The sequence below is a fragment of the Trichomycterus rosablanca genome, chromosome 9 (genome assembly GCF_030014385.1).
Source record: "Trichomycterus rosablanca isolate fTriRos1 chromosome 9, fTriRos1.hap1, whole genome shotgun sequence".
Taxonomy (NCBI): domain Eukaryota; kingdom Metazoa; phylum Chordata; class Actinopteri; order Siluriformes; family Trichomycteridae; genus Trichomycterus; species Trichomycterus rosablanca.
The window spans coordinates 39,508,634-39,627,006 of NC_085996.1; the positions used below are offsets into that span (position 1 = coordinate 39,508,634).

General features: G+C 41.9%; 5 protein-coding genes and 1 non-coding gene across 6 annotated transcripts; 3 read left to right on the top strand and 3 right to left on the bottom strand.

Annotated features, from left to right (window-relative positions):
* Positions 1 to 1,233: 1,233 nt before the first annotated feature.
* gpr31 (G protein-coupled receptor 31) lies at positions 1,234 to 2,166 on the top strand. Its single transcript, XM_063001478.1, has one exon. It carries the CDS (start codon positions 1,234 to 1,236, stop codon positions 2,164 to 2,166), a length of 933 nt encoding a protein of 310 aa, XP_062857548.1.
* A 13,030-nt stretch (positions 2,167 to 15,196) lies between these two features.
* plg (plasminogen) lies at positions 15,197 to 29,321 on the top strand. The gene is made up of 20 exons (XM_063002421.1): positions 15,197 to 15,266; positions 15,487 to 15,513; positions 16,037 to 16,160; positions 17,429 to 17,535; positions 18,327 to 18,441; positions 18,529 to 18,668; positions 18,748 to 18,868; positions 19,559 to 19,677; positions 20,499 to 20,661; positions 21,510 to 21,634; positions 21,863 to 22,019; positions 22,875 to 23,068; positions 23,156 to 23,301; positions 23,385 to 23,478; positions 24,585 to 24,705; positions 26,391 to 26,465; positions 26,549 to 26,689; positions 28,049 to 28,155; positions 28,272 to 28,417; positions 29,004 to 29,321. Exons 1-20 carry the CDS (start codon positions 15,218 to 15,220, stop codon positions 29,163 to 29,165), a joined length of 2,433 nt encoding a protein of 810 aa, XP_062858491.1. The 5' UTR covers positions 15,197 to 15,217; the 3' UTR covers positions 29,166 to 29,321.
* Positions 29,322 to 31,458: 2,137 nt separating this feature from the next.
* Positions 31,459 to 45,537, bottom strand: slc22a2 (solute carrier family 22 member 2). The gene is made up of 11 exons (XM_063002422.1): positions 45,099 to 45,537; positions 42,656 to 42,759; positions 41,363 to 41,517; positions 40,881 to 41,049; positions 40,682 to 40,796; positions 38,975 to 39,075; positions 38,685 to 38,899; positions 37,807 to 37,915; positions 37,280 to 37,392; positions 34,547 to 34,646; positions 31,459 to 34,024 (listed from the first exon to the last, which is right to left on the bottom strand). Exons 1-11 carry the CDS (start codon positions 45,498 to 45,500, stop codon positions 33,937 to 33,939), a joined length of 1,671 nt encoding a protein of 556 aa, XP_062858492.1. The 5' UTR covers positions 45,501 to 45,537; the 3' UTR covers positions 31,459 to 33,936.
* A 2,421-nt stretch (positions 45,538 to 47,958) lies between these two features.
* igf2r (insulin-like growth factor 2 receptor) lies at positions 47,959 to 97,739 on the bottom strand. Its single transcript, XM_063002544.1, has 49 exons — positions 97,725 to 97,739; positions 97,552 to 97,583; positions 95,120 to 95,259; positions 92,762 to 92,880; positions 91,759 to 91,857; positions 90,687 to 90,819; positions 90,134 to 90,245; positions 89,945 to 90,044; positions 88,630 to 88,789; positions 87,665 to 87,851; positions 86,140 to 86,243; positions 85,785 to 85,940; positions 82,640 to 82,786; positions 82,257 to 82,544; positions 80,902 to 81,052; positions 80,628 to 80,805; positions 79,015 to 79,130; positions 78,562 to 78,721; positions 77,818 to 77,994; positions 76,792 to 76,893; positions 76,480 to 76,581; positions 75,350 to 75,521; positions 75,082 to 75,255; positions 73,894 to 74,037; positions 71,682 to 71,860; positions 71,501 to 71,588; positions 70,449 to 70,652; positions 69,654 to 69,784; positions 69,461 to 69,564; positions 69,027 to 69,160; positions 67,856 to 68,052; positions 66,595 to 66,721; positions 66,092 to 66,223; positions 65,739 to 66,001; positions 63,569 to 63,781; positions 63,429 to 63,479; positions 63,232 to 63,330; positions 62,988 to 63,146; positions 62,682 to 62,880; positions 61,076 to 61,228; positions 57,605 to 57,845; positions 56,105 to 56,241; positions 55,628 to 55,745; positions 53,076 to 53,222; positions 52,544 to 52,728; positions 51,692 to 51,878; positions 51,047 to 51,193; positions 50,772 to 50,841; positions 47,959 to 49,756 (listed from the first exon to the last, which is right to left on the bottom strand). Exons 1-49 carry the CDS (start codon positions 97,737 to 97,739, stop codon positions 49,394 to 49,396), a joined length of 7,296 nt encoding a protein of 2,431 aa, XP_062858614.1. The 3' UTR covers positions 47,959 to 49,393.
* A 7,367-nt stretch (positions 97,740 to 105,106) lies between these two features.
* tdrd15 (tudor domain containing 15) lies at positions 105,107 to 115,005 on the bottom strand. The gene is made up of 4 exons (XM_063001480.1): positions 114,983 to 115,005; positions 108,423 to 113,770; positions 106,839 to 106,867; positions 105,107 to 105,914 (listed from the first exon to the last, which is right to left on the bottom strand). The coding sequence occupies exons 1-3, from the start codon at positions 115,003 to 115,005 to the stop codon at positions 106,854 to 106,856; spliced, it is 5,385 nt and encodes a 1,794-aa protein (XP_062857550.1). The 3' UTR covers positions 105,107 to 105,914; positions 106,839 to 106,853.
* Positions 105,194 to 105,276, top strand: trnal-cag (transfer RNA leucine (anticodon CAG)). Its single transcript has one exon. It is a non-coding gene; the product is annotated as a tRNA-Leu (tRNA).
* Positions 115,006 to 118,373: the final 3,368 nt, after the last annotated feature.

The window sequence follows — 118,373 nt, forward strand, 5'->3', positions numbered from 1 at the left end:
TCAAACAGCAGCAATAGATGAGCGATCGTCTCTGACTTTACATCTACAAGGTGGATCAACTAGGTAGGAGTGTCTAATAGAGTGGACAGTGAGTGGACAAGGTGTTTAAAAACTCCAGCAGCGCTGCTGTGTCTGATCCACTCATACCAGCACAACACACACTAACACACCACCACCATGTCAGTGTCACTGCAGTGCTGAGAATCATCCACCACCTAAATAATACCTGCTCTGTGGTGGTCCTGTGGGGGTCCTGACCATTGAAGAACAGGGTGAAAGCAGGTTAAAAAGGTAATCAGAGAAACAGATGGACTACAGTCAGTAATTGTAAAACTACAAAGTGCTTCTATATGGTAAGTGGAGCTGATAAAATGGACAGTGAGTGTAAAAACAAGGAGGTGGTTTTAATGTTTTGGCTGATCTGAGTATATACGTGTGTGTATTTTGTATAGTGTGTGTGTGTGTGTGTGTGTGTGTGTGCTTTATGCTCAACTCTGCTCCACCCATATTTTTGATTGGCATTTAATAACGTCTTATTATCTTCAATTCCTTTATGATTTATTATAACTGTTAGCTATATACAGTAAATACAGCCACTCATATTGCTAACAGGAGTTGTGATTCATTAAGTCAGATACTCTTACCAGATTTGTGGTAAGTTTGGGGAAGGCCCTTTACTTTTCCAGCATGACTAATTTCCTGTGTGCTAAGCCAGACACTTTGATACACTGGTGTGGATGAACTCTTGACTAAAGGGACACACTCCAAAATCTTGTGCAAAGCTTTTTTAGAAGAGCAGAGGCTGTTATAGCAACAAAAGGGGGGCATCTCAGTATTAATGAAGCTCACGATTTGAGACTTAACACGCTCAATAAATGATTGAATCTGTTCACATGAGGAAACCCTCACGGACTCGGGTTAAAGGACGACCGGGAGTCACGTCTGGGACGATGACTAGTGAGTGACTGCGCTGATGTCAGTTTTCCACTGTATTTTTCAGTCCTGCGAGCGGCTGCATATTTCTGGAGCCTGTCGAGACGTGCCTTCGTCAGCCACGGGAAATTTCTGCCAACAAGTCTGAGCAGCTAACTCTCTCTGAAGCAACTCGAGCGCTCCTGCAGCGGGATACGACTCGGCCGCAATGCACGAGGCTCCCGGAGGAGTTCACAGGGACTCGCTTCGCTTTACGGCGTCTTTTTAACAGAATTCCAGAACTTCTGGGCGGACGAAGCGATGGAAGAGCACGCCGGCGACAACTGTACGGCTCGGAATAAGGAACTGTACAAGTTTTATTCTTCGGTGATGATTATCGAGTTCATCCTGGCTCTTCCTCTCAATCTCTCGGTGATCTACCTCTTCATATTTAAGCTGAAGTTCTGGAAATCAAAAAGCAACAATATTTTCCTGTTCAACATGGTCCTGGCAGACATACTGCTGCTGGTCTGCCTCCCTCTGCGGGCGTTCAAATTCCTGCAGGGCGAGAGACGCAACGAGAACACGGCGTGCAGAGCCGTCGTGTTCATGCTCTTCCTGAACCGAGGCGCCAGCATCGCCTTCCTGACCGTCATCTCCATCGATCGCTACTACAGCGTGGTTCATTCGGGCCTGAAGAACGCGCTCAAGATCCGCAAACGCTCGGTCCTCATTTCCGTCCTGATCTGGGCGTGTCTGCTCCCCCTGACTATCCCGACCATGCTGAAGAGCCTGGACTGCTGCAGCAACGACGACGACGGGGCGCCGGAGGAAAACTACGACACCGTTATCGTCTTCAGGGAGCTGGTGTTCTTCTCTCAGGTTCTGGTTCCGTTCGCCGTCCTGGTCTACTGCACCGTACGCATCATCAGGAGACTGAACATGAAGTCGGTAGGAGACAGGACCAAGCTGCGCCGGGCGGTGTTCCTGGTCACCGTGGTCATTTTGGTGTTTTCTGTCTGTTTCTTACCCTCCGCCATATCCAGGCTGGTGCTGCTCATTACGAAGGCCAAGCAGCTGCCCAGGGCAGAGGAGATCACCGTGCAAGTGTACGACGGCCTGATGTGTCTCTCGTACCTGGATTGTTTGCTGGACCCGTTCGTGTACTGTCTGAGCAGCACCAAGTTTAAAAACTTGTATTTATGGACTTTCTTCCCGTTGCTGATGAAGGGACGACACGTGGAACACCACTGAGCGGGACGCGTGTGAACGTAAGAACTGAATACTAAACGATAATAACAATGCCGCTGAATTTAATGCTGGCACAAGGTTTTATTTTGTAGTTTGGTATGTTGTAAAGCAGTGGTTCTTAAACTAGGGGTGTGTGACTCCTATCTGGGGGTGAGGGGGGGGGGGGGGGTTCATGAGATGAATGTATTGATCAGATCTTTTTTAAATAATTTTTAACTATTTAAAACTATTCAGAAGACGAGAGATGCAGAATTAATAGTGTTTCCTTACTGCTCCTTCAAAATAGAGAATTGACACCAGGGGTGTCCAAACTATTTGCGGCACGTTACCATTTTGAGGTATTTTATAAATACAATTAAAGCTGGCACCCAGGTGGCGCAGCGGGATATCCCTCTAGCACACCAGCACCGGGATTCGGAACTCCTCGGTTTGAAACTCGGCTGGGCTCCATCCAGTGGGTATAATTGGCAGTGCCTGCAGCAGACACTGATTGGCTACCGAGTCTGCTAGGAGGCGGGATGACCGGACTATGTGAGTGGGGTCTTCAAAAGCTGATTAGCAGATAGAGAGGCGCCTGTGCAGAGTGTATGATCGAAAAGAAGGTGGACTCGGACCCCGCGTGTGTCGGAGGAGGCGTGAGCAGCAATATACCCTCCTCGAACGCAATCAGGGATCCCCCAGCAGCGGAGGGGGCGCTAAATCGGGAGAAAAGGCATCAATAAATAAATAAAAAAGACATAGACGTTAAAATAAAACCTAATAATCGCTGCATTTTAGCTTCTGATTTACGTTTTGTGGCGCGGTTAAGGGTCAAGGGAAGTTAGCCATGATGGTACACTGTCAAATCAGTGGGTTGGGAAAGAGGGCGTCCCAAAATCTTAAGTAACTGCTTCATTCTGAGGAAAACGTTTAGTAAACAGTTTAGATTATTTAGACAATTCAGCCTTCAACTATTTTATTTTATGCCTTTTCTCCCAATTTAGTCATATCCAGTTCCTCTTCCTCTGCTGGAGACCCCGATGGTGTACGAGGAGGGTATATTCACCTGACACGCCCTCCCTCCAACACGTGTGCGCCCCACGACCCCTTTTTATCCCCCCGTACTTCGGGGGATCGGTGCGTGAGGTCGGTCTCACTCACGGAGAGTCACGCGTGAGCGGAGAATCTCCACTTCTGTACAGGAGCCTCGGGCTACTAAACAAGGACCCCGCCCATTTTTTTAATGCGGTATTTTCCCACCCAGTTGACCAGTGGCCGATTGTGCCTGCTGAGGGGCGCCCAGCCGACAGGTAGCAGAGCTGAGATTCGAACCTGCACCACTGTTTCACCCTATAATGATTTTCTTTTACACATTAAAGGTGCAAGAGCAAACATTCTGCATTTAAAGTGAAGTACAGCAGCAGGTCGAGTTTTCTTCTGCACCTGCAGTCTCATAAAACGTTAAACATCGAACTAAAGAGGGTTTTTGGACGGTGAAAGAAAACAAGATGCACAAATTTAACACAGGGACTGGTGGTGAGGTTCAAACCCAAGTTTCTAAGTACCCGGTTCTGTGTGGCACCACCGTGCTGCCCTTAGAAAAAACTACCTATATTTAAAAAAAAGTATTTTATTTTTATATGATTGTATATACAGTGTATCACAAAAGTGAGTACACCCCTCACATTTCTGCAAATATTTCATTATATCTTTTCATGGGACGACACTGTAGACATGAAACTTGGATATAACTTAGAGTAGTCAGTGTACAACTTATATAGCAGTGTAGATTTACTGTCTTCTGAAAATAACTCAACACACAGCCATTAATGTCTAAACAGCTGGCAACATAAGTGAGTACACCCCACAGTGAACATGTCCAAATTGTACCCAAAGTGTCAATATTTTGTGTGACCACCATTATTATCACTGCCTTAACCCTCCTGGGCATGGAATTCACCAGAGCTGCACAGGTTGCTACTGGAATCCTCTTCCACTCCTCCATGATGACATCACGGAGCTGGTGGATGTTAGACACCTTGAACTCCTCCACCTTCCACTTGAGGATGCGCCACAGGTGCTCAATTGGGTTTAGTCCATCACCTTTACCTTCAGCTTCCTCAGCAAGGCAGTTGTCATCTTGGAGGTTGTGTTTGGGGTCGTTATCCTGCTGGAAAACTGCCATGAGGCCCAGTTTTCGAAGGGAGGGGATCATGCTCTGTTTCAGAATGTCACAGTACATGTTGGAATTCATGTTTCCCTCAATGAACTGCAGCTTCCCAGTGCCAGCAACACTCATGCAGCCCAAGACCATGATGCTACCACCACCATGCTTGACTGTAGGCAAGATACAGTTGTCTTGGTACTTCTCACCAGGGCGCCGCCACACATGCTGGACACCATCTGAGCCAAACAAGTTTATCTTGGTCTCGTCAGACCACAGGGCATTCCAGTAATCCATGTTCTTGGACTGCTTGTCTTCAGCAAACTGTTTGCTGGCTTTCTTGTGCGTCAGCTTCCTTCTGGGATGACGACCATGCAGACCGAGTTGATGCAGTGTGCGGCGTATGGTCTGAGCACTGACAGGCTGACCTCCCACGTCTTCAACCTCTGCAGCAATGCTGGCAGCACTCATGTGTCTATTTTTTAAAGCCAACCTCTGGATATGACGCCGAACACGTGGACTCGACTTCTTTGGTCGACCCTGGCGAAGCCTGTTCCGAGTGGAACCTGTCCTGGAAAACCGCTGTATGACCTTGGCCACCATGCTGTAGCTCAGTTTCAGGGTGTTAGCAATCTTCTTATAGCCCAGGCCATCTTTGTGGAGAGCAACAATTCTATTTCTCACATCCTCAGAGAGTTCTTTGCCATGAGGTGCCATGTTGAATATCCAGTGGCCAGTATGAGAGAATTGTACCCAAAACACCAAATTTAACAGCCCTGCTCCCCATTTACACCTGGGACCTTGACACATGACACCAGGGAGGGACAACGACACATTTGGGCACAATTTGGACATGTTCACTGTGGGGTGTACTCACTTATGTTGCCAGCTATTTAGACATTAATGGCTGTGTGTTGAGTTATTTTCAGAAGACAGTAAATCTACACTGCTATACAAGCTGTACACTGACTACTCTAAGTTATATCCAAGTTTCATTTCTATAGTGTCGTCCCATGAAAAGATATAATGAAATATTTGCAGAAATGTGAGGGGTGTACTCACTTTTGTGATACACTGTATGAGTGAACATGAACATGCAGTGAAAGTAATGTTCACACTGTGTTAAACTGAGTGCCGACTCCCCAAAAAATGTGCACGGACTTGCACAAAAATGTGTAGGTGGTGTGGAAACTGTCGACGTAATCGTGTTCTGTTTGAACAAATCTTAAGTTAAACACCACTGAGAAAGCTCACTTTCTAAACCGCTTATCCAATTAGGAGCCTATCCCAGCTTTTCAATGGCAGGGCAGACCCACACACACACACACACACTCACCTATAGGGCAATTCAGTGTCAATTAACCTGACTGTATGTTTCTGGACTGTGGGAGGAGACACGGGGAGAACATGCAAACTCTGCACAGAAAGGACTTGGACCGCTCCATCTGGGAGTCAAACCCAGGACCTTTTTGCTGTGAGGTAACAGTGCTACCCACTGAAAAACCTGATGTGTGAAAATAAGTGAACATAAAAATAATACTGACACAAAGCTGCAAGAGTGACACACCCAGGTCGTGTTTATACTCGTAGTTCGGTTCCCTTGGTCCTGACTGTACAAGAAAATGATCCTCTGGTACATTTTAGTCCTGGTTTGCCCAGTTTACACTCATAGGCTTACAATCCAACCACAATAAGTCAAATAAGTGACATATGATGCACGGATGTTGTGTATTTTGTGATCCAGTGGCCAGACCGCTGCGCCACACTGGACTTAATGCACTTACTGGGTTGTAAACACTGCTTGAACTGTTTGAACTCTGGGTGGCGCTCTCACATAAAACAGATCTAAAACTCTCCCCATCTTCTTTCCCCCGACTCGAAACATTAACGTCATACCTACATTAACGTTCCCCGGAGAAACGGAAACTAGATTTCAGAGGGAAGTGGGTATGTTTAATTTAAAGAAGCATAATAATCGATACTGTGGACAATAGATCATTAATCACTCAAATAAACAGGTTGAATTGTTAGTAATCAGGAGCTCTTATTATTATATTATTATTTATTTTATTTAACAGAAAAGTTTGGGCATGTCTGGCTTATTCGGTGCACCAAGGTTTGTTTTAATCCATCCCAAGCTAATGAGTACAAACTAAACCTCAGTGCAGGTCTCAAGCCCGGATAAATGGGAGAGCCGCGTCTAATGTAAACACCTAGCGGGAGCAGCCGGAACACAGAGTCAATATAATCACACAAAACTGCAATAAACTTTTACTAAAACGTTAAATTTAGCAGTGACACTGATATAAATACACTTTTACACTGTTTACCACGTGCTATTAGTTAATACCAGTGTAATTCTACTGCATAATTCAAGATAAATGTCTATTTCAGTGTTCCCGACCGTGTTTAATGTGTCAAAGGAAATCAGTGCTGTTCATTTATTTTATTCTTCTTATTATAAGTAATTCATGTTCTGTGAATTTTGCAGCAAATATTAATTCATAGAAATGATTCTAAGTGCTGCAGATTAAGAAAACTTAGAGACTCGAACCTTCTTTATCATTTAATTAAATGTAAGAAACTTGGACAAAACCTGGTTATAAATAAAATATCTTTTGCAGTCCATCTGACAAAACTGTTTAACTATGACTAATTAATCTGATCATTTTTTGTATATAGTAAGATTGTTGCATAGTGGAAGCATTTTGTTTGTTTGTTTATAGCTTTTGTTGTATTGTTATCTAACTGAAGATCGGTTCCTGTTTCACATTTGTTATATTTTTATTTAATATATTTTCATTTATATGAAAGGGTTTTTTGTAAAAGTGTGCGCCAGATCACTGGTGTGCTGTATAGGAAAATGTTTGCATTAAAATATACATATTAGTTTAGTTAAAAAGCCCATTTGTGTCTCTCCAGTAAATGTGAATTTCCTGATGATATTAAAATTATTTTAATCAATCAATAAATAAAATACAATAAAATAAATAAAGAATGCTGCTTTTCTTTATTTAATTTTGCAGTCCTGTATAAGTATTTACATTTACATTTACATTTTCTGCATTTAGCAGACGCTCTTATCCAGAGCGACTTACAGAAGTGCTTCCATAGTGAACATTTCACTTCTCAAGTTTTAGTAAACAACAGTCAAAGAACACGAATCTGCTGAAACCTGTTAGAACCTGAGTGTTTTTTTGTTTTTTTTGGAAATGGAAAAAATGTTATTAAATAGGTACAAGTCAGCTTAAGTGTTTAGTAAAAAGGTGGGTAATAAGTATAATAATATAATAATAGTAATAAGTATAATAATAATAATCCAGGGCAGAAAAAATGTCTATATTTGTCATATATACGCCTACACGTGTACAGTACAATTATTATTATTATTATTATTATTTATTATGATTATTATGATTATTATTATTATTATTATTATTATATATCCCATCTTTCCTGGAGCCAAGAGGCTTAAGGGCCTTACTCAAGGGCTTCAAACCCACAACCTTCTAGCCTGTAACACACAGCTTTACCCACAAGTCTAGCACTGTCTCATAAGTTAAATCAGGGGAGATTTTATTCTATAATAATGTAAATATGAGTTTTAATTTATTTATATGTCATATACATTTCATATCACTTATTATAAATACTCATTTGCTGTCGCTTTATTATTATTATTTTTTACGTCAAACCAGTACAATACTTTATCCTGGTAAGGGTCACGGTGGGTTTGATTTACTGGGCCAAAGGGAGGAAACACCCAGTACAGGTCGCCAGTCCATCACAGCACACACACACACACACATTAAACAGTTACATTAAACCATCCACTTATCCAACCCTCCATCCATCCATCCATCCATTCATCCATCCACTTATCCAACCATCCATCCATCCATCCACTTATCCAACCATCCATTCGTCTATCCATCAATCTCTGTATTCATCCATCCATCCATCTTTTAAAAAGGCTTTCCATTAGATTCTGGAGTGTGTCTGAGGGAAGTTGTGCCCATTCGATTAAATAAAAGCATTTCTAATAAGAAGGCCTGGCTTCAGAATCTGTGTTTGTGTAGTGATGAGGTCAGGGGCTCATTTTTATACACCTGTAAGTGATGGGTGTGGCTGAAAAAGCTGAACATAATAATTAGAATAATTTTGTCCATGTTCGGTAGGTAAAACTAAAGAGTTGAGAGCCTACCTGGCTGGTGTGATGACCGCTGGCTATAGGCAGTGAGCCTACGCTTCAGTCCAGCACCAGTGTGAGTAACTGGATCTGTTCCAGTGTGCTGCCTGAGTGAGGTCTGGTACTGGGATAGAAAACTGGGGGGTAACATCAGTCCTGAAAGAGAGGAGGAGGAGAACCAGAGCTGAACTAACTGATTTAACTGAACTTAATGTCGCTCAACCTCCTAAAAGAAAAACAACACGTGTAGGTTTGCATCAAATTGGTGTCAGGATTGAAAACTCAGCGTGAAATCCATCATTCTGTATCGCATTTCAGTTTCAGTCCAAGCAGTGCTGTATTCGTGCCACAGTCAAAAGTAAATCAGCCCAAGTTGCCTATTCTGTGGTCACTAAAACAATAATGGGTTTGCACACTTTCCAGAACACAAAAGGATGTACATTGTATATATAAATGTATTTGCATTTGGGTTTTTTCCCCCCTATTTTTTATGTTTTTTTATGTCTATGTATTTTCTGGTCATCCAACCAAGACCATGTTTTGAATAAAAGACCAAATGACTTTTTAAAATGTATTTATTTTCTTTATCTATTTTGTATGTTACCCCTCTTGTTCTCCCAATTTAGCGTAGTCAATCTGCTGCCGGGGACCCCTAGTGGTGCCCAAGTAGAGGGTGACTTGACCGACACACACTCCCTCTGATGTGTGCGCAGTCTTCTGATCCCTTCTTATACACCCACACCTCGGTGGATTTGCGCGTGAGGCCGGCTTTGTGCGCGGAGAGCCACGCCCCGACCTCTGCGCTCCTCCACTTCTGTGCAGGAACCCTGGGCAACCGTGGGTCCCTTCACAGCCTCATCCTTCTGTTTAATCCGGTTATTCCCATCCTGCAGACTAAAGGCCAGTTTATTCTGCTGCAGGCATTAGCCAGTTATGCCTGCTAGAGGGTGCCCAGCTGACCGATAACAGAGCCGAGTTCAGAAAGGTGACTTATCACGCTGTGCCACCTGAGCTCCATGACTTTTATTTTTTGGAAATTATTCACATCTTTTTTAAACCTTTGGTGGTGTTTTTGTTTTAACTTTTTCCAATCGCAAACTTTTTTTAAAAATTTTTCCAATCGTGAACTTACTGATCTCACTTGCACGTCTTTGGACTGTGGGAGGAAACCGGATCCCTGGAGGAAACCCATGCAGACACGGGGAGAACATGCAAACTTCACACAGAACAGGAAACGAACCCAGGACCTTCTTGCCGTGAGGTGACAGTGCTATCCACCGAGCCACCGAGCTGCCCTACAGAAGTACTTACATTTCACAAAACCATTTTCTATGTTTTTTTGGTTACCAAGAGCATTTTTAAATGAACACCAAATGACATTTTTTTAGTAAGTAAATAAAATCATATATATATATTAAACTTGTGGCTGTGTTTTGTGTAAAAGAATCCTTTACTTAATGTGGGAGGTTAAAATTCCCCCTCTGAGGTTCACACCAGCGTCAGAGTCTTGAATAACACGTCTGTTTACGACTCACTTCTGTTCTGGTTCATGTAATTAAAGCAAACGTTCACGTCTCAGTTTGGTCTCGTCTGCCAAATAAACCCGCCGTCATCGTCTCATCACTTTTATTATAACGTTTATTATCTTCATTACACATTTCTGTTACCGCTCTGTCATTGTCAGGTCATAAATCATGACGTGTGTGTGTGTGTGTGTGAGTACTTTGGAATCACGACTACAGATTTAATCTGGCTTGACTGACTCACCTGGACTGATTAAACTGAGCAGTGAATTCTGGTCCTGAAGAACCTTGTGTAGATTCCTCACCTGCAGCTGTAGGAGCTGCTCCTGGAGAACACATCACAACATCAAATCTCGGATTTACGAACGCAGCATTTTCACTTAGCAAAATCTACATTCATGTTCATACTTACAGCACTCAAAAATAATTTAAATAACATTTGAAATAGAATTTTTAGCACAGGACAGACTCTGATATGTTATTAACATTAAAATAGGTTCCAAAATCTAAAAATATGCTAGTTAAAGGTATTTTAAATCTTACTATGAGAACTCACCTGGAATTGTGTCATTATCAAATAACTGGATGGTTAAAAGTTCAGGATAGAATCACTTTGATAGAGTTGTGCAACATATACAAGGTTGTTCCACATGGGACTGTTCTACAGTATCTTAAAGCTTAAAGTTAAGGTCAAGGTTCATTTTTATTCTACTACAACACAGTCCACAGGTTTGGCCCTTTTTAGTCCGGTCTTTGCCACCCAGCAGACTAGTGGCCGATTTTGTCTGCTGCAGGCACTGCCAATCGTCCTTGCTAGGGGGCGCCCAGCTAATTGGCAGCAGAGCTGAGACTCGAACTCGGAGAGTTCAGAATCCCAGCGCTGGTGTGCTAGCATATCATAGCAGCAGTGATGAAAAATCCCTCCAGCCCTCCCACCCGGCAGACATCAGCCAAATGTTAGCCAATCATGTCTGTGTGTAGGCGCCTAGCCGGCCGGTAGCAGAGCTTGAGATTAGAACATGTGGGCTCAAGATCTGACCACCAGTGGGCTAGCGTGTTTTACCGCTGCACCAATCAAGCACCAGTTCCCCCAATTTCTCACTGTATATTGCAGATATAAATATAGCAGACAGGGTTAAGGGCCTTGCTCAAGGGCCCAACAGTGGCTGCATAGCAGACGCTGAATATTAACCAACAATCTTCTGATTGATTGCCCACTAAGCTACCACTGTCTCTTAAATTCTTTACTCTATATCCCAGCTTGTTCGGAAGTGGGGGTCAGACCGCAGGGTCAGCTATTTTACAGCACCCCTGGAGCAGACAGGATTAAGGGCCTTGCTCAAGGCCCCAACAGTGGCTGCATAGCAGAGGCTGGATTCAAACCCACAACCTTCTAGTTAGTAACCCACAGCTCTACCTACAAGGCTACCATCGATGGGTTTAGGGTTTAGGGTGTAGTGCTGTGTGCAGGACTCCTGAGCTCCCTGAATCACATGGACTAGTGGCACACGGTGTACTCACAGGAGGACGTTGGGTTTTGGTTTTCTCCTCCTGCTGTCGGTCTCTCTGACTGGACATCACAGCAGTCACGCCTGGATCAGGGTTCGTTTCGGGTTCAGCTGCCGCCGCCGTTGCCGAGCTGCCATGCTGGGTTATTTTTGCTGACATGGTTTCCTGTACAGAAGTTGGAGAGGGTGGCAGGAGTGTAAACAGTGCGCGGATTTCGGGAAGGGGGGGGGGGGGTTATGGGGGGGTTCTGACACCCCACCCCTTACCCAATTCAGTTACATAAGGAAGCAATGGCGTAATTACAATTTATGCAAATTCTTGATAAACAGTATGTGGGGTGTCAGTCTAAAACTAGTCTTGTATGCATGTTTATCTCACAGTTTTAATAAAAACTAAATAATGTTATTACATTTGATCTTTGTTTTTGTCTATAGGGAGTATAAAGAAAAAGAACTGTATAATGAATTGACTTTAAATGATTCGGCTGAAAAACTTAATTGTACCTTGTAAATAATAATCAAATGTAGAATCTGATGCCTGCAAGACATTTAAAAACGCTGATATAGAGTCAAAATATGAGGTGAGCAAAGAGGGGTCGTGGTTCAGTGTTGTCAATCAATGTCTAATGTAAGACTGCTAATGATTTACCATCTACTGTAATCTTTCACCATCTACTGTACATAATATTGTCAAAAGATTCAGGAAATGCAGAGAAATCACTGTATGTGCAGGGTAACGCCAGAAAACACTGTTAAATGTGCGTGACCGTCAAGACCGTATTGCATGAAAAACCGTAATGCTGTGAAAAAATTTGGGAGTACTTCAGAAAACTGTTGTCACTTAACACAGACAGACCGACAGACAGATAGATAGATTATAGATAGATAGACAGACAGACAGACAGACAGACAGATAGATTATAGATAGATAGACTATAGATAGACAGACAGACAGACAGACAGACTGTAGATAGATAGATAGATAGATAGATAGATAGATAGATAGATAGATAGATAGATAGATAGATGGACTACAGACAGACAGACAGACAGACAGACAGACAGACAGACAGACAGACAGACAGACAGATATATGGGTGTATATTGGGATTGATATTGGGGTCCCCAGCAGTGGAAGACTAACTGGCTGTGCTAAATTGGTCTAAAAATGGATAAAATGCATCAATAAAATGATTAAAAAATGATAAACGAGGTGCCCAGGTGTCGCAGTGGGATATTACACCAACGTCGAGATTTTGAACGAATCGCAGCTCTGCCACTGGTTGGCTGGGTGCCCCCTAGCAGGCACGATTGGCTGTGCCTGTAGCAGACAAAAAAAGTGGGTTAGTAGCCCGAGGCGCCTGTACAGAAGTGGAGATCAGTGCGTGACTCTCCATGCCCGAGACAGACCTCACTCGCCAAACCACTGAAGAACGGGTGAATTAGAAGGGGTCGACGTTGGAGGGAGGGCGTGTCAGGAGAATATACCCTCCACGTACGCCATCGGGGTCTCCAGCACAGGAAAAGGAACTGGCTACGACTAAACTGGGGGAAAAAGGCAGAAAAACTAAATTATGAGACATACGCCCTCCTCCCAAAAAATACTAGTAACTCTGTTTAAAAAATGAGCTGATCTGTACCAGGGATCAGAAATCACTGCAGAACTGAGAATAATAATAAATAAATAAACTGTCATTGTGCTACTGAAGCTTAGCAAACGTACAAAACACACTGACGTCTCAGTTAAATCATAAATAAAATGTAATTAAACAAAAACAATAAAAACACAGAAAGTCACACAAATAACTCGATAAATAACATAAATAATAAATCAATCAGAATTACCTGGACTGACGTTTCTCTGAGATCACGATGGTTCCTGAACGCAGGTTGCTTTGCTTCGGTAAGTTCCAGTAGTTATAGTAACTGTAAACAATGACCCTGCATGAGGACGCCTGACACGCCCATGTTCTGTTATTGTGTTCAGTATTATTACCAGAATGAGAACTCACTACAGACAGGTGAGTTCTATAGAAACAGGGGCTAAAATGGGCCCAGATTCCTCCACAGTGGTGCTGACGGGTGTTTCATAATAAGATAATCGTAATATAGACAATGCATCTGTGGTGTGGCCTGGGTGCAGGGTCAGTCATTGTACGACAGCTGGAGCTGAGAGGGTTAAAGGTAAACATTAAATGTTATCCTAATATCGATACAAGATACGAGACTTCAGCTGCTCAACAGTCCGTGACAGATCCGGACTGCAGACAGGCCGGTCAAGCACACGCACTCTGTGTCCATGAAGCCAGAGTGAAAAAGACGTCACCTGGATGGCAGCACGTGTCTCTCTTTTGCGTTAATGATAACAGTCTGGAGGTGCTTTCTGTCTTTGGCGGCACTGACATGGTGCTGGTATGAGTGGATCAGACACAGCAGCGCTGCTGGAGTTTTTAAATACCGTGTCCACTCACTGTCCACTCTATTAGACACTCCTACCTAGTCGGTCCACCTTGTAGATGTAAAGTCAGAGACGATCGCTCATCTATTGCTGCTGTTTGAGTCGGTCATCTTCTAGACCTTCATCAGTGGTCACAGGACGCTGCCCACTGGGCGCTGTTGGCTGTATATATTTTTGGTTGGTGGACTATTCTCAGTCCAGCAGTGACAGTGAGGTGTTTAAAAACTCCAGCAGCGCTGCTGTGTCTGATCCACTCATACCAGCACAACACACACGCCAGTGTCACTGCAGTGCTGAGAATCATCCACCACCTAAATAATAGCTGCTCTGTGGTGGTCCTGTGGGGGTCCTGACCATTGAAGAACAGGGTGAAAGGGGGTAACAAAGCATGCAGAGAAACAGATGGACTACAGTCAGTAATTGTAGAACTACAAAGTGCTTCTATATGGTAAGTGGAGCTGATAAAATGGACAGTGAGTGTAGAAACAAGGAGGTGGTTTTAATGTTATGGCTGATCGGTGTATATTGGCCTGCATATAAATACTTTATGTTTGAATTCTAACACTAAAACACTAAAACACCTTCATTCTGATTGGTCTGTATTTTTCTGTATTTTGGTTTTACTCTTCATCATTATTTGTACAGAATCTTCAGGCTTACAAAACTTGGATGTTTTGCAGATTTTGTTTGCACTGGGTGGATCATTAACTTATTGATCTGAGACGCTTTTCTGACGAGAATCTTTTATTTATTTAAGTGGGTTAAAAAATCCTGGTGTAAAATTATGTCAAATAATTCGACTGAGCTTCTACATATCCAGAGTTTTCACATAAACAGCCAACAATTCATCTAAACTTAAAATACAGTAGATCCATGAATGTAAGATTGTCTTTTATTAGATGTTATTTATTATTCTTTACTAAACACTGTAGTGGTATAGAGGTAACACATTCATAACACAGTATTAGGGTTCAGTTTTAAATAAACACCAGGAGCAATTCAGATCACTTAGATCATTTAAATAAATAAACCCAGAATTAAATTAAGACCAGGACTGACTGATGAACCATGTGATGACTGGAGCCCACAGGTAAACACAACATGACCTATGTTCTGTGTCCTTGCTGAGAAAATGATTGACTGATTATTTGTCTTATTGACTTAAACCTAAAAGACTAAACAGCAGAACTAGAGCTGGAATCAGAGCCGAGCACTGCCTGTTAGTGCTGCAACATGGATGGACATCGAGCTAAACTCGTGTTCTGCCTTTTTCTGTGCTTAGGTGAGCTTCTGGATCGATGATTTACGATGATTTATGTTGATTTATGTCTACAGACTGTTTTAATTACAGATTTATTAATGACCTAGTGAGAATTATAATATATTTATGTCTAACAGGCTTTCTATATGTGTACACAAATTATTCTCTAAAGTTGTTGACTGATTTTTGGCTGTTATATGTGTTAATAATATTAATAATATGATTATTTTCTCATTAACAGGTGCCTTTAGGGTCAGGACCAGCACAGGTAAAATTACACATTACATAAACATTATTAATATAAATTAATATTGCAGATCTTAACAGGTTTAGAATTATTACATTATGTTATATTTGCATGTTTGTTTTAGCCTTTATTCAGCCCTATCAGCATTTAATTGTATTTACAAAAATGATGGGATATTAAATAATTATTGAATAATAATAACAACACTATTATTAATATTATTTGTTATTATTACAACCATCGTTGTTGTGGCAGAACAAGTTCTCCAGCTGCTCCCACAAGGGGGCGCCAAAGTAAACAGTTTTAACGCCGGATGCCCTTTCTGATCAAACCTCCTATTTAGAAGAAGAAGAAGAACCTTTATTGTCATTATACTTGCATACAACGAAATTTAGTGCTGGTGACTCTTTGTATTCATGAGCCCAGCCCGGGATTCGAACCCCAACCACCCCAACACCCATGATTTTTCATAAAGATCCTGTAAACCCTGCGTCCCTCTTAATCAGGCCATAATTTTAACTCATTCTCTTTGTTTTCTTTACAGTTCTGGATCTCTACACCAAGACTGAAGGTGCCTGGTTGCTCTCTTTGCCCAAAACTCAGTACTCAGTAAAATCTGCAGAGGAATGTGCACAGAAATGTAATTCCGAGTCAGCATTTACATGCAGGTAACACACGTACTGAACACACAAGCTTTACACTCAACTGTGAAGGGGGCAGATTGAGGGGTGACTGGGGTGAAGGTTTATTATATTTTACCCAGAGTTGTTTAGAAGATAAATATATATTATAAAATGCAGATTTGATCTATGTAAAGTACGTCAAGTTTGTTTACTATTCATGGCTGGATTTGGACACTGTAAAGTAAAAACCTGCAACACACTCCAAAAAAGTCAGGACAGGGGCGTGTTCCCCCCTGTGTTCCATCAGCGTTTCTATTAGTTTTTAATGTGTGGGGAGCTGAGGACACTAAAGGTTGCAATTCGATACGAGACTTTAGCTGCTCAACAGTCCATGCTCGCCGTCGTCTGAATCTCCTCTTCATGACACGCTGGACGCTTTCAATAGGAGACAGATCTGGACTGCAGGCAGGCCGGTCGAGCACACGCACTCTGTGTCTTACAGTATGGAGGTGCTTTACGTCTTCGGCGTGCAGAGCTTAACGATCGTTTTTATTGAAAACAAGTTGAAACGTGGACTGGGCCCAAAAAGCTTTCTGCATATGTACAGCTTCAGGTTGCATTTCTTGATGCAGCGGTGGCCTGTGTTAACTGATAACAGTTTTCCGAAGTGCTACCGAGCTCATGTGGCTACATTTATCAAGTAGCATGATGGTTTCTGGATTAATCTGTGTTTTCTGAATCTTTTTGCAATATCATGTACAGTACACGATTTACAGCAGCTTGTCTTAAGCATGTCTTAAGCAAAGTGCGACAGAAGGGGGCGCCGAATGCAGTTTGTGTAATTACACATAGCCTTAAAAACTTAAAAAATGCATCACATCTGTATATTACTTCAAAACTACACTGGTTTCCTTTAAGGACAAATGTAAGTTATAAAAAAAATCATTAATAACCTGTAAGATTTTGCCATCACAAAATGAAGCTATAAGCTCACATACATTTAAGAAGGACATGTTTATATGTTTATATATCATAGGTGGTTATTCATTGAAATATTTTTGTGATTAACTCACGCCCCCTCCGACACATGTGCAGTACCAAACTTTAATTCACATACAGACACAAAAAACTATAATTTAGTCATTAATTCACAGAAAACAACAGTTTTTAGTCACTGAAATCAATAAACTCCCAATTCTGCAGTAACATAACAGGTGTAGCAGTTTAGCAGCCACGTTTTTAAAGACGTCTAATGATGCAGTCGCAGATCAGTGTAACAGATGCTTTATTTATCTTATCTATCTTTTTTAAAGGTCCTTTATATATAATGAAAAGGATCAGGACTGCACGACGTTATTAGCCAACTCTAAGCTGAGCCCGGTGCTTCGTCGAATGAGCACAGCTCTGTTTGAGAAGAAAGGTAAAGCACACCACCCATCACACCTTCTGCAGTCTGAATAATCAAACAAGCTGGTCTTATGAATGATAATAATTAATATAATCTTTATTTATTTATACAGCACTATATGCTATACCATAAAACTTCAGACGTAAGCAAATAAAAGACAGAAACAATAAAAAGAGACATTATTAAAAGGAATAAAATGTTCATTAAAAGCTGATCTAAACGTGTGGGTCTTAACCCTCCTCTTAAATCCTCACACTGGACCCCTAGACTTTAAGCTGCTTTTAAATTGTAATTTTGAAAATGTGTTTTAAAAGGATTTTTTAAATATTCATTAAATATTAATTTTTTCCTTTTCTACACTTAACGTAGACTCTGCTTGGTTCGGTCTTTTTCCACCCTGCTGACTTTAATAGGCAATTTTTGTCTGCTGCAGGCATTGCCGATTATGCCAGCTAGGGGGCGCCCAACCGATTGGTAGCGGAGTAGAGTTTCGAATCCCAGCACTGGTGTGCTAGGGGATTATCCCGCTGTGCCACCCGGGCGTCCTTTCTGTGTGGAGTTTGCATGTTCTCTCCATGTCTGTGTGGTTTTCCTCCGGTAGCTCCGGTTTCTTCTCACAGTACAAAAACCGTGCAGTCCCCCTAGGTGTGACGGTGTGTGTGTGGGTTTGCCCTGTAATGGACTGGTGACCTGTCCGGGGTGTTTCCTGCCTTTGGCCCAGTGAATCGGACCCACAGCGACCCTGAACAGGATAAATCTGTGATAAAACAAACAATGAATGAATGAATTTAATTTGTGTACAGAATATTTACGTGAGTGCGTGAGCGGCATCGGAACCGACTACAGAGGGACCATCAGCAAGACGAAATCCGGCCGGATGTGTCAGCGATGGGAAAGTTTTTTCCCCCACAAGCCGAAGTTTGTATTTAATCATATTCATTGTTTTATATTCATCTGTACTCAAAAATAATGTATAGAATCTATAACACTACGTTACCTGCGCAGCATCACCCCGAGGACCCACCCGAGAGCCGACCTGGAGAGCAACTTCTGCCGAAACCCGGACGGAGACAAAGACGGGCCCTGGTGCTACACCCTGGACCCCGAGAAGCGATGGGAGACCTGCGACATCCAGAACTGCACGGGTGAGGAACCGGTCCCGTTCCGGGTCAGCGCAGCACATGTCCACGTCTGACCCTGCGTCTTCTGTCTGTCTGTCTGTAGAGGAATGCATTCACTGCAGTGGAGAGGATTACAGAGGGAAGGTCTCTAGCACCGAGAGCGGGTACACGTGCCAACGCTGGGACTCGCAGAAACCGCACAACCACGGATACACTCCCTCAGCGTGAGTGTTCACACCTACTGGTCACTGCATTCGTACCACAGGTTACCTAAACCAGCGGCTCTCGACCTTTTTGTCCTGGGTTGATGTAGTTGGTTTACTTCCAGTGAATGGGTAGGAGCTTCCTCACCTGGGTCTGCATCAGCAGGATCTGCTTCAACAACTGAATCAGGACGGTTGACCTTCACGTCCTTAAGGTGGACGAATCAAATGTTTGTCAATTCTTAAAGACTGAGAAGTGCACCTCCTAGTACCTGGTTTCTTTCAGCCATTCCACCCCTTTTACTGGCATCATGTCTGTTTAGACGCCTGGCTGGCCAATAGCACTAGTGAGATCAAGTCTTTACAGACTCCAGGACCGACAGACCAAAAACCCCTGTTGAACAGCCGAGGGCGACAGTGGCGAAAACGAATACACGGACCCAGCACCCATGCCACTGTGCAGCACCCACATCCGTGCCACTGTGCATTACTGTTCTGTGGAGGAGGCTTTACATATTATTTTGCATATATGTATTTTTTCTGTTGGTTTAGTCATATCTGAGGATTCATTGCACTCACATTCTGCTGCATGCTCGATACCCATGCTGGCACACGCCTCTTCCTACACATTTTCCTTTCCTACACAGGGACGTGTTTGTGAGGCGACTTTATACCAGTAATAAATATTTCTCTGACTGTGTGTGTGTACAGGTTACCAGAAAAATACCTAGAGGAGAACTTTTGCAGAAACCCGGACGGAGAACCCAGACCCTGGTGTTTCACCACGAATCCGAACAAGCGCTGGGACTTCTGTGGCATTCCTCGCTGCAGTGAGCTAACTTCCATTCTCATGTACTAAACTAACACTGTTGTTTAACGGGATGAGCAGGGGTGCGTGTTTCACCTCTTCTAACATGACTAATGAAGTACACAAAGGTGTATTAGCTTTAAATGAGGGGCAGGGATGGAAATCCTGGATTTCTGGAAAAAGTTGCGCCCCTTCGCCCCAATATCATTCAAAATAACTGCAGTATGTTGTATTAAAAGACGACTGTAAAGCGCCATCTACAGGCCATTCTTGGTGTTACTGTGTGAACTTTTTAAGTTGTAGCATAACTTTTGGTAGCTATGTTGGCGCCCCCTTCTGGAACTGCTCTTGGGGGGCAAATCTACCTGGGTGTGGGGGGATTTGGGCTTCCTGCTATTGTACATTATTTCTGCTATTAATAACTGATGTGAACACTGACGGATCCTGACATTACGAAAAGCTAATAAGTGAAATATGTATATTTAACATTTTTAGCATATCTGGATGGGGTTGGGGGGGGGGGGGGGGGGGGTGTTGTCCCCCCAGTATATATTGCAATTCTGACCCTTGATCAGGGGTTAATTCCAAAGTCTGCAAAGATGTTTGCATGACATGGCCAAGTGGTATAAATTTTGGGCAGGGGGCTGCTACAGCACCAGGGACAATCATTAATTGTCTGAGGTCCTTCCCTAAACTGTTGCTGCTAAATCAGAAGCATATACATTTCCTTCATATGCTTGGTTTATTTTCCCTGTTAGCGACTGTTGTTAAGTTTATGAATTAAAAGGACATCCCAAATACCTTTTGTTGTTATAGTGTCCTGTGTGCTTCTCCTCCCCACAGCGTCTGCACCACCAGCCATCGTAACCCAGATGACCTGCAGTACCGGAGACGGCAACTCGTATCGGGGCAACATCGGCGTCACCATGTCAGGAAAAACCTGCCAGAGCTGGTCATCCCAGGTTCCTCATAAACACAACAGGACTCCAGACAATTACCCCTGCAAGTACGAACTATAATAACAATAATAATAATAATAATAATAATAATAATAATAATAGTAACAATAATTATAATAATAACAATAGTAATAATAACAACAACAATAATAATAATAATAATAATAATAACAATAATAATAACAATAATAATAACAATAATAATAATTATAATAATAATAATAACAATAATAATAATAGTAATAATAATAATAATAATAATAACAATAATAATAACAATAATAACAATAATAATAACAACAACAACAATAATAATAATAATAACAATAATTATAATAATAATAATAATAATAATAATAATAATAAACAAAACAGGACTCCAGAGAATTACCTCTGCAAGTACGAAATATAATAATAATAATAATAACAATAACAATTATAATAACAATGATAATAACAACAACAACAACAATAATAATAATAAAATTGCTCGGATTGCTAGGTAGAAGTGTATAGAAGTGTGTGTGCTCTCTGATGGACTGGTGCCAGGGTGTTCCCTACCTTTTGCCCAGTGAATCTGACCCACCGCAACCCAAACCAGGATAAAGTGGTGGTAAAACAGTCAGTGAATGAATTAATAAAAGTAGTTAAATCAAAGTCTATGCACAGTAAGACTAATTAAGAAACCAAAATCTATCTGTATTCGATTCCTTAACTCTCATACTGATATAATTATCAACAGCATAATAGAATTCCTGAAATTCAGTTATAGCTTTGGGTTTTGGTGTGCCACCCCCAAATTTTCACTGGCCCCATCTGACCACCCCTATGAAAAATGTCTGTGGGGTGCCACTGGTGTGGTCTCACTTTACATAAATCCTGTGTCTTTTTTCAGAGGTCTGGATGAGAACTACTGCAGGAACCCTGATAATGAGAGGAATCCCTGGTGTTACACATCTGACCCAAACACCCGCTGGGAGTACTGCAACGTACCCACCTGTGGTGACGAGCCCCGGCCAGGTCAGTCTAACATATAAACTAAAATCATCTTATTAGCCAGTTTATTGTGGGGCTTCGATCAACCTGCATCCTTCCTGAAATAGCCAATCGTGTCTGTATGTGGACGCCAGACAGGCCGATAGCACCATTGGGGATTCAAATGTACCACTGATAACACGCAGATAAACTAAGTAAATGTAATAGAGTGCCACTACTACTCACCTGTCATTATGCATGTTGTGTTTCCAGATGAACCAGTTATCGCTCCCATCGAGGACTGTTACGAAGGAGACGGCAGCTCATACCGCGGAGTCACGTCGGAGACCATCAGCGGGAAGAAGTGCCAGTTCTGGACCTCCATGGAGCCTCACAAACACACAAAGACGCCCCAGCAGTTCCCCAACGGGTACGACGTGCCATGTTCTTACACACGCTACTGATAAATATTAATAAGGAAATACATTTAACAGGCACATAAACACAAAATGAACTTGTACGCGAGCGCCCCCTTGTGGAGGCTTTACGTTACGTCTTGTAAACCACAGTGGGACCAGATCGCCACCATATTTATTAATAAATTAAGTTTTGTTTTGATGCGTTTTGATAAAAATCATGAACAAAATGAGCGTCGCTTTAAAAAAAGAAAAACTGCTTTTATAGTTTTAGGTTGGCATGTTTCAGTGTGCTTTGGGTACTTTGGTCTCCAAAGACCTCCGAGGAGCATGCAGAAGGTGGAGTGGCTGCTCGACATTGTCCCTAGGTGTGAGTTTGTATATTTGAAATGCATGTAATAGATTGGCATCTTCTCCAGTGCGTATTGCTGCCTTGCGCAAGCGTGATGCCACTTGTTTAACTACTAAAGATCTGAAGCCAGACCAGCCTTTGAGTTTTAAACTGGACACCTTTCTAACGCATTTTCTCCCAATTTAGTCGTAGCCAGTTCCTCTTCCTGTGCTGGAGACCTTGATGGTGTACGAGGAGGGTATATTTCTGACACGCCCTCCCTCCCACACCCTCTTATTCGCCCGTACTTCAGTGGATCGGCTTGTGAGGGCGGTCTCGCGCATGAAGAGTCATGCACTGATCTCCATGTTACACAGCGTCATAGACCCTGCCCACTTTTTAGTCCCGTCTTTTCCCACCTAGCAGACTACTGACAAGTTGTGCCCACTAGGGGGCGCCCAACCTACTAGCTGAATATCCCACCGCGCCTTTGATTCTGTTGGTTGTTCATCGATATTTGTTTTTCCCTGGCGTGTAGAGATCTGAGACGAAACCTGTGCAGGAACCCTGACGGCGACAGCGCTCCCTGGTGTTACACCACTGACCCCTCTGTACGCTGGGAGTACTGCAAGATAGAGCGCTGCGGTTCTGAGGCCAAACCGGAGATCAAACCGGAGGCCAAACCGGAGACCAAACCCGAGATCCCGAATCCCACCCCTGTAGAAGTGAAAGGTAAATAAAAGCACATCATACATCGTCGTCATGTTGGGTGTTTTTAATCGATCCAGATTTTAATTCTGATCGTGTTTTGGTTTGAAGATTGCAAAATCGGCAACGGAGCCACGTATCGTGGAGCAATATCGACCACGGCGTTAGGAGTGGCCTGTCAGGACTGGAACACCATGAGCCCTCACTCTTCCAGCTTCACCACCTCTTTGTACCCCGACAGGGGTCTGGAGTCTAATGTAGGACCAGAATCTGTATGATTAACGCTTTAATTAGAGTCGTTATACCTCCTAACCACTTGAACGTATATTTTAATGACCAGAAATGCCGAAATCCAGACAACGACGTGAACGGACCCTGGTGTTACACTAAAGACCCTGCAAAGAAGTGGGACTATTGCGCAGTTCCAGATTGTGGTATGTCATACCCCTTTGGAATGAATAATCACGTCTAATGGTAAGCGCTGTCCCTGATTATCCACCCTAAAGTGGTAGATGACCTTAAAAAATTGCTATGCTATGAGAAAGCAAGCTTTACATCATCATTTTAAATTTTCCCTTGGAGTTTGATAGAGAGACTACTGTTCCATGCACTTCATACTTATAGACAAAGTGACTTTCCCTCCCAATCTAGCCATATCCAATCAACCAATCAGACTAACATACCAACCGCAGATCCGTGGTGATCCATATCACGCACCGATCTCCATTATCCCCTCGTCTCTGTGCAGTGCACTGCCATCAATCAGCCAGCAGAGGTCGTAATTGCAGCAGTCATGAGCAAACCTGGTACAGCACAATCGTGCGTCTGTGTGGACGACCAGTCAGCTGACAGCAGAGCTCAGGAAATGATCCATACTGCAGCTTTAAACTGCATAATTAAGGGTGCTCAGGTGGCACAGCAGTAAAATACGCTAGCACACCAGAGCTGGGATTTCAAATACATCGAATCGAATCGAATCTCAGCTCTGCCATCTGGCTGGGCTGGGCGGCCACATGAACAACGATTGGCTGTTGTTCAGGGTGGGAGGAGCCGGACCAGCGTTCCTTATAACTGGTGCAACTGCGACCTCTGCTGGCTGATTCATGCCGGCTGCGCAGAGTTTGGGGATAATACTGATCAGGGTGTGGCTCTCTGTACACAAAGCTGATCCGCATAAAAAACTCGCCTCGTGTAGGTGAAAAGAGGCAGTTGGTACTGCTCATGTGTCGGAGGGGGCGTGTGTCAGTTGTGAAGCTCCTCAGTCAGCAGTGGAGGGTTGTATCGGTAGAGGCAAAGCGGAATGCAATCAGGGTAATTAGATACTAAATTAGGGAAGAAAATTGGGGGAAAAAGTGCATAATCAAATAATTAATTCTATTATAAACAGCCAATAATGTATTGAATGATTGTATTATGTTCGTACGACAGCTTTACTCTGGTCAGGGTCACGGCAAGAATCTTTTCTGGCAACAGATGCATAAAAAAATACTATATTAATGATGTTTGTGCTTTTTTGTTGGCATTTCTCTCGTGTGAGCAGAACAGAACACTTTGGAGTGCGGCCAGCCAGCGGTCAAACCACGACGCTGCTTCGGCAGGATCGTAGGAGGATGCGTGTCTAAAGCTCACTCCTGGCCTTGGCAAATCAGTCTCAGGACAAGGTAGGAAGTCTCCTGCGCTTCATAACTAACTAAAAAACAATCCTATAGTGAGAGTTAGGAACCGGGGATCATCATGAGGAACCAGAGCAGCTTCAAGGTTTCCCAGCATAGTGTCTGGAACCATGCTGGAGAAACGGAACATCAATCATCTGAAAGATGAAGGTTTTTTTATGGGGTGGTGGTGGAATGTGCCGTCGTTCATGGTCCACAGTCTCAACGAGGTCTGGAATGTGGTCTCAACCACTTAGAGGTGGGTCACATGTGAAGGGACAGGAAAATCAATCAGCTATTGGCATAAAGGAGAACTTCTGATGTCTTAAATCTACTTTAAACCTATATTCTATGGTGGATCTTTGAGAAGGGACACATTTAATTTGTCCACCACAAAAGTGCAAAGGTGAACGGACGGTGACCACGATTGGCTAAGGTTCAGATTCAGTTGTTGATGCAGATCCTGCTGAAGCAGACCAAGGTTAAGAAGCTCCTACCATCAGTTTAACAAAAGTAAATCCACATCATCAGCTTCAATCAGAAAATGGCAAGATATTCACCTTCATCATGCTGAAACCCAAGATAACCCAATCATACCCCATGTCAAGGGGGTCCCAGACAATTTTATTAACACATGGTGGGGGTCTAATAGTGGTACAGTGGTAGCTCAGTGGTTAAGGTACTAGACTAGTAATCAGAAGATTGCCGGTTCAAGCACCACCACCATCAGGTTGCCACTGTTGGGCCCTTGAGCAAGGCCCTTAACCCTCAGTTGCTCAAACTGCATTCACAAATGTAAGTTGCTTTGGATAAAAGCGTCTGCAAAATGTCACATGTAAATGTAATACAAACAAAGGTTGAGAAGCACTTAATAATAACTTATTATTATTATTATTATTATCAATTATGGGTATTTATTATTATTATCAGTTATTATTGTAATTTATTATAGTAATTTATTATTATTATTATTATTATTATTGTTATTATTACTGTTGTCAAGTATTATTATTATGCCTTTTATTATTATTATTACTATTATTATTATTATTCATTATTATTATTATTATTATTATTAATTGATATTATTATTATTCATTATTATTATTATTATTATTCATTATCTATTATTACTATTATTATTATTCATTATTATTATTATTATTTATCATTATTATTGTTGTCAATTATTATTATGCCTTTTATTATTATTACTATTATTATTATTATTATTTATTATTTATTAGTATTTATTATTATTATTAATTAATATTCATTATTATTAATATTATTATTCATTTTTATTATTACTATTACTCATTATTATTATTGTTATTTTTATTTATTATTATTGTTGTCAATTATTATCATTATTATTATTATTATTACTATTATTATTAATATAACTACCGCTGTTACTATTACTATAATTGTTTATTATTATTACCACTGAACCCCCTCACTGTAGGAACGTCATAAAACACAAGCCAGTTAGACATTTATATATTTTTCTCTTGTCATCTTGATCTAAAATAGAAGTGAACGTGTTCTGCCCTGCATGTTTTATATGACTATGGAAGGATGTGTATTAACTGTATCTGGAATCATCTATACCCTTTTTATCCCTCATTTATTTGAAGTCCTTCTGTCAGTCTGTATTTATTATCACAGCAGTAATTTCACTTGTGTTGCAGCTCCGGCTTCCACTTCTGCGGAGGAACTTTAATCAAACCTCAGTGGGTCCTGACGGCGGCGCACTGCCTCGAAAAGTGAGCGAGGGAGCGCTAACTATAAATCAGGAGCTCAGCCCATCCTGTCCTGTGTTAGTAAATAAATGTCCGTCGTTCTGCAGATCCACGAGACCCTCGGCGTACAAGGTGTACCTGGGAATCCATACAGAGAAAGCAACAGAGTCGTCCAAACAGGTCAGGGACTTGTCCAAGATCATACTGGAACCAACGGGAAAAGATATCGCTCTTCTCAAACTGGACAGGTAAGAAATATCCTTAACAATAATGCTTAAACTGGAACAACTGGGCCGAGGTACCAAGATACCGTCCAGGTTTTGCAGCAACAGGATCTAATGGTATGTGAGGGACAGCTAGCAGCACTATCTATTACTGACTGATGATGCATATTACATTACATTGTCTAACACCATACAATCTTCACGCACAATATTCTTGGTCAATGGTCAGAGGAAACACTGGACAGGACAGGTGGGTGTCTGTCCTTTCATCCATCCATCCCTTCATCCATCCCATCCCATTCATTCCATTCCGATGTATTCCATTCTATTCCATTTCAATCAATTCAATTTCGGTCCATCCATCCAACCACCCTACCATCCCTTCATCCATCCCATAACATCCCATTCTATTTATCCCTGACTCTCAATCCCATCCCATTCCCCAATGTATTTCATTACATTCCATTCCATCCGATTCATTCCACCCAGTCCATTCCATTTCAACTCTATCCATCAATTCTATCCCATTCCAATGTAGTCCATTTCAATCCAATCTATTCAATTCCATTCCATCCCATCCCATCCCATCCCATCCATTCCAGTCCAATCCATTTATTTCCAATCCATTCCATTTCATTTTATTCCATTCCATTCCAATGTAATCCATTCCTTTCCATTCCATCCATCTCATTACATTTCAATCCTTTCCATTGCATTCCAATTAACCCCATTTCAATTAATTCCATTCCAATCTATTTCATTCTTTTCCATTCCATTCAGAATCAGAATCACTTTATTTCGCCAGGTATGTTACACATACGAGGAATTTGCTTTGGTGATACACATAATAGTACACAAAATAGTCCACATAGTAGTACACACAATACACATAATAGTACAGATAATTACACATGTATGACATGTAACATATAACATATTTAACAGACCCGACAGCACACGGACTGTTAAACAGTATTCCAATCATTCCATTCCAATCCATCCATTCCATTCCATTCCATTCCATTCCATTCCAATATAATCCATTCCATTCCAGTTCAATATAATCCATTTCATTGCAGTTCATTCCATCCATTCCATTCCAATTCATTCCATTCCAATCCTTTTCATTTCAATACAACCATCCTACCATCCATTGCCTGTTTTACCATCGCTTGATCCTGGTCAGGGTGGCACCAAGCTAAAGCTGTCTTTTTATTAATTAAAAGCCATATTTAATTATAATGTTTATAATGGAAATTCCACTAAGATTCTAGTATCTAGACATCTGGCTGGTGCTTATTAAACAGAATAAATTGTACTGCAGGATAATACCGCCCTGTTAAGTTTATCAAACCAAAACTAATAACTTCTGTTTTATTTTAGACCAGTAACTATAAATGATAAGGTGTTGACCGCGTGCTTGCCTGAGAAAGACTTCATCGTGCCAAGTGGAACAGAATGTTACGTTACAGGATGGGGTGATACACAAGGTATAAATACAGTAAATACAGCTACGGCTATTTATTTATATACAACCAAACAGAACCAAATCCGTTTAGATTTTATTCTATCTTTCCTGATTTTTTATTTATTAATATTTTTTTAGGAACGGGCGGGGACGGTATCCTAAAGGAGACCGGCTTCCCGGTTATTGACAACAAAATATGTAACCGTCCGGCCTACCTGAACAACCGAGTGAAGGACCACGAGATGTGTGCTGGAAACATCGAAGGAGGAAGTGACAGCTGTCAGGTAATGATTTTTACAAAAAACACCTTTTATTGCATATTATATTTGTATATAATTATATTTTTATAAAATAGGTCTAGTTTTGAAATCCTGCCTCTGGTCAGTGACTGTAATGAGTTTCTTCTTATTCTTCTTATTTTTTTCTTCTTATTTTAGTTCATTTTGACTAATGTTGAACTTGTTTCGTATTTACAAATAAACGACACTTATATAATTACACCTTTATACAGATTAAACATCAATGAGAATTTATTTACATTTGAAAAGAACTCCGTTGGTTTCATTCATTCGTCCGCCACGTTTGTTGTTTTGTGTGAGAAAAGTCGTGCCGCACTGAATGCTGGGATTGATCTTCAGCACTGAGGAGGTGTCGGACGCTCCCTCGTCATTCAGTCAGATCATCACTCAGAATTAAGGTGCCTCAGTAGGAGCATTTTAAGGGAGCTAAGGATTTAGACACGCCCTCTTCATAGGTGCGCGAAGGATGTAAAATGAGTCTGTGTAGAGAGATCTACAGGGTCTGCAGGGTCTTGTGAACACACTCCCGTCGTATAAGGTACTTAAATCCCTCTCTTTATTTGTTTTTTAGGGTGACAGTGGCGGTCCACTCGTGTGCTTCGCACAGAAAAGCTTCGTCCTGCAGGGTGTCACGTCGTGGGGTCTCGGCTGCGCCAACGCCATGAAGCCGGGCGTGTACGCTCGCGTTTCCAAGTTCATCGACTGGATTGAAAGCACAACGAAGCTAAATTGAGTAGAAATTCGTTTTACGTCGGAGGATTTTCTTCAGCACGGTGAACTCTTTACAGCCTTATAGAACACGATCCATGTTGTTGCCTTAATTTTGTTTTAATAACAGAAATGATCAAACATTTATAGTCGTTTCAAACATTAAATGTAAACAAAGAAAGCTCTGAAATGTCAGTGTGCTTATTTATTTAATATTTACTCAATATATATATTTATATATTAGGGCTGTCGAAGTTAACGCGATAATAACGCATTAACGCAATCTCAATTTAACGCGATTTTAAAAAATAGTGCCGTTAACGCAAATTCTATTTGGCTCTGCGAGTCATCTGTAGTTCACGTTGAGACTTCACCGTGCACGGCATCTCTCATTAAGACAGCGTTTCTCAAATGTAACCGAGCGTCGTAGTGATGCACTTTCTTAATAAAGAAATAAATACACGCTATATTCACAAGTTGTCGGGAGCAGAACACTTTTATTTCTTTTTCTGTTACGGTACCGAATAGCGGACAGCTAGAGTCGTTAGCCAAGCATGCTATTCCATGAACTATGGAAGCCCCAAAGGGTCAAAACACACTCACTTCGTGTAGAAACGTCCATCAAACCATTGTCACGATACAACCACAGAAAAGTCTGTTACAATAACTACGCCTTATCCCACCTAATGCACCACTGATCTACAATGTTTGCTGATGGAGAAATTTTAACCTACAATCTGACATTTATACGAAGTCAAGGGTCTCTGCTGGATAGTGTTACTGCCTAGTATGTGAGTGAATAAAACTCCATTACAGTTTTCTCTTGTCCCAGCAGTTTTTAACATCAGTACATTTAGCATAAAATGTGTTCACCATTTTAATTGTAACATTTCACTTAAAAAGATTTTAGATTTTTTTATGCGATTAATCGCGATTAACTATATGAAATTCTGAGATTAATCGCGATTAAAATTTGTAATCGTTTGACAGCCCTAATATATATATATATATATATATATATATGTATATACAGTGGATTCAGAAAGAATTCAGAACCCTTAGCTTGCACATTTTGTGTTTTGGATTTGCCATTTTTACCCAACACCCCTCTGACGCCTCTCTTATGGAATCTTCATCCATTCCTCTCATGTAAAAGTTCCTCATCATTGAGGTTTCACAGCTTCTTTCAAGCCCACCAAAGCTCTTCTATGGGATCTAAATCTGGATGCTGAGAAGATCCTCTCCAGGATATTCCAGGACTGATTCCTTAACCAAGCTTTGGTTGAATTGGAAGTGTGTTTGGGAACGGCGTCTTGCTAGAAAGTCCAAAAACATTTCTTGTCAAAATGCCAGTCATGTGGTCAAGATTGCCAGTTCCTCACATCATCACTGACCCTGTCCATGCTTGACCGTGGATATATTGTTCTGGTAATGAGCCTCGCCTTCCATGTGGCCAAACAGTTTCAGTTTTCACTCCATGGAACCTTTACTGTGCACTGTGGAGTCCAGTCATGAGGTTCTTGGTTGTTAAGTGATCATCTTATGGTTTCCATATGTTCATCGGGTCGTCGTCTAAGTCTTGTGCAGCAACATGAGGGTTTTTCTTCATTGTCCTGAAAAGAGCTCCTCTGTCAACTTTTGTGAGCAGCTTCTTAGTTTACAGCATGGTTGTAACACACCTTGAAAACGTAATTCTCTCAAATGAAGATGGTGGTTATTGAGTCTCAATGGTTTAATCATGTTGTAGCCCAACTTTAGGTCCTATATAGACTAGCAATATTATGTAGGGGTTCAATACGTGTGACATGGCGGTATTACCAAATTAAGGTGGTCGTTAAACAGGTAATGCTTGTAATACCACAACGGCTCCACAGACATGAATAAGACCAATCCTGAACTGTAAACAGTGTTAGGTTGCAATTTTGCTGCTAAATTTGGCAGAATCATTTATTAATATTCGTAATATTCCTGTTGGATAGTTAAATAATCATTTTGTTTTGCCTCATGTTCCTCATATTAAACCCACAATTTTACAACATAATGAAACGTACAATTTTCACCCACAGTTTTTCTAAACCTCGCCTCAATACCTGAAGGGTTTAATTCACAACACGCTTAAAACCTCAAATTTAAGTAAGCAAACAAAGTCTTAATGTACGAAGATGTTTTCTGAAATTACGGCACACTTAACTAGTCTTAAATCTTTACTTACCTTTACTTGTGCAGACATTACGTTCCAGATTACGTTCTACATTCTTTATGGTGTGTAAATAAACAACTCCAAACAACAAGTGCATGTACTGGACACACAGTCAGTATAATGAATCAAGTCAGCAGTTTAATACAAGTTACATTTTGAATTGAACATGAATCCATTGACTGATTGCTGGACCTGGACAGAAAAGTTAAGGAGACGTTTTACCCAGATGGAACATGCTGGTTTGTCTTTTCTCTTTAAGCACCGACCGTCACTGCTGAGTGTTTACATTATTACAGGCGTGTTTGTAGGTTCCGGTACAGAAGGTTTCGGGTTTTCTTGCTCTGAAATGTTGATTTGGACGTGTTATTACAGTCTCAGACCACTGTTAGCGCTTTTCCACCAAAATAACTCTGGTTCTTGAACCGGTTCTGTTTAGGTTTCTTCGAACCTTGGTGTTTTGTAGAGAACCGACCCACGTTTCCACCAGTTTTTGGGAACCAGGCCTGTGTCATCAACGGTGGTCATTACACAACGACAATAAAGAGTAACATGGTGGAGCATGTAGATTATCTGTAGGGATTTGTGCTGCTGTTACAGATGTTTATGTTTATGTAAAAAGCATGGATCAGCTGTTGGTGATGAGAAGACGTAGACGTGTTTGTTGCAGTTGTTGTTTTCTTTAGTTCATTGACGTGAGAAGCGTTTTGTGCTTTACTCTCACCGTGACTCTCGGTGTAAATAACCGATTTGCTCAGCGCTGGACTCGAGCGATAAAACATCATTAAAGTTCCACGATACGAACAAACATCTGTGTGAAATAACCATCAAACCCAGTCTAACAGCTCCACATGTATCTGTGTTTAACTGGATTTACTTCACGTGTGGTGGTTCTGCAGCTCGGGGTTCTGAATTCACAAAAATCAACTAAATAAAGCGTAACGTGGCTGAATGTACTAACAGTACCACACAGGAACTAAACCTCTCTCTGTTATTACTGGTTATAAGTGCTCTGTACTGGTTATAAGCGCTCTGTACTGGTTATAAGAGCTCTGTACTGGTTATAAGTGTCTCTGTACTGGTTATAAGCGCTCTGTAGTGGTTATAAGTGCTCTGTAGTGGTTATAAGTGCTCTGTAGTGGTTATAAGTGCTCTGTACTGGTTATAAGTGCTCTAAACTGGTTATAAAAGCTCTAAACTGGTTATTAGATCTCTAAACTGGTTATAAAAGCTCTAAACTGGTTATAAGAGCTCTGTACTGGTTATAAGTGCTGTGCTCTGTAGTGGTTATAAGCGCTCTGTACTGGTTATAAGAGCTCTGTACTGGTTATAAGAGCTCTGTACTGGTTATAAGCGCTCTGTACTGATTATAAGTGCTCTGTACTGGTTATAAGCGCTCTGTACTGGTTATAAGCACTCTGTACTGGTTATAAGTGCTCTGTAGTGGTTATAAGTGCTCTGTACTGGTTATAAGTGCTCTAAACTGGTTATAAAAGCTCTAAACTGGTTATAAGATCTCTAAACTGGTTATAAAAGCTCTAAACTGGTTATAAGATCTCTGTACTGGTTATAAGCGCTCTGTACTGGTTATAAGCGCTCTGTACTGCCCAAATTCATCAGTGTTTTAGTACAAGCAGCCACGTTTTCTGTTATTCTGTCCGGGTAACTTTTACCGTGTCATATCACACAGTTCATCTCTTTAAAAATATCAGCGAATATCAGTGACAAACTGGATCAAAATTAATCAGATGAACTTTAAAGATGAAAGTGCAGCACAAACACAGATGACGTCACAGTTGGCGCAGAAAAACCGAGTATTCTGTGGTGCCAGCTGCGAACGCAACTTCACTGTTTGGAACCTTTTTTCCGGTGGAAACATGCTGAACCGGTTCAAAATCAAGTCCACGAATCAGAACGGAGCCCGTTCCATGTCGGTGGAAAAGGGGTAAATGATCATTACTGTGCCAAAACGTTTGGGTTTGTGATGTGATGCTCTGTAGGAAGGAGATAAACCCGCCGTGTGAGATAAATCTCGTCAATCATATTCCGTTTTCCACTTATAATTTTGTTGTAACTTGTATTAAATTGTTGACTTGATTTATTATATTACTTTGCTATTAGTAGTGGATAACAGAACCATGATGACTGGCTTGCTGTGTAGCAGCGCTGGTACCGTAAACAGCCCTGTGTAAAAAATGCTTTATGTTATCGTGAGCGTTTGTGGCGTCGTTAATGAGGTGCATTTGTGTTTAGATTCATTAAGCAAGAAGGTTTGTAATGAGGCGGATACCGACCATACAGGGTTTATTCTGCCCCGCCGGGCTTTTAGTGCTAGAGCCGCCTGGCATCGCCTGAATGCATTAACTTACGGCACATTACCAGCACCATTCAGAAAGCTTAATGATTCCATATTAAAAGTTCTACACAGTGCCCTTTGGTATACAGGGTATAAAACATTCATTTCCAGTCCCGTAACAAACAGTGGTCTGCTCGTGGTACCAGTTCTTATATCTTCCAACACATAAACATATTTACTGAGAACACAAACATAAAGTGGACGTGTTATTGACCTCTCGGAGACTGAAGAACCTCCCTCGGTTCAGACGGACACATTCTCTTTGTTAGTCGTTACGTCCGAGTGCAGCAGAACCTCCAGCTGATGATTCTTTAGAGCGTCCTCTTTGTTTCTGAAATATAAAAACGTATTATTATTATTAAATCATGTTGCCGGGAAGTGTCTTTGCATCCCGGTCCGTGTACCTTTGCTTGTCAATGTTTTGGGACGTTTTTAGTTGCACAAACTGATCAGAAACAAGCAAACAGAAATGAAAGAGTCGTGGTAGAGAGCGAAACGATTCCAGGACGGACTGTTAAAAAGGACAATCCCGGGAGAACCAGAACAGGTAGTTCAGCGTTCAAGGTACTGGACTAGTACTCAGAAGTCTGTTAGTTCAAACCCCACAACTGCCAGGTTGCCACTGTTGGACCCCTGAGCAAGACCCTTAACCCTCAAGTGGATAAATAAAAATTGATCCTTTAATCTGTTTGTTCGAATGACCAGAGGTACATGGACTGACCCCCTTTATATATTTAAGGGCCTTTTCCATCCACCTTCCCATCCATCCCCCTATGTACAGCAAACATTACTGTTTTATATATTTTTGGGATTTAATTCGCCCCTAATGGTGCATTAATGCTAAATATCGTACCTGTGTGGGTGCTCAATATCATCGATGGTCTCTGGAAGCGGCACACCTTTAGTCTCGGGCAGCAGCAGCACCAGACCACCGGCAACCAGCGCCAGGACTCCTATTAGAATCAGAATCAGATTCAGAACAAAAATCAGATTCAGGATTAGAATAAAAATCTGATTCAGAATCATATTTAAAATCAGAATTAAATTCAGAACCAGAATCAGAATCCTATTTAAGAATCAAATTCAGAATCCTTTTAAGTATTATATTTAAAATCGGATTCAGAATCAGAATCAAAATCAGATTCAGAATTATATTTAAAACCAAAAATCTAATTCAGAACTAGATTCAGAATCAGAATCAGAATCCTATTAAGAATCAGATTCAGAATCCTTTTAAGTATCATATTCAGAATCAGAACCAGATTCAGAATGAGTCAGAATCATATTTAAAACCAGAATCAAATTCAGAACCAGAATCAGAATCCTATTAAGAATCAGATTCAGAATCATTTTAAGTATTATATTTAGAATCAGATTCAGAATCATATTAAAAATCAGAATCATATTCAAAACCAGAATCAAATTCAAAACCAGATTCAGAATCCAATTTAAGAATCAGATTCAGAATCTTTTTAAGTATCATATTTAGAATCAGCTTTAGAATCAAAATCAGATTAAGATTAAGAATCAAAATCAGATTCAGAATCCTTTAAGTATCATATTTAGAATCAGATTCAGAATCAGAATCAAAAACAAATTCAGAATCAAAATCAGATTCAGATCCAGAATTAGAATCAAAATCTGATTCAGAATCATATTTAAAACCAGAATCAAATTTAGAACCAGATTCAGAATCAGAATCCTATTAAGAATCAGATTCAGATTCAGAATCATATTTAAAACCAGAATCAAATTCAGAACCAGAATCAGAATCCTATTAAGAATCAGATTCAGAATCATTTTAAGTATCATATTTAGAATCAGATTCAGAATCAGAATCCTATTAAGAATCAGATTCAGAATCATTTTAAGTATCATATTTGGAATCAGATTCAGAATCAGAATCCTTTTAAGAATCAGATTCAGAATCATTTTAAGTATCATATTTAGAATCAGATTCAGAATCAGAATCCTATTAAGAATCAGATTCAGAATCATTTTAAGTATCATATTCAGAATCAGAATCACATCAGAGTGTTGGTGCAGGACACAAACTATATAAAACAAAATCAAATATAAAGAGAAAAGGTGACCAGTACATGTGTTCCCAGTATGACCAGTATGACCAGTATGTGCAATGAGCAAATAAAACATTGCAGATGTGCAAACGGTTTTTGTGCAAGGTGTGCAGATGTTTTCAGATCCATGTGACGTGCACCGTGTATGAGGGCCAGAGACTCTGTCCGTGGGGGTCCGGGGCCTCGTCGATGGGGCCAGTTGCAGTGGGGAGGAAACCGTGACCTTCGTTCCTCTGCACATCTGCCTGTGTTTGCTTTCACTGGATCTCGTGATGTTCCGGATGTACCGAACCAGAGCCGTGTTATTATAGTACAGCAAGAGTACAAACACCACACACGCAGAAATACTGCATTCACATACACTGCATGGACTAAAGTATTGGGACGCCTGAGTGAGAGCGTGTTGCATTAATACTAAAGTGATCCATGTTTTCCTTAAGGCTTTAAAATCATCCAAACTTCTGGGAAGCCTTTCTACCAGAGTTTGGAGTATGTCTGAGGGATTTGTGCCCATTCTGTCTATAAAGAAAGAAAAAGGAACTTCCCCAAACTGTTGCCATAATGTTAAAAGCATATGATTAACCTTATATCATTTTTATACATTAGTTCAATCATTAGAAGTGGCGTCCACATACTTTTAACCATATAATGCATTATTTAGTAATTGAGGCTGTATTCTTTTTATGCATTGTTCTGATTTGGATATATCCAATTACCCTGTGCACTCTGATGCCCCCTGTAGGCTGCAAGACACCCTAGCATACGCCTCCCCGCCCATAACGTACCCACGTTCTATTCGAAACTTTGTAGACGCTGCAAGTCCACTTGGATACGCCTGAAGCGGTTTATCCTATTCGTCATGACAGGTCTCTCTACAGAATCAGGCACAGGCTTTAGCTGGACCATTAAATAATTCAGATGCCGCTCCAGTGTGGTTTTGGCTGTATGCTTCGGGTCAGTGTCTGGTACAAAATAAACTGTGGTCTCAATCGGAGTTTGCGTCTGCTCTGGAGGAGTTTTTTATAGGATGTTCCTGTGTTTATTGGTCCGTTGGTTACTACAGCGTCCCTATCCCTGCTGCACTTCCATAGCACAGTGCTACCATCACCATGTTTAACAGTTCTCTGTATAATGGGTTCTTCCATCGCTGCAGTGGAATTTTGGAGCTCTTTTAAAGAGACCGTTAGGACCTTTTTACCTCCTTGACCAATGTGCTTCTTGCCCCAAGGCTCATATGATGCATATGAAGCTTCTTTATGATGGTTATCTGTTCTTTACCGCTCATGCTGACGCCTGGACCACACCAAATGACAAACTCTAGAAGGGTTCATAAACGTACCAAACGCTACTGTGGTCTTGGGAGCGCTCAAAATCTTAGATACTGTAAAAGGTATATGTTTATTTTCTTGCCCTGCAGCCTACAGGGGGCGCCAGAGTGTATTGAAATGTACGACTATCAGGGAAAATGAAGCATGGATACGGCGATACTACGTTAACTCCACACTCACCAAAAACGATCAGCGGCAGCTCCAGCCAGACGTTGGCGAGTCTGTAGACCAGGAACGGGGCCACGATCCCTCCAACATCACAAAGGGTGGAGCAGACGGACAGACCCAAATTTCTGCAGGAACACACGTCATATCAGAAGCTTTTACTATTTTATTGATGCATTTTCTCCCCTTTTCTCCCAATTTATCATAGCCAATCACTCTTCCGCTATCCAAGAGGGTATATTGTGCTGACACGCCCTTCCTCCGATGTGTGAGCGCTCCCTTCTTATTCGCCGTGCTTCGGTGGATTGGCGCTTGAGGTCTCCACGTTCCTCCACTTCTGTACAGGCGCCCCGGGCTACTAACCAGGATCCTTACACAGCCTCGCAGACCCCACACACTTTTTAGTCCCGTCTTTTCCCACCCAGCAAACCAGCGGCCGATTTTATCTACTGGAGGCACTAGGGGGCACCAGACAACCAATAGCAGATCTGAGCTAAGATTTGCCCTGTCGCAACAAGTGTTTAGTTTTAGAGGAACTTTACCTGATGAAGGTGGGGTACAGCTCAGTATTTACAAACACCACCATTTCAAAAGCCATGGTGATTCCCAGCCGTCCGACACAAGCCACCGCCGTTTTAATCCAGAACATATCTGTATGAATTAAAAAGTACAATTATTTAAAGTCTGAGTGATTAAAATATTCATTCACTCATTGTATGTATTGTCTTAGCTTAGCTACAGTTTTTAGGAAAAACAATAAAAATAAAGAAACTAATAAAAATAGTACAATATATCAAAGTCTTTACAGAAATATAAAAAATAAAATAAGAAATTCATAAAACAGTGCAAAAAGTAACAACAATTAAAACGTTAATAGTGACAGTAATCATATTATATGTATGTAATAATACTATATATATATTGTGGTGTGTGTATATGTGTGTGTGTGTCTAAACCACTTATCCTAATCAGGGTCGAGGGGGGCACCCTGAACAGGGCGCCAGTCCATTGCAGGGCAGACACACTAACACATACACTAACACACACACTAACACACACACTAACACACACACTAACACACAAACACACAAACACACAAACACACTAACACACTAACACACTAACACACTAACACACACACACACACTAACAAACTAACAAACTAACACACTAACACACTAACACACACACACATTTAAGGGCAATTTTAGCAAACTCTACACAGAAAGGACCAGGATTGCTCCACCTGGGAATCAAACCCAGGACCCTTTTGTGTGAGACGACAGTGCTGACCTTAAATTTCTTAAATTTTATTTAATATAGGGTGGGCTGTGGTTGTTTCTAGGAACTATGCTGGTCAGTTACTATTGCTGTAAATCAGACATAAAACACTGGCTTTATAGCACTGATCAGAACTCACTCTCTGGAATAAAAGCCGTGATGAAGCAGGCGACTCCGGTCAGAATGTTGGCCGCGGCGAACGGGAGCTTCCGGCCGACGCGGTCGATGGTGAAGAGGATGAGAATGGCCGCGGGGAACTCCACCAATCCCGAGATGAGGAAGTCCACGTAGACGTTTCCACCCAGGATCCCCAGACGCATGATGAGGCCCTGATAGACCACGGCGCTGGTGAACCTGCACACACACAGATGTGTGACACCCGGGGGCCACGGTGCTTTCGTTACGGTACGAGTTACCACCATCACTTACCAGTTAAAGCTCAGGATGAAAGTGTGCTTCCTCATGTTCGGGGTTCTGATCAGGTCCATGAAAACGCCGCCGGCCACGTCTGTGTTTTCCTCCTTCAGTGTCTGTATTAATACATCATTAATTACTACTTAGAACATGTAGATATGGTTAGTGCATGAATGTCATATTCCAATATTACAAGAATACTGCTACAATGGAATGTTACTGGAAGGTGGCGTCTACTGCACTGTATGATCTACAAAACCCAGTTCTAGTTCTTCTCTATTCTATTCTTTCTTCTTTTGTTCTTTTTCTTTCCTTTTGTTATTTCTTTCTTCTTTGTTTTTTTTTCTTTAGTTCTTTTTTAGTTCTTTTTCTTTCTTTATCTATTCTTTCTTTCTTTTGTTCTTTCTTTCTTTCTTCTTCCTTCTTTTGTTATTTTTCTTTCTTTCTTTTCTTCTTTCTTTCTTTTCTTCTTTTTCTTTCTTCTTTTATTTTTTTAGTTCTTTTTCTTTCTTTATCTCTTCCTTAGTTTTTTTTCTTTTTCTTTCTTTCTTTAGTTTTTTTTTCTTTCTTTCTTTTATTTATTTTTTTCTTTTTTCTTTCTCCTTTCATTCTTTTTTTTCTTTAACTCTTTTATGTTCTTTTCTTCCTTCTTTTGTTCTTTTTTTCTTTCGTTTCTTTCTTTCTTTCTTTCATTCATTTGTTTGTTTTCTTTCTTTATCTTTCTTTTTTTTTATTAATTTCTTTCTTTCTTTTTTTCTGTCTGTCTATAATTTTGTCTGGCAGGCTGTAAGTCCTGTGTCATTTTCTGGAGAACAAAAGATGGGAATTAGTTCTCTAACACATTTAAATGTCCATGATTATGCAACACTACTAACGTAAGTGTATTATTTAATGTTATTTATTTATTATAGATTTTACTGCCATGTTTAACGTTTATGTGTAATTTTATGGTGAGACAGGTATTATGTTTCTGTCTGATTATTTTATCCTGTCTTTCGAGCTGTTTTATATGAAGTTATTTCAGGTTTATTGCAGTTTTTTTTACAAACTTGCTGAGTCGCCACTAAACAAACGTCGTCTTTCATTAAATCTGGTGGTGAAACGTCCACAAAATCGCCCACAGAAACCGTACTTTGTGACTAAGCTAGATCTTTAAAAAGGATACTGGCAAGTGCCACTGGCAAGTCCAGAGCACCAGAGCTATCTGCGTTTGTTACGCCAGATGCATTTTTACAGTATACATTTCAACGACTGGTTAATACTGTTTTCGCAAATGTGCCTGATTGCACAGCTTATCTAGATGATGTGGTAGTACACTCATGTGATTGGTATAGCCATATGAGGTTGTTAAAAGAAGTTTTTAAGAAACTAGAGCAGTTATGAACTCGTCTTGCCGTCTCAGCTTAATAAAGCTTTTTATTATTTTACCTTTTCAATTTATAAACTTTCCTGTCTATTTTCCCCCAATCTAGTCGTGTCCAATCACCCACCACTGTCGATCTTCGGTACGCCCTTTCCAACACGTGTGCACTACCGACCGCTTCTCTTCATCTGCACCAGGTGTGTTGATGTGGAGATCCGTATCGTGCACAGAGAATCACACACTGATCTCCATTATCCCCCGTCTCTGTGCGGCGACATCGATCAGCCAGCAGAGGGCGTAACTCTGGCATGCTAGCGCCCCCTCTCCTTTAACGTCACACAACAGCGAAACGAACATACCTCGATATTCTTGGAGAGCGTCCTCTTGTTCTCTTTAGCCATGGCTTTGGTGATCTCCACGGCTTTACTGGTGTTGTTCTGAGACAGAAGCCATCTCGGCGATTCAGGAATAAACCTGCAATTAACACGATAAAATAAATACTGGCATATCTAACATCTGGACCTAAACACCACAGCTGGACGATAAACCAAACCTCACCAGTAGTAGGACAGGAAGCAGACGTAGGGCGCTGTGATGGCCACTTGGAGCCAGCGCCAGTTGGTAATGAGGTACGCGATGAGGGGCAGGATGAGGACGCCGAAGCTGAAGGACATCTGAAAGAACACCGCCACCGGCCTCCTGTACTGCACCCCGACCAGCTCCGTTACTGAGGAATTCATGACAGAAGACTCAAAACTCAAGACGCATTTTACGTCGTCCTACACTCCCGAGAAGAGGGCGTGTCTAAATTCTTAGATCCCTTAAAATGCTCCTACTGAGGCGCCTTAATTCTGAGTGATGATCTGACTGAATAACGATTACGCGTCCGACGCCTCCTAGCCCTAATGCTAACTGTGTTAGCTTAGTGAGCTAGAGAGAGCGTCTAAATAATCTGCCTCATGAGCTCCATGTCTTATTAGAACCCTCTCTACTGAGGCAGCTGATCAGGTAGGTAGTAGGGAGCAAGGCGGGTCACTTACTCAAAACAAACGCCACCATCCAGCCTGCTTTCGCCCCGAAACCGTACAGAGCTCTGAACACCAGCAGAGAAATGTAATTAGGAGCCACCGCCACCAGAATTCCTGTGATGACGTTCAGGAGACTGGACAGAAGGAAGATGGGCTTCCGACCAAACCTGGATGAGCGAAGCAGAAAGAACGAATTAAATTAGTGCATCAATTTCCAAACACTGATTTATTTATATATTTAAATGCTACTACTGTTTACTGTTGTTTATTTCAGTTGTGTAGACACGGAGGCTTAAGCAATAATTGATCAATTAGTCCTGATCAAGCTTATTAAACATTATTTATAAAAGTAAGAACATTATTTTTACCCCGAGTCTGCTGCTTCTTTTCACCTGCACCAGGAGGGTTCATATGGAGAGTCATGCACTGACCTCCATTATTCCCCGTCTCTGTGCAGTAACATCATTTAGCCAGCAGAGGTCGTAACTGCAGCAGTGATGAGGAATCCCCTCCGGCATTCCCACCCTCGGACGAGCCGATCACTTTTCTACATCGTCGCCTTCTGATGTATTTTTCCAGCGTCGTACCAACATTTTAATGTTGTCAGCAAAAATAGTTTTTCGGTTGAGCTCGTAGCCACTGATGCGCCGCTGCTTTCACATCATCATCACATGAAAATCGTCTTCGCCTTAAAGCTTCTTTGAGTGTCCGAAAAGGTGGAAATCAGAGCTAAATCCGGACCATAAGCGTCTCTCGGTCTCTCAGACAGAAACGATTATTCCTCCTCCCACCCTCACCGCTTATAACCACAATATACATGTGAGGAAACTTTTTGAAGATACCTCGTAGATTGTGCGAGGCAAGTTTGTCAATAATTTTCTATTTCTATCTTAAATGCTGTTTTTGATAATGAATTTAAATCTTCTTCTTCTTTTGGCTGCTCCCGTTAGGAGTCGCCCTGGATGTCCTCCCTCAAAGCATCAGTAAAGCGTGGCTAATTAATGTATATATTATATTTTATTTATGGGCAGCATTCTTAGTAGCCACTTATTATTGTTCTCAGATTTTCATGAGATTAGATCAGCAGTGTTCATGATAAAGCTATTCATAAAACTTCTCAAGATCATTTCCAGAAGGGGGCGCCGAAGTTCTGTTGTTTTAAATAGGCTACAAGCTACACACTGTTTAACCAGTAATGCCAAGAATGGCCTGTAGATGGCGCACTACAGTTGTATTTACAAATAATACAGTTATTTTTATGATATTTGGGGGTGGAGGGGGAGGTTCCACACAAACTTGCCGTACCTATCAGCCAGGTATCCAATGGCAATGCTGCCCACTAGGAAGCCAACACAGAGCGACGCCTGGAACACGTCCGCCCACCAGGCGTCTTCACACACCAGATTAAACTGAAACACACAGAAGAACTCTGTTATGGAACAGTGGAGGGTTTGTTCTTGTCTAGGCTTGTTGTGTAGTTAATCACGCTGTATGATCTGATAGTGTGAAACATGTATGGCGCAGCAGTCTTTGGATTTCAGCTGTCACTGGGCTAGAACTCGGTTAGTTGTCTCACAGAGGGTGATAAGTACAAATGCAGCAGTTTGAGGATTTCTCTTAAGATCCATCGTATTTGGTGTTTCAACTAAATAACTAAGCTATGAAAGGTACCGTTAGTGATGGTTGATTGGTTAGCACTTGCAGATCGTCTCATTTTCACTAAAAATGTTGTTTTGTTGTACAATGATGAACGTTTTATTTTAGAAATACAAGAATGATCCACAAGTCCTGTTAACCAGTTATTAAACTAGAACAGTTTGTACAGTCTGCTGTAAATTTCCTGTCAATTTACAACTTTATCCTACTGTATTTTATAATAATTATGAAAGAAAGGTTAAATAATCATCCTTGCTTGTGTATTAACAGTAAAATGGTCATTTATTTAATAAACTGCTCGTACTCATTTTGAGTGATGAAATGTGTTTTTTCCGGAGCTTGATGCGGTGGGGTGAGCCGGGTTCATTCTGCTAAGCTATAAGAGAGGACTTTACTCTCCCTTTCACTGTCACATGGTTCAAACCAGCGCTACACTGTTCTTGACTCTACTGTAAGGGGGCGCTATGCTGTTCTTGACGCTAATGTGGGGGGCGGGGGCTATGCTGTTCTTGACTCTACTGTAAGGGGTCGCGCTATGCTGTTCTTGACTCTAATGTAGGGGGGGCTACACTGTTCTTGACTCTACTGTAAGGGGGCGCTATGCTGTTCTTGACGCTAATGTGGGGGGGGGGGCTATGCTGTTCTTGACTCTACTGTAAGGGGTCGCGCTATGCTGTTCTTGACTCTAATGTAGGGGGGGGCTACACTGTTCTTGACTCTACTGTAGGGGGGCGCTATGCTGTTCTTGATGCTACTGCAGGCCAACATTTTGCCGTTCTTGGCCTTATCTTAGGCAAACGCTACACTGTTATTAATGCTACCGTGCTGTTCTTTATGAATTCTACTTTTGTATTTGTGGGGATTTATTGTGTGCTGTGCAGCGCAGGCTCACAGATTTCATGAGTGGGCGTGGCTATTCTGCCTCTCCCTGGATGCCTTGCTCCACTCTCAGTGTAAATAATCGTACTTTATAATGTAAATAATTGTATAAATGATTAAGTAAATGTGTCTGTAACACATAACACAATGTGTGTAAGTGATGGTAGGAGTGTGTTTATGCCGAGCTACTGTTTTACTGTTTGATGTGCTAAGCCCTGCGTTCAGGGTAAAGAGAGGACCAAAAATCTAAACGAATATCTTCTGGTTTCTGATGCCACAATATAAATTAAATGCTAAAGCAGCATTTGTAAATAAACACTGACATGCAGTCATATGATTTACTTAAATACACAGTAAAATACTGTTTAAATAAACGAAATAATTCTAAAATTCTATACAGATTATGACCAAATTATTATTTATTTGTATTTATATTAGAACTTATTTAAATTATAATAATATTTATTAATTATTAATTATATTTATATTATACTTTTATATTATATTTATTAGTAATATTTATTTATTATTAATTAAATAATTAATTAATTAATTATTCATTATAAATAATTTATAACTAATGACCAAATTATTATTTATTTGTATTTATATTAGAACTTATTTAAATTATAATAATATTTATTAATTATTAATTATATTTATATTATACTTATTATATTATATTTATTATTAATATTTATTTATGATTAATTAAATAATTAATTAATTAATTATTCATTATAAATATCTGTATTTATATTAGAATGTTTAAAAATTATATTTATTAATTATTAATTATATTTATATTATATTATTCTCATATTATATTTATTATCAATATTAATTTTATTATTAATTAAATAATTAATTATTCATTATAAATAATTTATAACTAATGACCAAGTTTATATTTATTTGTGCCTGAAAATAAATAAATAAATAAATTAATTAATAAAATAATTTGCCAATGTGTTGGGACAGTGGTAGCCTAGTGTGTAGAGCTTTGGGCTACCAATCAAAAGGTTGAGTGTTTGAATCCCAGCTCTGCTATGCAGCCACTGTTGGTCCCTTGAGCAAGGCCCTTAATTCTCTCAGCTCCAGGGGCGCCGTATAACGACCAAAAGTCCAAAACGAGCTGGGATATATCTGTACATATGACAAATAAAGGTGTTCTATTGTATTTTATTCTATAATAAACTTTATGACGTGTTACCTCGGTGACGTAGGACTCTCTGCCCTCGTAATCGTACTCCCAGCCAGCGTCGCAGGCGGTCCTGGGCAGCGCAGCACGCTGGGCCTCCGAAACGTTGCAGGAGAGGTCAGTGAGGTTCCAGTTCACGTCGTACCTCTCGCACTGACTGCGCACCAGCCCGCCGGACGTGTTGACAAAGGGCACGCCGAGCCAGGGCGCCTCCCGCGGGTCGTGTTCACACCGCGCCTGGAGCTGCTTCGCCCGCGGGTCACTGCACCAGTGATCGGGGGTGAAGCCCAGGAACACCATACCCACGTAAATGCCACAGAAGGGCAAGGAGACCAGACAGAGGATCCCGAAGATGCGCTTCTGAAAGTGGCCGAATTCGCCGGCTTCTTCCAAAACGTCGTCGAACGTGGTCATGGTGGCGGGCCGAGCTCGTCCCGCGTGCAGCGTCCCAGTCCGAGTCCCGGTGACGGGATATTTACTCTGAGCTGAGTACAGAGTCCAGGGGGAAGGTCTGACCCTCAGACCGCTCGTGCTGGGATCGATCAGAGACGCCCGGTGCACACGCAGCACGTTACTGTTTAATGAGTCAACTTCCCATGATCCCATGACGCTACGGTTACATAACGAGTCTGTCGGAAGTGGCTGGACGGGTCTGTCCAGTGCGTCTCTAAAAATACAGTGCATAGAACAAAGGGCTCGACTTTTGTACAGACCCTAAATCAGAAAAAGTTGGGGCAAAAAGCTAAAATTCCTGTATTCCAGGCCTGCAACTCGTTCCAAAAAAGTTGGGATGGTAAAGCATCTGCCACTTTGTACCGTCGCCGTTCCTTCTCACAGCACTTGAAAGACGTTTCGGCACCGAGGACGCCGAGCGATGACGAGTTTTTTCGTTATTTTGTCCCGTTCTTCCTGCAGACACGTCTTGGGGTGTACTGTTTTGAAACAGTACAAGGTTCAAAATTCTTCTCACGTCCTCTATCGGGGACAGGTCAGGACTGCAGGCGGGCCAGTCCAGCACCTGTACCCTTGTCTTGCACAGCCATGCCGGTATTTTTCTAAATTAGGGTTCATTTGTAAAAGATGTCTACTTCTTATTTTTTACAGTTTTTTCTGCATTTTTTCCTTTTTCTCTCAGTTTAGTCATAGCCGGTTCCTCCATAGCAGGTTTAGTCACAGCCAATTTAGTCATAGCCGGTTCCTCATAGCCGACCAGCAGCTAGTAGAATATCCCGCTTCTTATTGTGGTCTGGCATAAAGTGGAACAGAGGTAGAGGTACTGAACCAGTAATCAGAAGGTCACTGGTTCAAACCCCACCACCGCCAGCTCAACCCTCAATTGCTCACCCTGTATACTGTCCCAGTACTGTAAGTCGCTTCGGATAAAGGCGTCTGCTAAACAGTATTACAAGTTTGTCACCATGGGCACAAATTCTTACAGGGACACTTCCAAATCAGATAGAAAACCTTCCTAGAAGAGTGAAGGCTGGTATTTCTGCAATGTGGGGGATGAAGGGTCCGTCAAATAATGCTGCAAACCCTGAATCAATCAAATAAATCAAATGTGGGGGCACCACCACACTGAAACCAGTACAAACCAGTAAAAACCAGTAACAAACCCGAACCGATCCATTCTCTTAGTTTTATTGAAATAAAGCAATTTTCAGCATGAATGTTTTAAATATAAAACACAAACAAAGCAACAAACAATTGAAAACTGAATATATTTGACAGATCAGCCTCACTGGTGAAAGCTAAACAAAGAAGAGGCTCATGGTTTATTATTTATGTGATTATTAAAAAAAAAATACGAGTGAGTGGCACATGGAGACGTAGGATTCATCATCATTCATTATCGTACCTTTATCACGTCATTCAGATTGAATATAAAACACGAAACATGATTAAAAAAACAAAAAAAACAAGAGAAACCCAGAAAATCATTCAACACTGGAACTGGAGGGTGAAGAATTAAATATCCGGTTCAAATTCTGTCTCAGGATCCCGTCTGACCAAGTGAATCCGGAAGGCGTGGCAGGTAAAACGTGCTTGTCCAGTGTAGAAACGTGATCGGAGTGCATCATACGAACCCGTGCGCCCCAAACGTACTCACGCCAACCCAAACGTACTCACCCCGACCCAAACGTACTCACCCCGACCCAAACGTACCCACTGCTCAACGTGTGCAAACATAAACTATTATTATTATTATTATTATTATACACCGATCAGCCATAACATTAAAACCACCTCCTGGTTTCTACACTCACTGTCCATTTTATCAGCTCCACTTACCATATAGAAGCACTTTGTAGTTCTACAATTAGACTGTAGTCCATCTGTTCCTCTGCATGCTTTGTTACCCCCTTTCATGCTGTTCTTCAATGGTCAGGACCCCCACAGGACCCCCACAGAGCAGGTATTATTTAGGTGGTGGATGATTCTCAGCACTGCAGTGACACTGACATGGTGGTGGTGTGTTAGTGTGTGTTGTGCTGGTATGAGTGGATCAGACACAGCAGTGCTGCTGGAGTTTTTAAAAACCTCACTGTCACTGCTGGACTGAGAATAGTCCACCAACCAAAAATATCCAGCCAACAGCGCCCCGTGGGCAGTGTCCTGTGACCACTGATGAAGGTCTAGAAGATGAGCGACTCAAACAGCAGCAATAGATGAGCGATCGTCTCTGACTTTACATCTACAAGGTGGACCGACAGTGAGTGGACACGGTGTTTAAAAACTCCAGCGGCGCTGCTGTGTCTGATCCACTCATACCAGCACAACACACACTAACACACCACCACCATGTCAGTGTCACTGCAGTGCTGAGAATCATCCACCACCTAAATAATACCTGCTCTGTGGTGGTCCTGACCATTGAAGAACAGCATGAAAGGGGGCTAACAAAGCATGTAGAGAAACAGGACTACAGTCAGTAATTGTAGAACTACAACGAGGTGGTTTTAATGTTTTAAATTTAAGAAAAACCTCAAGGAAAAATGACACTGTGATTGTAATGAGCTGGAATAAAGGTTGAGGCCCTGATTTACTTACTTAGGATCTTAGTGTGATTTTATAAATGATCTACAAAGTGGTGGAGATTTCAAGACGAACCCAGTGAATCCTGACAGAAATATTAATAATGAACTCATTAAGCATTTTTAATTAATCTCCCCTAATTTTCCTCCCAATCTAGTCGTATCCAATCACCCGATCGATGTGTGCCGCGACTAACACCCACCCCTCCGACACGTCTGCAGTACCGACCGCTTCTATTCACCTGCACTTGGTTCATACGGAGATCTGTATCGCGCACGGAGAGTCATGCACCGATCCCTGTTATCCCCCGTCTCTGTGCAGTGCAGTACCATCGATCAGCCAGCAGAGGTTGTAACTGCAGCAGTTATTATGATTCCCTTCAGGTGAGTGCTTTATTAAACGTTAATTAAACAAATTATTTAAGAATTAGGGCACATATGGGACTGAACTGGCACTTTTAATGATCAGTTCCTGATTAGTATTAATGAGATCGTTTTAAATAAACAAAAAAACGGGAAAAGAAAATCAGACTCAAATACAAGCCCAAGCGGCACAACGTCCAGTCGTTTACTCACTTATCTGTAGTAAAAGATTTATGGTGAGGGTTCTAGAACAGAAAACAATGCGCAAAATATGCATCAAATTAGTACCTGCCCTTCTGCACTACAATAACGCTCCTAGAGCAAACCAGGGCCCGAGACTCGAGTTTATAACGTGGCTAAAATACTGTCTACCTGACGCATGCGTTTTTGGCGGATCGGAAGCTCAAGCGCTTTAAATGTGAAGCACAGACGGCCGACCTGTGAGGTAAGTGCTGCGAAGCGCACGATCTTCCAGTGAGTAATAATCACGATAAAAAAACGATTAGGAAAACGGGTCTCCCCCTCCCCCCCGCCGCGAGCCCCATGTGCAAAATACTGCTTCAGTACAAACGCGGGACTCTCAAATATGGATGAGGGGACACCGGGGGCTAGCGTAACCCAAAAAGAGCAAATCATGGCTTCGAAAGAGTCGTCGGAGGACAAATTAATTATTAAATTAAATTCATTCAAAGAAAAAACACATAAAAGAAAAAAAGCGACAAATTAACCTAAGAAAAATATATTTTTTCATCCCAAAGCAAACGCTGTTTAAAATGCGCTCACAATTTCATCTGCACTTGCAATTTAAACATCAAACAGGCAGGTCAATAAATCTCCCTTTCGGAAAAACAAACAGAACCAGGGCGAGTTCGGAGACATTTAGGAGTTCGTTTCTGGTAACCAGCGTTCTCACACTTTAAGAAGGTCCTCATCACTGTCGTCCGGATCGACCTGCACCCTCCTGTGCTGCCTGGAGCCCGACCCGGACGCGCCCCTCCTGCCCGTGTCGTCCTGCAGGGCTACCAGATCCTCGTCGCTCTCGCCCCCCGTCAGCCTGGACGGGCCGTCCCGAGCCGAGCGGACCCGCACTCCGGGGACGGTCAGCACCTCCTCCTCGCTGTCCTGCTCGTCCAGGGAGAAGGTGCGCAGGGCGTCGGCGCTCACCGGTTTGGTGGTGATGTGGCCGTTCTGGTGGAGCGTCTGCGCCGGCAGCTCCACCTCCTCCATCAGCCACTCGGTCTCATCCTCGCAGCCGTTCTCATCCGTGCTGACCTGGGGTACAATTGAGATTTAGTCATAATAATAATAATAATAATAATAGAAATAATGATAACAATAATAGTAATGATAATAAAAATAATATTAATAATAATGATAATAATAATAGTAATGATTATAATAATAAAAAAAATAATAAAAATATGAATAATAATAATAATTAATGATGATAATAATAATAAACAATAATAATGAAAGTAATAATGTAAATACTACTAATGATAACAATAATAAAAATCATCATCATAACAGTAAAAAAATAATAATAATTAAAAAAAAAAATAATAACAGCAAAAAATTAAGAATAATTATAATCAAAATAACATTGATAATAAAATGATAATAACAATATGAAGTAAAACAAATAAAAATATAAATACTACTAATAAAATAATATAACAAAATAATTAAAATATTAATAATAATAAAAAAGCAATAACAAAAAAAAAAAAAAAAAAATTAAAATATTAATAATAATGAAATAATGATAATAATATAAAAATAAAGAATTTATAAAATTGAAATTATACAAATAAAACATTAATAGCAATAATAAAAACATTACAAATAAAAAGAACAAAATTGTAGTAGTAATAAAATAAAAAAATAATAACAATATTAGTAAAAAATAAAATAATAAAATATTATTAATAACATAACAATAATAATAATAGTAATAAAATAATAGTAATAATAATATAATAATAGTAATAATATTAATAATAATAATAATTAATAGTAATAATAATAATAATAATAATAAAATAGTAATAATAATATAATAATAATAATAATAATAATAATAATTAATAGTAATAATAATAATAATAATATAATATAATAGTAATAATAATAACAATAATAAAATATTAATAACAATATAATAACAGTAATATTAATAATAATATATATACAAAATTATATATAAAAATGATATGATAATAATAATAATAATAATAATAATAATAATAACAATAATGCTGTTATGATGAGGTTAGTGAATCGGTACCTTGGAGTATTTATACGACACTGGATTTCTCCTCTTGCAGCAGTTGGTGACTTTTTGTATAAAGAGCCCCCTAAACAGAGACAAAACCAAATAACTCCACAGTGATTCAGAATACGGGTCTGTGTCCAACTCTCTCTCTCTAGACACATTTACATCATCCTAGTCCATGCTAGTCCAGTCCAATACCTTAAATACTGAGATACTGCTGGGCAAATCAAGACGGAAGCTCACTTAGATGGACACGTGTGTGTGTGTGTGTGTGTGTGTGTGTGTACCTTCTCTCGCGCTTATACAGCAGTAAAACCAGCAGACAGATCGTCAGCACCACCAGCAGCAGGCTGAGCATCAGCCCGACCGCCTGACTGCGACCCGACAGGCCCGCCGTCTCCTCACCGTCGCCCTCGATCTGCTGAATATTGGTGCTTCAATGGACAAAAACAACAAACACTGAGCAAACACCACGCTGCTAGCACTGACATACACCTTTATAAACCGATCAGAGCTTCCGAATTCAATTAGGACATGTTCTCCCTTTTTATTCGCCCACATGAGGTCGGTCTCGCGCATGGAGAGTCACACACTGATCTCCACGTTCCTCCACTTTTGTACAGGCACCTCGGGCTACTGACTAGGGACCTTACACAGCCTCGAAGACCCCGCCCACTTGTCTGCACTGCCGATCGTGCCTGCTAGGGGGCGCCCAGTCGACTGGTAGCAGAGCTGAGATTCGAACATGTCCATGATTTTTTCCGCCATCCAGGCAACACATCAAAACACATCAAATTCATTAAACACAACACAAAACGAAATAAATGGTGGCAATCTGGTCCCACTGTGGTTTACAAGGTGTAATGTAAAGCCTCCACAAGGGGGCGCTCGTGTACAAGTGTACAAGTTACTATTGCTGTATTGGTACTCACAGCAGTTCACACACCGCAGACGTGTGCCAGACGAACAGGTACTGGCATTCGTCCGTCTCCATCAGGAACTCTGGGATGCCCACCCCCGCCGTGGAGCTGCAGTGAAACAGGATGGTCGAGGACACCTTCTTGGACTTGTCGCGACCGCACACGGACTCGGACGGCACCAGGACGTCCAGACTGTCGCCTAAAAATGACAAACACGTAAAATAAACAGCGGTACCCTGAAACTGGACGTCAGTCGGTTCTGGGTGCGGTGTTGAGTTTTAAAGACGTTGAGTTTCGAGGTATTTTTCCCCATAAGGATGTTTGGAGAACCTGTTAATGCGTCCATGGTCCCGTGGGGCTGCAGATATTTTAGTCTCATGTAAAATAATGAGGTTGTTTTTTACACTTATACACTGAAAATAACACAAATATAATATAAACACACTGAAATACAATTACTAACAGTTACACATCAATAAAAATACAATAAAAGCTGCACTTTAGTTTTACTTCTTTATTGTTTCCTGACGCTTCTTAATGGTGGAGATGCTTGATCTTGGAATACCGTATTCCCTTCAGCACCGGCGCATTCACAGGACTAGTAGTAGACTAGTATTTGAAAGGTTGCAGGTTCAAGCCTGACCACTAGTAGACAGCCACTGTTGGGCCCTTGAGCAAATTATTCATGTACCTGATATCCAGGGGTCCAAGTGAAAACCTGGTGACCCGCCCTGCTCCCTATACCTACCTGATCAGCTGCCTCAGTAGAGAGGATTCTAATCAGACCTGGAGCTCATAATCAGATTATTTAGACGCTCTACTTATACAGAGATTCATAAGCTCATTTCTTTCAGTACTCGGTACCTTTGATGTAGTACTTGGCCTTGCTGGACGAGCCGATCTTCCTGCAGTAGGCGTCGTCTTTCTTCACCTGGCAGATCGTGGCGCCCAGGCAGGTGGATAAAGAGCTGTCCGTTATGCCGGACAGCTGAATATGGTAGATGTAGCTGTCCCCGTTGGACCTGATGTCCCCGCTAGCATTGTGTAGGCTGGGAGGACAAGGAAGACACGAGAAAACACTTTTATTTCCCAGTTTAGCCAACTGTGCCCCTAAATATATCCTATATATTATTCTGTGTGTACACCGTATATATGTATATATATACTACTGCAATCCCTCACTCCCGATCTTTAGACAGCCAGCACTGCATTAAGCAGGCCACTTCTTTTCACCTGCCAGAGCCGGGTTCATATGGAGATCCGTATCGTGCATGGAGAGTCACGCACACATCTGTATGGTGCTTTTATTTGCCAGTTTAGCCAGTTTGCATTTATCTTTATAACAATTAGAACTTCCATTATTATTGTTATTATTTTATAAAAACTATTAAAGCACCTGTAGTAAAGGTTTCCCAGGTCGAAATCAGCACCCGTCTGGGGAACCTTAATGATACCGTTCACCATCTCCACCTCCCGCTGCTTCATGGCGCAGGCCGCTCTAGTCTCCCACTCCACCCAGAACTCACAGGTTGCCAAATCCTCCCTAAACACACCAGGAATAAAATAAAAAAAAAAACAGTTTAGAATAAGAATGATTTTGTAAGTAAAAGTGAAAGAGGTTAACGTTCATTGCTAATCACTAACGTGTGGTTAGTCATCCTTCCGCTAAAAGTAAATCAATTCCCAGAAGTACAAATTAGAGGAGGGAAGGAGGGTTTTCTGCTGTAAAAGCCTTACAGACATACACAAGACTTAATCCAATAAATCAATGAAATTAGCTTTCACCTAAATGATTTAGATTTAGCCAAAAGAGCCTAACCCTAACCCTATATTTGTTAATATTTAGCTAAAGGCGTAACGGGAGAACACTGGTTAATCATTGGTCAGTTTCCAGATCCCTTAATCCCATCACTTTCAGGTCTATTTCATAAATTTTCCACCTGATGGACCAGTTTTATGGCTTTTTATTCAGAAAGTTCATACAGAAATTTACAGTTTAATGTTAATGAAAACTCCATAGAGTATCAGAAAAACAGCTAAAGGTTGTTCATGATATTTTACCCTGCTGAAATTATGATCAAAACTATTAGGGTAATATATTACAACTATTAATAGGATTATGGACAATATATAACAATAATATTATTATTATTAATAATAATAACCGAATTAATAACAATAATAATACAAAAACAAAAAATATGAATGATAATATTAATATAATATTAATAATAGAGTGGCACGGTGACTCGGTGGGTAGCACTGTCGCCTCACAACTTTTCTGTGTGGAGTTTGCATGTTCTCCCCGTGTCTGCGTGGGTTTCCTCCGGGAGCTCCGGTTTCCTCCCACAGTCCAAAAAACATGCAGTCAGGTTAAATGGAGACAGTGAATTGCTCTATAGGTGAATGTGTGTGTGTGTGTGTGTGTGTGTGTGTGTGTGTGTGCCCTGCGATGGACTGGCGCCCCGTCCAGGGTGTTACTGTGTGCCTTGCGCCCATTGAAAAGCTGGGATAGGCTATTTTGCTATAGAGCTCCTACCATAAGCTAGTAGACTGTAAAACAGTGCTCTATGTTCCTATAGAAGCCATAAATCAGTCCTATAGAAGCCATAAATCAGTCCTATAGAAGTCATAAATCAGTCCTGTATAAACTTAATTATTAAGTTTAAGCCCACGTGCTGCTGAAGTACCACACTGGGGTGTAAAAATTAACAGGCCTGACTACACACAGAACATTATGTGAAATCGTTTAATCTGGTCGTTTAAATTTTAACTAGTTATTTTCTCTAACGCTGGGACGTCTGTACAAGTTCATGAAATGTTACGAGCAAAAGTATTTACTGATCAGAAAAAATTTCCGTTCACATTAAAATTATTTTATATATATATAAAATATAATTAAACAAAAATGACAATAATAATAATAATCATAATAGTACTTATACTACTGAAATTAATGATAATATTAATAATAACAATAATTATAAAACAATACTAATAAATCAACAACAAAAACAATATGAATAATGATCATAATAATACTACTACTACTAATACTTATAATAAATGATACTAATAAAACAACCAAAACAACAATAATCATAATAATAATAATGATACTCATTAATGATAATATATTACAATTAAAACAACTTTAATAATGATTATAATAACAACAATAATAATAATAATAATAATAATAAGAAGAATGATAATAATGTTGATATTATTTCATTTTCGGCATTTAGCAGACGCTTTTATCCAAAGCGACTTACAGTACTGTGACAGTATATTGTCTAAGCAATTGAGGGTTTAGGACCTTGCTCAAGGGCCCGACAGTGGCAGCCTGGCACTGGGGCTTGAACCAGCGACCTTTCGATTACTAGTCCAGTACCTCAACCGCTAGGCTACAACTGTCCTGTATACATATAATACTGTAGTAATTTAAATAATAATAGAAACCATTAAATAATTAATTATTATTATTACTTTATAACATTAAATGTATATTTAATACCATAAAGTTATAATATTAATAATTAATTATTATTATTAATAATCAATAATAATACTAAAACAACAATAATAATGATACTACCACTACTAATAATATTCATGATAATAATAATAAAACAACAAGAATAATAATCATAATCGTAATTCTACTACTACTAATAATAATAATGAAATTAATAATAATAATAAAGACAGTAAATTAGGATAAAGCAGTTCCAGAATTAATGATGATTGTGTAAAAGAAAATCTTTGTAGAAAAGTGGCAGGTTATTTACATATTGACTCTGTTTGACTCATATGCCCCCCCCCAGCCGCCCTTCCCAAAAAATAACACAGAAAAAGACTACATTGGCATTTTGATTCATAAATACACCTTATTTTTACCCATTACCACCTATAACCTAAATGAATGATCTGAAAAGCCGGACTCACCGTAGGAGTTTGGGGCGGCCCAAGACGGATCCACATGAGAGCTGCACGATGGTTTTGGCCTGGTGAGAGTTTCCACACACGGGGCCACCCATGCTGTAATTCACCTGAATTTTTCCATCTGAAGAACACAAGGAAAAAAGATGGGACGGGAAAAATTAGAGTAAAATATAGAACATTATTATCAGTTACAGAGTTCCACAGTGATCAGGTAACAGGTGAGGGGATCATGATTGGGTATAAAAGGAAGATCCACCATCTACCGTACATAATACTGTCAAAAGATTCATAGAAACCTTATTGCTGCTGTAATAAATAAAAATACAGCCACATGGGCTGGGGAGCACTTCAAAAAAACGTTGTCACTTAACACAGTCCGCCGCAGCATCAGTAAATGCAACCTTCTCAGTAAAACCTCTCTGGAAACGAGGTTTGTAACACAGATAATAACAGGATAAGTGTACGGTAACGAACACTGACCAGTTAAACCCATGACCTGCGTATAAACCAGTCCCAGCGTATCAGTCTTGCCGGTTGAACGCTTGCGACAGACAGCGGCTCCCTCGGGACAGTCGGTCAGACCGCTGTGGATCACCTGACACAGGTTCAAGAAGTAGCTGTAGTGCAAAACACGATAAACACAGGATTAGACGTTTTATATTTAAAGTTTGCGTCAATCGCTTATTATTAAAATATGGTTGTAATAATCAAATCTAAATTCAGTTTAGATAGCAAACAGATAGCGAATCCGCTTTGACTCATTCTTTAAAATTTTATTTCTGAGTTTTCTCCCAATTGATCGTAGTCAATTTGTTTTCCGCTGCTCTGGATCCCCGATTGCAGTCGAGGTGGACGTGTCGATGTGCAGTCCTTAACGGAACCCTTTTCCACCTATACACTCTGCACAGACCCCTCTCTATCTGCTAATCAGGGTCCTTGCACAGCGTTTGAAGACCCCACCCACATAGTCCGGTTATCCCGCCCTAGCAGAAACGTGTCTGCTGCAGGCACTGTCACTTATGCCCGCTAGATGGCGCCCAGCTGACCGGTGGCAACGCCGAGTTCAGAATCTCGGCGCTGATGTGCTAGCGGAATATCCCGCTGCGCCACCTGGGCGCTTGATTCATTTTTTTATATGTATACTTCCAATTCACACACATACACACACACAGTCTGTCAATGAGACGTTACTATACAGTAAATCCACTAGATGCAAACCTACAACAAACTTGTGCTGCAGCGCGATAAGTTAGTTAGTATCTCTGGCGCTTAGTGGCGGCAAGAGGATCGTCGTTATTGTTTATACGATCTCGGTTATGTGCAGCTTTATTAACAAGCGGTTGTGCTTCAATAACAAGCTAATTTTGCACTATTTTAAACCCTGGACGTATGGTGTTAGTGTAAAACTGGTGATGATCTCGCCTGTGATGCTACGAAGTGACAAGCGGTAACAAGGGGTGCTAAAATGAAAATAATAGAATAAGTGGAACAAGGTGAAAAGATCGTTGGCCTGTCTCGCTGCTCAAGGTCAGGTCACCATGACAAGGTAAGATAACAATACATTTCTAATAAAAAATAACATTTAAACTTTTTATAAGTATTTTATTATGTACAAATAGCCCTAGGACCGACCTTACCTACCCTAGAGATCTTATCAAACCCTGTTCTGTACCCTGTACCCTTCGAGCCACGTGTCTGGTTTGTCTTGATCCACCAGTCAGAACTCAAAGAAGACAAGCATCAAGCATCTGTACCAGCATTCAAGTCTAATAATCTACCTCTGTCTGTTCTAACATCGGAGTCTCTTCCATATTATTACTGGTGTATATGGCAGTTGTAGCCTAGTGGTTAAGGTTCTGGACTAGAAATCAAAAGGTCGCTGTTGGGCCCTTGAGCCTTAAATGCTTAGACAGGTAACTATCACAGTACTGTAAGTCTGTATATTTGTAATATGTCTGCGTGCTTTTCGGTTCCACTCACGCGTCGTTCTTGTCGCCGCCGCTGAACTTCCACGGCTGGGTGAGCGACGACAGGCTGCGCAGGTCGTACGTCTGGTGACGGCTCACCAGTTTACACTCCATTTTCCTGGGTGGGCAGACCACGTCGGTGCGCCACTCGAAGGTGCTGGAACACGCCTGCGTCTCACTGAGCAGCCGGGGTCTGCCGTGACTCGCCGAGGGGTCGCACTTGAACAGGACGGTCGACTGTCTCTTGGCAGTCACTAAAAAAATAGAGAAATTCTCTGTGAATCGACTTCATCAGCAGCTATTACAAGAAAATGAAGCATTATAGCTAATAAACACATTATTATCTCTGATTATACAACAGTTAGTTCCGACCTCACAATCTGATTGGTTGAGAAGCGTTCTAACTGTGCTGATATTCGTAATAACAGCACGGCCTTTTCACACCACAATGGTATTACTCCGCTGACGTGTTGCCAGTAACGACGAGCTTCATGCACACAAATGCGCACGCAGGCGACACCGACTTTTATCCCGATCGTGTTTTAAATCCGTTATCTGATACACAATCTAGCGCACTGTGTAGGGAACATAAATCAATTGTCTAATATACTGTCTAGTGCACTATGTAGTGAACATGAATCCGTCATCTGATACACAATCTAGTGCACTATGTAGTGAACATGAATCCGTCATCTGATACACAATCTAGTGCACTACGTAGGGAACATTAATGTGTTATCTGATATACAATCTAACGCAGTGTGTAGGGAACATAACCAATTGTCTAATTCACTAGCTAGAGCACTATGTAGGGAACATAAATCCATCATCTGATAGCTTAATAGCCCAGTTAGCAGCTCTTAAAAGTTCTATTATCACCCATAATCCTTTGGTGTGTGCGAGAGGTTTTTTATTTTTTATTTTTCCCTTCGGAGGTTCTTACCTTCTTCTTCTTGTTGTTCTTACCTCCCTGAAATGAGTTTTTGCAACTTGGGATGTTTGCTTTGTAGTGTTAAACTTTATATTGGTTGTGGAACTACTTTTTGGCGGAAGGTTTTGTCAATATTAAAGCATATTTATTATGAAATTCAGGGCTTCTTTGATTTATTTTCTTTCTTTATTTTGTAAAAACTGTTGTATAAAAGCAATAGAACACTCGAGGTCGTGTGTTATCACGAATAACATCACGGCTGTGATGATCTACTGCGACCGAATCACAGCCGTGATGTTATTCGTGATAATGCTGTTATATTTTCATGGGCCCTTTTTTTATTTATTTAAACACTGTGATGCTTTAAGGTCGTGTTTCTACTCGTCAGCTTTGTTTGGATGGTTCATTACAGTAAGTCTGAAGCTTCCTTTTCAGCTCTGGTGCTGCAAATAAGCACAAATTCTGGTGCGTTCCAGTCCCCCCAGTAGCTCATTGTAGTGGTGAACTGGACTACACGGTGAATCTGGACATGTTAAGTAAGATTCGTAGAGTTGGAAGGGAAATTCAGATTGGTGTGAGTGGAAGTGGAGAGTAAACTTTACCCATCAGCCCCGGCTGACGTTTCGCTAATCTTTACTGAGAACTGACATGAAAGTGACCAGCGAACGTCCAGAAACGCTGCAGAATCCTCCAGAAAAGCAGTTTATCTTATAAAATTAAAATTATTTAATGATAAAATGTAAAAAATATGACTTCAAAGTCAGAGACACTTGCCAATGTTAAGTATCAATTCACTTTGAGCAGCATTGGTGATAATAGTGACGTATCCAATGAGGTAATCAAACTAAAATCTGCGCTGATTAAATCATCAAAGTCATCGCTATGTTTACTCAATCCTGTTCCAACTCGTCTTCTTAAAGATTTAATCCCAGCCATTGCAGAGCCCCTGCTTACGTTAATAAATGCATCCCTTAGTCTTGGGTACGTACCCAAATTGTTTAAATGTGCTGTTATTAAACCCCTGATTAAAAAACCTAATCTTGATCCACACGTTGTCTAATTATAAGTCAATTTCAAACCTTCCAAAAAAAATTTGTTTCTAAACAATTCTGTTCATATTGACATGAAAAATATATTCATGAAAAATTTCAATCAGGATTTAGACCCAACCATAGCACCAAAACTGCATTAATTAGGGTAGTTAATGATTTATTAATGTCCTCTGATAATGGATGCATCTCTTTTCTTGTTTTATTAGATCTTACTGCAGTGTTTGATACCATCGATCATAACACAGGGGTCAGTATTAGTACTTTGTAGTTCTACAATTACTGACAGTAGTCTATTTCTCTACATACCTTTTTAGCCTGCTTTCACCCTGAACCACCACAGAGCAGGTATTATTTAGGTGGTGGATGATTCTCAGCACTGCAGTGACACTGACATGATGGTGGTGTGTTAGTGTGTGTTGTGCTGGTATCAGACACAGCAGCGCTGCTGGAGGTTTTAAATACCATGTCCACTCACTGTCCGCTCACTCCTACCTAGTCGGTCCACCTTGTAGATGCAGAGTCAGAGACGATCGCTCATCTATTGCTGCTGTTTGAGTCGCTCATCTTCTAGACCTTCATCAGTGGTCGGTCACAGGACGCTGCCCACGGGGCGCTGTTGGCTGGATATTTTTGGTTGGTGGACTATTCTCAGTCCAGCAGTGACAGTGAGGTGTTTAAAAACTCCAGCAGCGCTGCTGTGTCTGATCCACTCATACCAGCACAACACACACTAACACACCACCACCATGTCAGTGTCACTGCAGTGCTGAGAATCATCCACCACCTAAATAATAGCTGCTCTGTGGGGGTCCTGTGGGGGTCCTGACCATTGAAGAACAGCATGAAAGGGGGTAACAAAGCATGCAAAGAAACAGATGGACTACAGTCAGTAATTGTAGAACTACAAAGTGCTTCTATATGGTAAGTGGAGCTGATAAAATGGACAGTGAGTGTAGAAACAAGGAGGTGGTTTTAATGTTATGGCTGATCAGTGTACATGCTTCCACTAGGAGAAATTATTCATAAACGTGGCATTAATTTTCACTGCTATTCAGATGACACACAGCTGTATATATCAGCCAAACCAAATGATACTGACACAATCAGTAAGATTGTGTAACTTTCTTTTACTTAATTCAGATAAAACTGAGATTTTACTTGTTGGATCTAAAGCTGCGAGAGACGAGTTGTCTAACCTGGTGCTAAAGCTAAACACTTTCTCTGTTACTCCCAGCTCAGATGTAAAAAACTTGGGTGTCATAATAGACTCAGATTCATCAGTCTGGAGTCAACACCACACCCCGATGTCACAGGACGTCCCGAACGAAGGGATTCGACTCTCTGAAGTTCCCTTATAGCCCAGATCATGTGATCAGTGTGTAGGGGACACGAGGATGATGATTAGGGACCCTGTGGAATGGAATCCGGCTTGTTGATCAAACCAACGGATGTACCAACGGACCAAGGAAACCAAAACACAAGTATTTGTGACGTATCTTACCACTGGAACAGAAGCCCCACTGTCGGTCCTTGTCATAGTCGGCTGTGGTGGCGCACCACACCCTGCTGTCACTCCGGCCGTCGGTCGTGCACTGGGAGTAGGATTTGCCGAGATAGACGAAGGGAAAGACGCACAGATCCCCCTGCGCGGTCACTGCGGGACAAAAGCAGAGAGGTCATCAGTCCCATCCGACATCCGCCTTCACTTCATTAGTGATGGACTGACCTCACACAATCCTATCTGACTCATTTCAATACAATAATCAGTTTTAATGCATTTTCCTCCCAATTTAGTCATATCCTATTACCCAATCCTATCAGAGTACTGACCACGTCTTTTCACCTGAACAAGGCAGGTGTATACGGAGATGTGGCATGACTGTCCGTACGCGATACGGATCTCTACATGAAAACAAGCGTGTCGCTTCAAATTCAGGTTACAGGTTCAGCATTTACAGTCGGCCCTGCTCGTAAAGTGGGTGCAGTACAGCGACACGGCTCCCGAAGACCTGGGTTCAGTCCTCATGGCCAGCCAGTCAGTGTCGCTTGTTTGCAAAGTGTCCGTGTGGGTTTTATCAGGGTTCACCACCTCTCCGAACATGCACAAGAGGGATCAACTGTTCCTAAATTTTCCCAACCAGAGCAGAATTATGGGAAACCTTGATCATGAAGCCAATTAGCTACCAAAAATAGACCCACAGGTGACGAGCTCCTGCTGGGACTGAATACCATGCAGGCGATTAAGGACTGGGAGCCTTGCTTAGGAGCCCAACAGAGGCATTCAAATTGGCAATGGGGATTGAACCACAAATCTTCTGATCACTAGTTCAGTATATCAACCAGTAAACTACCACTGTACCACAGTAAAAATGTAAAGAAAGGCATAAGAAAATAATAATAAAGTGGAACCTCGATTTAACAGACCTCCAGCTGATGGATTTTGGATTTAACGGACAAAATCTGACAAACCGAACGTCCAGTCGGATTGTTTAAAATTCCTGTGAGAAGCGCACCGAGACCGGTAGTTCAGTGATCGTCCACTAGGCGGCGCTCGTTTCTCTGTTTACACGAGTGTTCGGATTTATTTTGTCAGGAGGCTCGCTGTGTTCTCGCCTTTTTCTCGCCGTTTTATGCAACGTTCTGCACCAGAGCTGCTCCAGTAACCACCAGCACAGCTTCAGGCTCAGAATAATTGAAACTCTCATTTGGAGTCCCCACTATACCATCAAAACATCTCCACCACACGAGGTAAATGAAATTCCTCCCCAAAAGTACAGAACATCGATTTTAATATTTATTTACAGATTCTATGTGACATATTTACAGATCTATTTACATTGTTTGTTATACTGTTGGTCAGATGCATGTTCAGCACTTTTGGGGACCTTTTTGCACCCCCTGGAAAAAAACCTCACTGTTTCGGACACTCATATTTTACAGACCAGTGCTCCCCTCTTTTAGTCCGTTAAACCGAGGTTCCTCTGTAATGATTAAATCAACAAATTTTAACAGGCACACTCATGAAATTTGTACACAAACGTTAGACTTAACGTTACATCTTGTAAACCACAGCGGGACCAGATGCAGTGAAGGATTTGGAGTCTGACCTGGAGGGCAGGGGTCTCCTCCGCCGTACTGCATGATGACGCTCTGATCCTCTCGGCTGTAGTTCAGACTCATGGCCTGACCGATCCCGAACGAAAACGCAGAGGAACCGGAGACCAGACACACCGGGCTGCTCTTACACGCCTTATCCGTCACGGCGCCGCACACGTTTACGTAATAGGAACCAGACGAGCCCGGAACCTGCGGAACAAAGCGAGGAAACGTCATTTCCAGTTCCCTATTTGAGGCAGCAGATCAGGTAGGTATAGGGAGCAGGGCGGGTCACTAGAACGATCGTGAAGAGCTACCTGAACCACTCCTGACAGAGTCGAGAGGTCGAAGGTGTACTGCAGCTGCGAGACATTGAGTTTGCAGCCCTCCGCGCTCACTTGCTCCGGACAGACCAGCGGAGTCGCCCACTCGAACACGTACGTACAGTCCAGCTGCCTCATCATCACCGGAGAACCCTGAAATCACGTGGTGTGGTGTGGGACTTTAATTCAAGGTTTATTTTTTTGTTGCTTTCGAACATTTAAAGAAGCGAACTCGTACCAGCTCCACGCCCTTCTGGCAGGTGAAAATAATTTTTGAGGTGTAGTTGACAGAGGGGTCAGCGAGACACTTCGTGCTGCTCCTAAACTCCATATCCACCTAGATAAAGAATGTGAAATATATTTATTAGCACATAAACAAAAAAAATCTACTTAAATATATTTATAAAGAATAATAAGAATAAGAGAGATCACCACCTCGTTTGTGGCAGCATGGTACACCGGGGGGGACGTGACACGCCCAATGTCCTGCACAGAGTAAAAACAAAATAATCATTCTTCATTAGAACCTGACGTTTTTCCATGATCAAAAGTGAACTGATGGGTAATGAACTCACTATGGGGTCTCCATCAGCGGGGTCCATGCACACCGCCGCCCCGGGAGGACACTTAACACCAGGAATGGGGTTCAGCGGCTGACAGACGTTGATGTAGAAGTCAGGAGAGTTGTCCTTGTCCACGTCCTCGTCCGTGGCGGTGTAGTAGCCGCTGAGGTGAATCAGGGGGCTCAGATCTAACAGGCTGCTTCCGGTCCACACAGAACAATTCACCTAAAAAACCACAGCGGTTTTACAGAGGGCAGCTGTAGCCCAGTGGTTAAGGTACTGGACTAGTAAGCAGAAGATTACTGGTTCAAACCCCACCATTGCCAGGTTGCCACTGTGGGGCCCTTGAGCAAGGCCCTTAACCCTCAATTGCTTAGCTTGCAAGTCGCTTTGGATAAAAAAATGTACAGGCACTGACGTGGGTGTTCTGAATCATTCCAGAGCTGTTAAGTGGCGCTAAGGTCTGAGGTTTTTAAACCAAGCTTTTCTTCTTGTCTTTACAGAGCTCGCTTTGTGCACAAGACCGCAGTCACGCTGGAACAGGGCAGGAAAGGGCCTTCCCTAAACTGTCCCTCCAAAGTTGGAAGCATATTTCCTTTATATGATCGCTTTCTTACACCTGTTAGCAACTGTTGTGGCTGAAATACATGAATTCACCGAGACTGAAACTCGACGTCAGTCGGTTCTGGGGGTGGTGTTGAGTTTTAAAGACGTTGAGTTTCTAGGTATTTTCTCCCATAGGGATGTTTGTGAAACCTGTTAATGCGTCCATGGATATTTTAGTCTCATGTAAAATAATGAGGTTGTTTTTGACACTCAAACACTGAAAATAACAGAAATATAATATAAACACACTGAAATACAATTACTAACAGTTAAACGTCAATAAAAATACAATAAAAGCTGCACTTTAGTTTTACTTCTTTATTGTTTCCTGACGCTTTTTAATGGTGGAGATGCTTCATGTTGGAATACCGTATTCCCTTCAGCACCGGCGCATTCACATGAGAAGTGACAAAACCGCTTTCATGCTGCTATGAAGTGTGACGGCGGTGCACAAAACTCACCGTGACTTATTGTAGTAAAACAGCGAGTGAGGAATGTGATTAGTGGAGGAACTTATGAGCGGTAATAATGAAGAGAAGTTTAGTGCTCCTGTCTCCTTCTTTTACTACATTAAACCACGTTAAGCTTTATTTTCAACCAGAAGCGTTTTAGACTCTGGGAGAAGCTGATTCTGATTCTCACCATTTCTCAGACGCTGGAGCTGTAACACAAGTTTAAAAGTGAAACAGGGAGGAGAATCCAGATAAACACAGATACATGTGGAGCTGTAACCCTGGATCTGACGCTTATTCCACACTGATGCCATTTCACAGCTCAGAACAAGCTCAGCTTTTGACATTAGGGGACGTCGAGTTACAAGGTACCTCTGTATATAGATCTATATCGTCAGGAGAAAGTAGGGGGAAAGGATCTTTAAGTTATTGTGTGAGGGGGGACTGGTTGGTCAGTATGAGGGCAGCCTGTGTATTCTGCTACTGTCATGAAGTACGATAGCAGTGGGCACAGAAGAACTGCCCAGCCACCGTAATTCCTCATTAACTGGGTGAGAGGGTTCTTCCAAGATCGCTCAGATTTTTGCAGGCTTCTCCAGCCTTGATGCCACCGCCCCAGCACACCACAGCAAAACAGAGAGTGCTCAGACTGACCACAGACCATGTTAGATCCATAGACTCTGATCTGACACGTGCTGTGATCTCCTCTCTCTCATGTAATGAGGCTTTGGGTTAATGTTTACGTTTCTATATTCGTTAGAGGATGTGTGCAGGTCAGCAGGGGTGTTTGAGTTCTGTACTCATTACCAAAAAGAGAGCGGTCTGGTTAACAAACACTACATGGACAAAAGTATTCGGACACCCTTTATAATGACTTTCAGCTACAACAATTACTAACAGTTGAAATAAATCAATCATATAAAGGAAATAATTTGCTTCCAAATAATACGTGGGACTCTGGTAGCCAAGTAGGTAGAGCTTTGGTCAATCAATCAGAAGGTTGGCAGTTTGAATCCAGGCTTTGCTGTGCAGCCACTGTTGGGCCCTTGAGCAAGGCCCTTAACCCTCTCTGCCCTGTACACACGCACGTATACGTGACTACGTGCTGCTCTCTGCTCGGTTACCTGGCGTTCGCAGACGAGAGGCGTGTGCCAGGAGAAGAAGTGGGTGCAGGTCTCCTTGTCCGAATCCACCAGCACAGGGTCGCCGGCGCCGCTCCCCTCGGACCTGCAGACGAAGCTGATCACGCTCTTGTGTTTGAGAGACGGATTCGCCGCGCACGCGTCTCCGCCGTCGTACGTCAGCTCCACCACCTGATCCTTATACGCCAGCTTCTTGTTAGCCATCCCGGCGTTCAGAGCCGTCGTGGCGTCCTTGATACACACTCCTGCGAGGAAGACGCGAATCGAAACGAATGAGGCGCGGTCATAAATCTCGGCCGTGCTGATGGCCGTGCGTCGAACGTTTAGGACGTTACCTGAACCTGAAGAGCAGCCGGCGTTCTCTATAGAGCCGCACACATTGAGCCGGTACATCTTCCGTACGTCTAGCCTGTCGTACACGGTGTATCCGCCGTCTTTACTGAGCGCGCTCAGGTCAAACTGATGTCCTGTGCAAAAAAATACAAAAAACACATGTTTTTAAAGTCACCAACTTCTTTTAAAGATTATTCTGATTATCGGTCATTTCACATTTAAAAAAACAGTAACATGACAAGCTTCATGCTTTTAAGAAGTTATATCGCTTTGTTTAGCAGCACCTATTAAAAAAACAACAACATGCAATTACTTTTTCTAGACTAGTTTAATTGTGTGGGGTGGAGTGTAGAGAGGTGGAGAAGAAGAGAGTGCGGAGGGTGGATTGTGTGGTTTTGGCGCTCCCTAAAGGGAGCAGCTGGGATGAATCATCATAGTCATCACTGACATTATTATAGTCAAACGCCATCGCCCGGGCGAAAGACGACCCATCGGTCGGACTCACCAGTGACCGGATTCGTGACTCTACAGTCTCCGTGTTCGGTGCTGTTGAGGGGACAGGCTGCAGCGGTAAACCAGACGAAACTGTAGGCGCAGTCGTCCAGCGCAGAGGTCAGCGTGGGTTTAGAGTCCTGCAGCCACACACAGACAGAAGGACGTTACGTGTGAAAAAAAAAACACTCCGGTCCATTACAGAATGCACACACACGCAGAAAGCATTTTGAAGCAGCATCAGTTAGTCTGACTGCACGTCTATGGACTTTTGGGAGGAAACCCACACAGACACAGGGAGAACATGCAAACTCCACACAGTCAGGACACTGGGAATTCCCCAGCTGGGCAATCAAACCAAGGACCCACTGCGCCTATTTGGGGAAAAAACATTAGTAAGGGGTCGGGCCACCTCAAGCTTCCAGAACATTGTCTCTAAAAAGGCACTAAGGTATTGAAACCGTCTCACACATCATCATCATCATCATCATCATCATCATCATAATGAAGAGACTTCAGGTTAATTAGGATTTGGTGGGTTGTTAGGATCTGGTGGATTAGGATCAGATGTGTTAGGATCTGGTGGGTTGTTAGGATCTGGTGGATTAGGATCAGATGTGTTAGGATCTGGTGGGTTGTTAGGGTGAGATGGGTTGTTAGGATCTGGTGAATTAGGGTTAGGTGGGATAAGATGAGGTGGTGGGTTAGGATCTGGTGAATTAGGATCTGGTGAATTAGGATCAGGTGGGTTGTTAAGATATGGTGGGTTAGGATATGGTAGGATAGGATCTGGTGGGTTAGGATCTGGTGAATTAGGATCAGGTGGGTTGTTAGGATCTGGTGGGTTCTTAAGATCTGGTGGGTTGTTAAGATCTGGTGGGTAAGGATCTGGTGAGTAAGGATCTGGTGAGTTAGGATCTGGTGGGTTAGAATCAGGTAAATTAACATCTGGGGCATCTAGGATCTGGTGGGTTGTTAGGATCAGGTGAATTAGGATCTGGTGGGTTCAGATCTGGTGGAAGAGGATCCGGTGGGTTAGGATCTGACGGGTTAAGATCTGGTGGGTTAGGATAAGGTAGGATAGGATCAGGTGGGATAGGATCCGGTGGATTAGGATCTGATGGGTTAAGATCTGGTGGGATAGGATCTGGTGGGTTAGGATCCGGTGGATTAGGATCTGATGGGTTAAGATCTGGTGGGATAGGATCTGGTGGGTTGTCAGGATCTGGTGGGTTGTCAGGATCTGGTGACTGGAAGATCACGTCATATCTTACCACCTTGCTGCGGTCACATATGAAGCGGATGTAGGTGGTCCGTTTGCGGTCGCTCCCGGGACAGTCGGCTCCGTCGGTGTACCTCAGTACCAGCTTGTCTTTCTCCCACTGCGGTTCGGACTGAGCTTCTCCCAGACTCACGTACTGCTCGCCCGTCTTCATGCAGGCCGCCGCCCCGCTCGGACACCCCCACGAACCTCAAACACACACACACACACACACACACAGGTTATTTCACTTAGACAATCAGTTACACACAAAATACATACGTCTCTCATTCTGCTGCACTATATCTATACACACATTATATGGACAAAAATATTGGGACACACCTCTTAATCACATAATTCAGTTTTTCAATCACGTTTATACAGGTGTATGATATGCTATGTATTCCTAGATGTTCCACCAACAACTGTGAGGGGTATTACTGAAGCGTGGAAGCATTTAGGAACCACAGCAACTCTGCCACTGGACTCCGGAGCAGCGGAAATCCCACCTCTCTGTCTGGCAGTCCGAATGACTAGTCTGGATTTAGAGAATGCCAGGAAAACTGCCTGCCTGACCACACTGTGCCATCTGTAAAGTGTGGTGGAGGAAGGTTAATGCTATGGGGTTGTTTTTCAGGGGTCGGACTCGGCCCCTCAGTTCCAGTGAAGGTAAATCTTAATACTTTAGCATACCAAGACATTTAGGACACTTGTATGCTTGCAACTTTGTGGGAAGAGTTTGGGGAAGGCCCCAGTGCACAATGCAAGGTCCATAAAGGTACAGTTGTGTGAGTTTGGTGTAGAAGAACTTGACACCAAGACTATCAGTGTCCGACCTCAAAAACGCTGTTCTGGATGAATGGGCAAAAATTCCCACAAACACACTCCCACTCCCACAAGAGTGGAAGCTGTTATAGCTGCAAAGGGGGGAGGACAAGCCCTTATTTACGCCTATGGATTTAAAATGAGCCATAATAAAAGCTTCTATAGGTTTAGTTTGTACTAATTTTCTCCATATAGTGTACGTAAATACACTTTCTCCTCAGTTCACTTCAATTTCAGCATTTACTAGATCACATGACCACTGGTAATTTTTATAAAACCTAAACCTCACCCCCAACCTCCCACAAACAATATTAATAATTAAAAAGCAGCTTATTTATTTATTTCTAATAACTCACCACTCTGAGGCACCAAAGACTTGCACACGTTGATGTAGTAGCGCTGCTCTTTATTCCCAGTCGGTGGCAGAACAACCCAGTTACTTCTGTGCAGAGCCAGCGGGGACAGATCGTACGAGTGCCCACCGCCGTCGCTGTAAAGAATCAAGTAAAAAACCCAACATTTTAATGCATTTTCCTCTCAATTTAGTCATATCCAATTACCCGATCGCATTTCGCCCCTTCACTCCGGACCCCAGGAGAGTCGTGACTAACACACGCAGTACTGACACGCACCGATCTCCATTATCCCCCGTCTCTGTGCAGTACCATCCATCAGCCACCAGATGTCGTAATTTCACCCTCAGCCGAGTTTGTTTTACCGCTGTGCCATCCTGCCACTTGACCGGTGATGCCCAAACTTTTGCACATCTATAAAGAACTGTGATTCTTACTTGTAAGAGCAACTGATAGTCTTAAAAGGAGGGCAGGCCAACGCGGTGTGCCAGTTAAACAGGTAGGTGCAGTCTGCAGTCTCCCTGACGTACACCGGAACACCCTGGAGCGGGAAAAAAATAGAGATGTGAGACAAAGCGGCGCCGAGGAAGCCGGAATCGTGTCGGGCGACGACTGGAGGATGAAACGTACAGGATTCTTGCTGTGGTCGCAGAAGAAAAGGATGGCGGTGGATCGCTCGTAGATCTTGTGGCAGATTTCTCCGTGCGTGTAGTTGATCATGATGACGCCGTCATCGAACGTCAGGTTCTGATTAGCCAGCCCTGCAACAGACGAATCGAGAATCATGACTCACGAATATTAACTCTAGAATCACAAATTATAAATCATTAATCATTTATCATGACTCAAGAATTACAAATCATGACTCTAGAATTATGATTCATGACTCATTACTCTAGAATCATGACTCATGAATCAGGACTCAAGAATCACAAATCATAAATCACAAATCATGACTCATTACACAACTCATGAATCATAAGTCATAATCATAACTCAAAATACACAAATCATGACTCAAAATACACAAATCATGACTCAAGAATCACAAATCATGAATCACGACTCATGAGTCATGACTCATTAATCATGACTCAAAAATCACAAATGGCTCATAAATCCTGATTCAAGTATCACAAATCATGAATCATGACTCAAGAATCATGATTCAAAAATCAGAAATAATGACTAATTATGACTCAAGAATCACAAATCATGAATCACGACTCATGAAACAAGAATCATGACTCAGGAATCACAAATCATGACTCATGAATCACAAACCATGACTCATTCATAATGACTCAAGAATCACAAATCATGAATCATAACTCGAATCACAAATCACAAATCATGACTCAAGAATCACAAATCATAAATCACGAATCATGACTCATTTGGTTAATAACAATAAAATGTACTGACCTGAAATCCTGTGACTGGTTCCCTTAACCTGACAGGACGACACCGTGTTGTCGGTTCCGTGCGGGCAGACCGAGCTCGTAACAGGGCCGCACACGGCGAAGTGATACTCATATTTAGCGCTCTTCACTTCGTAGTCTTTCCCAGACAGCGGCGTCAGATTGTACTCGAACCCGCTCCTCGGATCCTTTACTTTACAGTTCGTACCTAAAGAGGCGAGAGGAAAAAAAAAAAAGAGATGAAAAGACGTATTTACACAAGCAGGGAGGAAGTAAATAAACGACATTGATCGGTTTGGTAAAGTGGGAAACCTTCAACCGCATCAAGGTCTTATGATAAGAGCCTGTGTCTGAGTTCTGAGGGTTCGGATCCCAGGTTGGGCTCACAAACACAGAAGACGCCTGATAGTACGAGAACCTAGGCATTGTGGGACGCATCCCTTGTACGAGGCAGGTTTATATAGAGATCCGTATCACGCACGGAGAGACACGCACTGATCTCCGTTATCCTCCGTCTCTGCGCAGTATTATCCATAAGCCAGCAGAGGTCGTAATTTCACCCTCCCGCCCGGGGATGAGCCAATACCTGTCTGTATAGACGCCTGGGCCAGCCGTAGGCAGAGCTTGAGAGTACGTTTTACCGCTGTGCCACCAGAGGTGCCCAAACTTTTGCACATTTATAAGGAATTGTCAGGTCACAAGCTTGGATTACAAAGGAGGGTTTGGTCCGGGAGGGCATCCGGTGTAAAAACTGTGCCAGATCATGTATACGGATGAACAAGGTGCTGTGACGCCCCCTAAAGCGAGCAGCTGGAAGGAATGATTCCTTTACATTAACGGCATTTAGTAGAGCATTTTATCCAAAGTGACTTACAATTAAAAAGTGACCGAATACAATTTGAGCTACAGTGAGTTCAGGTACACTGGCATGTTTATACTTGATCATGTTTTTATTTTAAACCCTTCAGTGTGTAAAGAGTGCCAGTAAATAATAAAAAATCTACATATGTATATGTATATATGCATAAGAACCAGCATGACCAGCATGACCGTTACCCTGGACTCTCCTGACGGGACACGCCTCAGAGGTCCTCCAGATGAACACGTACTCACAGCCGTCCTTACGATCGAAGATCGGTGATCCCTTCAGAGAAATCAGCAAATAGTTTAAAAAAATCATGTAAAAAGGAGTCAAACCGAGTAAATCTAAATCTGAATCGGGCGTGGCGGTGCTTACTGGACTGTCGTCGCACTGGAAGATGATGCGAGTCGAGTAGCGACCGTTTGATCCACACTTATCACCGTTCATGTAGACGATGCTGATGGAGCCGTCGGATCCGGCCTGCAGGCTGGACTGCACGAAGCCCAGGTTCAAACCTCGCCCGTTAATCTGGCCACACGCCCCGATCAGTTCCACTGCCAACGACAGATCTCGGTTAGTGCCACCAAGAACTCCAACTATTTTTTTGCTAGTTACAGCTTTCAGTTCAATGTAATTTTGTGTTTGTATGATTTGTGTAAATTATATTTATTTAAAGTTTCCTCCAGGCCACCCAAGAAGGATGAAGGTCCCTGCTGAGTCTGAATCCTCTCAAGATTCCTTCCTGTAATTTTAAGGGAGTTTTTCCTTGCCACAGTCGCCCTCAGCTTGCTCAACAGGTTTTTTTTTGGTCTGTTGGTCCTGGATTTTGTAAAGTTGCGTTGAGACACTGTAAAAAGCTCTATATTAATAAATTTGACTTCACTTGACTTTTTTTTTTTTTTTTTTTTAATTAAATTTTTACCCCTTTTTCTCCCCTTTTTAGCGCATCCAATTGTTCAATTAGCATCGTGCTTCCTCTCTGTCTATGCCGAACCCTGCCCTGACGGAGGTGATTGAAGCTAACCCGTATCCCCTCCGAAACACGAGCAGCAGCCAGATGCATCTTTGCCACCCACACATTGACGAGTTTGGCGCCACCTAGCGTTGCATGCGGAGAGACACACCCTAAGGGCACCCCCTCCCATCTCTGTGTAAGCGCCTCCAATCAGCCGGCAGAGAACGCAATCGCATTCTGACAGAGAGAGACCCACATCCGGTTCTTTGTCCCACCCCCCACATGAGCAACCGGCCAATCGTTGCTCATATAGCCACTCAGCTTCGAACCGGTAAAGCAAGGCTGGATTCGATACCACGCTTCTCAGAATCCAGCCCTGGTTGCAGCGCGTTTCTTTTTACCGCTGCGCCACCTGAGCGGCACTTCACTTGACTTTTGACTGTAGGAGGAAACCGGAGCTCCTGGGGGAAACCCTCACAGACACGGGGAGAACATGCAAACTCCACACAGACCGGACCGGGATCGAACCCAGGACCTTCTTGCTGTGAGGCGACAGTGCTACCAACTGAGCGTCCACAGACACGTTTACATGCCCTGTTGAAATTCATTTATTAAAGGGGCTGTGACCCAGGGTCTTAGTTTTTTTCAGATTTTTTTTATCCATTTTTTCTTATTTTCCTTTTTTTTTTTTACTTTTATTTATGTACCTGTTATGTACCTTTTTCTAGCACTAGCCTTTTTTTTGGCCCATATTTTAGTTTTTTTTAACTTAGATGTTTTTCCTTGTTTCTTTCTTTTTGATTCTTGCTATTTTCTTTTATTTCTTTTCCTGCCCTGTACTTTGTGTATTTATTTTCATTTCCTTCATCTTTGTACTTCTGACTGTTTTTACGACTACTAATGTAATAATTGGTAAAATATACTGTATAATTTGATATTTATTTCTGTGTGATATTTTTATGAATATTGCAGGTCTGTATATCTTAAAAACAGACAAAAACAAAAGAAATGTCACGTTTTTGGGGGTAAAAACAAGATATTTCCAGCGTAGTTTTTGTGAAAACCTGCATTCGGTGCAAACGAGCAATTATTTGCACATTAATAATGAGACCGATATAAATGATGTATTCAGCATAACCATGATCTCATTTCATTATTTCATTTCAGTTCTAGCAGAGGATTCCAGTCCATCACGGGTCCTCCAGACATTGCCAGTCACGTCTGCATGTATGTGGACACCCGTCCGGTGTCCTGTCGATAGCACCTCTGGGGATTTGAACCCTGGACTCAAGCGGTAGAGCATCTGCATACATGTTCACTTCACTAATGGTGTCACATCTGTGCTGACGTTCTGCCTGGTACGTAATATGTTGTGATTTTCCACCATAAATATTCAAATAAAAACATTTTTTATTATTAATAGAGGGGCTTTAACCCATCAGTCTATTATTACTACGGAGGTTACAGTTAAATAGCAAATGAAATGAGTAATGAAATGAGTAATGAAATGAGTAACTGATTTATCAGAATTATCTGATTATTCTCTACATGTAACACACACACACACACACACACACACACACACACACACACACACACACGAGACGATAATAGAAAGATGAAGTGACTTACTGGGACAGTCCGGGATGTGTAGCAGAGGTTTACACACGCTGATGTAGAACTTTTGAGACTTGGCCTGTTCTGAAGTGTCTAGAGGAACATAAGCTTTATCATCCACGCTCAGGTCACTCAGATCGTACTCGTTTCCATGAGAGTCTGCAAAAAAAAAAAAAAAGCACTCTATTATAATTTATTACAGTATTATAAACTGGTGAAATTGCAAGTTTGGACACCCCTGATATAGTGTATAATGCAGGGGCTTCATTAAATGCTGATAGACAATGCAAGAACAAATAAGACTGTATAATCAGCCACTGTGAATGTGTGTTGAAGGCGAGTCCGTGTACTTTTGGTCATTCGTTTTTCACTTCAAATCCCAAAGTTGAAAAACAAGAAAACGGGAAAACAGGGCCTTATTCGTTTTAGGATCAAAAATCAAATAACACACAAACAGAAAATGAAAAATGGCTCGTATTTCAATTTTCCTAAATCAACATTTTTTATCAGTTCAACCATAAATAAACACACAAGCGTGTGTGCGCTAACATGCGAGTATTTCATATATACAGTGTAAATAAAGCATTAGTATTGAAACAGTAATAATAACGTTACGACGCGTTCCCGCTTGTTCTGACTTTTGTGTTTGTATTTTTGACGTGTATTTATTTGCTCTATCTGCAAAACAAACAAACATTATGGGGAAGTGATTTCCACACTGGACATTGTACACCGCCGTGGTCGTGTTAGTTTATACTGGATGATCGTGTGACAGCCAAGACTTATTTATTTATTTCTCTTGAATTATAATATTTCTTGTTCTCGGGCCAATAAACATCCAAACATTAATTAAATTGCACAAACTAACTGCAGTAAACAAGGAGCAACAGCAATCACATATATTTCAAAAAGTGATTTGGTTAGTTTTTAGTTAAAGTTGTTTCTTAAAAGTGCATGAAGCAGAACGCTGAATAAAATGCAGTAAATGTTGTAATAGTGACACAGTGACGTGTACGATTAGTTCTGCCTGGATTACAGAATTGAGTTCTATACAGTAAAAAAATATCAATCTAAATAACGCCCCGTTTTCCAATATTGTTTTTTAAAACGAAAAAAACGACCCGTTTTCTTGTTTTTCAACTTTGGGATTTGAAAAGAAAAACGAATGACCAAAGGTACACGGACCAAGGCGTGGCCGCTCACCAGTGACTCTGCAATCGACGGGAGCCGGCTCACAAGCCAGCGCTGTCGAGAACTCGAACAGGACGTCGTGCTGCGTGTGTGAGGACGTGCTCATCTCCTCCCGGACGAACTTCAGGGACCCCGTCGTGGCGCTCTGATCGCACACAAAGTTCACGGTGAAGGTGGCTCTCATACCTGCAGCCAGAGAGAAACGATTCAGAGGAAACATCAGAGCGTATACGTTATTCAAATCCCCAAACCCCAATACATCAGGTCTAAAAGGACTCACCCAGAACTGTATCCAGCTCTCCTTTGTAGGTGAGGGTGAGCAGGCCGTCGGTGGAGAGCTGCAGGGACCTCTCCGCCCCGACGAAACTGTGAGGCTGGCCGTCCTCCACCACGCAGCCCGCCACGTCGGTCTTGTCCGATTTACAAGCGCTAGCCACGCCGCAGATATTCACCTGCGAGGAATCGGAGGAGGATCTCAGGACCGAGCTATGGTAACAACTACGATTCACAGATCACTTTACATTCTGTACATACAATCAATACAATTAGTGCAATAATAATTTTCATTATTATTGTTTGTTTCTGTTTTGCACTATTCAAACCCTGTACATGTATCCATATCATCATGTAAATACTCTATATTACTATAGAAGTTTTCTGCTAATTTTGTTGTGCCAAGTCATATATTTTTAATTTATATATACACACATTTCTTATTTAATAATCTTAATATAATAATAACTTAAATATATTATTCTAATGATATTTTACCATTAAAATAATTATTCAAATATTAATTTAATAAATATTAATATTATTGATTAATAATATGACTTATTTTCATTACATTTTTAATTTTTAAAATATATTATTTATGCATTTTCTCCCAATTTAGCATAGCCAATTTGGCTTATGCTGCTGGGGATCCCTGATTGCGTTCAAGCAGGGTACATTTCTGCTCATGTGCCCTCCGAGGCATGCGCGGTCCTAGCGGAACCCTTTTTACGTCCGTATTTCTGCACAGACGCCTCTATCCACTGATCAGCTAACCGGGGTCCTTGCACAGCGTTTGAAGACCCCACACACTTAGTTCGTTCATTTCCCCAACCCAGCAGACACGGTGGCCAAGTAGTGTCTGCTGCAGCCGACCGGTAGCAGAGCCGAGACTCGAACCGGGGCGTTCATAATCTCGGCTCTGGTGTGCTAGTGGAATATCCCACTGCGCCGCCTGGGTACCAAAACGATATATTTTTGATATTATTTATATATTTCTGTTTAGTTTTATCTTATTTTTATTTTATAATTGCTACTGGTCTCACTGAGAGCTACCAAACAAAGTTTAGCTGTATAACCACGATGACAATAAAGTCTATCGTATCTCATCTTATCTTATAAAAAAAAGTCACTTACGATGAACTGCTTCCCGTTCGCGGTGGTGTTGTACCCCGTCTGTGAGGTCAGAGGTCGCAGGTTGAACTCGAAGCCAGTGATGGGATGCTTCAAAGAGCAGGTCTGGGGCGAAAACACAAAGAATAAATGGAATTAAAACCCAGTTTTCCGAGGCAGCATATCAGGGCTTCGCAATTCTGTTACGTACAGGTCTGTGCGGACTTCGCTCGCATTTGCTCGTGCAGCGTCGTGTCATTTCAAGGTGTTTTTATCCACACAGATTCAATTTTGGACCAGTATTTAATGCCTTAATGACCGGGTGCTGAATCTCACCTGGTTGGCGGCCACGGCGGTCGAGATGGCGCAGGCGGCCTCGGTGTCCCACATGAAGTTGGCCGTGCAGTTCTGGTTCGTCACGAAACGTGGACCGGACGACTGCACAGCACACGGGTGAAAGAGAAGAAGAGAGTTATGTTTAGTCTTTTATTGCATGTTTCTTTTGCAAAGCAGTTCAAAAGCTTAAACCAGGGGTGGGCAAACGTATAAAAATGGATGTTTAATTGCTCAATTTCAGAGGGAACAGTGTTCTTGACCAGTCTTTATTGCCAACGTATTGTCTCAGATTTAGCAAAGTTTGATAGTGTTTCTAGTGGAATCTAGTGGAATCGGCAGGGTATTACAAGTGAAAAACGAAATAAAGGTGGTTTTTAGGACAATTTTGTAATTTAAAAAATACTGTTTTATATTAAAATGACACATCTAAATGTTGTTAATTACATTTCTGTTCATTTTAAATCATAATTCTGACAATTTGAGTCATTGGTGGACAAACTACAGCCCACCAGTGCCTCACTTAAATTGTCATGACAATGAATAAAAATATATTAATAAATAAATACAAAAAAAACTTTGTAATTAAATGCATTTAAATGTGTAGCTTGAAATAAAAGAGCATTTTTGCTGTTTGCCTGTAGTCTGCCCAACACTGACTTTAACTGACTTAAAAAAGTGATTTAAAAATGATTAAAAAAATACATAATTAACAACATTTAAATGTCATTTTGAATAAAACAAGTTTCTTTTACACAGTTCATTCTAAGCCAATGTATTTCAGTCCTTTCTAACTTATAATTAATTAATTACAGCCCAAATTTGTGGTCAAAATCAAAATACGATTAATTTTCAGGTCTAGCGCCCCCTCCCTGTCAGGCAGGGTTTCACAGAGAGCCGTATTGCATGTAGACAGATCCATTCGATTTCACCACCTCAGGCCCCCAACTGTGCCTGGGACCCGGACCAGGTTGACATCAGAGCGCCCCCTGGACTTCTAAAACCCGGTTATGAAGGTCTGATCCTCACCACGTATCCTTCAGAGCAGATGAAGTGGATGCGGGTGGTGTAGGTGCTGATCAGTCCGTCCGCCTCGCAGGCCGAGCCGTCCGTGTACTCCAGCATCAGCTGGTTCTCCTCCACGAACACCGGACCCCTCTTAGCCACGCCCATGTTACTAACGGTCACCTTTTCGGAGGGCGAACCCTGTAGGAAGGACGTTTGTACCAGGTCAATATAGCAAGAAGGCAAACAAACTGGCTTAGGGCACGTTCACATGAGAAGCAGCAAAACTGCTTTTCCTATGGTGGCCTCCAATGAGACAAACTGTTTGATATGAGGCGGTAAAAGCTTTTCAAGAGTCTGGAAGTGCGGGCCTTGATACTCCCATAGCGCCAACAAAGAGAACAACTAGTCACACACTGTCCAACAAACAATACATTTACATTTTTAGCATTTAGCAGACGCCTTTATCCAAAGCGACTTACATTGCAGATACAGTATACAGTTTGAGCAAGTGAGGGTTAAGGGCCTTGCTCAAGGGCCCAACAGCAGCGGTGGGGCTTGAACCAGGAACCCTCTGTTCACTGGTCCACTACCTTAACCACTAGGCTACAACTGGCCCCAATAAAAGTCCATACTGTCCCAACTTTTACTGATTTGTTCTAGTTCTATTGTAGTGCATGTTCTAGTTCTATATTATTATTATTATTATTATTAATATTATTATTATTAAAAGTTGTGATGTTCGGGTGAAGCAGCACTGTAGCTCACCTGTGAAGTCTCATATTTAACCTCACACACAGAGGCGAGCCGGTCACAGCCTGGCACGGGTCGGAGCGGTCGGCACACGTTGATGTAGTACGTCCTGATGTTGTTGGGGTCGGACGTGTCTATGGCCTCCCAGTTACTGGTCCCGCTGGATTTGGACAAGCTGCAAGTGGACAATATCCACATTTAATGACTAGTATGTGACTTCATGAGATATCAAACATCGTATATCTGGGTTTAAGTTAAAAACTAGGGGCATTAAGTTCCCTTTATTGGACATGTACAAGATGTATACATAAATTACCCGAGAACAAATATACGATTCTGTATGTTTTATGTTAGTTGTGGTCAAAATAAGTCGTGGCCATACGTTATTTGTTTGTACGAGAGGTCAGCACTGGGGCTCTGTAGCTTCTAACCATTATTTTTAAATGTGCCGACCGGAAGACGGTTTACCTGGATAAGTCGAACTGCTGTAAGGTATCGGGGTCGGTCACCACACACTCCTGGGGTCTTTCCGGACAGGCGTACGAGGTGTACCACCTGAAGTTGTAGGTGTTGTCGTCCTCCACCTGATAACATGATAATAAAAATACGTTTTATCTATATGACAACGCACATTTCACAAATTCGAAGTCTTCAAGAGAGATGTACAGTCGCCAAGAGACTTAGGTGCTTGTAGCTGTAGATGTATGGATGCGGGAGCTTGCCAAGATACGCCCGGACCAGAATATATAACGGGCTTTAAAAGTAAAGAGCAACATTTTGTACTCGGTATGTGACGTTAATATAAGCCAGTGCAGCTGGTTAAGAACAGGGAGCAGATGATGTGGGTGAATTTTTTATTGTACGTGAGCTCTCGCTGCCGAGTTTTAGACATACTCAAGCTTGTTGATCGTATTAGCCGGTAGACCAGAGATACGTGAGAATATAAACGCAGGAACCGATGGTTTAGGCATCACTGGTAGTAAGTAATGGTCAAAGTTATGGTTAAGGTGAGACTCAAAGTGAGTGAAGGGTCCTTATCAGGGTCAGCATTTAAAGACCCTACCCACGTATTCCGGTCATCCCTCCCTGCAGGCACTGCCAATTATGCCTGCTAGATGGCGCCCAAAAGACAGGTGACAAAAAACTGGTACATATTTTATAGGGGCGTTTAAAAAAATGCACCTGATTATTTCAGCCTTCTTCATATTATAAGTTCCAATAAGAGAATTATTATTTACAGGTGCTCATGAGTTTGAATCTTAGTTCTGCTACCGGCAGGCCAGGCGCCTATACGGAGAACGGTCGGCGCTGTACGGACTTCCTCATAAGTGCTGCAGTTACGCCTTCTGCTGGCGGATCGATGGTGTTGCACAGAGACGTGGAATAATACAATCGGTGACCCCGAGTGCGCAATACGGATCTCCATATGAACCCGCCTCGAGCAGGTGAAAAGAAACGGTCAGCTTCTATACATGACAGCAAGAAAAGAAGTGTACAGAAAGCTAAACGTGATTGGGGATTTGGATACGACTAGATTAGGAAGGAAAATTGATTATACAGTATACATAACGCATATTATATTTAAGCAAAGCTTTCTCAACGCTGGCCAGTGAATCAAACTATCCACTGACTGTCCACTACATTTTAAAAATACACCAATCAGGCATAACATTATGACCACCTTCCTATTATTGTGTAGATCCCCATTTTGCTGCCAAAGCAGCACAGCATTGTCAACATCTTTCTATCAGAACCAGCATGAACTTCTTCAGCAGTTTGAGCTACAGGAGCTCGTCTGTCGGATCGGACCACACGGGCATCAGTGAGCCTCGTCCGCCCATGACCCTGTCGCCGGTTTACCACCGTTCCCTCCCTGGACCACATTTAATAGATACTGAGCACTGCAGACCGGGACACACCCCCACAAGAGCTGCAGTTTTGAAGATGCTCTGACCCAGTCGTCTAACATCACAATTCGGCCCTCGTCAATCTCGCTCAGATCCTCACGCTCGTCCATTTTTCCTGCTTCTAACATAAACAATCCCGCACCAATCATCCTTTCTCTTCCTTTATTCCCGTACCTGAAACTCGGGTCTGCCTGGCCGGGCGCTTCGGTCACACAGGAAGTAGATGTGTGTGGAGCGCTGCGTGCGCTGTTTGTTGTTGTAACTGGTGCCGTTGAAATATTCCAGCTGGATCATTCCATCGTAGTACGACAGCCTGGAGTTGAACACGCCCAGATTCCAGGACCGAGTCTTACTGTAAAACAAAAATCCATTTTTTATTTTATTATAAGTATTCCTAAACAAATAAAACAGGTTTAAGTTCGTTTGGTGAAAAGAGGCGCGGACTCGCCTGTGGTCGGTCTGACAGGCTCCTGCGCTGTCGGGACAGTTTGCAGCCTTGACGCCCCCACACACGTTGATTAAGTACTCGTACTTTTCGGTGGATATGTTGTAGTAGCCTCCGTCTAGCTTCCTGAGAGGGCTTAGATCAAAGGAAATACCTGGAAAGATTAAAAAAAAGAATCTGTGTTTTCACTTTAGGGGTGTGTGTGTGTGTGTGTCCCGTGTTCCATCCGCGTTCCTATTAATAAGACTTTTTACTGCGTGGGGAACCGAGGACGCTAATCGTTGCGGTTCGATACGAGACTTCAGCTGCTCGACAGTCCGTGCTCGCCGTCGTCTGATTCTCCTGTCTGAGACAGATCTGGACTGCGGGCAGGCCGGTCAAGCACACACACTCTGTCTCTATAAAGCCACGCTCGTGTACAGAATGAGGCCTGGACTTCCTATTTACATTTTCGCTTCTATCCAAAGCAACTTACAGTACTGTGACAGAATTTTATCTAAGCAATTGAGGGCTAAGGGCCTTGCTTAAGGGCCCAACAGTGGCAACCTGGCAGTGGTGGGGCTTGAATCAGCATCCTTCTGATTACTGGACCAGTAGGTTAACCACTAGGCTACAGACATTGCCTTGATGCCTCGGCGTCAGTGGTACCTTCACACTGATGCACCAACATGCCACGATAGATGTTGGCTTTTGCACCTTTCACTGATAACAGTCTGGATGGTCCTTGTCATCTTCTCCACCGTCTTTCGGGCCATCTGAGATGAGCTCGAGCCCAGAGAACTTCAGAAACCAGGTCACATTTCTTGACGCAGCGGCGGACTGTGTTAAGTCACAACGGTTTTCTGAAGTGCTCCCAAGCCCATGTGGATATATTTATCACAGCAGCATTGACATTTCTCACACAATGCCCTACACAGACTGAGATCTCTCCAGATTCCCTGAATCTTTCCACAATATTATGTACAGTAGATGGTGAATGACCTCAATTAATGGCAATCTTGCATTGAGAATGAGATTGAGACTCTCTCCTGAAGTTTGGAACACAGTGGTAAGCCACGACTTAAGGGGGTTTGCATATTATTTAACTATACATTAAATTAATCATTATTATTATTATTACTAATATTTAATTAATCCTTATTATTAATGATACTGATATTAGGGACACTGACCAGGATAAAGCGGTTGTAGTTCCTCTCAGACACATTTTTAAGTAGAATTTTAAGGCACAACAAAGCTCATGAAGCTCTATACTGACATCTACAGGCTGAACGCGGTGGTGCGCTCATGTTCTTCCCAGGTCGGTGCACTTGGGAACAGAGTACGTCCAAAAACGAGAAAAGCGAGTCAAGTTCTACCTGCACTGGCGTCCTCGACTTTACAGTCGTCCCCGTCGACCCTGGAGAGGTCGCAGGCGGCGGCCGTCTGCCACTCGAACTCGTACACGCAGCCGTCACCGGACACGCTCCTCAGGACGGGGGCGCTCTCCACGTCCCCGGGCTTGCACTTCATGGTGACGATGCTTTTGATCTTGGTGTTCCTCCTGCACTCGTCTCCTTCGGTGTACATGAGGCGCAAATCGTTCCCCTGCGGCTCCTTCTGAGGGGACTTGAGGAACTGACCCAGACTGACCGATTTATCCTTTCCTGTGACAGCAAACAGGAACTGAGTTATTAACACCTCAGATTTAACATTACACTTTAATTTAAATATAATATAGTACAGGTAGTGTGGTACTTACCCACAGCACAGATGGCCGCATCTTTAGGACATGAGCTGGTCGCCTCCTGCTGGACGATCTTGCTGCATACGTTCATGTAAAAGCGTCTCTTGTCCGTCTGTGGAGCGTTAGCGTCCACTGCCTCCCAGTTTTGGGCCGTTTCGGATTCTGAAAAGCCAAAATCAAGTGCAAATTTTGTTTTTTGTACATAAACCCGAACCCCTGGTGAAGGTTTTCATAATGAGTTCATGTCCTACCAGTATGATATAAGTGATCCGATTATATTGATGAAGCATTTACATTTTCAGCTTTAAGCAGAAGCTTAAAGGCTAAGCACCACCTAATGGACCTCTCTAAATATTTCACATTATTTTAGCTAGTTAAAAACCATACACGTGAATAAAATGTAAATAACTTGTTTAATTCACTCAAAAATCGACGATTTCAAGTAAATTGACGGAAAAAGCCGAGGTCGCTCCGGAAATTCCAGGAAGTTGCAGCGTGACGTCACTGGTGGACAACAGTGTACTACTACACCGTTATGACTGACTTGGACAGCGAATTTTCCAGTGCTGGTTCTTCAGATTCCGAAGCTATTTCTGAATTTAATGAAGAGGATTAATCTGCAGTGACAGTGGGGGTGCCTGTATAACGTTCTTTATTTCTTTCTTTCTTTCTTTCTTTCTTTCTGAGTGTCAGGCTTTGTGTTTTAAAATGGAAACAATGGCAACAGTAATTATAGGCAAGTTTATTAATGGTTCACACTCAATAAAATAATTGTAATATAGACTATATTTAAACAGCCTCGGCGTTCTAAAACACTTAATGACGGTTAATATGGCATTGCAGCCTGCAGACACTCTCTTGCTGGAATGATTGAAATGTATTTTTTCGTTGAATAAAAATGTATTGAAACGAATAATAACTTAAAATGTAGTATATATTGTTATGTTAATTATACCTACTAAATAGATGGGTAATATTGGCGCGATAACCAGGCTAGATTTGCTCTGCTCTGTAAAGTATGCATGCAGGTGCAGTACAGGTGTGCATTAGTGCACCGAGCACCATCAGAGAGAGATTTAGTGCTGAGGGGAACATCTCTACCCCTCTCAGATCCTCTCTGAAACCACATCAGGTGAATGTGTTGGTTTAGTGCGCATGATAACGCAGGTTTAAGGTCTTTCAGCCTTTATTCTATTTTTATTTATACCATATTTTGATCAGATTAGTGCTTTTAAAATATTTAGCCTAAACACTTTTTTTTCGTTTTACAGTGTATATCTAGCCTAGGATAGAAGCTAAATTTAAACCTTTTTTAATAGAGAAAAGACGCGCATCCTTATAGCGCATCCCTGCTCTGTTCAGTATTTACCAATAAACACGCATTTGATTTGTCCTAAAGCTGCCTCATCTATATATCTATCTAGATATATAATATTTATATATTTGGCGATAATATCAAATCGGTGTTGGTGTTGAATTGAATTATTGCAGCCAAACACAGCGCAGCTTTTAATCATTTTGCATCGCCTTCCATTCAACTTCTTGAGTTGTTGTCCACCATCTACGTCACACGTGCGACGCCTGTGACAGAATCCGAAGACCGCGAGCGACGCAAAACATCAGAATTTTAAGCCGTATTCCTTGAATTTGTAAAAAAATTTTTTTTCTAACTATCAATAATCACAAGTTAGGAACTCAACTTTCGATGCATGTATGTGTTTAAAATTTCAATATTAGCTGGTGCTTAGCCTTTAATGATACTGTCTAAGCAATTAGGGGTTAAGGGCCTTGTTCAAGGGCCCAACAGAGGCAACCTGGCAGTGGTGGGGTTTAAACCAGTAACCTTCTAAATACTGGTCCTGTACCTCAACCACTAGGCTACAACTGCACTACTTATTATCTACCTATTATCACAACCCTTACATCCAAAAAATTAGTATATATTTATGATTTACTGATAGCACCGTCCCCTCACAGAAAGAAGGTCCTGGGTTCGAATCCCAGGTGAAGCGATCCGAGTCCTTTCTGTGAGGTGTCTGCATGGTCTCCCCATGTCTAACTAACCCTAACCCTGTGTGGGTTTCCTCTGGATGTTTCACAAAATTACAGAGTAGACTGGCTGTAGGGGAACACACTTCGGGTAATATTGTGTCCTATCGCCACTAGGTGGCAGTGAAAAAAGCTCCGAGTTCCCACTGATTCTCCATCATTGGTGAGTACTATTGTGATGCAACTTGTGTTTTTTATTATGCTCTTTGTAAATTATACACTATATTGCCAAAAGTATTCACTCACCCATCCAAATCAATGAATTCAGGTGTTTCAATCACTTCCATGGCCACAGGTGTATAAAACCGAGCACCTCGGCATGCAGACTGCTTCTACACACATTAGTGAAAGAACGGGTCGCTCTCAGGAGCTATGCTTCAGGTATACCAAGAGATTTTGGACACTTTCATGCTCCCAACTTTGTGGGAACAGTTTGGGGATGGCCCCAACAGAACACCTTTGGGATGAATTAGAGCGGTGACTGTGAGCCAGGCCTTCTCGTCCAACATCAGTGTCCGACCTCACAGATGCGCTTCTGGAAGAACGGTCAAACATTCCCATAAACACACTCCTAAACCCTGTGGAAAGCCTTCCCAGAAGAGTTGAAGCTGTTATAGCTGCAAAGAGTGGTGACATCATATTAAACCCTGTGGATTAAGAATGGGAGTCACTCAAGTTCATGTGCGTGTGAAGGCAGACGAGCGAATACTTTTGGTGATAAAGTGGATCTTATATAAAAAATGGCTAGTGGTGCAAAAGGTTGGGGACCGCTGCTTTAAACAAACCCCATTTCTACACTGGTGACCACTTGTTCATCCTTCAACCTCGTTTTATCAGACCTGGTAACTGTAATTTTAGTTATGCAAATTTAGCCAGTTGTTTTTTTAACTGATAACCGACCGACAATAGTCGTTGGTCAGAATTTAGTACCACAAAGTCACAAATATATTTTAACGTTTTTGTAAACAGTCAACTAAAACATTCTCACTGAGGACGGGTGACAAATGATAAAAATACCCCTTCCCTACTCATGACAGAAGTAAACGTAATGACGAGAAGTCAAGACTGTCTTAAAAAATCATTGCTATGATGTAATGAAAGTACTTTTTACCCTTGTAGCGAGTAAGAGGTGAAAGGTCGTAATGCTTTTTGCCACTGGTGACTCTGCACAGCAGATCCTTGGTTTCGGAAACACACGCGTATTTAGTCTGCCAGTTAAAGTTATAGGTGCAGTCCACCTCTCCGCTAAACACAGGGTGTCCGTCCTCTGTAATACGAAACAAAAACAATAGTATTGATAACAGATAATGAATTTCTAATAAAAATAGAACACAAGCAAATAATTTAATATAAAGCACAGTTAGCAGCCTAAAGTTTGTTTCTTTATTTTAACTTCCAGAATATGCTTAGTTTCTCAGCTTAAGTCTTATTCTGTTATGAGCGACTGAAGTCGATCCGTCACCGACCTGCTGTGGCGTTGCACTCAAAGTTGATGATGGTCATGCGCTGGAAACCAGTGCCGCACCTACTTCCTCCTGGATAGATGAGAGTCAGATCTCCATCCGAGTACCTACATCAGAACACACAGAGACACGCGACGTCTTATACGATGCTTCTCACCACCTCGACAAATCTGCTCTACATGTTGCTGGGTATTCGGGTTTGATATCTTCACTCCTTCTGTAATAAATGTATTTTTCTGTATTATAAAACATTGCTTGACAATTTTCAGTGTCTAAGGACAACGGCACAGAAAAGCTCTCAAATTCTGCTTTAAAAAACATACCAGTCACACCCTCAATAACAATTCTAGATATTAATAGATATATTTCAAGCTCTCCTTGTTTTTTAAAGAATGCTGCAAAACCACAGCAGTCACAATTTGCAATTACTTTCTAGGACAGACTAGTGAAGTGAGCGGGTGTGGTGTAATTATGAGAGCTGTGAGTTCTAGGGGGTTTAAATCCCGGGCTGGGCTAAAAAAATACATAGGTAGGTAGATGGATGGATGGATGGATGGATAGATGGATAGATAGATAGATTATAGATAGATAGACAGACAGACAGACAGACAGACAGACAGAGAGAATACAGATAGATAGATAGATAGATAGATAGACAGACAAACAGACCAAAGGACAGATATTATAGATAGACAGACAGATAGATACTGTAGACAGATATACAGATAGACAGATAAAATGGATAGATAGATAGATAGATAGATAGATAGATAGATAGAAAAACATAATGCAGTTACTGCAACTAGTAGCACTGTGCAAAGAAAAAAAACCCCACAACATTAGCAACCTTAAATATCTTTTGTTCATATATAACTTTGACTATTTACATATGTGGTGTTAGGTCAATATACATAGCAACACATGTAAATACAGAACATGCTCAGCATTACATTAACCTAGCCCACTGTGGGGACACACCAGAGCACTTTCAGTGCTGGTCCCAAGCCCAGATTAATTATTAGGGTTGAGTCAGGAAGAGCGTCCGGCGTAAAAACTGTTCCAAATTAAACACGCATTAAAATGAGTCGCTTTGGCGCCCCCTAATGGAAGCAGCAGGAAGGAACGGTTTATTTTCTACCACGCACTTCACTAAATGTTTTATTATATTAATAATTATACAACAGTGATTCAAACAGTAAGATCAAAATTTGGGGGGGGGGGGTGTGGTGTGTGTGGAGAGAAACAGTTTTTAATTACTTGTACTTTTAGGATGAGTGTGGCAGCCTCGGGGTGATCCAGGAGAGCCGACGCTGCCACACCCATCCTAAAAGTACAGGTAAAAGCAGGTAAAAAGTACAGGTGGAGGTAAAAGCAGGACAAGAAAGAGATGAATTCCTATTGGATACGTCTGGATTGGGTGCAAAACAAACGTCCATAAACCAGAAATGTTTCATCCCTGTTTAGCACCTCTCGTTCATTATTTTGATTCTGAGGTGAAACACAGATGAAAAGATAAACACCGACCGACCTGAGCGTCTGATTCTGGAACCTCCCAGCCACCTTCTTCACGTCTCCCGTATCCTTCACCTGACAGGACGACACGTAACCCTTAGCATCAGTACATTCACCGGCTTTCGTCTCCCCGCACACGTTCAGGTAGAACAGGTAGTTGTCCCTCCCGCTCTTGGCCTCGGCTACGTACGGAGCGTCTCCGGCTGCAGGACACGTTAGGAGAGGAAAAAAACGACGCACTTGGTCGTTACAGGTTACCCATGATTCATCAGGTTAAAACAGACACAGGGAGAACATGCACACCCCCGTACTCTTCCCGCTGGTTGATAGTCACTGTTCTACTGTACAAAGTCTCAACATAGGGTCGCAACCCCAGATATTTTCAGATATTTTAATGTAGACTTTTGCATGTTGGTTTAGATTTGTCATTAATACCTTATTTTAGTAACATTCCATGACTTATTTATTTATTTACTTAATTTAAAGTTTTGGAAAAAATAAAAATATGCTATACGGCCAAAAGTATTTGGACACCTGAGCGTGAGCTTGTTTCATTCAGTTTTAAAAACAAATAGTATTAAAATAGATCGACGTCTATGTGATCTCTTCAGCCACTCTTCTAGCTCCTCTGAGGAGGCTTCTCAAAGACTTTGAAGTGTCTGTGTGTGGGAATTTGTGCCCATTCAATACTACAAAAGAGCATTAGTATGGCTGGGTACTGATGTTGACATTGCGGTTCGTTCCAGAGCTGTTGAGTGGGGCTGAGGTCAGTTTCTTTAGAGAGCTTGCTTTGTGCACAGCACACAGACCTTCCCTAAACTGTTGCTGCAAAGTTGGAAGAATATTATCTACTTTACATAATTTATTTATTTCACCTGCTAGCAACTGCCCTGGCTGGGGTGTCCCAATACTTTTGTCCATGTAAGGTATATGGTATATGCCGGGCACGGCATGAGTTTCCTGACCCTGGTTGGTACTTACAGCCATGTGTGAGGTGGGTGAGGTCTATAGAGATGTCGTGCTGTTCGTTGGTCAGTCTACAATCGTGGCTCTGCAGGTAATCGGTGTGGCAGGCGAACTCCGTCACCCACTCGATCTCGTAGCGACAGTTCGTCTTAGCCGTCATCTTAGGGTCACTTCCCTAAAGAAACCAAAAATCAACTTCAGTTCGATCATCTCATTCACGATGTTCACAGAGATTCATGCTCAGTGTAGGATGCTGTTTTTACCGCTTCAATTTTGAGAATACCGTCGAAATATTATGGACATGGCTGTCATGAGCTTGCAAGTGTAGAGAAGCGGGGAGACAGGGAGGTTCGTAGGTTAGAGGCCAAAAAAAAAATGGGTCGCGAAGAAAAAGAATAATAATTAAATAAAAGAACTTTAACAAGAACATGAACACAAAATGAAACGTGGAGGATTTAGGTTACAACTTGTAAACCACAGTGGGATCAGATTGCCCCCCTTTTAATTTATTAAGTATATTTTGTTTTGCGTTTCGTTTTGATGAATCGTCTGTGGCTTAGACGAAGATAAGCTGCAGGTTCTGCTTCAACAAAAGAGCCAATTTCCTAAATAAATAAATGCAGTTTCTTGCAAAGTCGTTTCAGCGTCCATATACTAATAACACGCTGATACTGACGCTCAGGAGACTGATGGTTGATTTTATTGTGGAACCGATTTGATAGGGTAAAAGTAGAACTTCACCAAATCCTCCATGTCCATCAGTTTAACACCGGGACGTTGTCATGGGCAGAATATTCTTTATTATTCTTCATTTTTTAAATCATTTCCACTTTATTCTCAATATCAAAGCTTAAATCTAGTTTTTAAGGCGAGACAGATCTCATGCAGGCGAGAAGAAGCGGTCAGCTACTGCAGGGTTTATTAAACCCTTGAATAGGTTGCAAAGAAACATAATAATAATAAAATAAGCAAATTTTAGGGACGTAAACACAAAAAGAACTTTTTTTTGTGTTATTTATTTATGTTAATTAATTTCCATACTGTTTTAGTCCTGTAGTAGTACAGTGTCCTTGGGTCTCCTGAAAGGCGCTTATGAATAAAATTATATTATTATTATTATTATTATTATTATTACACAAACACACACGTGTCAGCTTTACGTTACAACTTCGTACATAGCAGATGGACGAGTTAATCTGTGCTTTAGTAAACGTTCAGAGTAAGACGCGTTGTTTGTGTTGCCAGGGTCGCGTTATCGTGGACAGTTACCACAACTCACCTGAGGTGCCGGTTATGACCTGGTTTAGGACTGTACGGAGGGTGGTCTTACCTGCTGTCTCTGAGAGGGGCAGATGAAGGTGATGGTGACTGCAGGTTTGTGCCCGTCGCACAGAACATGTTCAGCTTCGGCCTCGTAACGCAGTTTCAGCCTGACACACACACACACACACCGATACACAGAGTGAGACGACGTGCAGGTATAAACCGACAGTGATCAGTACTGGACGTGTGCGTGTACCTGTCGTTAGAGATCAGCTGCAGTGCTTTGGTAGGTTTGCCCATGCTATAGGAGCCGTTGGGGTTGGTCAGACAGGCAGCCGTGCCTTCAGGGCATTGATTCTGCGCCCGGTCTGATAACAAACAACAGGAATTAGTGCAGGTCTACTTTTTATCGTAATGCATAATTACAGGGCTCCTGAGAAAAGGGCGTGTCTAAATTCTCATATCCCTTAAAATGCTCCTACTGAGGCGCCTTAATTCTGAGTGATGATCCGACTGAATAACGAGGGAGCGTCCGACGCCTCCTCAGCGCTGACCGTGCTTCGATGTCAGTTAGAATCCGCTCTACTTAGGCAGCTCAGTAGGTCTTGAGACAGACCCCATTACCGGCCTGTTTGAGAATGGGAGGGCCGTAGGGGATTCGTCATAACTGCGGCAATTACGACCTCTGCTGGCTAAGCAATGGTGCTACAAGTAGACGGGGGATGATGGAGATCGGTGCGTGACTCTCAGTACGCGATAAGGATCTCCACATGAATCTGAAAGTGCTGAGGACAGAAACACACACTCACCCAGACTTCTGCACACGTTAATATAAAAATCCACACTTTCGTCGGAGTCGTCAACCAGATAGCCGCCTTTGACTTTGACGAGAGGGTTCAGGTCGTGTTTCTTTCCGTCCGCGTCAAAGACGTAGCAAGGAACCTTAATAAAAACGACATAAACAAATAAAGGTGCTTCCTAAACGCGGAACGACTAAATACATTATATACACTGATCAGCCATAACATTAAAACCACCTCATTGTTTCTACACTCACTGTCCATTTTATCAGCTCCACTTACCATATAGAAGCACTTTGTAGTTCTACAATTACTGACTGTAGTCCATCTGTTTCTCTACATACTTTGTTACCCCCCTTTCATCCTGTTCTTTAATGATCAGGACCCCCCACAGAGCAGGTATTATTTAGGTGGTGGATCATTCTCAGCACTGCAGTGACACTGACATGGTGGTGGTGTGTTAGTGGTGTGTGGCACTGATGGAGGTTTTAAACACCGTGTCCACTCACTGTCCACTCTATTAGACACTCCCACCTAGTCGGTCCACCTTGTAGATGTAAAGTCAGAGACGATCGCTCATCTATTGCTGCTGTTTGAGTCGCTCATCTTCTAGACCTTCATCAGTGGTCACAGGACGCCGCCCACGGGGCGCTGTTGGCTGGATGTTTTGGGTTGGTGGACTACTCTCAGTCCAGCAGTGACAGTGAGGTGTTTAAAAACTCCAGCAGCGCTGCTGTGTCTGATCCACTCATACCAGCACAACACACACTAACACACCACCACCATGTCAGTGTCACTGCAGTGCTGAGAATCATCCACCACCTAAATAATACCTGACCATTGAAGAACAGCATGAAAGGGGGTAACAAAGCATGTAGAGTAACAGATGGACTACAGTCAGTAATTGTAGAACTACAAAGTGCTTCTATATGGTAAGTGGAGCTGATAAAATGGACAGTGAGTGTAGAAACACCCATATCATAATGGGCTAAAAGTCAGACAGATAAGGGTCAGTGGTAACTTAAAGTGTCACACACACACACACACACACACACACACACACACACACAGCTGCTCGTACCTCTTTATGTGGTCTGAACCTCTCTCCTCTGCAGGCTAAGTATGTTCTCCACTCGAAATAATGCACACACTGAGATAGAGTAACGAACTCCGGCGTCCCCTTCAAACACAGATAATAACATGATCAGCTCGAGTAGCGCGCTGTGCTTTATTTAAAAACAAGTGGCGCCACCTAGCGGGCACGATCGACAATACAGAGAAAATCAGCCACTAGTCTGCTGGGTGGGAAAAGACGGGACTAAAAAGTGGGCGGGGTCTTGGACGCTTTGTAAGGACGCTGGTTAGTAGCCCGAGGCGCCTGTACAGAAGTGGAGGAACGTGGAGATCAGCGCGTGACTCTCCGTGTGTGAGACCGACCTCACGCGCCAATCCAACGAATTACGGGGGGATATGAAGGGGTCGGTGGAGCGTGCACGGGTCGGAGGGAGGGCGCGTCATACACCATTCCTGCAACGCGCCACTCATTTTTTACCGCTTGCCGCTGCTCTCCAACTTTAATCGGGTCAAGTTGAACGCTGACCTTTTCCAAGCGCTGTCAATGATACGAATCGTTTATCTGACGCACATAGAAGCAAAGCACAGACATGGCTGACAGAAGCAGATTCTCACTGCTGACTGGATCTTACCAGCTAGCTGGTAACAGCTTTGCCCTTGTTCTGGGCTCACAAATACAGAAGGCGCATGGTGGTATGTGAACCTAGACACTGTGGGACGCATCAGTGCACCCTTAGTGCAGGTCCCAAGTCCGGATAAATAGGGTCAGGAAGTCATGCGACCGAAAAACTGTACACCTAACAGAATTTAAATTCCTTTCTATTTAGGAAGCTAAATTAAATAAATCTCATCATGTGTTTATTTAGTGCTAACAGCACCACACACTCCCATTCTGTGCAAACAGAAAGACTGTTTGGTTCAACCAGCACTGCAGTGTCAGGGACAGGGAACCCTTCGCCCGGTCTGCGTTAGGTTTCATATTCTAAACATGACGAATCGGCGAGTCTTACCATCGTCTTGCCGCACTGGAAACTGATGCTGCTTTGCACTTTGCTGCTCTCGGCCTGGCAGTTCTGGGTGCTGTTGAACACCAGCATGCCATCGGAGGACGTCAGCAGGGAGAGCTCACCTAAAACACCAAAAGATCAGACAAGCTAAGTCACGAGTATTCGCGGTACTATTACGGTACTATTCCAAACTACACTGAGCTTTCACACTGCAGAAGATCTGCTTTTAAGATCAGGAATCGGGAGCTGGTGACGTCAGGGGTGCCAACGTTTGCCTGAAATATGCTGGTCATATACAGTGATAACTTTAAGCGCTGACCGGCGGCTCATGCAGGTTTGTGTGAGCGTGTGTATATGTAAGTGCGTGTGATTGTGTATGTATGAATGATGGTGTGTGTATGTATGTAGGTAAGGGTGTGTGTATATAAGTGTGTGTATGAAAGTACGTGACTGTGTGTGTGTGTATGAGTGTGTGTGTGTAAGTGTGTATGTGCGTATGAGTGTGTGAGTGTGTATATGTAAGTGTGTGTGTATATAAAAGCATGTAACAGTGTCTGAGTGAGTGTGTATGAGTGTGCGAGTTTGTGAGAGTGTGCAGACATAAGTGTGTGTATATGTGAGTGCAGGTGACAGTGTGTGTGTGTGTGTGTACTGTATATGCGTGTGAGAGTGTGTGTATATACAAGTGTAAGAACAATGCAAACATAAACAGAAAGCAAAGATTCTAAACAGAGCACAGGATCTTCCGTTGTTGAGGCCGTGTGGATGTAAACACAGTACAATGATTATGTGCTGCTACTTTAAGGGATGCACGTTCCCAAGACCCAGTACCAGTACCGACTCCGGCACCAGTACCACATTTATTAAACGATAGGTATTATAAATGGTCATAAGTATGTGGACAGCTGACCATGAGCTTGTCCTGTAGAACAGCCTTTACTGTCCGGAAAGACTACAAGACTTTAGATGTTGGATCTGTGAGTTTAGGTATTAATGTTGCTCCCACTTTCCATTACAATAAATTCTGAACAGTGAAGGCCAAAAACTTTAAAAACCAGTCAAAAATAATGTAGAAATGCATGCATTGTTTTGTTTATTAATAATCTACCCATTCATATTGTTAATACAATCCCCTTTATAAATATAGCACTCCTGGAACCAAATGAGCCATAGAAGGCATTCATTATTGCCTATCTCTTTAATATTTCATTAAAAATAGTAACACACAGCTTCCTTTAATTAGAAATAAACCTAAATCTAATTGAGAATGAACGGCAGCCCTTTAAACCACGTATGGATTTCTCTCCGGATCCTTCAGGATTCCCAGGTTTACACTCGTTGCCTCTTCCTTTTGCCTCATTACTCAGATTTTCTATAGGGTTTAGGTCAGGGGTCAAGGATCGCCATGGAAAAATCGATCCTGTGGTCAGTTAACCTGTTCTGCGTAAATTTTGAGGTTTGCTTTAGATTTAGATTACGGTCCTGCTGAAAGATCCAACCTATTCCAGACAGTAATTATGAAGATTCTTTTGTCCTAGCAGGGGATGAGGGGGGGGTCTTGGCCCGTTTCTAAACATAATTTGGCGCGATTCGTTTTAGGTGTGAACACAATATGAACCGAACACAGGATGCGACACTAAACAAGTGGTGAGAGAACAGAGGCGCTTCTGTGGTGAGCAGCTGGAATTTCTGGTGCTGTTTGGACTCCTTGATCTATTTTAGCTCCTCTCGCTGTGTTTCTCGACCCCGATAAGTGCATTAAGTCCAGCGTGGTGCAGCGTTCTGACCACTGGATCAGAAAATATACATCATATGTGCATCATACATCACTTATTTTAATTTTTTTGGCTTGATTCTAAAATTATGAGCACCAATGTGCTTGGTCCGGACAAAGGGAACCGAACTACAGGTTTAAACACAGCCGTAATGTCTGATGGTATTTGATGGCCTTTGGGAAGAAAAAAAAGTCTCGTTAACAAAAGTCAATCCCCAGACTTTACATAAGGGCCTGCAAGGCAACGCAAGATCTAGTTACATCTGACAAACATCAGGCGCTTGTGTTTGTTGGTCCTAAAAATAAACTTTAAGGAAGTCCCTTACCCTACAGCCAGTCACAAAAATATCACCACTAGGATCTGCAGTAGAGTAAACTCACATGACTGCTACAATCACACAATGAAACAGTGACCTGAAGAGAAAATATCTGCATATCTAAAGAAAATAAACCAAGTGTAGATAAAGCGCTGGTGCACGACTGGTTTCAATCTCTTTACAAGCCATGAAGCTTCTAACACGTCCCGGTCTAATGAATAAATTCCAAAACAAGCAAAAGATGCACCCGGAGATCATTCACCGACTTACCCACAGACTGGCTCTGGTTGGTGACGAGGTTTTGGCCGCAGATGGCAGCACCAGGGCCACAGGCGGTGTCTGGAGATGAAGGACAGAGCTTCAGGGTGTATTTTACTCTGCTGTCCTGGTCCACAGCCTCCCATTTATAGCTACAAAAAAGTATAAAATAAAAGAGATTTGCTTAGATACAGCACATGGGCATCATTTTAATTTAAAAACAATACTGGTGCCATTTTTTATAAATACTCTTAGAGTATAAAGATCATTTATTTACATCATCAACAATCAGTTAAGTCAAAAGTTTATATACAAGTGTAGGAGACATACATGTCATATTCTGCATATAAATTAGGTCTGTCACCATCTACCGTACTTAATATTGTGAACAGATTCAGGAAATCCAGAGAAATCTCAGTCTGTGAATACGTGTTACAGAGTGCATGTGCTTGACCGGCCTGCCTGCAGTCCAGATCTGTCTCCTATTAAAAACGTATGGCGCGTCATGAAGAGGAGAATCAGATGACGGCGAGCTCGGGCTGTCGAGCAGATGAAGTCTCGTATCGAGCAAAAACCGCAACAATTAGAGTCCTCAGTTTCCCATGCATTAAAAAGTCTTATTAACAGGAACGCTGATGGAACACGGGGGGAACACGCCCCCGTCCTGACTTTTTCTGAGTGTGTTTTTCATTCAGGTATCAAATTCTAAACGTGTTTCTGTTTACAAACGACAATGAAGATGATCAGTGAAACATTGGAAATTAAATAAAGAGGAGAAATGAGGAGTAGAAGTGGTGCTGCAGTAATTTAAAGCTTAATTGACTGACCAATTACATTACAATTATTATTATTATTATACGTTTTTAAATGGTACTTGCACATAAGCAACGTAAAGCTTCTTTAATAGAGTTTCTCATTAATTGTTTTATCAATTTTCCTCTATTAAAGGTACCTTGCAAAAAAAAAAAAAAAAAATGGTGCATCCTGATTTGTAATTAATTAGAATGAGATGGTCATATTCATTATTCAAATTATTAATACGATAATTATAATAATAAAGTCTAAGCTTAAAGTAATTGAGACAACTGTGACAACTATTTAGATTACTCAATTATATGTTTTTAAATATGAAACCATATGAACTTAACTGTATTCAAGTATTGTACAGCTTTCTTGCTTTCAATGGCGACTAGAAAATGTTTTTTTAATTTAAATCTTTTATTATTATCAAGACAGAACTAAATGTAAAATAACGTTTACATACTTTGCACTGAACTGTATTTTAATGTTAATAGCTACACGAGTTCCCTTTGCAACTTTTTACTGAACTTTTCTCTATTAAAATGGTTAAGATTACAAATACATATAGGAGAGACATTTGCATGTTCTCCAACTCCAAGACAACTATAGTATCATAAAACAGAGTCTGTCATGTTTGTATTTGTGAGAAGTATATATTGGTGAAGTGAAGTGCTCAGTGTTGTTCAGGTATGTCTGTCTAATATTAATAGTAACAAATAATAATAATAATAATAATAATAATAATAATAATGTTTAAGCTTTATGTAATGGAGACGACTGCAGCAACCATTCAGATTTCTCAATTATTTGTTTTTAAGTATGGAAACATGTGCACTTAACTGTGTTTAAGCACTTTTAAGTACGTAATTAATAAAGCTTTATTATAATAAAGATCGTGACAGAACTAAATGAAAACATACAACGTTCACACAGTTCCCTTTGCCACTTTTTACTGAACTTTTTCTTCATAAAAAATGGTTAAGATTTAGAACAAATATGTATAGGAGAGACATTTGCATGTTCTCCAACTCCAAGACAACTATAGTATCATAAAACAGAGTCTGTCATGTTTGTATTTGTGAGAAGTAAAAACTGAGCTGACATTAGGAGCTCAATGTTGTTCAGGTATTAATAGTACATTAATGATAATAAAATTGCTCGTGTTCTGCTGGCAACTTGGTTAAACTGGTAATATAAATTAAGTGTAAAATATCGTGATACACATGATATACTGAGAGTATCGTGCATGACATCAGCATTATCTACTGTAGTTATTATCTACCCAGTGTTTGGGTATGAAACAAAATCATGCATGCACATTAGTTTTATTAATAACATTTAATTTAGCAATCATGCCTATAGATCTGAGATGTTATTTAATGTTGCAGTGGTGTAAAATAAAGATATAAATGCTGGGAATAATGTAAACATTAAAGCAGATCATATTTATACACGCATGTAGTGAAGATCAGATATAAACAAACACTGATGCTTAATCATACAAGGCCTGAAACATCATGTATTCAATCCGCGATGGCATTTAATGTTTTAAATCTATATTATTTATCTTAAAGTGAATAATTCAGTGAATACGGGTGATTATTAGATGACATGTAGAGTCCAGGGTTCGCTAAGAGAATTACCTGCACAGATCCTGGTACCACGGACTGGAACCCTGTGTCAGACACACACACGACCGCAGAGTGAAAATAACACTCAGCAGGATTAATAAACGCCGTCCTGCTGTAGAATTACACGCGTCCATGATACTGGATAGAGTTACAGAATAACAGTAATAATAATAACATTAAAGCACAGTGCGGTCCGACATGATAGTGCACAGTCCAGACAGCAGGAACTAGCTCTGCTATGCTAAGCTAAGCTAACTGCTACAGTCACATGACGAACATGACTCGTCACGTGGTATGACTCAGCCGTGTCGCTGCAAAGCTAAATGTTTACAAAACTATTAACGGTTATTTATTTATATATATATATATATATATTTATTTATTTATTAGAAGTTTAACGTCATGTTTGACACACTTTGGTTACATTCATTACACAAGATTCATCAGTATGTTACCATATATTGTGTGCCTCTGCTTATATGTACATAAACATTGGTCACTGAATACTGTACATATTAGGGTTGCCAACTTTCAGAACTGGAAATAAAGAAACACCCTGGGCTGGCGGGTTGGCGGAGGGCATAGGGTGGGGGGGTTATATGGCGGGTGTTTACCTGAGTAGGAGGGTTACACCTATAAAAATATAACGTGTCTTACTCCGTCATAGGAACATTATTAAAATGTTTTATTTAGGCTGTTTAACATTTATTATTTTCATGCTTTATCAGAATCATATTTTAGGCAAAACAACATAAAGTACATCATGTAACATTTTTACATAATCCATCTTCACACTGACATGCAGCCCCGGTTCTGGACTGCGTTGCTTAGGAGGGCAGTGAGAAAATCTGGGGCGGCAATGCCCACCCCAGCGCCCCCATAGCGCCAGCCCTGCTTGTGTTACTTTAGTTTCGACCCTAAGGAAAAATATGCATGATGTGCTCTTCCCACTGCGCTACTCGAACAGCGGAGTAATAATCCGGTTGTTATGCTGATATGCCTGCGCACGCACGATGTTACTAAGACTAAAAGTAAATACTACTTCAAATAATAACCAAACGCTTTCTAATTCCCACGGTAACAGCAGTTTCCTTTTGTTTCACACATATCGGCCTGTCTCAGTCTAATCTGCAGCATTGGCAACCCTAGTACATACATACATGCACACGTCCATACATTTTCTATATATTGCCTGTATATAGTCTTATAGTTTGTATATTTTTTTATGTTATTGTGCATTGTCTGCGACTTGTACATTGCTTGTATACTGGATTTATACTAGAGAGATACCATCAGCAGGAACCATATTCCTTGTGTGTATCCACATACTTGGCCAATAAATCTGATTCTGATTCTGATCAATTCACAAGTTTTAATGGCAAACACAGTCATGGACAATTTTGTATCTCCAAATCACCTCACTTATATGTTTTTTTGGACTGTGGGAGAAAACCGGAGCTCCCGGAGGAAACCCACGCAGACACAGGGACCCAGAAAGGACCCAGACCGCTCCACCTAAGATTTGAACCCAGGACCTTTTTGGTGTGAGATGATATCGCTACCCAGTGAACCCCCAAAACTATTAACAGAACCACTTTTCATTCAAACAAGGTTTTAGTTTTACAAAAACCTTCATTCTGGCTCCCTGATTCAATTCACTACAATATATTTCACGCACGTTCATCTCAAATGAAGGTCGTTAGAAGATGCCAAGCCACCTTCTGCATGTTTCGGGAGGTGGAAGGAAATTGGTGTAAAATTCTCTAAAGACAATATTCATATAACCCCATAACCAAACTCAAACCAGCAAACATTCTCCACTCAATGTTGTGTTTCAGGATGGCCACTTCCATAACCCCAAAAAGACCCAACTTCCATCAAGATCCCAAAAAGGAGGGCATGACAGTAGGTAGTCAGGATCTCGTTTACAGCACACAAAATTAAAAAACATAATTGATTTAATTGTGATGAAACCAAATGAAATATAAAATCACCACATTAATGAATGTTAATTGGGTTGGACTGCGGACAGGCAGATGAAAAACTGGTCTAACCGCTCTAAAAGTGAGGAGTGGAGCATGAAATCTTATTACCAAAAACATTTTTGCCATTAAAATAACATTTAAACTGTAAAAGACACATTTGGCACTTTTCTTATAAAGAGTATCTTTAGTCAAATATTGAATTCGACTGTATGCACAGTGCATCTTTAATTTCTGATCTCCTTGTTTGATCATTCTTGTTTCCCATTCTTTAGCCATCTGGCCTGCTGATATTGACATTGCTGTTGTACAAACACAAGCCACACCCAAAGACCTCACACTTTGTGCAGAAGACATCTGCACCCAAGTTCTAATATTATTTATAATCCTACATCTTGCCTCATTTTGTCGAAGTCCTGCCTACCGTTCCATATGCCACATTTCCATTACATTTCACTTGCCGCCTAAAGGCAGTCAGTTTGTATACGCAATATACAGTATGTAGAGTCACAAATTTTATTTTGGATGCATGTCTATATGCATGTAAAAATTTCCACACAACATGATGCATTGCCACCACCAGAGGTGCCCTTTCAGCGTCTCCAAATAGGGGTCACCACAGCGGATCTGGTCCGCATACCAGACTTGGAACGGCTTTTACACCAGACGCCCTTCCTGGTGCACCACTCCAGTTTTTATCTGGGACTGGGACCAGCATTGAGAGCCAATGGCTATCCCAGAGACATTATCCAATCATGTTCATGCAGATGCCCGACCGGCCGATAGCACGGCTGAGATTGGAACCCTAGATCTTCAGATCTCAGCAGTTGTGGGCTAGTTTATTTCATGGCTGCACCAATCGAGCACCTACACAAGTAGTCATTAAACCAGAAAAACAAATTGATATTTATATAAGATTTGTTACTCGCTGAGAAAGGAGGTGTGTGTAAAGTCTTAAATTAACTTTAATGATCAGAGCTAATAGCAGACATGAAAAACGCTGTACAACCCCCCATCCACTGATAACTCCTTATTCACATGGTCCTTTAATCAGTGAAGCTAGAGAAGACACTGATTGATTACCATATCGATGCTGTTGTTTGCCAATGAAAACACTTTTTCAGACCTTTGATCACTTGGACGGTCTCTCACAGTCTCTCTCAGAAGAAAAACGGAGAGAATCTCTCTCTATAGTTAGTCGTTTAGATTAAATTCTCTGTAGTTAGACATGTTTTGACTGTACATCTGGGTTTTCAGGGTCATGGAGTGGCCACACACTTCTTATGGATGTGTGTCGTTTTTACTATGTGCCTTCTTGTTTTGTCTTGTCTATCTGCCAGAAAGTTCTTGGTATCGTCTTGCTGACCTTGGTACAGAAGCTGTTGGAGGCGGTTTAGATTAATCCCATGCATCTTAGCTATAGTTGTGTGGTATATATTGGTGTATTTACATATATAGTAACTTGTTGGCCATTAAAACTTGTGCTTTTTCTTACTACATGTTCTTTTGCCTATGGTCAAGGTGGGTTTGATGTAAAAAGAAGAATGGCTATACTGAATTTAACCTGATGCACTGTTGTACGGTGTGATATGGTGGGGCTGTTTCTCTTCCAAACGCCCTATAGGAACCTCGTTAGGGCACAATATCATTTGTTTATTCATTGTTTATCCTGGTCAGGCTTGTGGAGGGTCTGATAAATAGGGCAAAAAGAAGAGAACAACCCAGAAGGATCACAGGGCGCACACACACATTTACAATTAGGACAATTTCAGGCTTCTGCCATGGCCACGTCAGTTCTCTAATCTGAACCACGCAGAAAACCTGTGTGGTGAGGTAAAGAGGAGAGTGCACAAGAGAGACCTGGGACGATTCTGTGAAGAGGAACGGTTCATTAGATGTTCTAAGATAAGATTCCTTTATTGATCCCCATGTGGGAGATTCAAGGATAAAAGGGATATGGCCCATACAGGGATCAAACCCGCAATGTTGGCATTATTATCTTCAACATATCCCTGAGCAGCGCCATCGTTCCAACGTGCCTCAAGACGACCACCATCGTACCCGTGCCAAAGAAGTCATCTGTGTCATGCTTCAACGACTATCGTCCCGTAGCACTCACGCCTATCATCACAAAGTGCTTCGAGAAACTAGTCATGAGGCATATTAAGACACTACTGCCTCCCACCATGGACCCACTGCAGTTTGCGTACCGTCCTAACCGCTCAACGGACGACGCCATATCCACCACACTTCACCTGGCTTCTACACACCTGGACAGAAAGAACACTTACGTCAGGATGCTGTTCATAGACTTTAGCTCAGCATTCAACACCATCATTCCTCAGCATCTAATTGGAAAGCTGAGCACGCTGGGCCTGAACACCTCTCTCTGCAACTGGATCCTGGACTTCTTGACTAAGAGACCTCAGTCCGTCCGGATCGGTAAGAACACCTCCAGCACCACCACACTGAGCACCGGCGCTCCCCAAGGCTGTGTGCTCAGTCCACTGCTGTTTACTCTGCTTACGCACGACTGTACAGCAATGCACAGCTCGAATTCCATCGTTAAGTTTGCAGACGACACAACTGTGGTGGGACTCATCAGCAACAACGATGAGTCAGCGTACAGAGAGGAGGTACAACATCTAACGGACTGGTGCCAAGTCAACAACCTGTCTCTGAATGGGGATAAAACCAAAGAGATGGTCATTGACTTTAGAAAGACACTAAGGGACCACTCCCCACTGCACATCGACGGCTCATCTGTTGAGATCGTCAAGAGCACCAAATTTCTCGGTGTTCATCTGGAGGAGAATCTCACCTGGACCCTCAACACCAGTTCCATCACCAAGAAAGCCCAGCAGCGTCTCTACTTTTTGAGAAGACTGAGGAAAGCTCATCTGCCACCCCCCATTCTCACCACGTTCTACAGAGGAACAATCGAGAGCATCCTGAGCGGCTGCATCACTGTCTGGTTCGGAAATTGTACTGCGTCGGACCGCAAGACTCTCCAGCGAGTAGTGAGGACAGCTGAAAAGATCATCGGGGTCGCTCTTCCATCTCTCACGGACATTTTTAACACCCGCTGCATCCGCAAAGCTCTCAGCATTGTGGACGATCCAACCCATCCATCACATGGACTTTTTACTCTGCTCCCGTCTGGGAGACGATACCGCAGCATCCGGACTAACACAACCAGACTGTGTAACAGTTTTATCCCTCAAGCAATCAGACTTCTAAACTCAGGACTGTAACAATTTCCTCCGGAAATTTTCTGCTGCCACACACTGATCTGTATTGACTGTTACTTGCATTTTTGACTGTTACTTGCATTTTTGCACACCTCCTGGAAATGCACAATAATTTCTGCACCTTACTTGTATTTTGCACCATATTTACTTTTTAGGCACCTTATCTGCATTGCCAATTTTACGCTGCTAATGTACAACATGTCACTACCTCATGAACCATTGTACCATCTATTCACCATCATGTACTAACACTTGTCTTTAGTCCTGTCTTCTAATTACTTGTTTAGATTAGGGATAATTAGGAATATCTTTTGTAGTTATTTATTATAGGATTTTTTGTATTATTGTTGTATTTGCACTGTTTTTGTATTGTCTTGCACTTTTTGTACCGTGTTACACCGTGATCCTAGAGGAACGCTGTTTCGTTTCAATACGTACTTGTATGTAGCTGAAATGACAATAAAACCTCTCTGACTCTGACTCTGACTCTGACTGATCATGCTCTAACCGACTAAGGCAAAGACTAGGAGAAGGCTAAGTTCTAGGAGGTCTAGGAGAAGACCTAGTGCTGTTTTGTTAGAGGAGCACAAGTTCTAATAAAAGGTCTAAGAGATAAAGAAGTTATGTTTTATAAGAAAAGAAGGATGTACAAAGTATTAAATTGCAGGGGTACCAATAATTGTGCCACATGTTGTTTTGTTAAAAAATAATTCGTTCTTGATGAGGGATTGAGTGTGTGATGTTATCGCATTACCTATTTAACTTATATAATGACTCACAATATTGCATACACTAATCTTTCACATTCATTTTTTCATTTCTTATTATTCTTATCTCATTCTTATTTATATATTTTTCTAGTTTTTACATTGCACAGAACACTGCACCTCTAACCCATACTGTGAAATACACATACTAATGTTTACAGGTATGAATGTGTGTGTTAGAGAGAGAGTATGTGTATGTGTGTGTGTGTGTGAGTGTGTATAAGACTGTCCTTATTGTATTTTTCGTGCACTGCTAGCATCTGTATAACCAAAGTCAAATTCCTTGTATGTGTGAGCACACTTGGTCAATAAAGTCTTATTCTGAAGTGTGAAATAAAGCTTAATCACCAAACAGAGAATTCCTATAACCATTTTACTCTTCTTTACCAGGGGTGCCAATAATTGTGGAGGAGACAAACCATCACTGCATGTTCAAGAATGTTGGGTATGCTGAGCAAGGCTTCTGCTGTCATGTCAGAATCATAAATGATGAGGATCGGCATAGGAACTCGAAAGCTTGAGCTGGTCATTACCAGGTTATGATGCCCACCTGGGGTTGGAAATCCAACATCTTGCACTGACTGTACTTTTTATTTATCCTGTAGCGCCCTCTATGGGCCAAGAAATAGAAAAACAGCACATTGACTAGTAGTTTGATACAGAATTGTTTTATTACAAGGTTATTTTTTGGAGAACACAACAGGTAGTTTGAGGTCGATTATCTGACTGAACTGAGTTTTAAAATAGTTTTACTTTTAATCAGGGCAGTTGTAGCCTAGTGGTTAAGGTACTGGATTAGTAATCAGAAGGTTGCTGGTTCAAGTCCCACCACTGCCAGGTTACCACTGTTGGGCCCTTGAGCAAGGTCCTTAACTCTCAATTGCTTAGACTGTATACTGTCACAGTACTGTAGGTCGCTATGGATAAAAGCGTCTCCTAAATGCCATGTTATCGACAACTATATTCATTTGACAATCAATTGTTTGGAATCTATAAGTTGTTTCTTATTTTATTAAATAAACCAATAAAACGATAATCTTAGATTATTTGATCTGATGATCAAATCTTGGTTTTTAAGTTTTAATTAACTTTCCAATTGTCAGTAACACACACACACACATATAGGAACAATTTAGAGCAGCTAATACACCTACTGGAATGTTCTGAAATGTACGTTAATAACCCATAATGAGCAGTGGTAGCTTAGTGATCAAGATACTAATCTGCTAATCACAGGTTGTTGGTTTAAGCCCCACCACAGTCAAACTGCTATTGTAAAGTTCCTGAGCCAACAAGGTTTATACTTTCTTGAATGGACGCTTGTTCTTGGAAACTGAAACTAACACTGATACGTGTATATGTGTGTATTTAAAATCATGTACAATAATGTAAACATTTATATATGACATAAAATCAAAGTAACCTTTTGCTGGTGAGACACAGGCGGAGGATAAAGACTGAATTCAGAATCGAAGGTCTTAAAAGTGTCCTTTAAAAAGTAAAATTTACATTATCTTATTGTTTAGACGCCACAGATTCATATTCGTGTACAAATTGAAGCCGAATAAACAAATAAATCGATAAATTACAACACAAATCTGAATAAGTTTCGCTTCGCATTGCTAAAACGCTTCACACCAAGATTGCTGAACATGTCAGGATGGCCGAGCGGTCTAAGGCGCTGCGTTCAGGTCGCAGTCTCTCCTGGAGGCGTGGGTTCGAATCCCACTTCTGACAATACTTTTCCACTTCTAATTTTATTTGATTTATTTAGTAACAATTTTTTTGTGTAATCTCTTTACAAACACAAGCTCGAAATGTATTTATTTAAGCAAACAAAAATGCAAATTAGTGGAACAGCCTAACAAAAAAGCTATAATACTATAATACTACTCTAATTTAACTAGGAAAACCTGGAATAAACACATTATTGAACTCTTAAACATGAAGAAAGGAACAGTGAACTAAACATACTTAAAATAGAACAAAGATTGTTAAAATTCAGTTAATCACAAAATTCCTTATCAATATAGTGGTTAAGGACAGAACAACAAATAAAGGCTAAACAACATAAGAGTTCGTAAGAAATAGTTATTCTAAACAAATAATAAATAAATACAAGAAAAAAATACATCCCTGTAAGTAAAATCCCACTTAAAGCAACAAATTAACTTCCAAAAATTACAGCTACAATTTTCAATACTGTGGGAATTTTTTTCTGTTTTCATTCATCAAAGTTTCAAAACTAAACTAGCTACAGCAACACCAACAAGAAAATATGATTTTGTCACATAATAAATAATTATACAGCTTAATCACATCTCTTGAACTCGAGAAGAGCTCCTGCCGTTGACTCCGGTTCACTCCTCTGAAGCCTGTGAAGAACATGTACTGAAATGAAGACATTAACGTCTACGAGCCAGAATCACTGCTAGAAATGTATTAAAGTTCCCTAGTGAACATATACACCGATCAGCTATAACATTAAAACCACCTCCTTATTTCTACACTCACTGTCCATTTTATCAGCTCCACTTACCATATAGAAGCACTTTGTAGTTCTACAATTACTGACTGTAGTCCATCTGTTTCTCTGCATGCTTTGTTAGCTCCTTTCATCCTGTTCTTCAATGGTCAGGACGCCCATTGACGTTATTTTCAACACTGCAGCGACACTGACATGGTGGTGGTGTGTTAGTGTGTGTTGTGCTGGTATGAGTGGATCAGACACAGACTGAGACTGAGAATAGTCCACCAACCAAAAAAATATCAACAGCGACCCGTGGGCAGCGTCCTGTGACCACTGATGAAGGTCTAGAAGATGACCGACAGCAATAGATGAGCGATCGTCTCTGACTTTACATCTACGAGGTGGGCCAACTAGGTAGGAGTGTCTAATAGAGTGGACAGTGAGTGGACACGGTGTTTAAAAACTCCAGCAGCGCTGCTGTGTCTGATCCATTCATACCAGCACAACACACACTAACACACCACCACCATGTCAGTGTCACTGCAGTACTGAGAATCATCCACCACCTAAATAATACCTGCTCTGTGGTGGTCTTGTGGGGGTCCTGACCATTGAAGAACAGCATGAAAGGGGGTAACAAAGCATGCAGAGAAACAGATGGACTACAGTCAGTAATTGTAGAACTACAAAATGCTTCTATATGGTAAGTGGAGCTGATAAAATGGACAGTGAGTGTAGAAACAAGGAGGTGGTTTTAATGTTATGGCTGATCAGTGTAATCTAGTGTATGTAAAGTGCTTTATGTATGAAGCTGTATGTTCATACTCACCATGCATGGACGCTTTTACATCAACCGGCCTGAAAAACATGCACAACCATTAACATAAATCTGCAGCGTTAACATTTACATATTTCAACCAAAACACCTTAATTTTTTAAAACTGGTGAACCTGTTTCCACAGGGTTTCGCAAACGTCCTTAATGTGTTCTTCCAAGGCTTGGCAAAATCTATTTCTGGACACTGACATGAAGCTGTTTGGTTTGCCCAGGATGTTTTCAGAGTCCCCCTGCTTTTTTAAACGATATGTCCTATATCAGCTATGTACCCACCCAATCTTCAGCAGAAAGGAAGACCAGTTTATTCTTTCATGGCCCACAAAGCCATACAGTGATTTCATTTTCATCTAACGCTTCATCTTGATCAGGGCCGGCCTGGTGTCACCGTGGAACAAAGGAACACCCTGCGCAGGGCGTCTATCCGTTGCACAGCTTTGTTGTTCGTTCTGACAATTCGTCCACAAATTTGAGAGTTTGCACAACTGTTATGTACTGTAGGTCCTGGTAAATAAAAAGATAGAAGACGGGTGTATTTTCTTTTCCACACGACTCGAAGGAGTCATGTTCATTCGATATGAAATCCAGTGTGTGAGGAGGACATTTACATTTTCAGTATTTAGCAGATGATTTTATCCAAAGCGACTTACATTACAGTGACAGTATACAGTCTAAGCAATTGATAGTTAAAGGCCTTGCTCAAGAGCCCAACAGTGACAGCCTGGCAGTGGTGGGCCTTGAACCAGCGACTTTTTGATTGCTAGTCCAGTACCTTAACCACTAGGCTACAGCTGCCCAACACATCGGGCAGGTCAATCAATGCATTTATTTATGCATTTATTCCCAACTTTTAGCATATCAGATTACCTAATTGCATTACACTCTCCTCTACTGATGCCTACCCTGATTGAGGAGAGCGAGACTGACACGCCCCCTCCGACAAGTGTGCAGTAGCCGACTGCATCTTGTCACCTGCGTAAGGTGAGTTCATATACAGACCAGCATTGTGTGTAGAAGAGCCACACCCTGATCAGAGCGTTATTCCTCCTTTCTGTGCAGACGGCATCAATCAGCCAGAAAAGGTCGTAATTGCCTCAGTTATGAGGAGTCGCTTTCCGGCTCCCATCCTATATGAACAACAGCCAATCGTTGTTCATGTAGGCGCCCAGTCTGCCTGATGGCAGAGTTCAAAATGTCAGCTCTGGTGTGGTAGTGTGTTTTACCGCTGCACCACCTGAGCGCCAGGTCAATCTATTTTACTACCTTTTGTTTTTAAAATGGGCCGTTGTAGCCTAGTGGTTAAGGTACTGGACTAGTAATCCTAGGGTCACTGGTTCAATCCCCACTACTACCAGGTTGCCACTGTTGCGCCCATGAGCAAGGCCCTTAAGCCTTAATTGCTTAGGTAATATACTGTCACAGTACTGTAAGTCACTTTGGATAAAAGCGTCTGCTAAATGCAGAAAATGTAAATGTAAAATGGGATGCCCAGCAAGCTCATGGTCAGGTGTCCAAATACTTTTGGCTATAGTGTATAACAGTTCTTCGGTACAAGAACAGGAAATCAAAATCTACTTACACTGCCTCAAACCAGATGGAACGTCATGACGTGTTCCGTGTCCAGATTTATGTTTGAAGCTTGAAGCTTCTTCACCAGACCAGGTCGCATCTTCTAATGTTCCATGTTGTACTTCTGCTATTTCTGATTGCGATTGTTCAGAAATTGTACGACGTAGGCTCTGCTGAAACCGGATTCCGAGCACAGCGTCTACGTACGAAGCATGATCGGCATCGTACAGCGCTTTGGCGATATTCTCGTCTCCTGTGAAGGCATCTACCTCCCACTGCACCTCTGAAACAAGCTGTCTGAAGAATATCTGGAGGTTCTTCTTATACATGCATTCTTGGAAGAAGGTAACTGCGTCGTCAGACCACCGTACGCTTCCGACTGGCTTAATTCCTCTCAGAAGGCAAGGGTAGGTTAGTTTCGGTAGTGCTGCAAGTTCCTCGGGAAGTTCTTTAAGTCTGTGGGCGCTCTGGCGTAGCAGACTTTCACAGTGACCATAATCCACCAGGTTTAAGATTACCGATGCGTCATCACATTGTTTTATTTCGGCTCTGCACCATTTATTCTTGTCACCAGGCTTTAACAAGCAGCCAGCACCAGGAATCAGGTGAGATTCTGGTAGTGAAGACAGCTCTTCTGGAAGGTTCTCGAGGATGTTGGACACTGCATTCAAGGTAAGCAGGCAGTCCTCAAGAAGGATGTAAAACTCACCGGGTGTTGTGACCGCCGCTGCGAATCCAGAGTACTCGTGATCAGTTTTAACAGGGGTGAGGAACAGGCGCTGGACCTGATCCGCTTTGTTTATGGGATTCTCTGGGCAAGTCTCTGATAAAATCAGCACAACGTCATCCTGCACATCTCCACCAACGTTGTTTGACTGTTCCAAACCAAACACGCCCCTTGGATTCTCTGATACACCCATATTCCAGTTGTCTGGGGTAGCTTGTTTCTTTCCATGTTTCATTTTGTAGGAACGTTCAGGCCTGACTCTTCTCCTTGCTGAATGCTTCTTTCCAGAGATTCTCCACTGAACCACCTTGTCTTTGGTCCCAATTACAAACTTCTCTAGCTGTGAATTAGATTTCTCGTCTTGCTTCAGGTTGGAGTTCTGTTTTTCATGCTCATTTAGAGCTGCGTCTAGATCTTGACCTGGGTTGGCTTGGTTTGAAGCTGGAACCACCTTGATATTTTCATCAGGAGTCGACTCAAGCAAGGGGTCAAGAATCTCAACGCTCACCTTCCACATGGAGCCAAGATTCTGCACAAACTCAATCATCAGGGGTTTATTTTGTGCCTCTTTGGTGAAAGACGTAACATCCTGGACGTTACGGGGTTTGGATAACGTGCAGGTGATGCTCAATCTGGACTCGGACAAAAACCTTCTCGCTAAATGGTACATGTTCTGCTTCTCAATAGCGGTTGTGTTTCCGTAGTCGATAAACTCAACTGTTATGATACCGCTAGATGCTATGCCAGTGACAACAGCTCGATATAAAGCATGGTCTTCTTCATACACGGCCACGACCAGATCCCCAACTCTGACCTCTGAGGTAACAGGTTTCTTGCTCTCTGTGAAAGCGTCGCTGTTGAGTTCCTCGACCATTTTAAGAATCCTCGGTTCATCAGTTTCCATCTGGATGAAGAAGTTGTCAGAAGAGCCACAATGCGAAATAAACCCCACATCTTTGAAGCCTGGAGCTAGTTTAGTGTTTGGTAGGTCACTCAGTTTGGGCATCATCACAGAAGGTTGCACTTTGAAGGAAGTCTTAATGTTGTCCTTTTCTTCCAGGACTTTTTTACTCTGTCCCATTAGCTTTGTTCCATCTCTGTTCTTGCCTTGAACGGTCTGATTGTGATATTTTATTTTCGGAGAATTCTTCTGGCAAGACTGCCTACTTCTTGGTGTTGATTTGTTATGATTAGACGTCCTCTGGACCACAGTTTCGGCACGACTTCTAGACGCCGTCTTGCACTTGCTGAGGTCAGAAGACACCTTTGTGACCTTTTTGCTTCGGCTACTTTGCTTCGTGTTTTCTTTCACCGCACGTTTCTTTTGAGCGTGAACTTCGAACAGCTCTTTAACCTTCTCGTTGACGTGGGTGTCGCCGTCAAACAGGTCGCAAACGAAATGTCCGCTTTCGTTCGCAGCTACAAACTCGGCCCGGAGTGTCTTGTTGAGGACGGTTTGGTTAAGCCATGCATTCACTTCAGACAAATGCTCATCCTCCGGAACCCCTGCTAGGCTACACCTCAAAGCCTGCATGGGCGTGAACAACAAATCAACCGCCTCTCTTGGGATGGGCAAGACGTTATCAATTTCAGCAACCTGCTTGTTTCCAAAGTCCACAAAGAACGCGTTCAAGTGTCGAGTGGATTTAGCGGGCCAAACGAACGACCTGTACCACATGCCGTCACCGAAATATTTGGCCAAGCAAACCGTCCCGGTTTGACCAGCATGTCTCAGTTTTAACAGCTCTTCACTTTCTTTCATAGTTCTCTCCATCAGCTTCTCAACGATCTCAGTATTTCTGTCCAGCTGGAGGTAGACTTCCCAAGGACTGACGGCATGCGTGCAGTAAACCAGCTCCTCATCTCCAGCAGCGATGTTAAATGAAGAGTAAACAAAGGAGCAAGGACAGGCTGATGGAACTAGTTTCTTCGGACACCGTATCTCCACAGCGACACCTTTTCCTACGAGATACGCGGTGGCTCGTTGGACAGGCGTGTACAGGTCAACCACGTTGCACAGGCCTTTATTTACCACAGTGAGCTGGGAGTAAATTTTGCAAGTCAGATTTAACGGTCTTATAGAAACGAAATCTTTCAACAGGGCGCTCGCTTCTTCAGACCAAACGCTCCCTTCAGCTGGTTCGATAAGGTTGTACAGACTACACGGAAACGCCTGCGCTTCAAGCAAAAAGAACTCCGGCATAAGCGCCCGGAGGTTTTCCAGCTTTTCCTGCAGAACCAAGCCATAGTCCACAAGAGTCACTTCAACATCAGAGGTCTTTCCTCCGGTGATGTATCCTCTATACCATCGATCATACTGTTGAAACCTGACGGCGCAACATACCCTGTGTGGCTGCAGAATGGGCGAGTTCGTCTTGTAAAATGCTTGCAAACGTTCATTTAATTCCTCCAGATCAACTTTGTGTTTGGTGTTCTGACACCAAAAATTCGAAGGAGAACCAACATATGTGCACTGGACTGTTATTTCGATGCCAGGTTGAAATTTTTGGGGTTTGAACAACTCCACGGCGCTGGGTTTTGGATTCACATTGGGGGCTTGTTCTTCCACGACCTTGTCCTGAGACGTCGCAGGGTTTTGTGTCCTCTGTGCAAACTGCTTGATTCTAAACTTCTCATTAGTCGTTTCCTTTTCTTTTTTGGGTTTAACGGACACACTGGTTGAATTGTATTCCCAATATTCCGCCATATTTACTCGGCTCATAAGGGCTGTGATGCTCTCACTGTTCTCCATGCCTTTCTCGAACAACTCGACAACAAAGGTGTCGTTCCTCCTGTGGACGACGTGAGCCACGAGCACTTTATTCTGCATAACGTTTCTGAAGAATTCGATCGACGCTACTGTCCAGACATCTTCCATCGGAGCGGCGTGAGCTAAGGAACAGCCGAGCGCGAACCCCGGTTCGGCAGCAAACTCCTCGGGTAGTTGCTTTATCAGCAAGCTTGGCACCTTTTCGGTGTTTCCAAAGTCAATAAAAAACACCTCCGCACCATTTTCTAGCGTATCCACCACCAGGGCTCGATAGTAATGCAGGTCTTGTTCGTACATGGCGCAGCAAAGTACGCCCGGCACCGGATCCTCGAAGATTTGTTCATGTAGTTGTAATCTACTGAAGTAGTCGGTCAGTTTGCTCATCATGGATTCAAAATCAGCATTTCTCTGTGCAGTTCTCATCCAAAAATCGTTCGGACTCTGTACATGCTCGACGTAACCCTCAAAGACAGAGCCTTCCACAAAGTCTTTCAAGAAATCATCATCTTTTGAGGTTCCAATGGTTTGAATCGTGTTGGCGCACCTCATCAGAACGTCGCCGTTTGTGATTTTATCGGAATATTTAGTTGGCACCGGTTCTGTCAGTGTGTCTCTCACTACACTGCTCAAAGTGACCGAATAGACGTTTCGCTCTTTGCTCAAGCCACTGACGGTGATCTTCATCTCCTTACCCAGCAATCCCTGCCTGAGAAGGAAGAGCTGCTTGTTCTTCACGTCTTCGACTTCGTCACTCAGGCAAGACAGAGAGCACAGAAAGGTCCCGATTGGCGTCAGGAGAAAGTCTGACGGGAGCTGATGGACGTTCTCGACGTTTACAGACTCACAATATCCGCAGTCGACGAAGACAACCCTGACGTGGGAGTTCACAGGTAAGCACTGGACGAACCCTCTGTGCCATTTCTGATCTTTACCCTTGATGGCACACAGCAATCCCATATTTTCGCCCGGATTATTTCTACAGGCGCTCGTTTTGGACTCGCAGACGAGCGCCAATTTTTCGGACATCCCTTTCAGATCGCTAGCGACAGACGAAAGCTGGCAGTAAAACAACTCGGGGTTCACTGCCGCGGTTATCCTGACGCTTTTCTTCTGCCCGACCTCTAACTTAGTGCGACTGAGCGAAAGGATATTTTCAAACCCGCATACGTTGGAAGACTTAAACGAGAGCTCCTGTACGATCTGTTTCTCAAGCAGCAAATCCGGAACAGGCTGAGAGTTCTGCTGAACTGGTATTTCAATCAGCATTTCCACCACAAACAGAAACGTGTCCGTATCTAAATGTCTGCACAAACTCAGTCGTAATAAATCCTTGCTTATTTCCGGTACTTCAAGAATAAGAACCTTGTGCGGCAGAAGACCGTGGATGTAGCCCTTGACGTGGCTCCCTATCAGAGATGAAAAATACTTCTCTGACGTTGCATCCCAACGTTCCTGCACCGGCAGCACGTTAGCAACAAAACCGCACACTATCTTAGGTGGGAGCACCAGCAAGGCGTCGGAGATTTGGGACAGATGGTTGGGTCCGACCGTAAGAACATTCCCATGATCCAGCAGGAACACTTCGAACGCGCCTCTCGACAAGTTTTGGATCCTTCCTCTGAACCATCTACTGGAAAGAACATCTCCCACCAAGCAAAAATCCCCGACTTCCAAACACCCCGGCGACTTGTGTGCATTCTGGATCTCCACTTGAAGAATGTTGTAGTCCAGCTCACAGATGCTAACATGCTGACCTTGAAAGTGGACCAAGGTATCGTCGGGATTGCAGTCGATGTGCGTCAACTTTAAGTCCACTGGCCAAAGCGTGCATGGTGCTGGGAGCTTCGGGTCCTCCTTGGACCTAAAACAATTTAAGTGTTTAAATTAAATCAAACAGATTTCACATTTAATCAGTTGCCTATTTATCATGTTCCTACTTTTATTTATTTATTATTTAAGTTTTACATTTACATTTTCAGCATTTAGCAGACGCTTTTATCCAAAGCGACTTACACAATGAGCTGAACACAATGAGCAATTGAGGGTTAAGGGCCTCGCTCAGGGACCCAACAGTGGCAACTTGGTGGTGGCGGGGCTTGAACCGGCAACCTTCTGTTTACTAGTCCAGTACCTTAACCACTGAGCTATCACTGGCCCACGTCATACACGTTTTACACCACGTCATACACTTCATTGTGTCATTTATGGCATGTTTGGTGTTATGTTTAGTTCATTTTATTATACATATATATACACTGATCATAACATTACAACCACCTCCTTGTTTCTACACTCACTGTCCATTTTATCAGCTCCACTTACCATATAGAAGCACTTTGTAGTTCTACAATTACTGACTGTAGTCCATCTGTTTCTCTACATGCTCTGTCAGGACCCCCACAGGACCACCACAGAGCAGGTATTATTTAGGTGGTGGATGATTCTCAGCACTGCAGTGACACTGACATGGTGGTGGTGTGTTAGTGTGTGTTGTGCTGGTATGAGTGGAGTTTTTAAACACCTCACTGTCACTGCTGGACTGAGAATAGTCCACCAACCAAAAACATATCCAGCCAACAGCGCCCCCGTGGGCGGCGTCCTGTGACCACTGATGAAGGTCTAGAAGATGACCGACTCAAACAGCAGCAATAGATGAGTGATCGTCTCTGACTTTACATCTACAAGGTGGACCAATCATACCAGCACAACACACACTAACACACCACCACCATGTCAGTGTCACTGCAGTGCTGAGAATCATCCACCACCTAAATAATACCTGCTCTGTGGGGGTCCTGACCATTGAAGAACAGGGTGAAAGGGGGTAACAAAGCATGTAGAGAAACAGATGGACTACAGTCAGTAATTGTAGAACTACAAAGTGCTTCTATATGGTAAGTGGAGCTGATAAAATGGACAGTGAGGGTAGAAACAAGGAGGTGGTTTTAATCTTATGGCTAATTGATATATATATAAAACTTTTGTTACTTGTACCTACAGAAATCACACCCTGGACCAAAGTACCAACTCAAATGGCTGGAGGTGAGGATTGACTTCAGGTCCTCAGGCCTACCTGTCTGTCTGCATCCAATCCATCTGAATCAAACCACAACCTCTGCAGACGACGATTCCTGCAACAGACCACACATCTGCAAAATAAAACACTAAAAGTAAACTTCATTATTATTACTTGTATTTCTTTACCTCAATTTAATTCTAGCTTTATCACTAATATTTAATGCACTAAAACTACTGTGTCAGTTCAGCCCTGCACTGTATTGCTAGATGAACAGAAGAATCCTTTGAATTGTTTAGATGACCTTGTACAAGCAGGAAGCAAATCAGTTAAAATAAATGATGTTTTTTAAAATAAAGAAATCTAATTTATCAGAAATAACACATGAGAGAACGACAGGTTCTGTGTTCTCGCCGCGATTCAGTCTCGTCTTTTCATCCCTACAAGCAGGACGGCTTTCATCAACACTGGAAATATTAAAGCACCTATTCATTCTAATATTCATTTCACTTTATTAATTCATTTTTACCGCTACTTTATCATGGTCAGGGTCACGGTGGGTCCGCAATGCAGTAACACTCCCCTCTCAGACATAGCCAATCATGTCCGTTTGTCACACCCAAACGCCTGGCACCTATTCACTCACTCACTCACTTTCTTAACCACTTATCCAATCAGGGTCGCGGGAGGAGTGGGCGGGGCTGTAGCCTATCCCAGCTTTTCAATGGGCGCAAGGCACACAGTAACACCCTGGGCACACATACACACACATATATGACATAACATATATGAATACAACATACACTGATCAGCCATAACATTAGAACCACCTCCTTGTTTCTACACTCACTGTTCATTTTATCAGCTCCACTTACCATATAGAAGCACTTTGTAGTTCTACAATTACTGACTGTTGTCCATCTGTTTCTCTACATATCTTTTTAGCCTGCTTTCACCCTGTTCTTCAATGGTCAGGACCCCCACAGGACCCCCACAGAGCAGGTATTATTTGGGTGGTGGATGATTCTCAGCACTGCAGTGACACTGACAGCGCCTCGTGGGCAGCATCCTGTGACCACTGATGAAGGTCTAGAAGATGACCGACTCAAAGAGCAGCAATAGATGAGCGATCGTCTCTGACTTTACATCTACAAAGTGGACCAACTAGGTAGGAGTGTCTAATAGAGTGGACAGTGAAAGGACACAGTGTTTAAAAACTCCAGCAGCGCTGCTGTGTCTGATCCACTCATACCAGCACAACACACACTAACACACCACCACCATGTCAGTGTCACTGCAGTACTGAGAATCATCCACCACCTAAATAATACCTGCTCTGTGGTGGTCCTGTGGGGGTCCTGACCATTGAAGAACAGCATGCAAGAGGGCTAACAAAGCATGCAGAGAAACAGAAGGACTACAGTCAGTAATTGTAGAACTACAAAGTGCTTGTATATGGTAAGTGGAGCTGATAAAATGGACAGTGAGTGTAGAAACAAGGTGGTTGGTCAGTCAGTGACAGTAACTCTTGCTAGCGAACACAAGCCGAAATAAATCAGTTTGTTGTGTTTAATTTAACATGTATTTTTTTTATAAACATTCTGAAATTCTGCTAAAGTTGTAATTTCACTGTAAACATTAATACGGTGTTTAGTTTTCTTTATTTTACCTGTTGACGTTCACCACGTGTTCATTCCTCTCAGTCTGCAAGGATGATTGAAGTGAATCTTTTCTGCCGTTGATTTCTAAGGTTCAGGAGTCGACTTCGAGTCAGAGCTTCAAACTAGGGAGTCGATTCCTGGTGTCGATTGTACACTAGTTTATTGTGGTTTTTGTTAGTTTTTTTGCATTGTTTTTATGTTCTAATAATCCAAATGTACATTGTGTGAAGTAAACTTCTATAGTACATAAATCTAAAGTGAATAAACACATTTATTCTGTAGTGTAACAATGATAAGGAAACGAAATGTCAGCATGACTGGGACAAAATCATACATTTCTACATTTTAATTATTAGTCAGATTATCATTTTAATGTTTATTTATCTTATTTATGTACAAAATAACGCAAAAGTTTGACTTCACTTACCATTAAAACTGTGGCACGTCAATGGTACAGCAGCGGGAGGCATGGTGGTTCGGTGGGTAGCACTGTCGCCTCACAGCAAGAAGGTCCTGGGTTTGATTCCCAGGTGGAGCGGTCTGGGTCCTTTCTTTGTATAATATGTATGTTCTCCCTGTGTCCACGCGGGTTTCCTTTGGGTGCACCGGTTTCCTCACACAGTCCTAAGACATGCAGTCAGGATAATTGGAAATACCAAATTGCCATTAGGTGTGTTGAATACATTGTGTGTGTGTCTGGGTCTGTGTACCTTGCGCTGGGATAGGCTCCAGCACCCCCTGTGACCCTGATTATAAGCAGTATACACTGATCAGCCATAACATTAAAATCACCTCCTTCTTTCCACATTCACTGTCCATTTTATCAGCCCTACTTACCATATAGAAGCACTTTGTAGTTCTACAATTACTGACTGTAGTCCATCTGTTTCTCTGTAGATGATTCTCAGCACTGCAGTGACACTGACATGGTGGTGGTGTGTTAGTGTGTGTTGTGCTGGTATGAGTGGATCAGACACAGCAGCGCTGCTGAAGGTTTTAAATACCATGTCCACTCACTGTCCACTCTATTAGACGCTCCTACCTAGTTGGTCCACCTTGTAGATGTGAAGTCAGAGACGATCGCTCATCTATTGCTGCTGTTTGAGTCGGTCATCTTCTAGACCTTCATCAGTGGTCACAGGACGCTGCCCACGGGGCGTTGTTGGCTGGATATTTTTGGTTGGTGGACGATTCTCAGTCCAGCAGGGACAGTGAGGTGTTAAAAACTCCAGCAGCGCTGCTGTGTCTGATCCACTCATACCAGCACAACACACACTAACACACCAGCACCATGTCAGTCACTGCAGTACTGAGAATCATCCACCACCTAAATAATACCATGATCATTGAAGACCAGCATGAAAGGGGGTAACAAAGCATGCAGAGAAGCAGATGGACTACAGTCAGTAATTGTAGAACTACAAAGTGCTTCTATATGGTAAGTGGAGCTGATAAAATGGACAGTGAGTGTAGAAACAAGGAGGTGGTTTTAATGTTATGATGGATCGGTGTATAAAGTGAGTGAGTGAGTGGACTGAAATGACTAAACTCAGTAATTAAAAGGGTGTGCATATACTTTTGGATGTACAGTATACATGTCTCTTGCACAGAGATGGCTCTGGATGGGGCTATAGTCCTGCTGAAAGGCAGCAGCTTTTAAGGAGGTGATGGGCACTCAGGTTAATCATTACCCCTCACAGTATGCTGCCAGGCTTCTGTAAATAAGATAAATGCCCCCAAAGCACTCGCCTCAGTGACCTACCATTCAGTCACAACACAGCTTTAAT

What these genes read in the sequence shown, in the direction of transcription:
- gpr31 (XM_063001478.1), top strand. Translation starts at nt 1,234, where the DNA reads ATGGAAGAGCACGCCGGCGACAACTGTACGGCTCGGAATAAGGAACTG.
- slc22a2 (XM_063002422.1), bottom strand. Translation starts at nt 45,500, where the DNA reads ATGACCACGTTCGACGACGTTTTGGAAGAAGCCGGCGAATTCGGCCAC. An exon ending in CACGGCTTTTATTCCAGAGA is followed by an intron (nt 37,916 to 38,684) that starts GTGAGTTCTGAT and finishes TAATTCATACAG; the next exon opens with ATATGTTCTGGATTAAAACG. An exon ending in GATATTGAGCACCCACACAG is followed by an intron (nt 34,025 to 34,546) that starts GTACGATATTTA and finishes TTTATATTTCAG; the next exon opens with AAACAAAGAGGACGCTCTAA.
- tdrd15 (XM_063001480.1), bottom strand. Translation starts at nt 115,005, where the DNA reads ATGGATTGGATGCAGACAGACAG. An exon ending in GATTGGATGCAGACAGACAG is followed by an intron (nt 113,771 to 114,982) that starts GTAGGCCTGAGG and finishes AAATTGTTTTAG; the next exon opens with GTCCAAGGAGGACCCGAAGC.
- plg (XM_063002421.1), top strand. Translation starts at nt 15,218, where the DNA reads ATGGATGGACATCGAGCTAAACTCGTGTTCTGCCTTTTTCTGTGCTTA. An exon ending in TTTTTCCCCCACAAGCCGAA is followed by an intron (nt 18,442 to 18,528) that starts GTTTGTATTTAA and finishes TTACCTGCGCAG; the next exon opens with CATCACCCCGAGGACCCACC. An exon ending in GCGGCGCACTGCCTCGAAAA is followed by an intron (nt 26,466 to 26,548) that starts GTGAGCGAGGGA and finishes GTCGTTCTGCAG; the next exon opens with ATCCACGAGACCCTCGGCGT.
- igf2r (XM_063002544.1), bottom strand. An exon ending in TGGTACCAGGATCTGTGCAG is followed by an intron (nt 95,260 to 97,551) that starts GTAATTCTCTTA and finishes ACTTTTTTGTAG; the next exon opens with CTATAAATGGGAGGCTGTGG. An exon ending in CAGGCAGACCCGAGTTTCAG is followed by an intron (nt 79,131 to 80,627) that starts GTACGGGAATAA and finishes TCATGTTATCAG; the next exon opens with GTGGAGGACGACAACACCTA.